At 41.4% G+C, this 121831-nt stretch overlaps 7 protein-coding genes across 19 annotated transcripts; 3 read left to right on the forward strand and 4 right to left on the reverse strand.

The window, feature by feature from the left end:
- Positions 1–16340: 16340 nt before the first annotated feature.
- mapk13 (mitogen-activated protein kinase 13) lies at positions 16341–29353 on the forward strand. Of its 2 annotated transcripts, XM_086278557.1 has the most exons (12): positions 16342–16571; positions 18432–18561; positions 18712–18770; positions 20776–20881; positions 24176–24205; positions 25266–25313; positions 25624–25738; positions 26351–26422; positions 26946–27025; positions 27856–27934; positions 28179–28352; positions 28906–29353. In XM_086278557.1, exons 1-12 carry the CDS (start codon positions 16459–16461, stop codon positions 28989–28991), a joined length of 1092 nt encoding a protein of 363 aa, XP_086134683.1. In that variant the 5' UTR covers positions 16342–16458; the 3' UTR covers positions 28992–29353. The 2 variants fall into 2 exon arrangements, with proteins under 2 accessions (XP_086134684.1, XP_086134683.1); XM_086278558.1 differs by lacking the exon at positions 26351–26422 and having other exon boundaries at positions 16341–16571.
- Positions 29293–40996, forward strand: brpf3b (bromodomain and PHD finger containing, 3b). 3 transcript variants are annotated; one of them, XM_086278551.1, is made up of 13 exons: positions 29293–29429; positions 31513–33068; positions 33313–33469; positions 33605–33736; positions 34256–34384; positions 34653–34965; positions 36744–37037; positions 37721–38323; positions 38669–38750; positions 38837–38925; positions 39035–39129; positions 39222–39376; positions 39654–40996. In XM_086278551.1, the coding sequence occupies exons 2-13, from the start codon at positions 31537–31539 to the stop codon at positions 39835–39837; spliced, it is 3765 nt and encodes a 1254-aa protein (XP_086134677.1). In that variant the 5' UTR covers positions 29293–29429; positions 31513–31536; the 3' UTR covers positions 39838–40996. The 3 variants fall into 3 exon arrangements, with proteins under 3 accessions (XP_086134677.1, XP_086134676.1, XP_086134675.1); XM_086278550.1 differs by lacking the exon at positions 29293–29429 and adding an exon at positions 29979–30371; XM_086278549.1 differs by lacking the exon at positions 29293–29429 and adding an exon at positions 29980–30491 and having other exon boundaries at positions 39654–40995.
- On the reverse strand, positions 39990–66723 carry nr1h5 (nuclear receptor subfamily 1, group H, member 5). Of its 5 annotated transcripts, XM_086278556.1 has the most exons (12): positions 66661–66715; positions 63379–63579; positions 57731–57827; positions 50366–50767; positions 50145–50285; positions 49888–50012; positions 46902–47000; positions 46727–46823; positions 43074–43190; positions 42891–42980; positions 42633–42746; positions 39993–42529 (listed from the first exon to the last, which is right to left on the reverse strand). In XM_086278556.1, the coding sequence occupies exons 3-12, from the start codon at positions 57825–57827 to the stop codon at positions 42327–42329; spliced, it is 1485 nt and encodes a 494-aa protein (XP_086134682.1). In that variant the 5' UTR covers positions 63379–63579; positions 66661–66715; the 3' UTR covers positions 39993–42326. The 5 variants fall into 5 exon arrangements, with proteins under 5 accessions (XP_086134678.1, XP_086134682.1, XP_086134679.1 ...); XM_086278553.1 differs by lacking the exon at positions 63379–63579 and having other exon boundaries at positions 66661–66723; XM_086278554.1 differs by lacking the exons at positions 63379–63579; positions 66661–66715 and adding an exon at positions 57921–60682 and having other exon boundaries at positions 39994–42529; positions 57731–57847.
- A 992-nt stretch (positions 66724–67715) lies between these two features.
- On the reverse strand, positions 67716–73700 carry slc66a1 (solute carrier family 66 member 1). Of its 3 annotated transcripts, none has more exons than XM_086278309.1 (8): positions 73566–73700; positions 72300–72514; positions 72038–72167; positions 71121–71208; positions 70767–70921; positions 70585–70677; positions 69752–69937; positions 67716–69009 (listed from the first exon to the last, which is right to left on the reverse strand). In XM_086278309.1, exons 2-8 carry the CDS (start codon positions 72488–72490, stop codon positions 68923–68925), a joined length of 930 nt encoding a protein of 309 aa, XP_086134435.1. In that variant the 5' UTR covers positions 72491–72514; positions 73566–73700; the 3' UTR covers positions 67716–68922. The 3 variants fall into 3 exon arrangements, with proteins under 3 accessions (XP_086134435.1, XP_086134436.1, XP_086134434.1); XM_086278310.1 differs by lacking the exon at positions 73566–73700 and adding an exon at positions 73246–73266; XM_086278308.1 differs by lacking the exon at positions 73566–73700 and adding an exon at positions 72863–73005.
- Positions 73701–74352: 652 nt separating this feature from the next.
- On the reverse strand, positions 74353–106084 carry trim33 (tripartite motif containing 33). Of its 3 annotated transcripts, XM_086276674.1 has the most exons (21): positions 105436–106084; positions 98109–98227; positions 93925–94078; positions 93428–93560; positions 92116–92232; positions 91886–92000; positions 91183–91329; positions 90497–90614; positions 90019–90290; positions 89432–89626; positions 86417–86473; positions 86019–86219; positions 83585–83714; positions 83274–83337; positions 81700–81853; positions 81087–81517; positions 80632–80743; positions 80480–80554; positions 77924–78076; positions 75826–75876; positions 74353–75104 (listed from the first exon to the last, which is right to left on the reverse strand). In XM_086276674.1, exons 1-21 carry the CDS (start codon positions 106082–106084, stop codon positions 74883–74885), a joined length of 3669 nt encoding a protein of 1222 aa, XP_086132800.1. In that variant the 3' UTR covers positions 74353–74882. The 3 variants fall into 3 exon arrangements, with proteins under 3 accessions (XP_086132800.1, XP_086132802.1, XP_086132801.1); XM_086276676.1 differs by lacking the exon at positions 86417–86473 and having other exon boundaries at positions 105436–106058; XM_086276675.1 differs by lacking the exon at positions 75826–75876 and having other exon boundaries at positions 105436–106058.
- Positions 106085–110557: 4473 nt separating this feature from the next.
- On the forward strand, positions 110558–116835 carry LOC147305254 (uncharacterized). The gene is made up of 6 exons (XM_086276677.1): positions 110558–110774; positions 111478–112387; positions 112634–112730; positions 113104–113214; positions 113663–113829; positions 114162–116835. Exons 2-6 carry the CDS (start codon positions 111480–111482, stop codon positions 114733–114735), a joined length of 1857 nt encoding a protein of 618 aa, XP_086132803.1. The 5' UTR covers positions 110558–110774; positions 111478–111479; the 3' UTR covers positions 114736–116835.
- Positions 116620–120878, reverse strand: LOC147305255 (uncharacterized). Of its 2 annotated transcripts, XM_086276678.1 has the most exons (12): positions 120353–120725; positions 120172–120204; positions 119986–120075; positions 119503–119574; positions 119306–119394; positions 119091–119193; positions 118718–118820; positions 118586–118638; positions 118401–118479; positions 117707–118179; positions 117314–117507; positions 116620–117205 (listed from the first exon to the last, which is right to left on the reverse strand). In XM_086276678.1, the coding sequence occupies exons 1-12, from the start codon at positions 120563–120565 to the stop codon at positions 117061–117063; spliced, it is 1647 nt and encodes a 548-aa protein (XP_086132804.1). In that variant the 5' UTR covers positions 120566–120725; the 3' UTR covers positions 116620–117060. The 2 variants fall into 2 exon arrangements, with proteins under 2 accessions (XP_086132804.1, XP_086132805.1); XM_086276679.1 differs by lacking the exon at positions 116620–117205 and adding an exon at positions 120748–120878 and having other exon boundaries at positions 117371–118179; positions 119306–119574; positions 120353–120438.
- Positions 120879–121831: the final 953 nt, after the last annotated feature.

A 121831-nucleotide genomic window follows, 5' to 3' on the forward strand; every position in this document is an offset into this window, starting at 1 on the left:
TAGATAATTACATGTAGATAATGTCCTCAAGTTCTGTATAACCACTTTGTCCTCTCTCTGTGTTTGTTTCTCGTTCGTTGTTGTGTGTGTTTGTGTGCATTTGTCTCTTTCAAACAGGTGCCGGTCCTCACCTCTGCAGTGCTGCCGTCTCCTGTAGCGCTGCATGGTTCTAAGCTAAGTTTCCTTTCCTTTTTCTGTTCTCTCAGATTTGTCCTCAGGTTTGAAGTGTCTGTGTTGTGCAGCTGGTCTGGTCTGTCTCTAGACAGTTCAGGCTTCACCCACTAGTTAAATGGTGGAGGCTCACAGCGACATACTCAACACACAAGTTTCTGAACTCTGCATGAGGGTTTCTCCGACGAAGTGAGGGCCGTGAGGCACAGCTCCCCGTCCCCCGGTGACCCTGCTAGGTCCACCTTCTTAGGGAAACCCTCTGCAGAGGAGCTGACAGAGCCAGGAACTTGTGAGTTGCGTGTGTCCACTCAGGCATCATTCATGCTTGTTCTGTAGGCAGTTCCTGTCAGAAGGAGGAGGCGCAGCAGGAGCGTCGGGGGGCGGAAGACGGTGCCTCAGTGCCTCTCTCCTTCTGACATTGTTAAAGAAAACACAACAAATTTATAATTATGTAGATAATTACATGTAGATAATGTCCTCAAGTTCTGTATAACCACTTTGTCCTCTCTCTGTGTTTGTTTCTCGTTCGTTGTTGTGTGTGTTTGTGTGCATTTGTCTCTTTCAAACAGGTGCCGGTCCTCACCTCTGCAGTGCTGCCGTCTCCTGTAGCGCTGCATGGTTCTAAGCTAAGTTTCCTTTCCTTTTTCTGTTCTCTCAGATTTGTCCTCAGGTTTGAAGTGTCTGTGTTGTGCAGCTGGTCTGGTCTGTCTCTAGACAGTTCAGGCTTCACCCACTAGTTAAATGGTGGAGGCTCACAGCGACATACTCAACACACAAGTTTCTGAACTCTGCATGAGGGTTTCTCCGGCGAAGTGAGGGCCGTGAGGCACAGCTCCCCGTCCCCCGGTGACCCTGCTAGGTCCACCTTCTTAGGGAAACCCTCTGCAGAGGAGCTGACAGAGCCAGGAACTTGTGAGTTGTGTGTGTCCACTCAGGCATCATTCATGCTTGTTCTGTAGGCAGTTCCTGTCAGAAGGAGGAGGCGCAGCAGGAGCGCCGGGGGGCGGAAGACGGTGCCTCAGTGCCTCTCTCCTTCTGACATTGTTAAAGAAAACACAACAAATTTATAATTATGTAGATAATTACATGTAGATAATGTCCTCAAGTTCTGTATAACCACTTTTTCCTCTCTCTGTGTTTGTTTCTCGTTCGTTGTTGTGTGTGTTTGTGTGCATTTGTCTCTTTCAAACAGGTGCCGGTCCTCACCTCTGCAGTGCTGCCGTCTCCTGTAGCGCTGCATGGTTCTAAGCTAAGTTTCCTTTCCTTTTTCTGTTCTCTCAGATTTGTCCTCAGGTTTGAAGTGTCTGTGTTGTGCAGCTGGTCTGGTCTGTCTCTGGACAGTTCAGGCTTCACCCACGAGTTAAATGGTGGAGGCTCACAGCGACATACTCAACACACAAGTTTCTGAACTCTGCATGAGGGTTTCTCCGACGAAGTGAGGGCCGTGAGGCACAGCTCCCCGTCCCCCGGTGACCCTGCTAGGTCCACCTTCTTAGGGAAACCCTCTGCAGAGGAGCTGACAGAGCCAGGAACTTGTGAGTTGTGTGTGTCCACTCAGGCATCATTCATGCTTGTTCTGTAGGCAGTTCCTGTCAGAAGGAGGAGGCGCAGCAGGAGCGCCGGGGGGCGGAAGACGGTGCCTCAGTGCCTCTCTCCTTCTGACATTGTTAAAGAAAACACAACAAATTTATAATTATGTAGATAATTACATGTAGATAATGTCCTCAAGTTCTGTATAACCACTTTTTCCTCTCTCTGTGTTTGTTTCTCGTTCGTTGTTGTGTGTGTTTGTGTGCATTTGTCTCTTTCAAACAGGTGCCGGTCCTCACCTCTGCAGTGCTGCCGTCTCCTGTAACGCTGCATGGTTCTAAGCTAAGTTTCCTTTCCTTTTTCTGTTCTCTCAGATTTGTCCTCAGGTTTGAAGTGTCTGTGTTGTGCAGCTGGTCTGGTCTGTCTCTAGACAGTTCAGGCTTCACCCACGAGTTAAATGGTGGAGGCTCACAGCGACATACTCAACACACAAGTTTCTGAACTCTGCATGAGGGTTTCTCCGACGAAGTGAGGGCCGTGAGGCACAGCTCCCCGTCCCCCGGTGACCCTGCTAGGTCCACCTTCTTAGGGAAACCCTCTGCAGAGGAGCTGACAGAGCCAGGAACTTGTGAGTTGTGTGTGTCCACTCAGGCATCATTCATGCTTGTTCTGTAGGCAGTTCCTGTCAGAAGGAGGAGGCGCAGCAGGAGCGTCGGGGGGCGGAAGACGGTGCCTCAGTGCCTCTCTCCTTCTGACATTGTTAAAGAAAACACAACAAATTTATAATTATGTAGATAATTACATGTAGATAATGTCCTCAAGTTCTGTATAACCACTTTTTCCTCTCTCTGTGTTTGTTTCTCGTTCGTTGTTGTGTGTGTTTGTGTGCATTTGTCTCTTTCAAACAGGTGCCGGTCCTCACCTCTGCAGTGCTGCCGTCTCCTGTAGCGCTGCATGGTTCTAAGCTAAGTTTCCTTTCCTTTTTCTGTTCTCTCAGATTTGTCCTCAGGTTTGAAGTGTCTGTGTTGTGCAGCTGGTCTGGTCTGTCTCTAGACAGTTCAGGCTTCACCCACGAGTTAAATGGTGGAGGCTCACAGCGACATACTCAACGCACAAGTTTCTGAACTCTGCATGAGGGTTTCTCCGACGAAGTGAGGGCCGTGAGGCACAGCTCCCCGTCCCCCGGTGACCCTGCTAGGTCCACCTTCTTAGGGAAACCCTCTGCAGAGGAGCTGACAGAGCCAGGAACTTGTGAGTTGTGTGTGTCCACTCAGGCATCATTCATGCTTGTTCTGTAGGCAGTTCCTGTCAGAAGGAGGAGGCGCAGCAGGAGCGCCGGGGGGCGGAAGACGGTGCCTCAGTGCCTCTCTCCTTCTGACATTGTTAAAGAAAACACAACAAATTTATAATTATGTAGATAATTACATGTAGATAATGTCCTCAAGTTCTGTATAACCACTTTTTCCTCTCTCTGTGTTTGTTTCTCGTTCGTTGTTGTGTGTGTGTTTGTGTGCATTTGTCTCTTTCAAACAGGTGCCGGTCCTCACCTCTGCAGTGCTGCCGTCTCCTGTAGCGCTGCATGGTTCTAAGCTAAGTTTCCTTTCCTTTTTCTGTTCTCTCAGATTTGTCCTCAGGTTTGAAGTGTCTGTGTTGTGCAGCTGGTCTGGTCTGTCTCTAGACAGTTCAGGCTTCACCCACTAGTTAAATGGTGGAGGCTCACAGCGACATACTCAACACACAAGTTTCTGAACTCTGCATGAGGGTTTCTCCGGCGAAGTGAGGGCCGTGAGGCACAGCTCCCCGTCCCCCGGTGACCCTGCTAGGTCCACCTTCTTAGGGAAACCCTCTGCAGAGGAGCTGACAGAGCCAGGAACTTGTGAGTTGTGTGTGTCCACTCAGGCATCATTCATGCTTGTTCTGTAGGCAGTTCCTGTCAGAAGGAGGAGGCGCAGCAGGAGCGTCGGGGGGCGGAAGACGGTGCCTCAGTGCCTCTCTCCTTCTGACATTGTTAAAGAAAACACAACAAATTTATAATTATGTAGATAATTACATGTAGATAATGTCCTCAAGTTCTGTATAACCACTTTTTCCTCTCTCTGTGTTTGTTTCTCGTTCGTTGTTGTGTGTGTTTGTGTGCATTTGTCTCTTTCAAACAGGTGCCGGTCCTCACCTCTGCAGTGCTGCCGTCTCCTGTAGCGCTGCATGGTTCTAAGCTAAGTTTCCTTTCCTTTTTCTGTTCTCTCAGATTTGTCCTCAGGTTTGAAGTGTCTGTGTTGTGCAGCTGGTCTGGTCTGTCTCTAGACAGTTCAGGCTTCACCCACTAGTTAAATGGTGGAGGCTCACAGCGACATACTCAACACACAAGTTTCTGAACTCTGCATGAGGGTTTCTCCGACGAAGTGAGGGCCGTGAGGCACAGCTCCCCGTCCCCCGGTGACCCTGCTAGGTCCACCTTCTTAGGGAAACCCTCTGCAGAGGAGCTGACAGAGCCAGGAACTTGTGAGTTGTGTGTGTCCACTCAGGCATCATTCATGCTTGTTCTGTAGGCAGTTCCTGTCAGAAGGAGGAGGCGCAGCAGGAGCGCCGGGGGGCGGAAGACGGTGCCTCAGTGCCTCTCTCCTTCTGACATTGTTAAAGAAAACACAACAAATTTATAATTATGTAGATAATTACATGTAGATAATGTCCTCAAGTTCTGTATAACCACTTTGTCCTCTCTCTGTGTTTGTTTCTCGTTCGTTGTTGTGTGTGTTTGTGTGCATTTGTCTCTTTCAAACAGGTGCCGGTCCTCACCTCTGCAGTGCTGCCGTCTCCTGTAGCGCTGCATGGTTCTAAGCTAAGTTTCCTTTCCTTTTTCTGTTCTCTCAGATTTGTCCTCAGGTTTGAAGTGTCTGTGTTGTGCAGCTGGTCTGGTCTGTCTCTAGACAGTTCAGGCTTCACCCACTAGTTAAATGGTGGAGGCTCACAGCGACATACTCAACACACAAGTTTCTGAACTCTGCATGAGGGTTTCTCCGGCGAAGTGAGGGCCGTGAGGCACAGCTCCCCGTCCCCCGGTGACCCTGCTAGGTCCACCTTCTTAGGGAAACCCTCTGCAGAGGAGCTGACAGAGCCAGTAACTTGTGAGTTGTGTGTGTCCACTCAGGCATCATTCATGCTTGTTCTGTAGGCAGTTCCTGTCAGAAGGAGGAGGCGCAGCAGGAGCGTCGGGGGGCGGAAGACGGTGCCTCAGTGCCTCTCTCCTTCTGACATTGTTAAAGAAAACACAACAAATTTATAATTATGTAGATAATTACATGTAGATAATGTCCTCAAGTTCTGTATAACCACTTTTTCCTCTCTCTGTGTTTGTTTCTCGTTCGTTGTTGTGTGTGTTTGTGTGCATTTGTCTCTTTCAAACAGGTGCCGGTCCTCACCTCTGCAGTGCTGCCGTCTCCTGTAGCGCTGCATGGTTCTAAACTAAGTTTCCTTTCCTTTTTCTGTTCTCTCAGATTTGTCCTCAGGTTTGAAGTGTCTGTGTTGTGCAGCTGGTCTGGTCTGTCTCTGGACAGTTCAGGCTTCACCCACGAGTTAAATGGTGGAGGCTCACAGCGACATACTCAACACACAAGTTTCTGAACTCTGCATGAGGGTTTCTCCGACGAAGTGAGGGCCGTGAGGCACAGCTCCCCGTCCCCCGGTGACCCTGCTAGGTCCACCTTCTTAGGGAAACCCTCTGCAGAGGAGCTGACAGAGCCAGGAACTTGTGAGTTGTGTGTGTCCACTCAGGCATCATTCATGCTTGTTCTGTAGGCAGTTCCTGTCAGAAGGAGGAGGCGCAGCAGGAGCGCCGGGGGGCGGAAGACGGTGCCTCAGTGCCTCTCTCCTTCTGACATTGTTAAAGAAAACACAACAAATTTATAATTATGTAGATAATTACATGTAGATAATGTCCTCAAGTTCTGTATAACCACTTTTTCCTCTCTCTGTGTTTGTTTCTCGTTCGTTGTTGTGTGTGTTTGTGTGCATTTGTCTCTTTCAAACAGGTGCCGGTCCTCACCTCTGCAGTGCTGCCGTCTCCTGTAGCGCTGCATGGTTCTAAGCTAAGTTTCCTTTCCTTTTTCTGTTCTCTCAGATTTGTCCTCAGGTTTGAAGTGTCTGTGTTGTGCAGCTGGTCTGGTCTGTCTCTGGACAGTTCAGGCTTCACCCACGAGTTAAATGGTGGAGGCTCACAGCGACATACTCAACACACAAGTTTCTGAACTCTGCATGAGGGTTTCTCCGGCGAAGTGAGGGCCGTGAGGCACAGCTCCCCGTCCCCCGGTGACCCTGCTAGGTCCACCTTCTTAGGGAAACCCTCTGCAGAGGAGCTGACAGAGCCAGGAACTTGTGAGTTGCGTGTGTCCACTCAGGCATCATTCATGCTTGTTCTGTAGGCAGTTCCTGTCAGAAGGAGGAGGCGCAGCAGGAGCGCCGGGGGGCGGAAGACGGTGCCTCAGTGCCTCTCTCCTTCTGACATTGTTAAAGAAAACACAACAAATTTATAATTATGTAGATAATTACATGTAGATAATGTCCTCAAGTTCTGTATACCCACTTTTTCCTCTCTCTGTGTTTGTTTCTCGTTCGTTGTTGTGTGTGTTTGTGTGCATTTGTCTCTTTCAAACAGGTGCCGGTCCTCACCTCTGCAGTGCTGCCGTCTCCTGTAGCGCTGCATGGTTCTAAACTAAGTTTCCTTTCCTTTTTCTGTTCTCTCAGATTTGTCCTCAGGTTTGAAGTGTCTGTGTTGTGCAGCTGGTCTGGTCTGTCTCTGGACAGTTCAGGCTTCACCCACGAGTTAAATGGTGGAGGCTCACAGCGACATACTCAACACACAAGTTTCTGAACTCTGCATGAGGGTTTCTCCGACGAAGTGAGGGCCGTGAGGCACAGCTCCCCGTCCCCCGGTGACCCTGCTAGGTCCACCTTCTTAGGGAAACCCTCTGCAGAGGAGCTGACAGAGCCAGGAACTTGTGAGTTGTGTGTGTCCACTCAGGCATCATTCATGCTTGTTCTGTAGGCAGTTCCTGTCAGAAGGAGGAGGCGCAGCAGGAGCGCCGGGGGGCGGAAGACGGTGCCTCAGTGCCTCTCTCCTTCTGACATTGTTAAAGAAAACACAACAAATTTATAATTATGTAGATAATTACATGTAGATAATGTCCTCAAGTTCTGTATAACCACTTTTTCCTCTCTCTGTGTTTGTTTCTCGTTCGTTGTTGTGTGTGTTTGTGTGCATTTGTCTCTTTCAAACAGGTGCCGGTCCTCACCTCTGCAGTGCTGCCGTCTCCTGTAGCGCTGCATGGTTCTAAGCTAAGTTTCCTTTCCTTTTTCTGTTCTCTCAGATTTGTCCTCAGGTTTGAAGTGTCTGTGTTGTGCAGCTGGTCTGGTCTGTCTCTAGACAGTTCAGGCTTCACCCACTAGTTAAATGGTGGAGGCTCACAGCGACATACTCAACACACAAGTTTCTGAACTCTGCATGAGGGTTTCTCCGGCGAAGTGAGGGCCGTGAGGCACAGCTCCCCGTCCCCCGGTGACCCTGCTAGGTCCACCTTCTTAGGGAAACCCTCTGCAGAGGAGCTGACAGAGCCAGGAACTTGTGAGTTGTGTGTGTCCACTCAGGCATCATTCATGCTTGTTCTGTAGGCAGTTCCTGTCAGAAGGAGGAGGCGCAGCAGGAGCGCCGGGGGGCGGAAGACGGTGCCTCAGTGCCTCTCTCCTTCTGACATTGTTAAAGAAAACACAACAAATTTATAATTATGTAGATAATTACATGTAGATAATGTCCTCAAGTTCTGTATAACCACTTTTTCCTCTCTCTGTGTTTGTTTCTCGTTCGTTGTTGTGTGTGTTTGTGTGCATTTGTCTCTTTCAAACAGGTGCCGGTCCTCACCTCTGCAGTGCTGCCGTCTCCTGTAGCGCTGCATGGTTCTAAACTAAGTTTCCTTTCCTTTTTCTGTTCTCTCAGATTTGTCCTCAGGTTTGAAGTGTCTGTGTTGTGCAGCTGGTCTGGTCTGTCTCTGGACAGTTCAGGCTTCACCCACGAGTTAAATGGTGGAGGCTCACAGCGACATACTCAACACACAAGTTTCTGAACTCTGCATGAGGGTTTCTCCGACGAAGTGAGGGCCGTGAGGCACAGCTCCCCGTCCCCCGGTGACCCTGCTAGGTCCACCTTCTTAGGGAAACCCTCTGCAGAGGAGCTGACAGAGCCAGGAACTTGTGAGTTGTGTGTGTCCACTCAGGCATCATTCATGCTTGTTCTGTAGGCAGTTCCTGTCAGAAGGAGGAGGCGCAGCAGGAGCGCCGGGGGGCGGAAGACGGTGCCTCAGTGCCTCTCTCCTTCTGACATTGTTAAAGAAAACACAACAAATTTATAATTATGTAGATAATTACATGTAGATAATGTCCTCAAGTTCTGTATAACCACTTTTTCCTCTCTCTGTGTTTGTTTCTCGTTCGTTGTTGTGTGTGTTTGTGTGCATTTGTCTCTTTCAAACAGGTGCCGGTCCTCACCTCTGCAGTGCTGCCGTCTCCTGTAGCGCTGCATGGTTCTAAGCTAAGTTTCCTTTCCTTTTTCTGTTCTCTCAGATTTGTCCTCAGGTTTGAAGTGTCTGTGTTGTGCAGCTGGTCTGGTCTGTCTCTAGACAGTTCAGGCTTCACCCACGAGTTAAATGGTGGAGGCTCACAGCGACATACTCAACGCACAAGTTTCTGAACTCTGCATGAGGGTTTCTCCGACGAAGTGAGGGCCGTGAGGCACAGCTCCCCGTCCCCCGGTGACCCTGCTAGGTCCACCTTCTTAGGGAAACCCTCTGCAGAGGAGCTGACAGAGCCAGGAACTTGTGAGTTGTGTGTGTCCACTCAGGCATCATTCATGCTTGTTCTGTAGGCAGTTCCTGTCAGAAGGAGGAGGCGCAGCAGGAGCGCCGGGGGGCGGAAGACGGTGCCTCAGTGCCTCTCTCCTTCTGACATTGTTAAAGAAAACACAACAAATTTATAATTATGTAGATAATTACATGTAGATAATGTCCTCAAGTTCTGTATAACCACTTTTTCCTCTCTCTGTGTTTGTTTCTCGTTCGTTGTTGTGTGTGTTTGTGTGCATTTGTCTCTTTCAAACAGGTGCCGGTCCTCACCTCTGCAGTGCTGCCGTCTCCTGTAGCGCTGCATGGTTCTAAGCTAAGTTTCCTTTCCTTTTTCTGTTCTCTCAGATTTGTCCTCAGGTTTGAAGTGTCTGTGTTGTGCAGCTGGTCTGGTCTGTCTCTAGACAGTTCAGGCTTCACCCACTAGTTAAATGGTGGAGGCTCACAGCGACATACTCAACACACAAGTTTCTGAACTCTGCATGAGGGTTTCTCCGGCGAAGTGAGGGCCGTGAGGCACAGCTCCCCGTCCCCCGGTGACCCTGCTAGGTCCACCTTCTTAGGGAAACCCTCTGCAGAGGAGCTGACAGAGCCAGTAACTTGTGAGTTGTGTGTGTCCACTCAGGCATCATTCATGCTTGTTCTGTAGGCAGTTCCTGTCAGAAGGAGGAGGCGCAGCAGGAGCGTCGGGGGGCGGAAGACGGTGCCTCAGTGCCTCTCTCCTTCTGACATTGTTAAAGAAAACACAACAAATTTATAATTATGTAGATAATTACATGTAGATAATGTCCTCAAGTTCTGTATAACCACTTTTTCCTCTCTCTGTGTTTGTTTCTCGTTCGTTGTTGTGTGTGTTTGTGTGCATTTGTCTCTTTCAAACAGGTGCCGGTCCTCACCTCTGCAGTGCTGCCGTCTCCTGTAGCGCTGCATGGTTCTAAACTAAGTTTCCTTTCCTTTTTCTGTTCTCTCAGATTTGTCCTCAGGTTTGAAGTGTCTGTGTTGTGCAGCTGGTCTGGTCTGTCTCTGGACAGTTCAGGCTTCACCCACGAGTTAAATGGTGGAGGCTCACAGCGACATACTCAACACACAAGTTTCTGAACTCTGCATGAGGGTTTCTCCGACGAAGTGAGGGCCGTGAGGCACAGCTCCCCGTCCCCCGGTGACCCTGCTAGGTCCACCTTCTTAGGGAAACCCTCTGCAGAGGAGCTGACAGAGCCAGGAACTTGTGAGTTGTGTGTGTCCACTCAGGCATCATTCATGCTTGTTCTGTAGGCAGTTCCTGTCAGAAGGAGGAGGCGCAGCAGGAGCGCCGGGGGGCGGAAGACGGTGCCTCAGTGCCTCTCTCCTTCTGACATTGTTAAAGAAAACACAACAAATTTATAATTATGTAGATAATTACATGTAGATAATGTCCTCAAGTTCTGTATAACCACTTTTTCCTCTCTCTGTGTTTGTTTCTCGTTCGTTGTTGTGTGTGTTTGTGTGCATTTGTCTCTTTCAAACAGGTGCCGGTCCTCACCTCTGCAGTGCTGCCGTCTCCTGTAGCGCTGCATGGTTCTAAGCTAAGTTTCCTTTCCTTTTTCTGTTCTCTCAGATTTGTCCTCAGGTTTGAAGTGTCTGTGTTGTGCAGCTGGTCTGGTCTGTCTCTAGACAGTTCAGGCTTCACCCACGAGTTAAATGGTGGAGGCTCACAGCGACATACTCAACACACAAGTTTCTGAACTCTGCATGAGGGTTTCTCCGACGAAGTGAGGGCCGTGAGGCACAGCTCCCCGTCCCCCGGTGACCCTGCTAGGTCCACCTTCTTAGGGAAACCCTCTGCAGAGGAGCTGACAGAGCCAGGAACTTGTGAGTTGTGTGTGTCCACTCAGGCATCATTCATGCTTGTTCTGTAGGCAGTTCCTGTCAGAAGGAGGAGGCGCAGCAGGAGCGCCGGGGGGCGGAAGACGGTGCCTCAGTGCCTCTCTCCTTCTGACATTGTTAAAGAAAACACAACAAATTTATAATTATGTAGATAATTACATGTAGATAATGTCCTCAAGTTCTGTATAACCACTTTGTCCTCTCTCTGTGTTTGTTTCTCGTTCGTTGTTGTGTGTGTTTGTGTGCATTTGTCTCTTTCAAACAGGTGCCGGTCCTCACCTCTGCAGTGCTGCCGTCTCCTGTAGCGCTGCATGGTTCTAAGCTAAGTTTCCTTTCCTTTTTCTGTTCTCTCAGATTTGTCCTCAGGTTTGAAGTGTCTGTGTTGTGCAGCTGGTCTGGTCTGTCTCTGGACAGTTCAGGCTTCACCCACGAGTTAAATGGTGGAGGCTCACAGCGACATACTCAACACACAAGTTTCTGAACTCTGCATGAGGGTTTCTCCGGCGAAGTGAGGGCCGTGAGGCACAGCTCCCCGTCCCCCGGTGACCCTGCTAGGTCCACCTTCTTAGGGAAACCCTCTGCAGAGGAGCTGACAGAGCCAGGAACTTGTGAGTTGCGTGTGTCCACTCAGGCATCATTCATGCTTGTTCTGTAGGCAGTTCCTGTCAGAAGGAGGAGGCGCAGCAGGAGCGCCGGGGGGCGGAAGACGGTGCCTCAGTGCCTCTCTCCTTCTGACATTGTTAAAGAAAACACAACAAATTTATAATTATGTAGATAATTACATGTAGATAATGTCCTCAAGTTCTGTATACCCACTTTTTCCTCTCTCTGTGTTTGTTTCTCGTTCGTTGTTGTGTGTGTTTGTGTGCATTTGTCTCTTTCAAACAGGTGCCGGTCCTCACCTCTGCAGTGCTGCCGTCTCCTGTAGCGCTGCATGGTTCTAAACTAAGTTTCCTTTCCTTTTTCTGTTCTCTCAGATTTGTCCTCAGGTTTGAAGTGTCTGTGTTGTGCAGCTGGTCTGGTCTGTCTCTGGACAGTTCAGGCTTCACCCACGAGTTAAATGGTGGAGGCTCACAGCGACATACTCAACACACAAGTTTCTGAACTCTGCATGAGGGTTTCTCCGACGAAGTGAGGGCCGTGAGGCACAGCTCCCCGTCCCCCGGTGACCCTGCTAGGTCCACCTTCTTAGGGAAACCCTCTGCAGAGGAGCTGACAGAGCCAGGAACTTGTGAGTTGTGTGTGTCCACTCAGGCATCATTCATGCTTGTTCTGTAGGCAGTTCCTGTCAGAAGGAGGAGGCGCAGCAGGAGCGCCGGGGGGCGGAAGACGGTGCCTCAGTGCCTCTCTCCTTCTGACATTGTTAAAGAAAACACAACAAATTTATAATTATGTAGATAATTACATGTAGATAATGTCCTCAAGTTCTGTATAACCACTTTTTCCTCTCTCTGTGTTTGTTTCTCGTTCGTTGTTGTGTGTGTTTGTGTGCATTTGTCTCTTTCAAACAGGTGCCGGTCCTCACCTCTGCAGTGCTGCCGTCTCCTGTAGCGCTGCATGGTTCTAAGCTAAGTTTCCTTTCCTTTTTCTGTTCTCTCAGATTTGTCCTCAGGTTTGAAGTGTCTGTGTTGTGCAGCTGGTCTGGTCTGTCTCTAGACAGTTCAGGCTTCACCCACTAGTTAAATGGTGGAGGCTCACAGCGACATACTCAACACACAAGTTTCTGAACTCTGCATGAGGGTTTCTCCGGCGAAGTGAGGGCCGTGAGGCACAGCTCCCCGTCCCCCGGTGACCCTGCTAGGTCCACCTTCTTAGGGAAACCCTCTGCAGAGGAGCTGACAGAGCCAGGAACTTGTGAGTTGTGTGTGTCCACTCAGGCATCATTCATGCTTGTTCTGTAGGCAGTTCCTGTCAGAAGGAGGAGGCGCAGCAGGAGCGCCGGGGGGCGGAAGACGGTGCCTCAGTGCCTCTCTCCTTCTGACATTGTTAAAGAAAACACAACAAATTTATAATTATGTAGATAATTACATGTAGATAATGTCCTCAAGTTCTGTATAACCACTTTTTCCTCTCTCTGTGTTTGTTTCTCGTTCGTTGTTGTGTGTGTTTGTGTGCATTTGTCTCTTTCAAACAGGTGCCGGTCCTCACCTCTGCAGTGCTGCCGTCTCCTGTAGCGCTGCATGGTTCTAAGCTAAGTTTCCTTTCCTTTTTCTGTTCTCTCAGATTTGTCCTCAGGTTTGAAGTGTCTGTGTTGTGCAGCTGGTCTGGTCTGTCTCTAGACAGTTCAGGCTTCACCCACGAGTTAAATGGTGGAGGCTCACAGCGACATACTCAACACACAAGTTTCTGAACTCTGCATGAGGGTTTCTCCGACGAAGTGAGGGCCGTGAGGCACAGCTCCCCGTCCCCCGGTGACCCTGCTAGGTCCACCTTCTTAGGGAAACCCTCTGCAGAGGAGCTGACAGAGCCAGGAACTTGTGAGTTGTGTGTGTCCACTCAGGCATCATTCATGCTTGTTCTGTAGGCAGTTCCTGTCAGAAGGAGGAGGCGCAGCAGGAGCGCCGGGGGGCGGAAGACGGTGCCTCAGTGCCTCTCTCCTTCTGACATTGTTAAAGAAAACACAACAAATTTATAATTATGTAGATAATTACATGTAGATAATGTCCTCAAGTTCTGTATAACCACTTTTTCCTCTCTCTGTGTTTGTTTCTCGTTCGTTGTTGTGTGTGTTTGTGTGCATTTGTCTCTTTCAAACAGGTGCCGGTCCTCACCTCTGCAGTGCTGCCGTCTCCTGTAGCGCTGCATGGTTCTAAGCTAAGTTTCCTTTCCTTTTTCTGTTCTCTCAGATTTGTCCTCAGGTTTGAAGTGTCTGTGTTGTGCAGCTGGTCTGGTCTGTCTCTAGACAGTTCAGGCTTCACCCACGAGTTAAATGGTGGAGGCTCACAGCGACATACTCAACGCACAAGTTTCTGAACTCTGCATGAGGGTTTCTCCGACGAAGTGAGGGCCGTGAGGCACAGCTCCCCGTCCCCCGGTGACCCTGCTAGGTCCACCTTCTTAGGGAAACCCTCTGCAGAGGAGCTGACAGAGCCAGGAACTTGTGAGTTGTGTGTGTCCACTCAGGCATCATTCATGCTTGTTCTGTAGGCAGTTCCTGTCAGAAGGAGGAGGCGCAGCAGGAGCGCCGGGGGGCGGAAGACGGTGCCTCAGTGCCTCTCTCCTTCTGACATTGTTAAAGAAAACACAACAAATTTATAATTATGTAGATAATTACATGTAGATAATGTCCTCAAGTTCTGTATAACCACTTTTTCCTCTCTCTGTGTTTGTTTCTCGTTCGTTGTTGTGTGTGTTTGTGTGCATTTGTCTCTTTCAAACAGGTGCCGGTCCTCACCTCTGCAGTGCTGCCGTCTCCTGTAGCGCTGCATGGTTCTAAGCTAAGTTTCCTTTCCTTTTTCTGTTCTCTCAGATTTGTCCTCAGGTTTGAAATACAAGGCAAAAAAAAAAGGCTGCAGGGTAGCTTTTGAAAGCAAGAAAGTTTAACAGCTGGCCAAATGGCTGAGTCATCGGCATTGATTCATGACCCTTTCAGCACTCACAGGTACATTATGATCAATTTGTGCTCTGCAGCAGAAACACTTAAAAACAGTCACATCATCCCTTTTGACTAGCCAAAACAGAAGGGCTTCACTGACTCATCCTGAACAGGTAATACAGGTCCAAAAAAAAAAAAAAAAAAAAAAAATTATATATATATGTCACATAGTGGAAATTTGTATTTATCTTGTATATTGTTTTTATTCTGATTTTTAGTGTTTATTTATGAGTGTCGTTTTATTTGCATGGTTTTATTCTGTTTCTATTGCATGGTTTTTAGTGTTTTATGTGACATGGTTTTTATCCACTGTGGACTGGCTGCACATGGGACAAATTAGCTGATAGGGACCACCTGCTGAGGCAGGGGTGTGTCCAGAGGTGGCCTATCAGCTGTGTAAAGATCTTTTAAAAACAGGCTAGCTGAGCACTGAAGGAGAGAGGCCCCAGACTGGAAGGTTAATGCGAGATGGCCAGCGTGATGCGGCGGCCTAGTCCTGACCTCATGGAATGGCAACAGTAAGAGAACGTGTGTGATTGGCAGCAGGGCAGAGGTTGTGAGTAGGGTCTGTACTGTTGTTTACTGGTTGCAGCTGGATTGGGAGAGGGTTGCCATGGCCATGAGCCAGGGCCGCTTCTGGGACCATTGTTCTGGCCCCTATTTGTTATTTTACAGGACACCGATGCAATGGGAGCTGTGGCGGTGGTCGCATGATGGATTTGGGAGCAGAACGCAAGCCGGGCTGGGAAGTGATGGGCCAGCGGAAGGACAAGAAGATGGGAGGCTCTTTCTTGTCTGCCGAAGACGAGGCTGGCGTGGACTCTGCTCTAAAGAAGGAATTCCTGGCCTGCTGATGGACCCATAATGAACATGTGGTATAATTATAGCAGGGTGGGTTTTAGTGAATGTAGAAAATGGTAGTTTTATGGGTTTTAGAATTGTTTTATTTAGTTTTAGTAGATTGACAACCTTTTATTACTTACACTTTAAGGGTGTTTTTATTTGTGCTCCCTGACCTAGTAATAAACTGTTTCTGATCAGACCTGCTTCCTCTCTGTGCCCGTGGTATCTGACTCGCTTGCTCCCCCTTGTATTTTATAGAATCTTTCTTTTTAGCGTGACATTCTGGCGCGACCGCTTTAGTGTTGCCGTGTTATATCTATCTATCTCACTCATTTGGTTATTCCTGCGATTGTAAAACTGTAGTTTTAATAACACTTTATTAATAATTTTTTATTAATACTTTGTCTCTCAGTATATCTTTCCCTCATCAGTTCTTTTAAAAAAAATTGATTTATTGAAATTTTCTTTATTGATTTAGAGGTCAAATGCTGATAGTAATATGCAATCAATACTTAAGGAAATTCTAATTTTGTTGGCTAAGTTGTGAAAACTAACACATGTCACTGTAACACACAATTCCCACTCAGAAAGGGAAAACACAGCAGATCCAGGGGTGTAGGGTGCTTTGATGACACCCTACATTTGCAGACTTTAACAGCTCTAATACACAGGTGCTGAAAATCGGGCACAAAGATTTTTATTTTTTAAGTTAAAATGTACATATAGCAGTAACAGGTTATGAATTTTTAAAGCTACAAAACCAACATATTGTATAGAAAGTCAAAATCTCCAGGCTTCGTGTTTTCGTCGATTCCTGTATGTGTGAATGGGGCCTGCTGTAGGCTGTCATGATTCACAAACTTCTGGCAACGTACAGTAATTATTCATGACAAATGACACCTACTGTGCGTGGGTGAGAGTACATCGAGTCATGTCGACATGTTTCAGCACGCAAGCCGTCCGCTCGTCTGATTCTTTACACTGCTAATTTCGTGGTTTTTTAGCAGGTTTTTCAGTTATGTTTCCACACATGGATGGAGGTTTCATTTTTTTCTGATCAAACAGTCTTCTACAAAGCAACGCCTACATCAGGTTATGCTTGTACAGACTAACTAGTTGCTTGCAAACAGATGCCTCATACTGGTACTGAGGGCGCAGTGTAAAGGGCGTCAGAGGATTACACCGGAAGTTGGTTTTTGCTTTCAAAGTAAAGCTTCATTATAAACTATGATCAGATATAATAGTGTAAGATAAAAGTTGAGTCTTAAAAAGAACATTTAACAGTCTGGTTTATCGAGTAGATTGCTTGTATCACAATTAGCAGCCCTGCTGAATTCTTTCTGTTTTTTTTAATGAGCTCTATATAATATATTCAGTCCAGCTGCCTGTTTTATTCTTGCATCCCTCCCACGCAGCGACGGTTGGAAATTATTTTGAAAACTGTTAACGGAAGTGGGATGTGAGGCGTAATAGCTGGTACTTGAACAGTGAGTGTTTTGCTTTACCTTCTGAGCAAGTGACAGGCATACGGGAGGAGGGAGAAGTTTTTTGTAGCTTCGCTTGCTCCTCTTCATCATGGAGACTCGGGCACATTTCACCCGTGAGGAAATTAACAGCACGGTGTGGGAAGTCCAGGAGAAATACACGCACCTGAAACAGATAGGGACCGGGGCTTACGGCTCGGTATGGTGAGTGATTTATCATTTACTGTGCACTGCAAGAAGTGTGTGTCGCATTTGGGGCTCATTCACGTTAGCTACACTGGCTGCACACAGTGTGTAGTGGGCCTGCGTTATATCCTGTACAGTCTAACATAGAGTGGTCGCACAATCAGTCAACTCATGTAGCAAGTAAGCACCTAGTGTCATATTATAGCACGACGACCACACAGCCCGTTATGTGGACCTTACAGTCTTATGTTTACCTGCAGTAGGAGTAGGAGTTATGATTGAAAGTCTGTATTAAAGATGGCCACTTTCCATTTTCATGGCATAATACAGTTACATACAGGACACAGTTAAACACCAGAATAACTGTTTACGTAAAAACGTGCAGCAATTTAAATGTTTTCTCTTTTTTTGTTTTGGGTTCTTTTTTTGTTGTTGTTGATTTTTTTTTAGCAATAAAATTATTTTTTCAGGCTTACATAAAAATGGGGGATCGGGTGTCAAACCATTAAGGAAACTAGATACAGCCAACATCACTTATCATTGCATTTTTACAACCTCCCTGGTTTTTATTTGGCTAACTGGATACATACAATCCCTGATTAGGGTTTCTAAAATAATTTCTGTTTGCACAGTTAGAATGCTTCAAGTTTAGTCATGTAGCTGCCTTCATAAAATGTTAATAACTGTAAAGAACCATTTGAGAAGAGCTATTCAGAAAGCTCTAAAGCCTATTATTATATTAATATGTCATGAGGGATAAAATGGCAAATGCTGGAACAGTGGCAGCTGTCAAACACACAAGGCCATTGCTACGTTTCATATTGCTGTCACGTAAGTGCTCTTAAGAATAACCAAAGGTCAATATATTTGAAGAAAAAAGCCAGCCTTTTGCCTTTTATCCATTATTGTGTACATTAACCCTTACATTATTGTTGAAATCACTGATTTTCTTCACTGTCAAATGTGCCTTCCTAATGAACTTTACCACACAGTTGTTCTAACTTATTTTGACTAAAAATATAAACTCATAAATTATGACAGCACTTAGTTTAAATTAGACTAAATTTAAAGGGCCTTGAGGTGACAGTTGTTGTGATTTGGCACTATATACATACAATTGAAATGAACTGAATTAACGGATAAAGCTTAGTAGGTAAAATTTTGAGAACCTAGATAAACGGCGAAAAAACTCTTTACTGACCTCAAAGCTCCTGTTGTCACAGCAGCAGTGTTCAGGCATGCTGACTAGGCTTTAAGCATAATAGTGTGGGAGTTATGATCTGTTAAAAAGCTCAGACTGGTCGACCTTTAAAAGAAGCAGCATCTCATGAACACCGTGAACATTATCTGAACCTACCTGTAAATGGAGGAGGGAAAGGAAATAACAAACAGAAGCACAGCCTGCAGTTTCGTGTTTTTTTTTATTTTTTTTTATTGTAGCTATTTGCTTGGCATGCATTAGCTGTTTCATGTAAAGCCGGCTGCAATATTTGACATTACTGCATCAGTGTTGTTCACAGCACACAGTGAAGTGTGCAGTGTGTGTTGGTGGATGCGGCTCCAAATAGCCTAACAAGCCTGTCCTCCTACGATTTGGTGCCCTGTAAACATGCACGTCAAGAGCTGCCAAACATTCACATATTGATAACTCTGTAAACCACAGACCACCACACATTTAGAGAACGAGTCCCACATACAGTATCTCTATCTCACATCATCTATGCTTTTGCTTTGTGTTTCATGCACAGCCTCTAAGTGTGACTGAAACCCCAAAAATAGACTATTCAGTCGTTTTCAAATGGTGAACATTATAGTGAGACTAAAAGGTCCAAGCAACAGCAGCCAGCTAATGACTTGTTACATTATCATTCCCAACAGCTCAGCACTAAATGAGAAGAATAAAGAAAAGGTGGCCATTAAAAAGCTCCACAGGCCTTTCCAGTCAGAGATCTTTGCTAAGAGGGCCTACCGAGAGCTCCGACTGCTCAAACACATGAAACATGAAAATGTGAGTAGACTATACACTATGCATACTCAGTCGCTTTTAGGAAGTTGTGTTTTTTGCATTGTAACAGCACTGTGATGCAGTAATATTCTGTAAATGAGCCATTGCTTGTATGTTTTAGTATTTGTCACCTGCTTCTTTCATTCCAACTAGGTGATAGGACTTATCGATGTGTTTACACCTGCCCTAAGCCTGGATGACTTCCAGGACTTGTGAGTATTCTTCATCTTATTAGCAAACCGCTCGGGGAAAGGCAGACAACACTTTAAATGATCTGCAGGTTCAAATGGACTGGTGCTTATACAGCACTTTTCTAGTCTAATTAAGAATTCAAAGCACTTTTTACTACTAAAGCCTCAGTCTCACACACACACACACACACACACACACACACACACACACACACACACACACACACACACATTTATAAAAGCACTTTTTTCTATCCCTGAGCTCTTTTCTTTTTTATCATCAACAATTTTTATTTATTTCATTTTAAACTTCAATAACAGAACTTAAGGATAAATACATAAATAAATAGAAACAAAGGGAAAACAAAAACCAAAACAAAGGGAAGTTATCCTATTCTTTCTTCACACACCAATCCCCACACCACCACTCTGTCATTACTCCTCTGTTCTTCAAGTTACAGAAAGCCAGCTTGTAAAGGGGGACCAAATACAATCATATTGATGCAATTTGTCTAATAAACCATAAGTCACTTTTTCGTAAGACGCCAACTTAGCCATTGTCATTAGCCACTCTTCATAGGGAGGGGGGGTTCTTTTTCCGCCAATGCCTTAGCAGGACCCGTTTGGCCGTAGTAAGAGCCAAAATAATCCATCTTTTTGTATAACTGCGAAAATCTCCATCAGAAAGTTCTGTGGTTATACCAAGTATGGACAGTTTTGGTGAGATACCAAATCTCCTTACCCTACCAAATTAGTTGTATTAAGATGATAACTGCACCCATGATATTTTATATTTTATCTAATATTCCATTACACATTCCAGATAAGTATTTCAAAGATCTAGACTTTTTGATCTGGCAGTTTCTTTGGGGTAGCTCACTGCATCGTTTAAGTATTAAGAAACTTCAAGCGAGTGCAAAACAAGGAGGTTTTTCATTGCCTAATTTCCAATGGTAATATTGGGTGATGAACGTGAAACAACTTAGAGCTTGGTTACCTACTGCACCAGTTAAACCCATCTGGTCCCACATAGAGACGGAAGTTGATGGCGGTATTTCTCCTTGGATGGAGCTGTTTGATACCAGTCATATCCCTAAGCTCTTTTCTAACATTTCCGCACACACTCAAATTGCAGTGGCTCCATCAGGGGTAATTGGGGGTTCAGTATCTTGCCCAAGGATACATCAACATACAGACTGGAGAAGGCGGGAATCAAAACACCAACCTTCTAATTGGTGGATGCTCTACTCTGCCTCCTGCCACAGTCGCCACATTAACATGGTGCACATGCTGTCAGAGATCTGTTTTTTCTCTTTAAGCACTCGACACTAAAACTCTTGGAGGAATGCAGTACTTGCAGAAAAAATCTGTGGGGTTTTTCTAGTTTAGAGTGATTAGGGAAAGATTTTATAGTCAGGATCATATAAGATTACTCTGTGAGACATGTTGCGACATCTACTTGTAACGTTAAAGAAAAATATGACAACTTAATTTTTCTTTCACTTTCCAGGAAACATGTGAGCATGCCTGTGAAAGAGCCTTTCCCACACTGAAAGCACACTTTCTGTCTACCTTAAAGAGGACATATTGTCCTTTAATTGTCATGTATTATTCAGTGGGGGGTAATAATCATTTGATTCCCTGCTGAATTTGTAAGTTTGCTCATTTACCAAGAAATGAACAACCTATAATTGTTATGGTAGTTTAATTTTAATGGAGACATTTGCTTTCTCACATGCACAGCTAAGATTTAAGCTGCTGCTGCATCACATGAGGAGACTCTAAAAAAGGTGGAAGAATATTTTATTTGGAAGTTATGTAAACATACGCAAGTCCACCAAGCTCCTTGGTCAAAGGGAGACAGGACAGATTACAGCACAGACAGGGTGTGGAAGTTAAGAGTAGGATGACTTGCTAAGGCAGTGTCGTATATCATGTTTGGACTGTTAGGCTGAGGTAATTACTTTACTCTCTGCCTCAGGGTTGTCTCACTGCACCTCTCTTCCTCTTTTCCCCCCCCCCCCAGCTACCTGGTAATGCCTTACATGTTTACTGACCTGTCAAAGGTGCGGGGTCAACTCTCAGAAGACAAAGTCCAGTTTCTTGTCTACCAGATGCTTTGTGGACTCAGGGTGAGCCAAAGATGATCTCTACCAAACTTCAGAAATGAACTATATTTATATTCCAATGTAACTGTTTAACAGAGTCATGTCAGAATAATACTGTTGTATATGTTGTTCCAAAATTTACTGGACAAAGACGCGTTTTTTTGTAGTTAGCCTATGTACAACACCACTATGGCACCACCACCTCACCTTCATCTTCAGTTGCTAATTGGTTTATGGGGTCTTCCTATTTATATTCAATAACTTTAAAAAAAGCCTGCTGTGTTGGGTTGATATTAGGTGACTGAGTTAGATGTCTACATTCTTTGCCTTAAGAAACTCCCATTTGTCTGATTAGTTCAGCAGAGTTTGGCTGAATCAGAGCAGAGAACATAGCCCTGTACACTTCAGAATTCATCCTGTTGTTTCTATAAACAGCCACATCATCAATAATCACTAATGGTCCAGTTTCAGTGGCAGACAGACAGAAGGACAGACAGATTGATGCATACTCTGTCAATTTCACAAGGGAAATTGCTATGATACAGCTGCAGGATGAAGACTAAAAATATTATATTCTACAATTAAAAAAAACAACATTGTTAAAAATAAAAGTACCACAGGCCCAGAGTGAATACCCTATAATTTGAGGTAGTGCCAAAAATATATATTTACAACAGTAATTTAAAAAAGGGAAATAAAAAGTTAAGATAAAGCAAAGTTAAATGACAAAAGATTGGGATTGTGCAAAAGTGGAAATGGCATTAATAATTCAGTTCAGTTCATTTTTATTTCAAACATTTCAAACATGTGCCTTCACAATCATTACAAAATATCATTCCATTATTGTTTGAAAAGGAGTAGGCAGAAGTATTTACTTATTTGTCCCTACCCCCTCAAGTTTTACCTCTCATTCATTTAATTTTTTTTAATTTTTTTTATTTTAGTCTTAAATTAAACAGACAACATGTGAAACAAAAGTAAAGCAAAACAAAACAAAACATACATAAATCAAAAACAAGAAAATTAGCAAGCCCCACCACAGTATAGTTTCTTTCATATGAAAAATACAGAATGTGTATATTTGCAGATACACAAGTTATGGAAAAACAAACAAACCAAAACTAAAAAACTAAAAAACAACCACAACACCATTTACCAGCAACATTACCGTCCTGGGTTAACCCCGTTTTCTTCATTCTTATACTTATTTAAAATTAGGTTTTTATATTTTACTTTAAACTGTTTTATGTTTTTACTGTCTTTTATTTCTTCTGTTAGACTGTTCCATAATTTAACTCCTGCAATTGAGATAGACATAGTTCTTAAAGTTGTTCTAGCACTTTGTATTTTTAAATTCCATTTCCCTCTTAAGTTATACCCACCTTCTCTTTCTATGAACAATTTGCAGATTTCTTTTGGAAGCAATTTATTTCTTACTTTATACATTATTTGCGCTGTTTTAAGCTTCACCAAGTCTTGGAATTTAATAGCTTGCATTTTGACAAAGAGTGCATTTGTATGGTCCCTGTACCCCACATTATTTATTAATCTAATGGCCCTTTTCTGTATTATAGTTATTGTTTGTGTGTTACTTTTGTATGTGTTTCCCCAGACCTCTACACAGTAGCTCATATATGGCAGTAGTAAAGCACAGTATAAAATGTGCAGTGCTTTTTGATCCAACATATGCTTTGCTTTCCCCAGGACGGCAATGCCCCATGCCAATTTCCCCCGAACATAAGTAATGTGTGGCTTCCAACAGAGCTTGTGGTCAATGATCACCCCAAGAAATTTTATTTCATTTAATCTTTCTAAATATACATTGTCAACACATATTTCTACTTTGATGTTTTTCTTTTGGTTTCCAAACAACATAAATTTGGATTTATCTAGATTCAATGATAATTTATTTATATCAAACCACTTCTTTAATATCGTTAATTCCTGTGTGATCATCTCCAAAACCTGTGGCAATTCCACACCTGAACACAGTATATTTGTGTCATCTGCAAATATTACAAACTTTAAAATCTCCGATACTCTGCAGATATCATTTAAGTACATAATAAACATTTTTGGACCCAGTACTGAACCTTGAGGTACTCCACAAGCTATATCCATCAAATTAGATTTATATTCATTTATTTGTACATATTGTTGCCTATTCCCTACATAGCTTTTTAACCAGTCCAAAACCACTCCCCTAAACCTGTACTTTTCCAGTTTTTTTTAATAGAATTTCATGATTAACAGTATCAAATGCCTCTTATTATCCATACATTCCGTTATCTTTTCCATTAAATCTATCAGTGCCAAAGCTGTTGATCGGTTGCTTCTGAACCCATATTGACTATCTGTCATTAATTCATATTTTTCCACAAAACTGTCAAATCTTTTTATGAAGAGTTTTTCCAGTATCTTAGAGAACTGTAGTGTATACAATACAGAAATGTATGAGTGGAATCTGTCCTGATAGGTGTGTCATTCTGACCCAAAAAATGTTTGTCCAGAATTTTTACAGGCTCTAGATGTTTTCTGGCAAAGTCTAACCTGACACACATGTTCTTAAGTCTAGTGGCGTACAATTTGTTGCAAAATCTCTGTATTTCCAATCATGAGGGATTTTCTTGATTATCCACTTTTAAAAAATGATACAGCTGATTTCTCACAAGTTTTCTTGACTTGGCTCAATGTTGTGAAGCTGTTTTCAGCCTCATGTTGGCCTCTGTCACTTGGGCTATCGTGTTTAAAATGAGAGTGAAAAGCTGTGAAATACAAATTCAACTAAATCAATGTCACATGTTATTTCAAGCCTCACCTGGGATAAAGTTGCTTATGATTCAACTGTCAATTTGGTTTGAGCCTCAGAATATGGAGGACTGTGTATAAACAATGCTTTAATTCCTAAACAGTTAATGCAACACTTCTTTCAAACCCTTTGGATTAAAGCTGAAAGACTGCAATCACATGTTTTGCTATTTATTAATAATAAAAGATATAATAACAGATTATTAATAATTATCATAAATATTTCATGATTAGGATTTACATGACTGTATGTATCATGTAGCACATAACTTACAGAGAAATTACAGGAGAGTTAGCCTTTTTTGCTTTAAATGAGTCAATGAAACACACAATGCAATGGATATAATTATTAACAAGCCTAGTTATTATTTAAAAGGTATTTGCTGTGTGGCCAAACAGTTATTCATCAAACTCCTCTAATAAAACTTTACTTTGAATTTAGCCTAACTAGGCCTGGTAAAAACTGACAACGTAAACTAAAGTGTTCCTGCTCTGTTTATTCCTTTGCAGTACATTCATAAGGCTGGGATTATCCACAGGGTAAGTACAACTCATTGTCCCATTACAGGAAGCTGAGCTGTTTTGGGAGTACCTTTTTTCCTGTTTTATGATAAGTTGACTTTTTCAGGTTATTATCAATAATAATAATGATAACTTTATCTATATAGCACTTTTAAAAATCTGTATCACAATGTGCTTCACCAGTGTAACACAATAAACAAAGCACTGCACAAAATAAAAAAATGAAAAATTTCCGATCAATAATCTGTAGCGAGAAATAGGCGACTTCCTCAGGTCGGAGGAAGTGACTCACTTCTCCGACCTGATTTCCTCAGACTCAGACTGTAATCTGTGCAGGATTTTGTACCGCACAATGTTGTGACTCAGATTGCAGATTTGGTATTCCTCATGTTCTTTGGAAATATATTTTGTAATTCATTTGTTAAGCAGTCAGATGAAAGCGTGCCCAAACAAGTAGGATGACTTAACTCCTCTAATGCGTGTGCATGTCTGGAGCTGTTAGGTCACACCCTTTAACTCCAGTTCCAAGACGTCAAAGACCTGTCGGTAAAGTAAGAGCCACTTTTGGCTTCCTTATTCAGACTGGGTTGCTACAGTAAGTAGCTCCCCATGTTTGGTGCGGCAGATTTTTATGTTCTTCGTGACACAGCCCCAGAGGGATGTGTGTCCACTCCTGAGTTCAAACCAGGGATCTTTGGCTTGTTAGACAAATGTGCAAATCACTACACTGTGAAGTGTTACCCTGCTGTTACTCCTATAACGCTTAAAGCAGATAAATTTTTATCAACACCTACTGACAGTGATACACTTCTCACACCTTATGTTGCAGCACTAACTGCAGAGTTGAGGCAGTGTGTCTTATAGTCATCTTGTAGTTGAGTCACGATATTGAAGTCCTTGTTTTAAGTCCCCACAACATTCTTGTGTTTGAGTTCAGCTGAGCCATGTGAGACCACAGGAAGCACGTGCACTAAAGCTCTTACTGGCTCTAGTAAGCGCCTGTGGTCCAATCACTGTAATTTCTTCTTAATTACCATTTGGACTAAGTAACCGTCATTCGACTCATTTTCTCTAACAGGATCTTAAGCCTGGAAACTTGGCTGTTAATCAAGACTGTGAACTAAAGGTATGTACTTTCTGCATTACTGCATATGAGAAGCGGTGAGATGATAGGGCAGCACCGGCAGCAGACACAGTAGGACTCAGCAGTCGATGTAATTAACAATATACAGGAGGTAGAAGAAGAAGTTCATTTACATACAGTTGTGCAAACCTACTCGAAATAATCCTGAAACGATAGAATCATTTGTTATTGTTTATATGAGATTGCCATATATATGTATGCAATATTTTATGTGTTTCATTAAAAGTAAACAGCCTGTGAGACACTAAGTACATGTTTGAGATTGTCATCCGTTTCATTGCTGCTGATACAGATCCTGGACTTTGGGCTGGCTCGCAGTACTGATGCTGAAATGACAGGCTACGTGGTGACCCGTTGGTACCGGGCGCCTGAGGTCATTCTGAACTGGATGCACTACACTCAGACTGGCAAGACAATTGTAGCTGTTACATATTCTTTCCCACCGTTCTCTCTGTCGTCTAGAGTTGGCCTCTTGGTGCTGTGACCATTTGTTGTTTGTTACGTGAAAACGTCTCGACACTCCAGCTTTCATTGTTGCATGTATGGTTCTTCAAGGGTCAGCAACTTTTGTAATCCTGTTCCTAGTTCCTGACAAATATTTGAAGTTGCATGGATGTCATCTTGAGAAAAGAAATGTTTGGGGTTTTTTTTCTCCTCTTAATCTGTTGACACAGATGGTCTGACAGTGCTGAGACTCAATGACAGAACTGTCACTGCAAACCCAGGATTTATGTTCCTTTAGGAGATAGTGGTTTTTCATTTTGTACATAGCATCCACAGAGTGGAGTGTAGCTGCGAAAGCAGCTCTGACAAGTTTAGGATAGTATTACTCACTGAATATTCCCCCTTTCAAAGCACACAACATATTCAGCTCTCTGCTGTGAATAGGAACTGTGCTCTGGCATATAAATGCCACCTTCCTCATTCCTGCTGCACTCAGCTAAACTTATAACCCTCTTGGTGTTATGTATTCTTCATGATTTCTCACTAATGTTACTTTCCTTTGGTGTTTCTTGTAGTGGACATCTGGTCTGTGGGCTGCATAATGGCAGAAATGATCAATGGAAAGACCCTCTTCAAAGGAAAAGATTGTATCTTTTCTTCAGCTTGGTCCATTTACTAAACTTTACCAGCCTGTGTGATAAATAATAAGTTGAATAATGAATGTCAGTATGCAAAGAGAAAGGTATCAAGCACACTTTGTGAAATCCCTTTAAAGCTATAATATCGCTTTATTAAACCACTGTAATAATATAGGAGATGGAAAGGTGCTTGATGACAAGCTCTATAAAGACACAAAATCAAGCACAAGAGGCAGTTACAGTATATTAATACAGAGCAAAAGCGGCATATTTCCCGAGTCAATTTTTTTCCCCCTACCTTGTTATAAATGCTCCTGCGTTTGTTATATTTCTCTTTTATGTTCTTATTTTGCTTCTGATGCAGCGAACTGATTTATAGCTCTGCTAGGAAATAAAGACATCACAGGTCTTTCTGTGATGTCTTTTTCCTTTATTATTCTGTTTTGCATGCCTGCTTCATATCTCTATGTTCTGCTCACTGAACCACGAATGTAAGAGTAAAAATCCTTGATTCTAATCTGTTTGCTATAAGACATGGACCAGCTGACTCAGATCATGAAAGTAACTGGTGTGCCCGGGCCAGAGTTCATCCAAAAGCTGGACACTCCAGAGGTAGGAAGAACAGTCATAAATATGCAGTTATGCACTAGGAGTACTATCTGCACAGAAAATTTTTACAAATGTCCATTGCCTTTAATGTTAAACATTTTTTTATAAGTGATTTCTCTCAGAGTGAGCATTAAAAAAGCATCATATCTCAGAAAGCATTTGAGCTGTGGTGCACTAGATCCTAAACTGAAACCTGTGAAATTAGCATACAAAGTGAAAGTTCCACCGACAGCCCTCTGAGGTAGAAATGTACAGCATACTGCAACCTACAGTGACATACGGGAAATTTTGCCAGACTCTCATGTCCTTTTTTTCTTTACCAGATGTGAGTAGTTAAAATCTAGAAATTGTCCTGAGGGTGGCACTAGAGGAACAGTCAGGGCATTAATAAAAGCCTGTAGTAGGATGCATTAATAGGAAGGAAGTTAAGGCTTTTGGAAAGTCCTGTTTTGCAACTCTATAGGATTTTATAAATGGCCTTAGACTTGTTTCAGCACAATGCTAACAAGATGGCTCACATGCACAAGTGACGAATTGAATATACAGTTCCATCTTTGGAAGTCATATTTGCACAAGGACTATGTAGCTGTATATGAGTATGAAATCAAATATAGTTCTATCTTTGGATTTATTTCATTTTTGCAAGGTGAATAACAAACTATTCAGTTTTACAAAATAACAACATGAAACAATCAGCCTGTCTTTGATAAATGAAGACCTTTTTTATTATTTCATTTTGTAATCACAGTTAAACTAAATCATTGTTGCCATACTTAAAGATTGAATAAAAAATATTCTGTGTCTGGGTATTTGTGTTTGATATCTTAAAACAGGCCAGAAATTATGTCAAGGGCCTTCCTCGATATCCCCGAAAAGACTTCTCAATGTTGTTTCCCAGAGCTAGTGCACATGGTGAGATGCACCTTTTTTTCCCCACATTTTTATTCTTTTTTTAAATCACACTTTTTGTTTCTTTCTTTGGTGTTTTTCTTCTTTGTATGGCTATAATTCGAAAAGTCATTCATGATACCCTGTTAATGAAAGCTTTTCCATTTTCTGGCCTGCTAAGTGATAAATATTCCCTCACTTTCTCAGTTTCATGGTTTTTGTATCGTAGTAAACTGGTGCATTATTCCACACTGCTGACCTTTTGTAGGCGTTGATCTGCTGGAGAAGATGCTTGTTCTGGATGGAGATGAGAGGCCCACAGCGGAACTAGCTCTAGAGCACCCATATTTTGACAACTTGCGGGACCCCGATGATTTCCCCAAACCACTGCCATATGATGACAGTCATGACAACGACACATTGTCCCTAGATGAATGGAAGCGTAAGTGGAAATCTTACTATGATAATCATGTCTCTATGTCTTCTCCCTAACTCCTCCTACATGTGTTAAACAATCTGAATGAAACTTACTGTGTAGACTGCCTTGGGTACCAGGATTATCAACATCTATATAAAACTTTTGGGAATTATTTTCATAACACTCAAATCTTTACAAATCCGTGTGCTGATCTCAAAACGAATGGTGATATTACGTCTATGTTACGTATGTGTTTTTGTTTGTAACTCATTTTTGCTAACCAATTTTTAATGCAGTGGCTCTTGGGGGCCACAGGAATATAGTGCCTGGCAAAATAGTGCCTGTTGTTGGTTTTTGTCTTATACAATGAATACATGGCTTGCAAAGAATAATAATAATAAATATATGTATACATTATGGATTGGGGTTTTTTTTGTTTTCTAACTATACGCGGTGATAATAAAGATAAAAAGATTAATATTAATAAATGAACATAATGCCATCATATATTTTAAATAATGTACTTGATTTAAGTTGACACCCCGTTCCCTCTTTTTATTTTTCTATTTTTACACAGGATTGTGTTTCAGGGAGGTGAAAAGCTTTGTGCCATTCCCACGGCGGGACTCCAAGAGGAAAAACACTCTGACCATGTCTCCATGATCTGATGAATGTCATGTAATTACTGATGCCCCAAACAACAAGCATACAACCAATTGTGCCCTTGTATATTCTAAGCCTGGATTCATCATATATCTTTTACTCAGTTATATAAATATAAAGCGCTATATAAATCCAATCCATTATTATTATTAGTTAATATCCTGAATCAGTGTTCAAAAGAGTAAAACTGTATCATCCCCTTTTTTTACGTAATGTGCAACTGTTTCCTAAATGTAGCTTGTTCATAGTGTTACACATTTCCTGTCAGTGGATTTTGGTGTGGATTTATTGTAACTAAATGCTACAAGGTTTCTTGTAAGATTTACTGCAATGTTGTTTTCCAATTAAAAAATTCAACATGATGTGGCCTTTCTCATTTGCACAGGAGGCAGCTGAGTTGAATCATCTGTGACATTGCTTGAATATACACTGGACAGGGTTGGTACATTAAGAGACTGTATGTGTATTCATGTATTATGAATATTGTTTCACAATGCAAGATAAATATGTATTTTAATACACGTTCTTGACAGTAATTAATGATGGTGCACCTCTGTGCACATGCTTTGTATATCCAAAGTGACTGGACACATGTACGTTAGTAAATCGTCCAAATATTGTTGATACTCGGGTTTAAATGAAAAACTACACTTTTCACTGACCCTGTGATCTCGCGCGCGAAAATCGTGGTCTAGTGACGTCAGGGGGGATGGCTAAACTTGTCTCGTTTGACTGTTGTCAAGGTAGCCCACAGGTTGCTCGAAAAAGGAAGTGAGACAGTTCTCTCTCAAAATAAATGAATGTAATCGCGTTGGAATGCGATATTCCGACTTTTATATCAGACAAGCTCTACAAATGGCATGTGGTACATCTAAATCAGATAACACATAAATAAAGCAATAAGCATTGTAAGTACAAGCATGAGAAAGAGTATCCCAACCCCAGATACTACTATTTTTCCTTAGATTGCAATGCAGTGAAATACTCTTAAAAGGACATGTTAGATGGGGAAAAGGGTAGATGACATAAGTAGGTGTTATTCAGAGTCGTGTTTGTGGCAGAAGAAAATGCACTCGTTCAATCTTGGACATTATTTTGAAATCTAACCGGAAGTCTTATTATGTTGGGTGATGTCGGTTTAGCTTACTCTGGGCTCCAAATTGCTAGCCAACTAGCCGAAGGAGGCTAGTATTCCTCCTTCTCTTAAAATTGGGCCGACAGTAGGGCTTTCTCATATTTTAATGTAGATATATTACTTTTGTTCTCAGTGAGCCGTTGGGATTGACTGCGTGCCTTCCAAGTGCCGTGCTGTGAAGAAACGGAAGCGCTGAAAAATAGCGAAATATACCGGCTATACCAGCAAACTGTGGATTGCTAACGGTAGCTATTAGCTTGGAGAGTATAGCAAGTAAGCCGCCTGGCTAGGCAACCATTACAGCAAAAGCGGCTTCAACCCACCGGGGCTGTCGAGTTACTCCTGTCAGTCAGTTGCCATAATTGGTAAGATGGCATACATTTGCCATTTTACTACCCTTTTGTGATCATTGACAGGCTTAAAAGTTTTAGCTAGTAAGGATTTTTTGTGTCATGCACCTTGTCAATGTTTAAAAATATCAGACAAGCTAACGTTAGTACTACCCAGCTTATAAAGTTAGCAGGCTAGCCTGCTTATAGACTCTCGGCACTTTCATGTTAGTGCCGTTACACTGTTGTTCTTATACCGACACGATGAAATGAAACCCACTGCATCAATCGTACAAAATCAACAACTGTTAAAAATTAAACAGTAGAAAATCTTTGGACAGTGTTTTTAAAACTGTAAATATGGCTGACATTTTTACTCCTGAAATAAGGACACCGCTCTGTTGAGGCTCTAGGATCCTTGAATCTGATTGGCTCTGAGTCGGATCATTTAAGCTTTCCCGAAAGCTGATTGGATTTGACCGCTGTGTTGGGTCAAGCCGTGATAGCAGATGCCAGCAGTTATTAACATATAGTCGAGAATAATCTACACAAGATTTTACTGGCCATGTGTTTTTGGCAGTAAAGTCTGCTGCTCGGCAGCTAACGTAGTCATTACAGTGGTTTGTTCTGTTAGCTTTTGTTAGCTTTTGTAGGTGACTAAGAGTTTTGAGTTTAGATATGACAGACTGTTTTTACCACAGGTGCTACAGCCTAATATCACCACAGTATTATGTAATGTACGTCGAAGGACTATTTCAATGAGTTAATATGGAAAGAACTTTAGCCACTTGGGCATTAGTGAAGTATTGAGACAGCAGAACATAAGTATAGGTAGAAAATAAATGGGTAATGACAGCTAGTACAGCATAGACTCATAATAATAAGAAATGTTATGATTGGGATTGGCATTGGGAATTGAGCTTATGATATATATTTCTTCTGAGTGAGAACGCTGGTGTCGTATTTGAATGTTGCATCCCTAAATGCTAATAGAAATTTGTTTTTATGTTTATTATATTATTAATATTTTTATTTTATTTCCTTTTCTAACCAACAGGAGGAAAAGTGTGATTGGTGGCCTATGAGGAAGCCACGTCGAAAAGGCCAAGTGGCCGGAGGAGGTGGAGATGTGAGAAAGTCAAATGGGACATTTGGCGGGCGTGGGGGGGCCCGTCAACGATCACCATCCCCCTACAGCCTAAAAGCTTCTCCAAGCAGAGAAACGTTGACATATGCCCAGGCCCAGAAGGTGGTTGAAGTGGAACTAGAAGGTAGGCTTCACCGAATTTCTATTCTGGAGCCTTTGGAAGTCATTACTGAAGATGAGATGATGGCTCAGGACATTAGTGAGTGTAACAGCAACAAGGAGAACAGTGAGCAGTCATCGCCTCCCACCAGCAGTGCCCAAACAGCCCGCAAACCTGTCACACCACGAAGCCGCAGGAAAGACCCCAAATGTTCCTCTAATAAGTCGCCACCATCCTCCAAGAACAGTTGCCCCAATTCTCATCCGCCATCACCGGAAAAGCTAAACAAATCACAGTATCATCACATGACCCTTCCTGAACCTAAGTTTCGAGTGCTGGAAACCTTTACGCCAGTTGAGGCCCCTCCTCTGCCAGCAGCATATTATCGTTATATTGAAACCTCAGCTGAGGAGGAAACTGAGGCAGAATATGACATGGACGAAGAGGACACTGCCTGGCTGGAGATGGTCAACGCTGATCGGACATCAGAGGGTTGCTCAACTGTCTCAGCAGAAACGTTTGAGCGGCTGGTGGACCGATTGGAGGAGGAGGCATATCTGGAAGCCCGAAGCCGAGCGCCTTCTCAAAGCACTATTGATGATGATGCCTTCTGCTGCGTGTGCCTGGATGACGAGTGCCTCAACAGCAACGTCATCCTCTTCTGTGACTCCTGCAACCTGGCTGTGCACCAGGAATGTTACGGAGTGCCCTACATCCCTGAGGGTCAGTGGCTATGCCGCTGCTGCCTTCAGTCCCCTCAGAAACCTGTTGACTGTGTTCTGTGTCCAAACCGTGGCGGCGCATTCAAGCAAACGAGTGATGGCCGCTGGGCACATGTAGTCTGTGCTATATGGATCCCCGAGGTCTGCTTTGCTAACACAGTATTTCTGGAACCAGTGGAAGGAGTTAATAACATTCCCCCAGCACGATGGAAACTGACTTGCTGCCTGTGTAAGCAGAAGGGTCGTGGTGCATCTATTCAGTGTCATAAAGCCAACTGTTACACTGCATTTCATGTTACATGCGCTCAGCGTGCTGGGCTCTTTATGAAGATAGAACCTGTGCGAGAAACAAACATTAACGGGACTATGTTCTCGGTTAAGAAGACTGCTTTCTGTGAGGCCCATTCTCCGCCAGGACAAGAGACTGGGTCAGATGATGAGAGTGAGGGACGAGTGGTGGGCAGCAGAGGGAGGGCGAGCAGAGGACGGAGTGCCTACACTGAGGGTCCGACAACACCGAAAAAAGGCAGAAAGTCTGACGATGATGCCAAGACAGATAAAAAGAAGGGGAAAAAGAATTCAGACTCAACATCCCAACACACAGCATCACCACAAGTGACAGTGCCTCAGATACCCACGAGCAGGTTAGGTTGTTTGTTTTTTTTGTTGTTGTTTTTTTTCCTTTTTTCCCCAAAATAAGATTGTCTTCTGCAGTTAGCTTGAACATCTGATAAAACAAAGTTTATCAAAAGCAGCAAATTGTTGGAGATTTTTTGATCTAGTTGATATTTCAAATAACCATAATTCACACGTTCTACAGTGAGAAGCCTGAATTGATGTTTGCCATATTGATAGTAACATAATACTGCATTTCCTTCTGTTATATAGGCTGAATATCATCTGTAAAGGAATTATTCTGCAGAAGAAAAATCAGTTCATGCAGAGGCTTTATAAATACTGGTTATTAAAGCGACAGTCGAGGAACGGTGTGCCGCTGGTTCGGCGTTTGCACTCTAACATCCAGTCCCAAAGGAATACTGAACAGGTAAGAGCACAGAAATGAAGCCTTAACACTCTGTAGCTGTTTTTCTAAAATCATTGTTTGCCTTTAAATATGTTTTGATGTTTAATATGTTTAACTATAGTTTGTAGAAGCTTTAAAATGAATTGTACTTTATAGCCTGAAGTGGATGAGAAGATTTCTGCAGCAAGAGACGCACTGAGATATTGGCAGAAGCTTCGCCACGACCTTGAAAAAGCCAGACTTCTAGTGGAGCTCATCCGCAAGAGAGAGAAACTCAAACGAGAGCAGGTAACTTACAAAGATGAACCACCCTCACTGGTTTACATGCTTCATATTTAACGCTGTGAGTTCATCGTGTAAATTTTGAATTAAAAAAAAAAATGTTGGCAAAATGAAGATCTGAAGTACCTTCAAAATGCAGTTACCTAAATAGTTCTCCAGTGTAATCTTTAGTTCTGTTATGTTTGGGTAATCTGCTTTTTCTTGGCCTGTCCTATAGCGTGTATATTGTATGTTGGCATGTCTTTGCCACATGATAATAAACAGGTGGCTGCTATAAACTGATAGGGAGGCAGAGCCGAAAGGAAAGCTATTCATATGAGATACTGGTCACCCAGTTTTGTATGGATCATGAATTGATTGTTGGAAGATTTCTGTTTTGAAAAAAGGTTTATAATGTTTTTATATATAAAAACATTTTCTTGGTTGGTTAACATTAAATCAGATCACTCTGTTTGTCTAGCCTAACCTTTTTTAGATTTGCAATTTCTGCGTAAATATCACATACATGTCTTCTGTCAACTGCAGGTCAAAGTTCACCAGGCAGCTCTGGAAATGCAGTTGACCCCAGTGTTGGCTCTGCTACGCTCCACTCTGGACCAACTACAGGAGAAGGACACAGCCCAGATTTTTACACAGCCTGTGGACATCAAGGAGGTCAGACATTAATTATAACAGATGCGCATGCACACAGTTTACATTGTGTCAGAAAGTGAGAGGAAGTGTGTTCCTCATTCCCCATATAGTTCAATTCCTTGTATCATATTGTCTGAGAATTTAGTAGAATTATACAAAACAGTAACAGTACAGTTTACAAGAATTTACATGTTTTTGTTTGTTTGTTTTTTTTGCACAGTGCAGATGTTGTTGTAGTTTAAAACATGCATCCATTCTGATGATAACGTTCGTGCTGTCTTGTCCTCAGGTCCCCGATTACCTTGAGTTTATTAGCCACCCTATGGACTTTTCCACTATGCGCTCTAAACTAGAAAGTCATTCCTACCGCTCAGTGGCTGACCTGGAGGCCGACTTCAACCTGATGGTGTCAAACTGCCTTCTTTACAATGCCAAGGACACTGTCTTTCACCGAGCAGCACTACGTCTTCGAGACCTTGGAGGGGCCATACTACGACATGCACAGCGACAAGCCACCAACACTGGGCTAGACCTAGATACTGGCATGCACTTTCCAGAGTCACCCCAGAAAAGAAACTTTTACAGTTGCACCTGGGAGGATGGTGAGTCAGAGGATCATACTGTGTCTGTCTTTAGTGATTTGGAAGCTGTTGTGTGTGTTCAGTCTGTTATTTCTTCTGTGCCAAAGGATTAGGTTGTTTTTTTGTCAGTATATTCAGATTTTCTAGTTTTGTAACATGTTAATGCTTAAATACCAGTAACACCTTACTAAGAGAACACTGTGTAGAGAGTACACACTATTCTGTGTATACAGTGTACACACTGTGGCTGTTAACCATTATATAACAGTAAATGCTACTGCTACAACAGCAATATTAATACGTACTGCATCTAAGTAATGAAGGTGTAGTTGACAACAGAAATGAGGAGTTATCAGGGTTTTAACCAAAGATTTTGTAATGCCCGAGAGCTGAAAACATCCCGGGTACAAATATATCTTTAGAGTCCGTTAGTTGTTGTTTTTTCTCCTGCATTTTATAATAGGAAAATAAGTTAGTCAGAAAAGTATCCAATCAAAGTCGACTTTGATCACGTTGAAGATATGAATGGTTCAATCTACTTTAATACATGAAAAGTGGACAGATAACTGGCTAAACAACTGAAAGCAAAAAGGTTCGGTAATTGTTTTTTGTTTATTTTTTTTGTAAACATCTTTATAGTGTTATTAAATCTTGAACTGTTTTTATGTGCTAACTGGAATAGTAGGCTAATAAGATTCATTTGCTAAACTTATTGACTGAACTTTATTTCTTCCTAGGCTTAGTAAGTTGCTGGGCTTAAAATACATTTGCTGAAAACCTGGAAATATATTCGCAAAGCTTCATAGTACTTATAATTGCTGAGTAGTTGATGAAGTTCCAGGAAAATAGAGAGCTCTTGGGCTGAGTTTCTTAGAGAGAAAATGGCAGAAAGATGATTTTTTTTTTATTTTTTATTTTTTATTCCTATTTATTCTATTTATCCCCTTTGTATATTTTATTTATATTTGTTTCTGTATTTATATATGTGTGTGTGTGTGTGTGTGTGTGTGTGTGTGTGTGTGTATATATATATATATATATATATATATAACAATTCTGTAACTCTAACTTCGGTCGTTGCTGTGCTTTTTTTGGAAATCGAATTTCCCAGAGGAACCCACCCGAGGGATTAATAAAGTTCTATCTTATCTTATCTCTTATCTTAAGTGTAGTGCTGGCAGTGGAAACTGAAACAACTCTTCATAGTAGGATATTTTGTATTTTTTACATTCTGGTTAGTTGGTCTGATTTTTAAGCTTTTGGACGTTTAATAATCCAGTCAATACTAAAATATATGACATGCAAGTGAGCCAAACACAAACTAAATGGTGTGTTTATTAATTTACATTATCAAATAATGGGTTTAGTAACATGCAGGAAAATATTTTCCTTTAAAAGCTGCCGGTACAGTCAGTTTATTCATTTTTTTCAACAGTTTATACATCGACTGATAGAGATGGATATGAGTTTGGAGGAAGAGATGGTTTAATTAGTATTTCTCACATTTTATACTCAGTTGTAGTTGACTCATGTTTAAGCAAATCATAGACCAGGGACTACAGATGAAAAGGAGTTTTGTATTCATTCTATCATGTACAATATATGTGGTGTCCATGCTAAATAATTATTCAGAATAAAATAGAAATAGCACTGCAAAGAGGGGAAATTTTTAACCTTTGAGATCTCTGAGAAAACAAGCCTGGCTGGTCATCTTTGTGAAATGTCAGCATTGAAGTATTATTATCATGTTGTACCTAAGTGTCTGTTTGGGCGCTAACCAAACTCCCTGCTGTGTTCAGTTGACAGCGTGTTGGATCCAGAGAACCGGCTGCATATGACAGTGGAAGAACAACTGAAGGAGCTGCTGGAAAAGCTGGACTTTGTCACATCGATGCGATGCAGCGGTGCTCGAACTCGACGAATCCGCCTGCTTCGTCGCGAAATCAACAGCATCAGGACGGGCAGGCAGGGCCAGTCCCACCGCCACATCCTACACAATGGACATCTCAAAGAAGAGGATGATGATGAGCAAGATGAGGAGGACAACGACAAAGACGCCAAGGCAGATAACGGCCTCACATCTTCAGACAAAGGTGGGCACTGAGAGAGACTTACAGCAATATTAAATTGCCAATTCATGAACCTTTAAAAAGCCACTTTTTTTCAATGAGACCAGTTGTGAACATGAGCTAACGGAACATTGTCCTCAGGTAATTGAGCCAGGGTCCCCCCCACGCACCAACCCCAACCACCCCACTGTCTCCAGTCTAGTAAGTAGGGGCCCACAGAGTCTCGTTAGCCATGGTTGCCTCACAAATCCTCTCTCCCAGTGAACTCTATGTCTGCACCTCTTCTATACATCACTCTCATGGACTCACCACTCTCCATGGCCACATGCAGTCATGCCATATCATCCCACTTTTGACTAAAGGCTAGTCTAGTCAAACAGTCTTGTGTCACCATAGAAGATGGCAGGAGAACTCCTGCTATTTGAGTAAAGAACGAAAGATACTACCATGTTACCATGTTGATGGTGTACAGTTGTGAGAGCAAAGTACTTTTTCACTTGTCTTGATAAGGTCCTCCATATCTAGAGAATCTGTCAATTCCCTCTGGACTGTGGTTAGAGTGTTGGAATGAAGTGTAAATCATTACAGAGTGACACCATTTTCCTGTGTGAATACTGCACCACCGCATCACACTACATACTAAATGGAGATTCATTTAAAACCAATGCTGAGTGAATTGGAATATCATTCGTTTCCTCTCCTTTCAGAGGACCTCAAACCCGCTTCGCCCCCGACACTGGAACCTACAGGGCCGGCTCCTCCTCCACGTCAGGGGGACACACCTCTTGAGCCTCCCACTCTGCGGCCAATCACAGGGGAGCCCCAGTCCCCCAGCTACTCCTGCAAACGCCTTAAGATGGACGGTGACCTCTCAAACGGCACCACAGAGAACATTCATTGCATTAGCGCACAAGAGCGGTCAACTTTGCCACGTCCCAGTTTGCACAGTGAAGGACAGACAGTGACCAACGGTCTGGCAGAGCTAGGCATCACCTCACGGCCCCCGACGGGGGGAGTCGGGCGACGGACCTCCGTGCTGTTTAAGAAGGCAAAAAATGGAGCTAAGTTGTTCAAAGTGCGAGACAATCCTGTGCTGAATGGGAATGGACCACAAGACGAGAATACAAGTAACAACTCTTCAGCACTCAATTCCATAGCCAGCACCCCATCTTCCACACCTTTGACCACTCCAAGCAGAACCCCACAGAAGAGCCCAGGACCCCCCAACCTTAATGAACTATGGACCTCCAGTCGAGACATGTGTTCAGATAGTGAGCCAGAGAAGACACCAAATCACACGCTGGAAAGTGGTGAGAAACTTTGCTTGATTACTGACGTTAAGTTTAAAGTGTTCTGCTCAGAGAGGAGAAGTGACACCTAAAGACTCGCTTGGAAGGGATCACATTTTCTGGATTGGGCTGACTGTACATTTGTTATTAGCTACTAATGCACTGATCACAGCATAGGAATATGTTTTTTTTCCTAGGTCTACCTGATTGATCAGACAGTTAGCCCTGTATTGTCTAATGGATTTCAATATAACTGAGACAAGAGCAGACATAAGTGCTCCTTATATGTCATCTTTTCTGACTTCCCCTCCTGCTCCTTTGGCTCTTATCTGCTGCTGTTCTGATTGCTCTCGCTCTTACTTTCAGGATTGACCAACGGCTTTAACACGCACAAAGATAGCAGATCCGACTTGGAGTTTAGGTCTTGCCCAGTTCTCCACAAAGAAATGTAAGACATTGTGTGTCTGGTGTTCTTTGTGGTTTGTTTTGCTAACAACTGATAATAAAATTACAATATAATGTATTGTATTACAGCAACTCACCACCCAAACGCAGCCTTGGGAAACCGGCTCTTTCTAAAGTCCCCTTTCTGGAGATCATCAACGGAGACTCGGATTACACCGGTACTTTTTTCCCTCCTGTATCCCAAGTTCTCTTGAAGCTAAGTTGCATTTATGTCCTGATTATTTATTTAGTCGCTGAACTAATTTGAGTGTCACTGTTGTTTGACAGGCAATAGTAGTCAAACATCAGAGGATGAGATGGAGCTGGAACCACTGGACCTGGTTTGGGCCAAGTGTCGGGGATATCCCTCATATCCTGCTCTGGTAATTGCTGATCTGACTTAATATCACTATTTAATATGAGCGTTCAGCTCAGGGTGTAGCTTAAATTCCCTGTTGGGCTGTGTTTGTTTCAGATCATTGACCCCGAGATGCCTGAGGAGGGCCTGCTGCACAATGGGGTGCCGATCCCCGTCCCACCCAAAGATGTCCTGTGTCTGGGGGAGCAGCGGCAGGAGGAGATGAATGAGAAACTTTACCTGGTGCTTTTTTTTGACAACAAGCGGACATGGTGAGTTTAACATAAACATTGCTGTTATGCAATGCTCCATTTATCACATGGAGGTCAGAAGTGTTTGGTTAGTGAAACCTGATACATTTTCCACAGGTGTATCATGTGATGAAAAGACAAATGGTGGAAAGTTTGTTTGTCTTTACAAATAATTTGAAAATTGTTTGTAGATAATTCTTTAGATTTGAATTTTATTTTTAAGATTAAGATTTAAGATTTTATCACTCTTGATAAAAGGCTGTAATAATAATCCTAACCTCTGTCATGGGTGTTGTAGGCAGTGGCTTCCGCGTGACAAGGTGACACCCTTGGGCGTAGATGACACAGCTGACAAGCTGCGCATTATGGAAGGTCGCAAGTCCAGCATCCGCAAATCTGTCCAAGTGGCATACGACCGCGCCATGATTCACCAGAGCCGGGTGAGCCACAGCCACGGCTTTGTGGCTTCCGGGTACCTGTAGGGGGCCTCTGTGAGCACTGTGTACACCCACAGTTGGCCGATATGCATTTTCTCTTTGGTCTTAAAGCAGCAGGTGGAGCTGTTCCTGTTGCCGGTCGAATTCATATTCACACTGTGGTCCGAAAAGAGGTTGCCGTGGCACCGAGTCCTGGACTGTAGTTTATTACCAAACCACTAGTGTCTGACACACAGAGGACTGGTGTTTGCCTCTGTGTCATTGTTGAGGAGGTGGAACTCCTGACGTGAATGAAGTTACCTTTAGGTCCCGTGTTGCTGCAGTAAATTCCCCATTCAGGGTTGTATTGAGGTGTTGCTTACTCCTCCTGGATGTGCTGATGTAAAAGAATTCCCGTCTATTTTGTATAATGCTACTGCTGCCAAGGAATCAAGTAGTCAGAAGAGATTTGATATATTTATATGAGCTGCAGAAGACTAATGAATGCATCACTGCCATCTTTTATACAATAGCTTTTTACATTTAAATCTTTTACAGAGACAATTGTATATTATAAAGGCACACTTTGTGTACATATGTAAGTGTATTATCAAACTGAATTTAATTTAATGTTGCCGTTTTAAAATGCGTATTTCAATCAACCCACAAGGGACAAAGCCAGGCTGTGTATATTTGTGGAGATTTAATAATTCCTGACTTGCTGCAGTTTATTTAGCTTGTCTTTGATGTAATTTCAACTGTGTTGTGTGCGTGTATGTGTGCGTACGTTCTGGGCATACAACACAATGAGCCGTTGTTCTTTATACTTGTATTCTCTTTTTGATACAGAGAGAAATAATTTATTTATGGAAGACAGAACTATAGAAATAAAGCTATATTGGTTAAAGTTGACAAAAATCTTATTTAATGGCGTGAGGATTTAAAACCATGCAGCCAACATTTTTAAATGGATGACATCACATGTTTAGTTTCAGGATTTTACTTTAGACCAACATTTGCTGTCCCCACCTCCCAGAGGATTCTATTTATTACAGAGTGCCCTATTTTATCAAATGGACAAATACACCTTCATAAGCTTGTACTACCTGCATATTTTACCTGCTCACCAAATATTTTGTCTGTAACCAGTATTTCCTTATTTGGGGAAATAAATTCTATATTAAAAAAAGAAAAAAGCTTTTGGGATACTTACCTGGAGTTTTGTGTTCTTCTTATTTAATACTGATCGATAAAGCATTCATTGTTATGTACACCTGTTCAACTGCTTGTTATTGACACTATCTCATTGACCAATCACATGGCAGCCTGCTGAAGTTCAACCATCTCTAGGGTTTACAAAGAATGGCCCTCCAAAAAAAAGAAATCCTCTAGTTCTCTGCAAAAGAACTATAAATCAGAGGAGAAGGGTCAGATTGCTTCGTGCTGATTAGAAGGCAGCAGTTACTCAGATAACCACTTCTAGTGACCTGATATGCAAAAGAGCATCTCTGAACACACAACACGCCAAACTTTGAAGCCGTACAGCAGTAGAAGACCATACTTGGTCCCACTTGTGTCAGTTAAGTACAGAAAACAGAGGCTACAGTTCTCGCCCGGTGGCGCCAGTGTCCGGCAGCCTCGCCTCTGTCAGTGCGCCCCAGGGTGGCTGTGGCTACACTGTAGCTTGCCATCACCAGTGTGTGGATGTGTGTGTGAATGGGTGGATGATTGTGTATAGTGTAAAGCACTTTGGGGTCCTTAGGGCCAAGTAAAGCGCTATACAAATACAGACCATTTTATTTACCATTTACACAGGCTCACCAAAATTAAGAAAAGACCTGAAAAGCACCCCTTCTGATTTGGTGTAAACCCCACAAAAGCATGGATCCATCCTTTCTCCTCAACATGACAGTGAGGTCACTGTACTCGAATAATCTCCAGAGTCACCAGATCTCAGTCCAATAAGGCACCTTTGGGATGTGGTGGAACAGAAGATTCACATCATGGATGTATAGATAAGAAATCTACATGTATGCTGCTTATCATGTTAATACAGACAAGAAATCTCTGAGGAATGTTTCCAGCACCTTCCTAAATCTTTGATACAAGAAATTAAGGCCGTTCTGAAAGTTGCAGCCTAGTACTAGTAATGTGTGCCTAATAAAGTGACCAGTGAGTGTACGTTCATTACAACTGCATTATCATTACAGCTTTCCTTTTATGCTTTATTTTAACATTGTTCAGCAAAGTGAAAAGTACTGTAAGTGTGAATGTTAAATGTATACAAATATAAAAAAAACACCTATAAAAGTTTCTTTGATGAAACAAACTGCAGCAGCTCACAAGTGCATCTCAGTCCTGTTATAGAGGCTAAAATTCCTAAATGACTCAGGACTGGGGAGAAAACAAAGACAGCTGAGTAACTGTCTCCTACACTGTCCCATTTATACCCAATTAGAACCATTCTAAGACAGTGTTTGTACAAATAAGTCTTTGAATTGAAGTGAAGACATAAAAGACTGAAGATTTTCAGAATTTCTTGCACATCTTCACTGTCAGTGTCCAGACTGCTGTCTTGTCAGGAGGAGGTAGTTGTGGCGGAGGGTTCGCAGCTCCGTCAGTCTGCCCAGCAGGCGGCCAAACCTCTGAGCTCCTCCTCGCGCTGCTCCAGCTTGGGCCCCGCACAACCTGGACAGCAGGTCCAGGATCAGTTCCTGCATTTTCTCAACACAGCTGGCTGCCTGCAGGGATGCGCGGTCTGCAGACAGGGACAGAAAGACAGAGACAGCTTTACAACAGCATCCCAGAAGCTTTGCTTTGCCAATTCTTAACTTGACAGCTGATTTTATTCCTGGTCTGACCTGAGCAGAGCAGCGCTGTGGCTGTAAGTAAGGTGTACTCAGCCTCCGTCACCCGCAGCGCAACCATGCTGTGGAAGAAGTTGAGCACTGGTGCAAAGAGATCCTCACTGCTCTCTGTTCACGCCAGCAAATGTGGAAAAAAAACATCTAATTCATTCATTGTCTGAGCAATTTTTCCACAGCTTGTCAGACTAAGGAGTGTATCTCTGTGTGTGTGTGTGTGTGTGTGTGTGTGTGTGTGTGTGTGTGTGTACCCACCTGAACCAATGAGTCCCCTGCTGTGGATGTTTTCCTTTGATTCTACGTCTCTGAGAAAGCTGTGTGTTGACATACTGAAAAGCTGCAGTGCTGATTAATGGAGAGAAAAAAAGAAAGAATGGTTATTTCATACAGTTATCTACTTGTGTCTCATCATCTTCCTCTCTCCTGGTGTTTTTTCACCTGGACTGGGGCTTGTTGGGTTGTGGGAAAACTGCTGGGCAGAGAGCAGGAACATGACGTCCAATGAAGAGATGGATAGCAGAGAAATCTGGTCTGAGAAATCCAGGAGGTCAAAACCTGTGAGAAGATAATTCTTTGTTGCTATTGTTGTTTTAATTCTTTAAATACAGAATCATTTTATATAACTTTGAACTGATATCAAAGTTCCTCCCTGGAGACACTGGCTATAATAATTCAGTAAAAGGACTAGATGTTGTAGTCCCTGATAATGCATTGCTTTAAATGGCGAGAATCTTGAGGGATGGCTGTTATGAGGAAAGGCAGCCCAGAAACTTTACCAGCAGCACACATCGTTGTGTGCCTCAACTTTCAGTCTTTTACCCAAGCTAATCTGCCATTTTTTGGGATTAGAGATTTGATCTAGATTATCATATTAAGATTTGGGACACATCATCAGTAGTGGACCTTGGATTCATCGGGTGTTTCAGCCATTATCACTAGACACCCTCATCCAAGGAGGCCCTGCCAGGGTTGATCAGGCCCCGGAGTGTGTCACTGGTTTATGCTAAATTGTTATTTCTCTTCTTCTTTCTTCTGTTTAGTTTTCTACAGTTTATTTTCTCCTATCTATTCACTGCAACTGAGAAATAATACTTACCTCTTTAGGTAAGTATTATTTATGGAGCCTAACTTCTTCAAAGGGATAGAAAAGGTGATAGAGAGAAGTAAGACAAAAGGGACAAGATAGGAGAGAGCAGAGAGGAGAGCCGGAAGGGGGGCGCCCGATCTGGCTTCCCGCACCTTCCCGCCTGTACGCTCTACCTCCCCACTGCCTCCCAGAAAAGGGAAGAAGAGCAGAGGGGAGAAGAGCGGAATATTTTATTTTCTCTCGCGGTTAGCTGACTGCCTTAGCTGCCCAAGTGATGTCAGCTCTTTTTAACCATAGCCAGTGACTGGTCCTCTCAGCAGTGTTAGCTAGTTCTCTTATAACCTGCTGTTGCGCCTGTCCTCTGATCCCAATCTCTCTAAGTAGTTTTGCTGTTGTACTGGCAACAAAGCCCCTGCACCCCACTTCCACTGACGCATCTTGATCTTCCAGCCTCTGTCCTCTGCCTCAAGTTGGCATACTGCAGCTTCTTACGCTCAAATGCTTCCTCAATTGCTTCCTCCCATGGTACCGTCAGCTCAATGACGTACGCAAGTTTTTGGGAGTTCGACCAAAGGACGAGGTCTGGTCGCAGAGTAGTTGTTACGATCTCTGTGGGAAAAATTAGCCTCTGATCCAAGTCCACTTGCATCTGCCAATCCGTGGCAACCTTTAGTGGGCCCAGGTCCGGGGTTGAGGGGCTTGTCCTCGACTTGGCTCCCGGACAAATGTTGATGACAGCTGACACTCCTCTTGGTTCGTTAAAGGTTGAGCGTTGATGGATTTTCTTTTGCACTCAACTTTCTCGGCTAGACACCTGAGGACCTGGTTGTGTCTCCATGTGTCTGCCCTGAGTAAGGCTAGTCCTAGAACCAACCAAGATGTACTTCAGTGTGGCTGGGACTGTACACAGGGGTCAGGATGGGTCCTTTCCAAACCACAGCTGCAGATTTATTGGGGAAGGTAACACATCATATCGGATGATGAAACTTAGTCTATTAGACTCCATTCCCCAGAATTCACTCCATGAGAGTTTCCTCTTTTCCACACTCTACCAATTCATCCAGCGACCCTGCTTGGCCAGCGCTACGGCTGTGGCATGTCTGGCTGTTTCCTCCTGTCGGCGCACCTCTTCCACCACCATTTTTTGATGTTCGGTTACAGATGCCTGTTGCCACCGAGGTGTTACTGCTCTAAGTCCAAATCCTCCTCTGCCCTGTTGGACATGACCCTCCACGTCACGATGCTGAAGAGCAGATTTGGCCTGTAGCACAGATGTGGCTGGGGTCCACTTCCTCCCCTTCGCTAGTGGGAGCAGTGCTTCTCACTATTGGGTCCCGGGAGTCCGTGAGTGACATCATAAGCCTCACTTTTGCACATTTTAACTCCTCTATCAGACTAGGCATAGGCAATGACAGTATCCCGTCGCGTAGAGTCCAGCGCTGCTTAGGCATTTGGGAAGTCCGAGCCACTTCTTAACGTAGAAGCTCACTAGCCTCTCTAGTCGATTGGCATGATTGAGTGAGACCTCGTACATTGTCAAAAGCCACAGTAGTCTGGGTAATAACCCAAACTGGGTTCAGAGCTTCAGTTTCCCTGGGAGTGCAGTGTTGTTAATCCGCTTGAGGTCATTAGCCAAGTTCTGCCTTAGTTGTTCTAGTTGCCACGTATCATTGAGGTCTGCGTTATACTACCGTCCCAGGCTCTTTATGGGCTTCTCTAGGATGGTTGGAATTTGTTCTCCACTGATATAGAATTGCTCGGCTGTTTCCCTGGAGCTTCTGTAGCAATCGCCTAGTACATGGTTTTGTTGTTGTAATGATGGTCATGTCATCCATGTAGGCTCTAATGGGAGGAAGACAAAGGCCACTCATGAGTGTCTCACCTCCCACTACCCACTGAGATGCCCGCATGACCAGCTCCATTGCCATGATAAATGCCAGAGGGGAAAAAATGCAGCCTGCCATCGACTCCAATTTCCAGGTGCTGCCAGGCTGTGGTGGTGTTCTCAGCTGTCACACAAAACTGAAAGTAGGTCTTGACCAGTCCTGTGATGTGGTTCGGTATGCTGAAATAGTTGAAGGTCATCGACAAGATCTCATGCAGAACTGACCCAAAGGCATTGGCAAGGTCTAAAAAGACCACGTGATGGTCTCTTTGTTCTTTCTTGGCAGTTTGAATCTGGTGCCAGATGACGCTGGCATGCTCCAGGCACCCCGAGAAGCCCTGGATGCCGGCCTTCTGCACTGATGTGTCAATGTAGTTGTTTCTTTGCAGGAAAGTAGATATTTTTGGGGCAAAGACACTGAAGAAGATCTTTCCCTCTACGTTCAGCAGGCTGATCTGGCGAAATTGGCTGATGGATGAGGAGTTCTTCTCCTTAGGGATCAGAATACCTCCTGCTCTTCGCCAAGCCTTTGGAATAACTCCTTTCTGCCACACTACCTTCATCAGCTTCCACAGGTATTTGAGGACTCATGGGGTGTTTTTATAGAGCCTATATGAGATGCAATTAGGTCGTGGAGCAAGCATGTAGATGCAAACAATAATCCCCATCCTTCTTTCAACTGAGCTGTGAGATTAGCGCGCTATGGGTTTCGTTTGGTTGGCGGATGTAGATAGTATAAAGAAAATAGATCCAACACGAAACCACTAACAATAAGCTCTATGGATTTTTATTTATTTATTTTTTTAAGAAACTGGATCATGATTTCTGGAAAGCCATACTGCTGCAAAGCACCAGCAGGAAAGTTTCATTTACTTCTATTATATTCAAGAGAAAGCAGAGATTTCTTCAACCAGTATCTCTTGTGCCAGCAGAAACATACTGATTCAATTTTGAGGACTGAGAAGAGACTGTAGGTAATAAGATTCTGGAAACTTTCTTGAAGCTTGTATTTTTTTTGTCTCATTTGAATGGGAGAACATCTCCCCTCTGATCCTCTTATCCTGCTTCTTTTTCAAGCAAATACATTATAAAGCTGAAACCTTCCCTCTTTCATCTCACCTGGCACTGTCCTGGCAAACTGCAGCAGCCTTTGTAGGCGGGGTGATACTACATCAGACAGGCCTTCCACTTCTTCTGGACACAGCCACTCAAATGCCTGAAGGCACACACAACAAAAGCAAGATGAGAACAAGAAAACTATTTTTGCACTGTATGTTTCTGGACTGGAACCTACCCTAAAATTGTTACTGTCCTGACCTCTGTAGAGCCTATGGGCCTCCACCATCCTGTCCACGATGTATTTCTGTTCTCGGGTTAAACTGGCAGACAAAGCCTGGTGCAGATGGAAATGAGCACAGCACACAGATTTGCAAAGAAGCACTCATGATTACAGAGTGAGAGACTAGACACGGTTTAGATTAATAATGAGGGGAGCCTAAGACTTTTAAAGCTGATACTGAGAGCTGTGTGAATAGCTGGAACACGTTTTATTTCAGTCCGTCTAATGCCTGTTTGAACCTCCTGGTGGCAGCAGAGGAAGAGTCTGTGATATTTCAGCCTTTCTGGGTTTGAAAAAAATATTGAAATAGCAATGCAACCAGAAATCATTGACTAAATAACCGAATAAATACAAGTAAATGCGATTATATTTATTATATCCTATATATACTATTTCAGTATGAACCAAAGTGGTGCGACTGACCATCAGGCTGATGCTTGAACACCAGCAGTTGCCATGGCAACAGTTTGCTATGATTCGTTCATTAGAAGGCCTTCGGCAGCTGCTGGGCTGGTGGTGGTTGAATTTGAGGATCATGTTTTAAGTCACCTAAATATAAAGGCAGCACTTTATAATGTGGCCTGTGACTAAGGGTGTAATTACCAAAGAATTCAGGAGAGTTTCAATGTGTTTTACCTGAAATTACAATGTAACAATGTGTATCTACAAATGCTTCCCAGTAGATACATCAGAATGAGGAGGTAACAATTCAAGTTTTCACAAGAAAGAAGAACATTTTAACTCTCAGGGAACTGCACCCTTAGTCGCTGGCTGTATTATAAAGTGTTACCAATACCAAAAAATCCAGCGCTAGTCCCCCCAAAATTATGCTTTGTTAATGAGCACCATGTTAATGCTTTACTGAAAAGGTCCAGCAAATCATCTTTTTCCACTAAGCATAGTGAAATCTGAGCAGGTTTATTTCACTGAGACAGTGCCTCTTTTTTTAGTTTCACATGACCATTTTGCATTGCTGCTTGTTTCAGAAGCTTTAAAAACATCAGGTGGACTTGGAAGTCTTGTCAGAACAGCCAGTAAGATGTTCAACAGGAATCAGAGCAACCTTTTTGTTATTTACAAAAAGGCTGGATGGCCTTTTTGTAAATAGCAACCGGTTCACTCCCATTGGCTCCTTGGCGGGGTCTGGTGCCCTGGGAGCCCCTTCCAGGGGGTTGGGGGCCCTCAGGCCTCTGGCATCTGGGCCTGTGGCTCGGTTAACTCTGGCGCAGCTGGGTGCCGGCAGAGCCCGCAGGCACATCACTGCAGCCCCCTCTGGCTTCTGCTCCGTGGCCGCTTCACCCAATCACACACTTTCTCTAAACTGAGTGCATCCTAACTACATTCATACACATTCACATTCACACTCTTGACATGCAGACTGGAGGAGCCAGGGATGGAGGGACCACTAACCTTCCGATCAGCAGGTGGCCTGCTCTACCTCCTGAGCTACAGCCACCCACTGGCAAAGATGAGTAAACCGTCACTAGGTTTTGGATAAAGTGTACACTCACAAACCTGTCAAACATGCATTTGAAACATTAGCTACCATAGCAGTATAGTATTGCAACATGGCATTTGGGTCTTCTAACTAAAATAGGAAAATAGAAACATAAATAGTGCCATCATTGCCAGACCTGGCCCACATCTGGTTGACATACACCCTGCCATGACACCGGTCAATCAGAAGTGCCAGCTTGATGCCGGATCCAGGGAAGACCTATTTTCTATGGGCCTTTTTTTTTCTTTTTTCTTCTCTCAACAGGTGATCCAGGAGATTTTTTCTTTTTAAGTGCCCTTTCTCACACTCCCTCTTCCCCTCTGTTTTTCTTTCCTTCCCTCTCTTTCTTTCTTTCTCCTTTTCCTATCCCCCATGTCTGTCCCATGTGTAACAACTGAAAATAAAATGAAATAAAATAAATAATAATAATAACAAAAGTCGATCAAATGGACCAATACGGCAAGGCCGTGATGATCCACTTGGTAAAGTAAATCCATTGGGTATTTTTCTTGGCCTTCAGACAATAATTCTGATGGCTAAAGGACAAACGGGACAGGCAGAAAAAAAAAAGGCTAGCAGGTCCTCAGGAGAGCTAATGGCATAGAAAGTTGAGTTAGCATAGAAGGACACCGAAGGATTGCACCACTACACAATCTGAGCCTTAGCAAAATTAACTTATGGTTTAATTCTGGGTTTTCAGGTCTTGTACTACATGCAGGAGGTTAGAATAGCTGGGGAGAATAGTGTCACCCTTCCTGGGTGATCCCTCAGATCTCAGGATGCAGATAGCAAGACATACTATAGATTTAGAGACTGTGCCTGGTGAGCAAAAGTAAGAATTATAGATTCTTAGGAGCAATTTTAGGTTGTTCTTTGTTTTGTTTTGTTTACCACTGGCAGCATGCAATTTCAAGGCAATTTGATGCTTCTATAAGCCTTAATCGAGCAATATATTCCTAGAACAAGTCTCCTTACAGATCTAAATTATGTTTTTAATTTGGTCTGTTTTGTTCTTGGGCACTTAAACAGCACTGGGGTAGCAGGAGAAAGAATAAGACATTTTCCAACGAGCATAAGAGCACCTACTCTGCAATTCATGGGTTTAACAAAATGCTGTAGTTGGAGTCTGAGCTAGTGCCTTAATCAGGAGACAGTTATACTGATAAGTCTATTAAGATTTTGCCAGCTTTCCTTCCAGGCTTTAAATAAACTTTATTATCACTGTGCACTACTCTGGCACTTTCATTTCCTTATGAATTAGCATACCATGTAATCATTTGTATAATTCACCCATATTGGTGCTGTTAAAGTTGTTCCTGTATATTGTGTTTTATGTGAACTCTTGCTGCTATGCTGAATTTGTTTAGCCCATGTGGCACAATAATCTTGAACCTCGAACTCTGAAGTTAGGAAAGTATCCAATCGAGCACAGGTGTGCCGCACCTGTCCGGGTAGCCTGCTGGTAGAGCTGACTCTCCTGGTGTCTGTGTTCTCCTCTTCCTCTTGCCCTCTGCTTTTACCTCCTTTCCTCAGGCGTTTGGATTGGCACTGCACCTCAGTCAACAGACCTGAAGAGAGGGTAAAAAGTATTATTTTCTGCACAACCACAAAGTGACATATTTGTTTTTTGGAATCTCACTAATCATTTCTCTGATTACATTACAACCTCAGTCAATCAGTTTCTTGTATTTGAGCCTTACATTCAGCCAGCATTCCCACAGCTCGGCACTTCCTCAGACGGCAGTCTTGACACTTCCTCCTCATGTACATATCCATCTCACAGCTACCGCCACTCTTACAGTGATACACAGCTTTCTTGGTGACACTGCGTCTGAAGAATCCTGTAGCGAAAGGTAAAACATGACGCGCTGATGCTAAGAAGTAGAAAAATATGAAGATCAGAAAGCAATCAAATAAATACCTTTGCATCCCTCGCAGGTAAGAGCATTGTAGTGGTATCCTGATGCTTTATCACCACACACCACACACAGCTCATCCTGACCTCTGCTCTTTCCACCCGAGCCCATCCGGGACCTCCGCCCCATTGGCAGTCCTACAGATCCGAGGCCCTGAGCAAAGAGGCCCCCACAGTGGGGCTCGGGGCTCGGATCGCAAGGGGCCTCCAGGCAGTGAGGGCTGTAATGGTATGGTGGGTTGCAGAGCTGAGAGGAAGAGGAGGAGGAGGAGGGAGAGGGGGCAGAGGAGGGTGGAGAACCATAGTGGGAGAAGGGCAGGTTGGCAGGACTATACTGTTGTTGGCTGTATGGGAGGAGCTGGAGGTCAGGGTCCTGCAGGGGATAGCCCAGGGGGTCAGCCAGCATATCTGAAATCAAAGTCCAGGGTCAAAAGTTTTAACTGGCTCTGTATGTTGATGAGAGATGACACTGATGTAGGATCACATAAGTCATAGGTCCACGTGTGAACAGAGCAGCTCTGCTTTCTGTTTGTCAAGGTTGGCCAGTTAGAAGAAAGCTGACTGGAGGAAGGGTGGCTTGTTTCAGACAGTATAAGTAAGTATAAGGCAAGTGTGATTCAAAGCTTCTCTAATAGAGTCCAATAACGGAAATATGGAGCTTGAAATGAACACAATGAGGTTTCCTTGAAATACATTACTCGGACAGCTGACTTTTTGATGTGGCCTTGCAGTTTAAACCCACCCTGTCTCCATACATACAAAATTTGTATTCAGATTTTCATTCCCTTGGTTGTGCTAAACTGTGAGAAACGATTCAAGTATAAAACATGACATTTAATGGAAATGGTCACTGGAGTAAAACCTCTATTAATCCACAGTTAAAGAATTATCCACCAGGAGATGAACCATTTATTCCAGTTGGAGTAGCATTTGCTAAAAGCTGCAGTGCTCAGCAGCTGTGACAAATCACTGAACCTTTTGTAAGAATCCCAAATCCAATAAAAGTTGGACACTGTGTAAAATGGAGATAAAAACAGAATGCATTGATCTGCAAAACTCATACACTACTGTTGTATTCACAGCAGAACACAGAAAACATCAAAAGTAAAGAAAAGAATAAAATCTTTTTGAATGGCACCAACACGTCTTAAAACAAGTTGGGACAGAGCCTCATTTACGCCTATTTTGTTGTGTTTTTTTTTTCATTATGCAAATTTCCAGAAAAGGAGTTTTGCTCTTTGCCTCAGTTCACTTTAAACGAGCTTCAACCCAAAGAAGACGGCAGACTCTCTGAATCCCGTTCACATGTTGCTTCTGCTTCGCATCACAGAGCTTTAACCTCCATTTGTGGATGGCACAGTAAGTTTTCTTCACAGGCATTGCGCCTGTTATGGCCGAAGACCATAACCACCCAACGCTGACTGTCCCTTGTGCTCAGAGATTTCTCCAAATTCTGTGAATCCTTTGATGATAACATGTACTGAAGATGATTAGATATTCAGAGTTTTTACCAGTTTTATGTTGCTGGTACATATAGATTTATAGATGCAGTTTTTTGTACAACTCTCCCACTCTGAGATTCACGTTTTATACGCAGTCATGTTACTGACTTGTTGCCAGTTAACCAAATTAGCCTCCAGCCGTTTCATTTTAGTACCACATACTAGGGCTGTTCGATATAACGATATATATCGGATGACGATATAAAAACGTCTATCGTTTCATTTTACGCTATCTTTTGTTTCGTGGTGTCGCAAATTAAACTCTTTACGGCAATATTTTTTCATCGTATTGATGGTCACTGTAGTGCCTACATTAATTTATTAAAGTTCTCTCTTTCTCTTATATTTAATATAACCACGCCGGTTTTTATGCATTTGGTTTTATGCGTTTTGGTTAGCAACAACCACGGTAACACCATCGCGTGTCCGCTTGTTTATGTTCCACATAAACTTTTCACATTAAAGCTCAAGATCCTGTTGTGACTTTTCAAAATAAACTGAATCACGTGAAAGAGCAGATTATTTACGGATGAGAATTAAAAAAGAGCCACCAGGTGCTAAAAAATAAACCTTAGACTCAAACGTTAGAACAGGCTTTTCCTGTATTTATTACACGCCGTGTAATAAATACTCACAAAGAAAACGGCGGCTGTTACAACTTATGTCTAAAAATGTATCGTTTCATGCATCGGTTAAAACACTCGACTCAAGACGAGCTGCCCAAGATTCACAGAATTTACAGAAAATGTTACATTTTTGTGATTTATATCGTTATCGGGACGATACAATTCTTATATCGGGATATGAAATTTTGGTCATATGGCACAGCCCTACCACATACTTTTGTTGACCCAATCCCACTGACACATGTTGCTGCCATCATTTTCAAAATGAGATCATATTTTCCCTAAAATGGTTATTTTTCTCAGTTTAAACTTTGAATATGTTTTCTGTGTTCTACTGTAAATAGAATAACAGTTTATGAGATTTTCAAAGGATTGCATTCCATTTTTATTGATTTCTAACTTTTTTGGAATTGGCGTTATACAAACTGAGCTAACATAGATCATCCATTTTAAAGATCGCTATCTTTAACCAGGAGCAAATGAACTTTTATCTGGAGTCACGATGATGAAATGATGAGAGACAAACAGCTGGTTTTAAGTGAAATACAGGATCATGCTTAAGGTAATCTTATAGTATCACACACCTGTGCTGCAACCTGTCCTCACAATTCATAACACTCCATCATTTTTTTTCCTTCTTCTTCTTCTTTCCTTCCTGCGTCACCACATTGGACCATCCCTAGCATCTCCTTATGTCACTACAGCCTCCTGACTGTATGTAGGATATTGTTATGATTACATCAGGCTGTGATCCACTTAAATAGCGCTCAAGTGCCATGGTGTAAGATTTATGACTTTAGGTGTAGCAAATATTCTTTCCAAATTGAAAATCTTGTCAGTATTGTAAATCTTTCACACACATACAGCATCTAACCTACAGGGAATAAGTGATTACACTAGCGTGACTGAAACATGAATGAACGTTTAAGGAAACTCTGTGACGCTGGTCGAAGTCAAAAAGCGTTCAGAGGAATGTGAATTTACGTGAGTCGTGACTGCTTTAATGGGTCTTATGGGATACAATAAAAAGCTGAGAGTGAGACCCTGTGAACTTGTTCAGACTGCTGAAACAGGATGCAGCTGAGAACTCCCAGTGCCATTTAGGATTTTTCTTTTTATTATTATTTTTCTTTTATTTTTTTATCCCCTTTTTCTGGATTCTTCATTTAGTCCATCATTCATTCAGTTCGTTGTTGGGATGACCTAAAACATGTCAGAGTGTGGGTCAGCTGCTTGTGTTTTGCAAGCACTGACTCCACTGAGAAAACATGTGTGACCACTGGCAGCCTCTTAAAGTACAGCTGGACTGTTCGACTGGGACTGCTGTGGGATCTGTTATGCACTGATTAAACAGAGAGCCCACCCAACCTTCAGGAGTTTCAGGAAATGGGAACTTTCGGGCTAAAACATGTTGGATGAAGATTAGGAAGGACTAGTTCATTGATTTTAATGTGTGTAAACCGTGTATATGTACACATGATAGTAAAATGAGTATATGTATATATAGTAATTTTACTACTATATGAACATATGTCTGTGAAGGTTCTCAGTCATCCAGGTCATCGTAGTCTAAGGAGCTTGGAAAGAAAAGCGTCTGGACTTCTTTAAGTTGCTTGAAGACCATTTTACCTCTCATCTGAGAAGCTTCTTCAGTTCTAAGATCAAATAGTGAAGAGCCCTGTGGGAGTGTCCCCCTAAGAGGGACAATGGACCCCCCTAATGATCCTCTACCTAATCACGTGAGCCAAGGTATGAAAACAGGTGTAGGTCACATTCAGCCAAAGTTTTGGGTGAACTCATTGTGAAACCTAGCCCCACCCTATCATGTGATTTCCTGAGGTCAGAAGGCCCAGGATGTGAGTGGGCGTTAAGGCGTCTGAAGAAGCTTCTCGGATGAGAGGTGAAACGTCTTCAAGCAACTTAAAGAAGTCCAGACGCTTTTCTTTCCAAGCTCCTTAGACTACGATGACCTAGATGACTGAGAACCTTCACAGACATGTGTATACAGTATATAGTAGTAAAATGTGTATCACTATATACAGTACTGTGCAGAAGTCTTGAGCCACACCTCATTTCTCTACATTTTGCTTGTAATTGTATTAAAGTGGCCTTAGCCAATAGCTCTAAAGGCTTTCTAAGTCTTTCAAAGTGCTTTGGATATTGGCTGCTTTTTCACTCATTTTCAGTCCAGTAACTGCATTGTTTTTTCTTCAATTGCAAAGCCAAATACACTGACTTATAAACCATTCAAGCATAAAAAAGCACCTTCCTCAAGGAATGAACCAGACTTGTTTCTACACATAACAGACAATTTAGCAAATAACCGATTTTTAAGAGCAGCCTTTCACAAAAATCTACAAAATCTACAATAACTGTCCAACAAGGTGATTCCCAAAGAGCTGTTAGCTGAAAAAGTAGCATATTATGGCATGATGCATGCAGGGTGCCCTTAAAAATATGGAACTGGCCAAGTGGAGCAGAAAAAAAAAGAGTATACCTCAGAGGTCAGAAGGGAGGTACAACAGTGAGTATGTACAGCCATCTGTGAAACATGGTGGAGGCTGGGTCATGGTTTGGGGTGGCATTTCAGCCAGTTGTGTTGGATATCTTCTCAAAATGAATGGAATTATGAAAGCAAAAATGATCGTCAGACTTTCGTCCAAATCAAGTAAATGCATATTGGGGATTTTTTTTTTTAAACATAAAATGGGACATTATAAGTCACGGTGTCCCCAAAGTCCGGACATCTCTATTATTGAAGCAGTGTGGGAATCACCTTAACAGAGAACAGAACAAAAGGCAGCTAACATCCAACAAAGCACTTTGAACGTCCCCAAAGAAGCTTGGAGAACTATTACTGACGTCTACTTAAAGAAAGCTGCCTAAGAGAGTTCAGGCTGCATCAAAGAACAAAAGATGATCATACTAAATATTAACTTTAGAGGTACGCAAAATTGTACAAACTCTATTTTTGCCTTATATACTGCATTACATACTGTATTTAAATGTGTCTGCAAATGTTTTCTTCCCCTTTTCTGACCAAAATATAAACAAATGAAGAATGGCTTGAGACTTGCACAGTACTGTGCAGAGAGTGAGGTACGTCTTCGAGCTCTGACAGAAAATCGGGCATCCTGCAGTGGTGCTGTAGCACATGCACATAAAGAGGAATTTCCAGGAGACAATATTCAAAAAATAAATAAATAAATCAAAGCAGCAAAGGTCGCCATATCCTGCCTTTTAACACTCAGTGTGGTTTGACAAGTGTTAAACCCTTTCACAATGCATGGAGTGAGCAACAGATTAAGTTAGTTTAGAACAAAGACAGGATGAAAGGAAACAGAGAGTGACTGTAGAGCCGCATGAATGAGAGCCTTTTCTGTGCGTGTCAGATAACAACCGAGCAGTCCCAACCATGCTGGCGACTCCACTTGAGTCACATTTTCAGAGTTGACTTCCCATTTTGAGTAAATTGATCATCACACATAAAATTGTTAGAGCTACCTTTGTTTCAGGAAGTAATTCAACTTATATCTTTGGCAAATAGACAAATCTGAATAGTTATATCATGGTTATGTGAAATCCATTCCTATTCCCAACTCTCTCTTTTAGTAACCTCAAAAATAAGCAACATAAAAACGCCACCCTGCGTGTGGTCAGTTTCTCCTCAGAGACCCCATGCGTGTCATCAATCATCAGTTGTGACTGAGGCTTCCTCAAAAGCATCCCGAGGAGTTCTGAGCCTAAATTACAAGCGTGTTTGATGATAAATGACAGAACATGTTGAGAGCTGCTGCAGCTCACATTTAGTGGACTAATGTCCCTGCTCTGATCAGCTGAAAGCCTACTAATGAACTCTTCTCTGTGCTTAATTTCCCCTCCTCGCTTTCATTCTCCCTGCAGATGTTTCCTGTCTTTACCCGACTAGGCGATGGGTTGGCTTGGTGGGGGGTGGAGGGGGAACTGGGGAGTTGGTGGGGGGGTGGTCCTTGCTTTCTCACTGTGTGACTGAGCTGCTGTTTGCAGTGTTTGTAAACCATTTGAACGCTGTCTAAACACTCCTCAGCCTCCCTTCCATCCCACGCACGCTAGGGAGCCAAACAACACCAGCAAAGCACCTCCCGCAGCTCCCCCTCCTCCTCCCTTTCTCCTCCTTCTTCTTCTCCAAAGGGCAGGAGGGGAGACAACAGGGAGACTTTGTTGATGATACATGTCAGTATAAATAGATCCTCCGATGCACGCTCAGCCTCTCTGCATGTCGCGAACGCGGTGAGCCGGCTGATCCCCCTCAAGAACTGTTTTTTCCATGTCACTGAGTTCTCAAACGCCGTAAATAAAGGCTTAGCGTTCATTCATCAGCTGTCAGAGTGAATGAGGCTGCACTGCACACAGAAGGCAGTCGTATATCAGCGTGTAACAATATAAGCTATTTATGACCCACTTACTTAATGTCAATCTGTGTGACCAGTACACAGTGTCAAATCTGTAGACATAATAAAGCAGCAGAAGAGTCATCAAGTCTCGAGTGTCTTATGCAGCATGGATGCTCATTTTGCTGCCTAGAAATTGTGAAATTCTGCTCTCTCTTTGATTTAAATGTTCATTTCAAGCCAGCGAGGTTTAGATCAGCAGATTGAAAAATGCTAAAGTGTCCAAAACCTTCAAGGAAGTTCAGAACCTCTCAAAGTACAAATGGAAATTTATACAAAGGGGGATTTGGTTAGAGCAGAAGTGACAGCAGAAACCACATTTTCTTTCTTAATACTTGTCGCACTAAATTTTGTACTTTGTTTGGATTTCATCTGCTCAGGTGAGAAGAAAATCCTGTGAACAGTGTCCATAGTAACTGCTTTCTCCTGAAGAAATAATCCCATTTATTCTGTGGATTACAGGTTGATATGGAGACTGGCTCTGAAAAACGATGTCTCCCATTGAGCTCTTTACAGTAGCACTGACTGATCATTTAGAGAGTTTTTTGTAAAGCAAATGTCTGCACACATTCAAGTTGCATAAGGTATTAAATGCTTAAAGTCAGTTTTTCCTTTTTCCAGTGTCAATTTAGATATATTAATGCCCCACGAATGAGATTTAGCTTAGAATAAGAATCAAAAATCCCATCAGGCAGTGTTTAATATTTCAATTTCGTGGTTCTTTTAAGAGAAGCTGGAGAGAAAACAGAAGTAAAAGTAGATGAAGACACCAAAGAGAAAGAAGCAGGAGCACGAGCATGACTGTGGACTCACCGTAGTACTGGAGCTGCTCAGCGGAGCAGTAACCATCTGAGGTGCTGAGAAACCCCCCTGCCGTGAAGCTCATCTCCAGCTCGGTCCACTCTCTCATCTGGACAGAAAATCCTCTCTCTTTAACTAGTAATACAGGATCTATCTTCATACACACACACACATACACCCAGAAACACACAGAGACAATTACTCAGAGAATTCTCGCAGATATCAAGGCTCTGGGAAGTGTGGAGACATTCCTCAATCCCCAGGATGCGTCCAGGTCTCTTAGCTGATATCCCAGCCTATTTTTAAAAAGCAGAGAGCAGCAGTGCAGCTGATCCTCTTGGTCGGTGGTGGATGATGTGCTGGAGGAGGGATTACACATCCCAGGGGGATAGACAAAAGGGAAAGTGGGGGGACACCGAGGAGGGACAGGGATGGGACTGTGTGTCCAAACAGCTGGACCTGACTGGGACGTCATAGATCAGAAAACGCTGGGGAAAGATGATGGCTTTATTCCTTGCATGTTGAGGTTTGTGTAACAAGAGTGCAACAGCTGGACTGGGCGAAAGAAACATTTTCCATTAATCTCACGTTTCAAATAAAAGAAATCTTCCTTAAAGTTTCCCTTCAGAATAAACAAACCTTGCTTCTTTTATTTAAGTTGTACCTAACTGTGCGCTGTGAACGTAACTGTCCATATTTGTCCTAAAGGCCTTGGGGAGTGTGTTTACTCTTCCTTTTGTTTACCACTGTTCTGTTTGTGCTGTGGTTAATATTGGACAACAGATTAGATTTAAGGCTCTCGGGGTCCTCCGCCTCCCCACAAATAGTTAACCAGACCAGGGCAGAGCAAAAGAAGTCGAGGCCTGCACCACCCGGAGAAGACGGAAGAGTGACCCCCATTACAGGCCTGTAAATCTCCAAGCAGGGCCGGTTGACACGCAACATGCTTACTGAGGATTAATAGTGTCCTCCCACCCGCCTATCATCTCTTTCGCTGGCTCATTATGGGAATCAGGACTGACTTATGCACAGCAGAGGGCTAAGGGAGAGCCAATCATTCTCAATGAAACTGTAGCCTTCACTGGTGCAATCACGATCAGTCTCACTGACAAATGAAACAGGAATGTAGCTGCTGGCTACACAGTGTGGTTTTTTTGTAAGTGGATGTCTAAAGGGTAAATTGATACATATGTGGTCACAACACTGTGGAAAAGTACAAACTAAGGCCTAAAGAAAAAGTACATAAAACAAAAGATGTGTCACACTTTTGAAAACTCTGACTTACCCTGATTAACTATAAATAAGGACAAACCGATTAACCCGCTGTGAGATTTGTCACAAAACTTTCCAGGGGGTCAAAGTGTGTTTCAACAGGGCAAGGGATTTTCATTGGAGCATTTCTAAGCATATTAGTTTTCTTTAGAAAGCAGCCTGGAGATTTTTGTTTAGAAACAAAAATGACCAGGATCAATAAAAAAACTGACCTTTATACCGAGCCATTGCACAAACCGCTGCTGTGCAATGTGTTATAACGCTGTGATGCTCAAAGTTTGTAAAATCAAATTAAAACTGAGGGTTATCTTCTAATTTACACACAGTATAATAACTTCAGCGAGTGCTTGAGCCGTCGCTTGAGAAATCAAGTGCCAAAAACGAAAGAAATCGCTTTAGACTTGAGAAAAAGAATCGCTGTTGCTCACAGAGCAGGAGATGGATATACAAAGTTACCCAAGCATTTCCAAAGTGTCAAGAACTGGAGAGAGAAGTATCATCAAGAACTTCAAAGACAGCCACAAAACACAGAACAAACCTGGGAAGGTAGGAAGAGAAAGAAGGGAAAGACTCTAGAAATAAAACTACCGGGAGATGTTTCTAAAAACTAACAGTAATAATTACATTCAAATTGACTTTTTCCGATAGATTTAAACAAGCAAGTAGCTGTTTAAAGCTGTTGGAGAAGTGTTTACTCACATAAATACACGTGTCAGTGATTCGCTCTTGCTTACAGGAAGTCTTGTTTTTTAACTCTCTGATATCCAGGGTCTGGTGTCATTCAACCAGGATCTAAAGAGCTCTACAAGGGCTTCAGAGTAAAGTTTGTGAATGCCTATGAGGCTGGTAATGGATTTTAAAAACTGTCAAAATATCCTAGAATTCATACTAGTACTTGAAAAAAAAAAAATCCACAATTTATGTAAAAGATTTGCATGTGTACTTTGTGAAAAGAAAAATCTATAAGGCACCAAATTTCATAACAGGATCTCCGGGTAACTCAACCCCCTGCTGCTATCAAAGTGCAAGAAACAGAGGCTACACAAATCTGACCATGCTTGGCCAAAGGCTTTTCCTATGAAAATGATGATCCGAGCAAACCAGCTTTTCAGGAAAAGAACCTGATACCAGCTGTGAAACTTGGTGGTTGAAATGTTACACTGTGGTTTTGTTGTACCTCTTCTCAAGGACTAGGTAGCCTCATCTATGAATCCCATATCACAGTAGAGAGCGCAAAAAAAGAAAAAGGCCAGTTGAAGAGCCATACCTGAACCTACGCACGTTAGCAAATCCTCGGTGGAATGACTCAGTCAAAGTCTGAGAGATTTGAAATGGACATCATGAAAAGCCACAAACATCTTGCAGTAGAAGAGTGCACGTTGATGTCTAGTGAGTCTGTGGACACTTTTTTCACACTTTCTATTTTTCTTCCTTAAATTTCCTTGTGTTGTTGTTAATGTATATGACTTTTATCGGCATTGTTCCAAATTAAATCCAGTGTGATTTAATCAATATTGTTATTTTGGTTCATTTAAAAATCAGACTTACACAGAGCGCAAAAGGTAGTTCTGTGACCATGCTAGCTGTTCTCTGAAAATGTACTTCACAGTGTGAATATCGTGTCACCAATCGCTGTTTAGAATCAAAGTTTACATGATGCCGATGAGGATTGTTTTGCAGGGTTTCGGCTGTATACAGAAGAAATGTATAAACTAAAAGGTGGAGACGATGAATCATGGAGGGAACATGAATGTCTGCAACCGATGTAACTTGCACATGGTGTTAAAACTATCCATTAAAAAGCCAGACAACTCCCAGGGTCAATGGGCTTCAATTATATCTTGATGTCATACATGCAGTGCTGTGCAAAAGTCTCATTACTTTGGAACTGAGTGGGCTTACATCGATCAGAGAGTTAGAAGTAAAAGGAACTTAGATTAACCTGAAAGGAACTAATACGGGCTAACTGGTAGTCGATACAATTCAGGAATTAAAACCAAAACTGACCTGGGGGAAAAAAAAGAAATATATTTTCGTTTTATTTTTTTATTTGTCTTATTCTTTTTCCTTCAGGGATTTGGATACAACAAGTATAGCATGCATATTATACACAAAAAAAAACTATTACCCGTTTCTTTTTTTATCATTAAGATGAATTATTCTTGAATGAAGACATTGATCTGACACGTCAAATGTAGCCAATTGTGTTTATTGTTCCACCCCCATCTCTCTACCATGTGTTCTCAAAAGTGAACACAAGGTCAGGAGATGATGGAGGAAATCAAAGGTGGGGGGGAGTTGTAAAGAAGTGATTAAAGGACAGGTAGAAGGGGGAAAAGAAGGAATAGATAGAAAGGAGGAAAGAGACAGGGCAGAGAAAACCCCAGCAATCCCCTCTGAGCAAGCACCAGTGGGAAGGAAGAACTGCCTTTAAACGGGCAAAAACCTGCAGAACCAGGCTCAGGAGGCGGCAGTCAACCGCTGGGACTGGTAGGGGGGTGAGGAAGGGAGAGAGGGGAGAAAGAGGGCAGAGGAGAGGTGAAAATTAAGATGGAACAGAGGTGGAGGAAGAAGGTGTTACGACCTGGCTCAAAGGCCGCAACATAAAAAAGGAGACGAACACCAGGGCCCGTATCCCTAAAGAATCTTTGTGCAAAAAGTGGCTCCTAGCGGCCAAATTCTAAGAAAATTCTCAGAGTCATGACGTTTTCTTAGAATTTCCCCTAAAAGTGACACGACAATCCCAGTTAATATAAAAGCTATTCCTCAAGATTCCTAACGCTTAAAAGGGCTCCTAAGGCGAGATCTGCTAAGAGCAGGGAAGAGGACTTTTAGTGGCTTAGGAGTTCCCCTAAGCAGCTGCACAAAATGGTCAACAGAAGAGGCAGGAGAGATGTCCTGCAAACACTGGATGACAGGGAATTATTGAGATGCTACAGATTGGATCGTGCAGGAATCATGTTTGTGGTGGATCTCCTTAGAGATGCAATTACTTCACCAACTCGACGCCACAACGCTATTACACCGGAGACGAAAGTAATCACAACCCCGAGGTATTTGGCAACTGGGAAAATGCAACAATGCAGCAGTGATGACTTGGGTCTGCAATCACAGACATTGCTAAAAGCTGAGCCGTGTTACCCTCGTTAAGACCACACTGGACTTGTAACGTTGTGATTTCTACTTCATTAAGGACAGCCTCTTGAGATAGGCCATCTTGTTTTCAACGGGGTCCATATGGGAGTGAAAGTACAAAATATGCCAGCTAGGATATTAATATGAGCAAATAAGACACGAATCATTATTTGAACAGGGTGTAATGAGTTTAAGTTTTCACATATTTTAGATTCTAATGGCTATAACCCCTACAGCTTACTATTCATTTTCCAGATATTTTCTTGAATGTGAAATATTATTTACAATTACAGTCAGCATAAGATTAGAGTATATAATATGTTTATTGATTTGAGGGTACATCCTTTGCTCATTATCACCAAAAGCTCATTTCCATCAAACTTGTAGGATCAACCAATCACGGCTTTTGAAATGATGACTCATACCTAGCAACGGGGTCAACCACACCTCCTCACTAAGATAGGATTTTCCATCCATTCCTTGCTCAGAGTTCACTGAAAATGTTCTGGAATCACTTCTAAGCTAAAACTCCTGGCAAGGAATTTTTAGGTTAAGTTAGGAGCTCTCTGAGAGGATTCTCAGAATCTTTAGGGATACGGGCCCAGATTGTTAGTGAGAAGAGGTTTTATCTTAAAATGGAATACCAGGTTGGCTAAAATAGCTAGTGCCACCAAGGCAAAGACAAGTGAGCCTCAGGTATGCTTTTATCCACACCTGACTAGGTGTGGCCAATTAGCACCAGCTGAACACATTGAGATGATTAGGGGCTGCAGAGGGACGTAACACAAGGCTACAGCAGGTGGGGAAGCATGCCTTCCAACTGCTCATTTCTTCTCTGGATTTCTTGAAGCGTATGCTGCAGGTCTTCATGTATTTTCTCTTGTTGTTGCTTTTGCGCCTGCATTTCAGTGTTTTCGTGCTTCAAGTTGCTGAAGTTCAACATAATCCCCTTAATGAGCTCTGAGTTGTTTTTCGCCATTCCATTGATCCTATGCTGCATCTCCGAGCTTCGCTTTTCCACTTTTTCCTTTTCTCATTCTAGTTCGGTTGTTTTGTCCTTCAAAGTCACCGTTCCATCCATTCATGATGATGAATGGAGGGAACATGAATGTCTGCTAAAATAAAGAACACACTGTTTCTTTAAGAACAAAAAAGACAGCATAAACCGAATACTGTCAGTGTAGAGCACAGGTGTCCTGCAGGTTTTAGATGTGTCCTTGAACCAACACAGCTGATGTAAATGGCTAAATTACCTCCTCAACATGTCTTGAAGTTCTCCAGAGGCTGGTAATGAACTGATCATTGATTCAGGTGTGTTGACGCCCTCGAGGCCTGGAGTTCGACACCCCTGGTGTAGAGGATCGACATAAAGGACAACTCATGGCCATCTGCTGACATCTTCTTGAATTCAGTTGTGTACATCCACACAGAGCAGCAGGTCAGCTGATCACAGCCTGCACATTAATAAAATCTACTGAGTTCTCAATAGAAATTATTTTTGCGTTGTCATTCTTTTCCCCACGCTGAGCCATTGCAACCCATTTTAGGATTTCCCCACCTGCTCCATCCTACTTTAGCCCCTGACTGTGCACATTTTCCCGTTTAGAGGCAAACTCACTCTATGCAATGTAGGCAACAGAAAATAAAGAGATTGTTTTTCATTTTCATTTTTCTTTAGATTCAAGCTAAGTATAATCAGAATAATAAAATACTATACTAAAGTTTGTATTCCCATCTGCTGATTTTATTTTATCATTAGGTAATATAGCACAAGGTTCAGTTAGCTCTGGACAAAAATAGAAACGTCCTTCAAAGAGCTATTTTCACTTTCTTACTTTAAGTATATTTCACTGTACTTTTTTTTTTTTAAATTTAAGTAGAGAAGTAGACTATTACTGGAGTATTTTTTAACAGTAGTATCTGTTCTTGTACCTAAGTACCAAATGTTTGCCATCTCTCTGACCAGAATCAACTTTTTGGGATTTCTTTACCTGGATGATTGAGCTTGCATCGGGACAGCGTTTCACAGTGTTTTTCTATCTACAGTGGAACACTGCTGTGGAGGATGCTTTTACTGCATTGGCAGTGTCTTTGCAATCACCCTCATAATGAAAAATAAAGCTGTTGCCAATCAGCTTCTTTCCAGTTGATATGTACGGTGCATCAATTTTAAAATTCTTTTCTACATAAAACATGTTGCTGCTGATTTTTGGTCCAGTTCTTGTGTAACTTGGCATCTTTCATCCTTTGCTCCTTGTTTTCTGTTCTTACGAATGGCTTCTTGATAGCTGTCCTTCCACTGAGACCATTTCCGTAGAGGCTTCAGTGAACAGTGGATGGATCAACTGAAGGCCAGATGCATATCTCAGGTCCTGTATCGGATCTTTCCTGTTTCTTAAGGACACAACTTTAAGATGCTGTTCATTTGCTGTAAATATTTTATGCAGCCCTGTCACTTTTTCCTTTGTCTTCCACTTAGCCAGTTTCCAAACACTTTTGTTACTTTTCATATATTCAGCTAAAGAAATGAGAGTAAGTGATGTTTTTTTCTGCCTTTTCAAAATACTTTTTAGCCAGTTTGCAATTTGCACTAAAACAACTAAAAAGCATCTCAGTGGTGGGTTGCTGATGGATTCTGGCGTGAGAAGAGGTGAGTTACAGCTATTTCATTGTCAAAGGCAGTGTGTCGCATCTCAACATGCTAGTGTATGTCGAAATAAAAACCATGATAACAAACCATCCCTCTGACTCCCTCTGACCCCTGAAGAACGGAAGAGGAACAGGGAGCAGGCAGCGGCACTGAGAGTGACTCTAAATGATGGGGACAATATCTGAGAGCGTGTAAATGTCACCATGGATCTTCTGGAGGTGTCAGACTGTTGAACACAGGCCCCCACGGGAGTATCATAAAAAAATAAAATGAAAATAGGAAAATGGCAGGGTAAGGAGGGAAAGAGTTTTAGGTCACATTCACATCAAGTGTGGTTAGTTCAGTTGGATTCTGGAGTGAACTTTTTTGGGGGGATTTTGTGCAGCAACATGGCTCCAACCACATGAGAAGGGAGTAAACGGTTGTCTGGCATGTCTAAATAAGCACGAGCACAGCAAACTACAATTAACGCAGCGTTCCCTCCAGACCAACAACTCATTAGTCCTGAATCACTCACACAGTATAAGCCCAGAGATAAATTCAGCACATAATAAATCGTGTTCGGCACGTACTCTCCGTGCGATCGGCTCCCGTCTCTATCAGACAGCTGCTGGCTGGTAGCTGCAGCTCGATAACAGCCCGGACTGTTTACTGATCCTCGCAGGAAGCTGACACTCATACAAGAGTGGCCTCTGGATTTTGTGAGTAAAGTCCATAGCTTACGCCTCAGCATATGTAAGTGAGAGTGGCTGGGGGAGATTTAGCTATCACAAGGAGGAATGTAAATTGTCAAACATTAGTTATGTCTGCTCGGAGCATTTGTTTGAAACCGTATTCTCTACTCTGTGAAAGCTGCTGGTCCTCTAGTGTGTTCTATTTGCATTATTTTTCAATTCAGTTCACTTTTAATTTTTTATGGCGAAAATTCCCAACAGCAGTCGCCTCAAGGTGCTTTATATTGTCAAGTCAAACGACCCCATTTGAGCAAGCATTTGGTGACAGTGGGAAGGAAAAACACAAGGGTCAGGGAGGGGCAGCCATCTGCCTCAACCGGTTAGGGGTCCCCATTATAATTTTTCCTTATGTTCCACCTCTGAAATAAAAAACCACTAAAACAGTCAAAGTTTTCTATCCATCCTCTTCTTCTCTTCGGGGGGTGATGGAGCCGATCCTAGCCACAAACAAAATTTTATTTAAAAAAAGAAAAAAAAAATAGGCCAGTATCCATAAAAGTCAAAAGATCGGGGTACAGACTGCCCGAAATGGTCCGCTTTACATTGTTGTTTTTTCCCTCCTGACTCTGTCTGACGTCAGTGAGAGTAGAAACGAGGCCCCCCTCGCCCACTGCTCAAACCTATTGCCAAACCTGCTTAAAGGGAGAGTGCAGTGAGCTGAAACGTCTTGTTTTAGACAGTGGATGAACTGAGAGGGTACACCCGGGTGCTAACTAAGGTAAATAGCTTAATAGTGAAGCATGCAAAACCATTTTAGCAGAGCCCAAGAATAAAAATGCAGCTAGAATTGCACATGATAGCTCACCTTTTCATGCAGCACTTTAAAATATAGTTGCTGGATACAGGCAATGAGCAATAATCTGTTGCAGCAACTCGTAGCCCTACACTTGGAAAAATGTTTTTCCTTTTGTTTCCAGATTTTTACAAGATCCAAAAGACAATTTAGTGCACGACAGCATCCACATTTGATCACTTATTTCATTGTTCAAGTTTCCTCTTTTACACGAACCCACAAAATCCATATTGGCTCTAATGAAACAATGAGGTATGAAATCTAGATTTGCTACATGAAAACACTGCTGTAGTTGGGAAGCTCTTTGTTAGGGTTTAGTTTGGTTACTTTTGCAGATAGTTAGAGGTTGGGGACTCACCACTGAGTTTTCCTGCTGTGCCAACTGTTTCACCGTCCTGTCACTTTGTCCAGCTTTTCCCATTTGTAATGTTGACAGCAGCCCAGCCTCTCTCTCCCTCACACACAGAGTAAACAGAACCTTTCACGTGAGATGTTTTTTCTGCACATGCTGATCAAAGATCTTTAGTGTCAAGCAGGATTCATAAGCTTTATTTTTTTCTTCGAGGAACACCAGGATAAATAAATGCATTTTTAAAAAGGGGCAACGTTTCAATTTAAACCTAATGTTTTAGTTATTGTAGTGTGACAGATGAAAAAAAACTAACTTTGCTTAATATTTCCCATAAGTGGCCTTTTTTTTGGTTGCACTCGGGACTTGAACTGGAAACAAAAAGCCACAAAGCTCCCTCCCCACTCGTCTCCCCTGCTCATACGAACTGGAATCGTCTCATTAAGAAATTCCCAGTATGTCGTGTTTATAAACAGCCTCTTGTTCGTGTCTGGTGATGGATGGATGCGCCCTATCACTGACTCTTCCTGCTAACTCCCCAACATGTTTAACAATCTCTCTGCCACTGTTTCACAATCGCACACTATTCACCCCCCAACCACACACACACACACACACACACACACTTACTGAACCCTTGATATGTTTTGTTCTGACCTTACTTCCTCTGTGGGTGGGCCCTTAGTGTTTTCAGTGGATTATATATGTTTAATAGTAAGAGAAAATGTGTGGGTACGCGTGGGTGTGCAACTCAGGGGTCAGTGTGAATCTGCTAATGAAGAAAAACAACAAAGCTGTCGAGGCCTCCCAGAAGCAGGTCAAACGCGGTCGCACTGGGGGTTCAGGTCAGCAGAGGCAAAGGCCGAAAGGTCATAATTAAAGCCAAGTGCAGACCTTGCCCTCTACTGGGTGGAAAAAAAAGAAAGAAAAAAGAAAATGTGCGTTGTCAAGAAAGTAAACTGTTAGAGACGGAGAACCCCAGAGAGTTTTTTTTTCTCCTTTCTCATCCTAAATGACTCAATAAAAAACAGAGACTTTACTCAAAGTGAAAGCAGCAGAGCAAATATGGTCTGGATGAGTTTAATCTTTTCAGTACTCTATCCCAAAGTTAATTTACCAGACCTGCAGGTACATACTTTTGTGCAAAACACTGAAGATGAAAATGTAAAACATGAAGGTACTGAAAATCTGTGCTAAGCGATGTGACTTCATCACCAGTGCAATAAAAACTGATCCAGACAAACAAATAAGCATGGCACTTGGTGCGACCACCAATTAAAACTGACCAAATACAAGTGACTCTTTTGTTCAGTTAGACATCACTACAGTCATGTGTACCCTCCCCGGAAAACACCGGATTCAAGTTACAGGAGGTATCAATTACAGAGATCAGGGCTTCATGCAGTGGTTAGCTAGCTGACAAATGGTTTGGCAACTTAAAGCACCAGAATAAAAGAGAAACCTCTCAGTGACATCATCACTCCAGGCAGCAAGTTTATAATATCACATGAGCGTTGGCATCATATTGAGAGCTCAGGGGCCATGTTCACCTAACTTCTTAGTAAACAAGTGGCTCCTGCTGACAAAAGACATCTGGGCTTGTTATAATCCTTAGATTTATCACGTTTTAAAAATTTAAAGTGACTGAAGTTCTTTCCACGGTATCGTTATGAAAGCACCGGGGCACACAAAGGCTCACAAAAGGCCATTAGTAAAACAGGCGTCCCTGCTGTTGTTGGGAAGCCAATTACAGGAAGTTGAAAAATGTCCCCCCCGTTATAATAAAACTGATTAAACAGTAAAATTGTCATAATGGTAATCAAAGCAAATACAGGCTGATCACCTTTTCTGAAAGGATGTGTTATACTTTGCTACAGGTCCACCAAGCCTGCTTGATAGGAGATGGGTTTCAGTCCCTTGCTTGCTCACATGCAGCCGAGATGTTTTTACTAGAAATTTCAAGTCTGAGCTTGGAGACTTCAGTCTCAGGATGACGGGGATATTTTCATCCACGTCTGACACCCGAAACCTTTAACCGTCCCTTTAACGCTAAAAGTAAAACTCACTAAAAGTGAAGAACTTCAATTGCTGCTGTACTAATCACATACAAAACTTGATTGTAAACATTAAAGAGGCTGACAGCATAATAAATACATCTATAACACCAAGTCTCCAGTTCAGATCCTGATGGCGTCAGAAAGATGATTGTAAGGATCCGACTGACAGCGAGCATTCGGTCGATCGCCACCGATGAGCTCTGGCTGTTCTGGTTTAGCTCCTGATAAGAGGTGCTGTCTCATCGTGGTTGACTTCCACCCGTGGCCGAGCGTTACGGTACATCAGGAACTGGACAGAGATCTGGATCACAGCGTTAAAGAACATAAAAATGTTTCGGTTTTGTTTGTTTTTAAATGCAAAAGCAGACAGTACCAGAGGATTTCACTCAGAAGAGTACAGACTCCAGCTGCTTCCTTAATTACTCATTTCAGTGAATATTTGACCGCAAAGTAATGAAAGACAAACACCATAATTCATAGTACAAAAAATACAGTCTACTATTCAGCAAACACTGACTCCAAACTGGGCTGAAGCGATCAACCAGCGTTCACAGAAACACGTCCACTATACCTTCCCATGTCCCAGTGCCGATTATGGGCTAGCTTTAAATAAGCTGCATAAGACAGTGACAGCAGAGATGTACCCCAAGATAAATATTTACACGCACTACCCACAATTAGGGAACCACACTGATCTGATGTTTGCTAAATGTCAGTCATCATCAGGCTGCTCCCTTCTGCACTGTCACTGTTAACTAAAAACAAAACAGCTTGTGGCTTCATTTCAACGCAGTGCAAAGAAAGAAGTAGCCTACAGGCTTCACTGAGGCAGCTTTAACTGACTTGTTTCTTTCCTAACCATGAACCCGTTTCCCTGCAACTATTAATATGCCATATTGTGTTCAATACACAATCAACTAATCCCCACAAAAGAGCTCTGCTGCCCTTCCGGTCAGAATTTCATAAATATGTGCCACATACATGCAGCAGAGGCATGAGGCCCAGCCTCCCCGTACATGTTTTCGCTTCTCTTAAAAGGATACAATAAGGTCTAAACTGAGGGTGCCGAGGCTGCCGATGAGCCAGGGCACGTGGTGGATCATGTAGCTGCTCTCACCCTGGCCCAGGTCAGGGTTCTTCAAAAGGACGCTTAGACCATATGTAGTGTTTCCCAGGATGACCAGCGCGAACAGGAAGTAAGAAACTCCCTGTGTCGACTTCCTCTTGAACTGCAGGGGAAAACGAGACAGCAGAAAAAGGAAGTGAGGAAAATGTTGTGTTAATTTATTCACTTTTATTTACAAAGGAATGGATGACATTTCAACAGCCAATAAGTACACGGTTAGATGGATAAAGTCGAAACACTTATAGATTTTCTTTTTAGTTTTTGAGCTATCTACCAAAACATGCAAGTTACAGTCTCAGTTTAAGTGGGTGAGCAAAACTATGTGGGTTTACCAACTAAAATGCAACTGAATCAGGCTGACATCAGGTAAGAGACGAAGCAGTAGTAGTATAGCGCTTTTTAGTTTCGTTTTTAGCAAGGGAAACGGGCCGTTTCACTTGCATTTTCTCTTGTTCAGGTACAGCAAATTTCTTCTTTCACTTTAGTAAACATTTGCGAGCATGCTTTAGCTTACATATTGAACTTAACTGGATAATATTCTTTATTTAAAAGATAATTTAAAACTTGGAGCAGTACGTGGTCATGGAAATACTACTCTTGCTTGCCACTAGGACTTAAATAACCTTGAGACAAATTAAAGTAATTTTTCCCTCTTTATAACATTGGATTACTGACTACTGCCTACACTTTGCAGGATGTCGGGCAGAATCCTTTACACATTTATACCAGACCGTACTTTGTCATACTCACATTAGTGTATATCTGTGGACCTCTGGAACAGAGGTAGAGGACTGATGACACTGACCCAATGCAGAAACCAATAATCTCTTTAGTGGTAAAAGGCTGAAGAAACAGAGGGGGAGATGCTACTTTACACACACATACAAAAAAAAGTTTTCTTCAAATCAGTTTAGCAAATAAACAGAACTCACTGTGATAGAGCTAGTGCTAGAGGTTGAGAGCAAGGAGCGACTTCTGAACCCAGAAGAAATGATTTCCTTGTGGGGGCCTACATCTGGGAGTTGGGTGAGGCTTGTGGCAAAGCATAAGAAGCAGGATACGCCAACCACGAGCAAACGTGTCCTGCCTGGTGAAAGGACAACATATAAGTTACTCAATCAATTGACCAGACGACACCTCATCAGATAAATACAGGGTACACAGATTAACCTCTCGTCACGTCGATAGCACACAGGTCTAAAGAGGCTACAACATTCTAGGAGAGGTATTGGTTCTTCTATTGAAAACTGCTGGCAAACCACCCCCCCCCCCAAAAAAAAGCTCACCTTGAGAAGCTTTGTTCTTCAGCTTGTAGTACGTGTACATACTCAGCATGATCAAGTCAGCTGCAACGTAATAAATAGCTGTGTATTGCTGAATGAAAAGAAGAGAGACAAACAAAACGACACAGATCAATGGAAAAAAACGACTTTCTTAACACAGATTTAGCTGTTGTCATGGAATTTGCTTTAAAAAAAACAAAACAACAACAACCAAAAAGCAGTCTACAAATGCTGTATGGATCAGTATTTCTATGCAGCCCATTGCGAAACTAAAACAACATGACACAAATTTTACTGATCAAGAAATAGTTAGCTGACATAAACTTGAAAAGATAAGATAACCTTTATTAGTCCCACACGTGGGAAATTTGTTTTGTCACAGCAGGAAGTGGACAGTGCAAACGTTATGAAGCAAAAATTAGAATACTATAAGAATAAAATACTGTACACAGCTGTACAGAATAGAATAAAATACTATATACAGTAGAATAAACAGAATAAAATATACAATAGGATAAAAATAGAATACAAATGCTTAATACAACTGAGTAAAAGTACAACTTTGTCAGATAAAGAGTATCGCACTTAGTGTTATTGCACATGTGTGGATGTGTGTGTTTGATCAGTTTGAGTCTTTGTTGTGGAGTCTGACAGCAGTGGGGAGGAAAGAACTGCGAAATCTCTCCATCAATGACACAAAAATGACACATTTTCGACATTACACTGCAAACCACACAAAGTTGTTTTTTTTTTTTGTTTGTTTTTTTTTTTTGTTTTTTTGGGGGGGGGGGGGATTAAATAAAAGAAAAAACCAGTGACACATAATTTCTGATGTTTTACAAACACCACTGAGCATCCACCACTGCTTTTGATATTTTCTACATTAAACTCCACTTAAGGATCACATCCCTACAACTTACCTGAAGCGGAAGCTGATCTGCCAAAAATGACCCAATCAGATTACAAGAGTCACCTCCCAACCACAACAGCAAAAACCAAATGGAGAGCGCTTGATCCATATTCCCACTTTTCCACGAGTTGTAATACTGCCTGTAATCAGAGGCAGTATTACAATCAGCATTACTGATCTGACTATTCAGAGAGAGATGAGATGGAAATATACAGGTCACTTAGTTCAGTTAAGGTTTGCTCAGAGTCACAGACACCAACATAAAAACTTACGGAAATGAAGACACCAGGAAGCAGAGGATGGACAGGAGGCCCAGGTAGACGCTGGCCATATCTCTGGCATCTTGGGCACATTCCCCAAGGCCCTCCCAAACCCATTTGGACCCATTAGGACACAGAGAAGTGAAGTTTTCTGAAGTAGTCCATCCAAGGGTGGCGCGTGTGAGGACTCCGTCTGTGGACATTGTTCTTCAAGCTGACCGACGCCTCTGTAAAAACAACACCTTCAGCTTATGAAACCAGATCTTCACTACACAGTCACTATGATAGCACAAGCGCGGAGGACACTACCGACAACATCACATAAGGACCTCAAACTACATGCCGTTCGAAACAAAAATGAAAACAGCCGCTTCACTTCCACATTCAGCTAGCATCGCCCTAAAACTATTTTCAGACGTAATACAAAAACAGATAACAAGAAACGGTCTGTTAGCTTAAGCTGCTAAGCGGCAGCTACCTGATAACCGTTTACTGGATCACGTGCGCGGCTTTTACGTGGATAACATCACCAAACGACCCCACTCATAGTAAACAAAGTGCTAAATTTATCTTGCCTGGGAGGTGTCGGCGGAGTCCTCAGAAGAACAAGTCAGAAATGGCAGGTAAAAACGAAGCAAGCGAGAAACAAACAGGTTCAGTGTGAGCTGATTGGTGGAGCGTCAGAGCCGTGAGTCACGAGTCACGTGATTACATACTCGTCATATGACCTGCGGTGCAAATTAAATGAGCTGGTCCTTTAAAAAACAAATTCAGTTTGACCCAGACGCGTTAACGCATTGATTTTAAACCAATATAATTTATCTGTATTTTGGTTATTTATAATGTCGACAAATTATTATATAATAAATAATTTTCTGATTCACACAATTTAGTTGTGAAAAGTGTATTTAGACGAAGGGACATGCTTACAGTACGTTTTCCCGTTATTGTCACATACCTGCAGAAGTGAGGCTCACACATTTCACATACTCCCATCACATATTGCCAAGTCCTGTTAAAGTGGTTCATTTGCTTACATTAGTTATTCTAGCCTTTGTAGTAGACCACGTCACCAATATTTACTGTATTTGAGTAAGCAGCATACACACGATAATTACATCAATACAAGTTAATCCTGCTGTATGTTAGAAAATAAAATAAAAGGAACTTTAAACTTCGACAGGACAACTAAGGCAATTTTATTAGAGGTGGCAAAATAACCTAATATTATAATAAAAATATTTCTGATCATTTGCATATTCCGCAACTAAATCCTACCTGAAAAGCACGATGAACTCCAACGTCAGATGTTGAACGGGAAAGCAGAGAGAGGACTCATTTCCTATTTTTTTTTTTTTTTTTTTTTTTAAACACTCCACGATAGCGTCAGCTGACTGTTAGATTGGCGACTCAGCATCTAAAGTCTCTGTTGTCAGCTCGCGTGGCTTTTATTAACAGGCTTCCTAAGTTTCCGATGTCACGTGGTCCTCGGAGACCAGTTTAAGCCATGAGGAGACGCTCAAGTTTTATGTGTCAGAGTCATTACAACACGAAGAAACGCTGAGGTCGGTGTCGGACTTCCTCTAAAGGAACAGTGCATCAACTCAAAAGAATCTATGAGGAAATTATTCCTTTTTACTGACTGAAGTCTGTTTAATGCCTTTCAGATACTTTAATGTAGACCTGGAATGATGAAGGTTTTAGGTTAATAGAATAGTTACTCACTCCTTTAGTTAATGAGCCTGCAGCTTTAGTAAGCCTGATGATGTGCCAGAGTAAATTATTGACTGCTGATGTTACAAATGTATCAAATATTGTCTGTATAGTCGCTATTGTTGCCGGTAAACATCAGGCTTTCCTTGTGACAGGTGTGTAACTGGACTGGAGGCTTTCTATAAAGAAATGTAGCTGTGACTGCTGTGAGCGGCACCATTCTGGACAAAGGAATATCCTGAAATCCAACCCATAACAGATCTAAACTAGAATTATCCGTCATCATAATGACAATACAGCAAACTCTGATAACCTCAAATCTATTCCACACAACACATTCTCTTTGTTATATTTCAAGAACAGGTTTTATTGATGACGCACCCAAACATTAATACGGCAGGAACACCTTCAGTGAGCTAGATTCTCTTATTTACACAACGTTTCCACAAAGTCATACAAATACTTGGTAGGCTTCTTGTCAAAGTATATATTTAATACATTAAACAGAACAGGGGGTTTCTTTGTTTTTATAAAGCAATTGTCACAACAAATCTACATATGAAAACGGATGATAGAAAAGAAACAACATTTTCCTAACTACTGCAAAACAAGTTCTACTTCAAAATCTTTCCAAGCGAATCTGAATGTCCATGAAATAATAAGGGAATGCAGCTCCTCCATCTTTCAGTCCGTAAAGAGTTCTCAGAAAAGCAGATGTCTAGTGTAGTTGAGAGTAATTCTTTCAAAAGCCAAGGATGAAATAAACCAAGCTTCTTTTACAGAATCTCTCATCTGTTTTTTGTGTTTCCTTTCTCCAAAGAGAAGTGTGGGATATGAGGAAGGCAGTTTTTCACTTCTCTCATTTCCTTCGTGATGAGGGTCTCACTTGATGTGGACCACTTTCTCATCCGTTTTCAACCGTTTGCGTCGGGGCTGTATGAAGTCGTCCTCGGAGTCGTCTGTATTGTCGTCCTCCTTTTCTTTTTCTTGCGGAGATTCGGGTTCAGCTGTTTCAGGAAAGCTTTGGCCTGGGAAGATCTCCTGCAACTTCTCCTCAAAGTACAGGCTCACTGCCTTGCCGGATATCGCCATCTCTGATCCCACCTGTCAGAGGAGGAAGAGGAGGAGGTGGGAAAAGGAGTGACATGAAGGAAGATTGTGTGAGAATGCCATTGGGCAGAAAGAATGAATAGGTTGAAGCGGGAAGGGGAAGAGGAGAATGAGGAGACAAATTAGATCTGGTTAAGACTTCTGATGGCGGGGTAACCCCGGCTCAACCTTGATGTACAGAGCAAGGATTTCCTGCCTCCCTGTCCCACTGTGGCTCCCTGAAGCATTTCCACAATAAATGGAAGTTGCAAAGTTTTAGTGATCTAATCAGCCAGTAGGGTCAAATATAGTATCTGACTATTTAAAGGTTGTTGAAATCCTCAGACGCTCACTATATGCACAAGGCACACACGTGCATGTCAAATAGAAACAAAAAAGCTGAAATGTAACAGCCTCCACCCTTTCCAAACAAACAAACAAACAATAAAAAAAAAGTAGTAGATAGGCACTGGATGCTCTATGGCTTACACGATAAAACTAAACAGACTTAAAGCCATCAACAGTCAAACAGAAACACTTTTAAACAGATTTATTTTGATTCTCCAAACACCCTCTCATCTGACATACTTTTCTAAACAGTGCGCAGTCAAAATGACACTTTAATCTTCATACATCATCTAAGGAAATTCTCTTCTCTTTAATAAAGGGGTACAACTTTTCTTGGAGCCTCAGTGGGAGGGGGCAGGAGATCTGCACTCCATTTGAAACTGCTTACCTGTGTATTAATCTGTTTCTCCTCATCATAAACCTGGATTATTCGAGACATCTAAAAAGGGGCAATAACATTACAACAAAGACAGTGAAGCAGCAGGGGGAAAGAAAAGAGTTCACAGCATAGGCAGGTAACATAATAACAGATCAGAAATCTGTTCGGGCCTTCTGTGCTCGAATACAAAAGTGCGTATCCCCATTACTGCAGAAATTAACAGCAGGTAAAGATCGCACAGGATACAGGAAGCCACACGCAGCTAGTGATAACTTTAGTGAATACAAGTTTAGCTCTCTGGCATCTTTTTTCCTGTATCAACAACAGTCACATTTCTTGTTTTAAAGCCCCAATTTCAATGTAAGTTTACATTAAAATGTAAATCGTACAGAATGCAATGAGAGTTATTTGTAAATCTCATAAACACAAACAGTGAAACACAGAAAACATCAAATGTTCAAACTGAGGCATTTTACTGTTCCACAAAACAATATTAGCTCAATTTGAATTTGATGGTAGCAACACATCTTTTTTTTTTAAAAAGAAAAAAGAAAAAAAGAAAGTTAGGACAGGACCATGTTTACCACTGTCTAGCATCCCCTCGTGTTTCAACAATAATCTGCAAACATATGAGAACTGAGGAGAGCTGCTGCTGGATGTTGGGGAGAGGAATGGGAGAGGAATAAGCAGTCCCATTCTTATCTCATGGAGGACTGTAGCCTGCTCAACAGTTCTCGAATTTCATTGTCATTTTCATTTCCACTTTGTCTCACTCCATTTTAAATGAGCGTTGGCCCTGAGGAGACAGAGTTTCTGGATCACGTTCATATGATTTTTTTTTCCATATGTGTCAATTTCAATGTCATCACCATTTTTAGTACCACTTTCTCTTCCAGACCTTTATTGGCCCCATCCAAGCTGTTTTGAGACCTGTTGCTGACACCAAATTGAAAATGAGAAAATAAGTCCCAGTTTAAACATTTTATGTTTTCTATGTTCCATTGTGAATGAAACATGGGTTTATGAGATTTACAAATAAATGCATTTTGTTTTGGTTTTTTTGTTACACAGCATCCCATACATTTTTTAAACTGGTGTTCTTTCTCTAACAGAAGCGCATCTCTGATGTCTCAACCACTGGTATGTAATAAATGTATCTTTGGAAGCGACCACAGCATTTAACATGGGCACATATGCCATCAAGCAGCAGTGAATTCCTAGCTGGTCACACCTTTACCATTTTCCTCTTTCCTGACTCTCCCCGTTTCCCAGCTATACTCACTTCTATCCAAATGAAGACAAAAAAAAATGCCAAAAACGATAAACTATAAATGAATGACCTAACTTTATATTTTGCGACTATCATAATCACTGGAATGACTCACTGATATTTGGCAACTCTCACTGAAAACCAGAAAGTATTACATTCCAGCTAATCACATGATGTTTTGACCAACATCCTTCACAGATGAGAACCATACTTGCTGTTAATTTCAGTCACATTATATTACACTGCATCTATATAGTGAAGCCATGCTACAAGGCTCAGTGTTCACAGTCAATATTAGCCAGAACTGTAGTCCAGACTTCCTGATAAACCACCAGCATTTCAGTGCCACGAAACAACAAAAATAAATACATCCATGTGTAAAAATGCATTATTTCTCCTAAGGAGAATGTAGATGAACATTATGTGAACTGTATTAAAAATAAACAGGTAATCACAGCCATCCATTAAAAAACAAAAATGTGGGGTTTCATTATAACGCAGACGGTGTTAACAGTCACACGGTGTTCTTGCAGCCAGTGTAAAAAGAGCACAGTGACACTCACTCCATCCTTCAACAGCCAGTGTTAGTGTACGAAACTGAACACACTCTACCTAAACACCCAATTTCCCCTCGAAATACCAGGCAGTGTTCATAATCAGGTTAGACAAATATGACGGTTTGCCTTTTATTGTTTGACCATGAAAATGGTCAAATAATTCAATTTTTTGAATCGGCAGGCAATTCAAATATCAAACCATATCAGTCTAACCCACGTCTGCATGCACACACAAGCAGATGCCATTCCCTGAAGCAGTCTCAAGACTCATGCTGCTCACCTCGTTGTATTTCGCACAGTTTTTGAAGACCAGGCGCATATTGGACACAAACTCCTGGACAGACTGGTAGTACTGGGAATTCCGCAGCTGCAGCTTCTTCTTCACCTTCTTTAGGTCCATGGGCTGCTTGATTATCTTGTAATAGTTGGGTACCTAAAAAAGCAGGTCAGATAACATCTCAAATTATTTCACATGACTCCAAATATTTTTCTTTTGGTGAGACGTAAACAACGTTTTTAGATTGTAAAGATTTTAGAATTTAGAGATTTCCCCAAACCCCAACAGCAGATCAGACGTTTAGAAACAAAGATGCATTTAAACACTGTCATAACCCACAACTGTGGTAGCAGTAAATTGCAGCCATGCTATAGTGCAGTCCAATATAAATGGGCATACAGCAAAATGAAACCCATTATTAGCACAGCATGTTTGAGTAACTTATACCGAATACATGCCAAAGAACATGTGAAATAATACGGTACAAATACATTACTTTACACAAACTTGTGTGGATTTTGATATCTGTCGCAGGAGATCCTACCCTTTGGACCTAGTGTCGTAACTTCTAAATTTCTAAAATTCTAAGGACAAGAAAGAGCAATGAGAGGACAACCTCAGTTTTTAGATGGCCTCTGGCCATGAAAATCAAAATACCACTTCACTTTTAAAAATGTTAAACTTTTTCTTTCAGCATTTCTGCCTGTATTTGCAGCTTGACAGTAAGGACAGGTAAGAAATGTGAGGCGAAAACAAAGAGGAAGACCTGCAAAAGGCAGGTGGCTGGGACATATAAATGCTGTGGTCACATTGGCATGTGCTGCAAACCACCAGAACACAGGAAGATCCCTCCCGAAGAATCAGTTAAAAATATAAAAGGTGGTTCTATATGTGGTAATAAGAGCCTGACAAGAACAGAAATTTTTCAATACATCAGAAAAAAATTGTAAGAAAAAAAAATTTTAAGCAAAAAAGTGGGGTAAGTGTATCCACTGAGACCACAAGCTACCGTCAGTTCTACAGTAATCGTATGGGCTCAAAATGTGGTCATAAATATTTTGTACTTGTAAATCGGTTTTGTACTTGTAAAAAAGATTTGTATGTGTAAAAAAAAAAAAAAAAAAAAAAAAAAAAAAAAATTGTGCGTGCGTAAATAAAGATTTGTATTTGTAAAAAAAATTTGTGCGTGCGTAAAAAAGATTTGTGCGTGCGTAAAAAAGATTTGTGCGTGCGTAAAAAAGATTTGTGTGCGTAAAAAAGACTTGTATGTGTAAAAAAAGATTTGTGTGTGGACTTAGCCCAAAAAAACCCCCTGCAAGTTACAACTACGAATTTTGACCCTATTTTTCTTCCTTTAAGCTGATTGGTCAATGTCATGTCAATCACAAATTAAACAATCCAATCAGAGAACAGATGGGTTCGGCTGTTGGAGGGGCACTTTTTTGAACTGCAGGTCCTTGAAGGGTAATCTCTATATAAATATCCGATAGCAGTTAGGTCCCCTTACTTTCAGCAGCTGTTGAAAGGAAAAAGTTGTGGTATATCAGTGGTTAGAAATACATTATTACTTTAGGATTAGTTTAACACAACGCCAGGGCTGACCCGGGACCATTGCTGTGAGTCACAGCGCGCAGCATAAAAGTCCTTTCACATCGGACGCAGGATGTGCTGCTAATGCTAACTGCTAACTAAAGGCAAAGGATCCAGAATTTGCTGCTGGCTGCTGAGCTCTGTGAGTTTTTGCAGCAGCTCTACCTGTGCTAGATGCACCTGCTCCTTGTCGTTTTTATCTCTGACTTTATGTGAACTACAATAGTTTGTGGTGTTTTTTTGCTAGTTCTTTAAATGTTCAATAAAAACATGTATGCTAATTCATAACGAAGAAAGCTTTGTAATGAAGACTGTCATTTCCAAAACGCTGCCCGCCCCCACCCCGCGGTCCGCAGCGTTGTTGAAAAGGCTGTGGAAGTCCCTGTATTAAACACGTAGTCCTGTGACACAAAAATCACCAAACTCGGACGACCACACTTTTTTCCTTCGTGGTGATGAAGGAAAACGCTGGGTTGGCATGTAAAAGGGCATTTATTCCCTTCAAAGACCTGCAGTTCAAAAAAAGCGCCCCTCCGACAGCCAAACCCATCTGTTCTCTGATTGGATTGTTACATTTGTGATTGACATGACATTCACCAATCAGATGAAAGGAAGAAAAATAGGGTCAAAATTCGTAGTTGTAACTTGCAGGGTTTTTTTTGGCTAAGTCCACACACAAATCTTTTTTACACACACACAAATCTTTTTTACACACGCACAAATTTTTTTTTCACATACAAATCTTTTTTACAAGTACAAAACCGATTTACAAGTACAAAATATTTATGACCACATTTTGAGCCCATATAATCGGACATTTATTAATTTTGGAAGAAAAACAGAAAATACAGGAGTTAATGTCAAACAACACACGAAATGAGGAACAATTAAATTTTGCTAACAACACAAGGAAGTAGAATCTTCACAGCAGCAATGGTGGTGCAGCACAGCTGACACAGTGCTACTTACAGAGCTAGGAACAGGTTCCCTAAAGCCCACGCTGAGCTCATGACAGAAGATGTACAGCAGGAGGCGTTCACATTTCTGAGGACGTAAGAAGAGAGAATTAGTTGCCTTGTATCAGTCACATCAATGTGGATTACTGTGGTTGTTTTACTGACCCTTTGGTCCTCAGCACTCAGGCCCGGCTCTCCTTTGCCCTTCCTGCTATCATCACAGTACTCTATTTCAGGGTTGGTTATACTCCGACAAAACGTGCAGAGAAAGTCGCCCCTGTGACACACAAATAACACACAGCACATTCAGAATCGCATGGAAGTGTGTTTGGGGGTTTAAAGAGATCAACGCGTCTGCTGGTATCACAGCCTGTGACTATTATTCGGCTATTATATTACTAATGTCTTTCTTTTTTCTGTTGCATCTGTGACTTCCTGAAATCCACCCAACTACTTTTTATTTTAATTTATTGTGCTTTTGAAGTTTTATTGCATCTATGTTTCACAGAGTGACCTTGTAAAAATAAGATTTTAATCTAAAGCATTTGGGAGATCTGTAATCTTTTTTTAGGGGACGTCCAATCAATAAAATAAAATAAAACTCCATTGTAATCACTTACTTTGGAAATATTTTTATGGTGGGTACATGGCATTTCATGTGAAACACTTTGGGGCACCGGTCACAGCATAGCAGATCACCGCCATTGATACAAACAGCACACCAGTCTTCATTTGGGTCATCCTCTTTCCCTTCAACATTCCCGGTTCCAGTAGAAGCCTCACTCCTTTTGGTTTCTCCCCCCTTATTTGAGTTTCCATTAGTGAGTGGAGCGACTGTCGTGGTGCTGCTGCTCTCTGTGGCTGACGAGGTAGTGGAGGTCATTGTGGTTGTGGAAGAAGATGACGCGGCTGTACTGGAGTCATTGAGTCCAGAACAAGGTGTCTCAGACTGAGGTTCCGTTTTGATGCGCTCGCCTAGAGCCTTGAGAGCGTCTTGGCCTGCAGATACAGCTCCCACTACAGGATGGGGGCTGTTCTCTGGACTGCTCATCTTCAGGGGAAAAGCACACACAAAGCAGTGTTTTAATGCAAAACGACAATATTTGACAAAATAAAGACACTACTCTAACTAAATACAGCTTTGTCAACAGTGTTATCATATCACTTTTCTGTTGAATTTGCAGTGCTGTACTGCAATATGATATTATCACATTACAACTGTATATATCATACCATGCAGGCACTCCTTCCAGCATCTTTCCCCCGCTCTGTCTTCAGAGAAGAAGCTGGACAGCTATAGCTGTCATCTGTACCAGGCTCCTGCTTCACCGTCACCTGCTCCACTGCTGCTCCACCTCCTGGCCCTCCCCTTCCTGCAGAACTACAGCTGAAACAGATAAAAACAAACCAAATTTTATCATGCTTCCTCATTTATATATAATTGACTTATTATGAATAAACCTGCATAACTGGAAAAGAACATGAATTTTGTTCTGACCCAGTCGTTTTTGTAAAGCATTATTTTTAAATAGATAGGCTAGAGAGGGTTATTTCATTTGAAATAACTTTTATTTGTTCTGCACTCTTATTTTCTCTGTCCAAACAAACCTTTCTATTAATAAATGCAGAACAAAAACGCACGATTTCTGAATCAGAAGAATGGAGATACAAGAAGGAAAATGCAAAGTTGTCTGACTCCCGTTCCAGACCACATACAGTTCTCATGTTAAGATGTAAATAACATAGCAAAGATTAAAATTACAGTTGCCAAATTTAACATCACATTTAACAGTGAAAACACTGTGAAATAGAGCACCTTTAATACATCTTGCCTAGGAGAAGCAAAGACTTCCTGAAATCCTGGATCTACAGAGGAGACACTATTTGTTTTCTGGTGATGCTCTGATAGGAGCATCATCTTATATCAAGTTGAGTGCAGCTCAGACTTTCAACAGGTGACTAAATCAGCCAGTAAGATGTATTTGTTTTAATGTGGTTGTGTTGTCAGCATTTCAAAGATGCTAAAGAGTCCTTCAATTAGTTTTAATACATTTGTCTGAATCTCAGCACACAGCAGACTCCTGTACACTCATCCTGTGCATTCATCCTGTTGCCTCCATCGGCACTAAAATCATCAGTGTGCGAGCATTTCCACTGATTGCCCAAACTATAACAGAAACACCGCTTATCTTGAAAGATGAGATGGTACAAAGAGTAGTTGCTATTTATCCTCCACAGTTTTCTTTGTCCATCATTTTTACAGAGGTTGCTTTTTTATTGCATCAGCCAAAATCCACAATTCTACTTCACATCTTTGTACAAACAACAACTCATCAAGCATTGTTGACTGTTCTGTTCAGTCATTTTCTTTACAAAGCAATTTATCACACCCATTTATCAGGACATTTTCTCCTGAGTGAATGATGTTGCCATAAAACAGAAACAATAGTCAATACATCCACAGCAGATTTTTACTTAAGCTCCTCACAGCATCAGGATTCAATCTTAATCTAAACGACCCCTTTTTGTACCTAAGCTGGACCGGTTTAGTGTCGATTAGTCCAATTACTTTTGAGCTGATTACTGCACATATAAAAAGCATTTTCCCACACAGTTCTTTCAATATTAAAATAATACCACAATATATTCATATTGTAGATCTTATATGATTATATTATCGCTACAGATGTAAATGATATAAATGAAAAATTTTACATTATTATGGACCCAACACTATGCTAAAGGTCATGGAAACACTTGTAAATCCTTTCTCCTTGCTAATAAAATTTTGACTTATGTTGTCTTACCTGCCCCTGCTGCCTGTGCTGGAGTTGCTGGAAGGCCGTGCTGGCGTATGGGAATTAGACACACCTGCAGACATAAATGAAACAAGGAACAAAACATCCATGATCACCTCTTTCTCTTTCTCACAGCACTTAAGCAGGGAAAGAAAAGAAAGAAGAAGAAGAAAAAAAAAAATCAGTGTCATTTAGATCAAGGGCTAAAAATCCAAAGCTATTAATGCCGCCCGAATATCCCATAGACTGTATGTGATTTAAAACTGCAACAACGTTACAAATAAAACATTAAATGATATTTTAAAAAGACATGCGGATACCTGAAGATCCAGGAGAGTGTGTGGATAGTCCGGGTGAGGGGTTCATGTCCACTGAACCCAGCTGAAGCTTGCTGGCTGTGATCCCGCGATACATAAGGTCTCCAAGGTAGTTGGTACCTGCATCCTCCAACTACAAAAAAAGTATAGCGATAGAGAAAAGTTAGTGAAGAGGCCAAAAATAAAAATAAACAAATAATGAAATAGTGATATCCAACCAAGGTAAACACCACCAGCTACAGACACATGTAATCGCAACTAACTTTACCATTCCTGGTCACATGACACATTTTATGTAACTATACAAATTCACACATTGCTCATCATGTTTTCAAATATCTAATTTATGAGTTTTTTTAATCTAAGCTTCACAGATATTAAACATCTTTCAGTGCTAGTGATTATTGTTGGGTCTGTGTTTCCACAAGCCCCGCTGGTTTAGAGACTTATTCATCATGAAGAAAACAAAACAGTCAGCGATCGATCGATGTACTTGCAAGGGAGGCCTCGTTGGCGTCTACCACAAAATGACCCCAACGATGGCCTCCGCTTGCTGCCTTTTATTGGGAAAACAGTTCACACAATACACATCACAGCAAAAGCACCACCCACGTAAAACCCCCAAATGGTTACAAAGACAAGGCACTATGCGTGTGTATGTGTAAACATCTGTGTGCGTGTGATACCTCCTGCTGACCAAAAGGGTCATAAAAGCAGGAAGCAACATCACAAGAAACAGATCTTCCAGATAGGATGTGCCTGTGATAAAACACTACAGCCCCCGCCCAGAACCTCGAGAATCTGGGTGAATGAATTCCTTTCATCACAGAGTTAAAACAATGTAGAGATGGTAAGCATAAAAATGACAACATTTAACAATTCACTCTAACAATTATACAACCAGAAAACAACATATACAAACTTTATACATTTTAATATTTATTGCGCAACTATTTGCGTTTTTTTTAGTGCTGCGATACACAATTTCCTAACAAAGAGTTAACACACACTCCTCAGCCTCCCTGGGAAAGTCTATGCCAGGGTGCTGGAAAGGAGAGTTCGTCCGTTAGTCGAACCTCGGATACAGGAGGAACAATGCGGTTTTCGTCCTGGTCGCGGAACACTGGACCAGCTCTTTATCCTCTCGAGGATACTCGAGGGTGCATGGGAGTTTGCCCAACCAGTCTACATGTGTTTTGTGGGCTTGGAGAAGGCATTCGACCGTGTCCCTCGGGGTGTCCTGTGGGAGGTGTTGCGGGAGTATGGGGTGTCTGGCCCATTGCTACGGGCCATTCGATCCCTATACGACCGTTGCAAGAGCTTGGTTCGCATTGCCGGCAATAAGTCGGACTCGTTCCCGTTCCTGGGCTCCGCCAGGGCTGCCCTTTGTCTCCGGTTCTGTTCATAATTTTTATGGACAGGATTTCTAGGCGCAGCCAAGTGGCGGAGGGCTTTCGCTTCGGTGGCCTCAGAATCTCATCTCTGATTTTTGCGGATGATGTGGTTCTGTTGGCTTCATCGGGTGAGGGCCTCCAGCTCGCACTGGAACGGTTCGCAGCAGAGTGTGAAGCAGCGGGAATGAGGATCAGCACCTCCAAATCTGAGGCCATGGTTCTCAGCCGGAAAAGGGTGGAGTGCCCACTCCGGGTCGGGGATGAGTTCCTGCCCCAAGTGGAGGAGTTCAAGTATCTCGGGGTCTTGTTCACGAGTGATGGGAGAAGGGAGCCGGAGATCAACAGACGGATTGGGGCTGCAGCTGCAGTAATGCGGATGCTGCACCGGTCCGTCGTGGTGAAGAGAGAGCTGAGTGTAAAAGCGAAGCTCTCAATTTACCGGTCGATCTACGTCCCTACCCTCACCTATGGCCACGAGCTGTGGGTAGTGACCGAAAGAACGAGATCGCGGATACAAGCGGCAGAAATGAGCTTCCTCCGAAGGGTGGCTGGCCTCTCCCTTAGAGATAGGGTGAGAAGTTCGGCCATCCGGGAGGGGCTCGGAGTAGAGCAGCTGCTGCTCCACATCGAAAGGAGCCAGCTGAGGTGGTTCGGGCATCTGACAAGGATGCCCCCTGGGCGCCTCCTGGGTGAGGTGTTCCAGGCATGTCCCACCGGGAGGAGGCCCCGGGGCAGACCCAGGACACGCTGGAGAGATTATATCTCTCGGCTGGCCTGGGAACGCCTTGGTATTCCCCCGGATAAGCTGGAGGAGGTGGCTGGGGAGAGAGCGGTCTGGGCCTCTTTGCTTAGGCTGCTGCCCCCGCGACCCGGCCTCGGATAAAGCGGATGAAGATGGATGGATGGATGGATGGAGTTAACACATTTTATATAATTTATACTGATTAAAAAAAAAAAAACAATGTAATGAAATGTAATGTAAAGAAATGTTGATTGTTAATCAACTTTATTTTGAAAACTGAACAACAATAAAATGTGCTTACCTGAATGGGAGGGATCTCAGGTACGCAGGGCAGGTTCTCGGGATTGGTGACGGATGGGATGAGCTCAATAGGACCCATGGCAGGGTTTACAGGGCTACGGTGTGCGTGGGCGCCGGCCATACTAGCACTGGTGGGACTCGTGGGATTGGCATTATGCAGGGATGCAACCGGAAAAGGTCCTGCATGCCCTGGATTAGAATGCTACATGGAAAAAGAGAAGGGAAAGTATAGAGGAAAAGGAGGGAGGAGAGGAGGGAAGCAGGTCACTCACTGAGGTTTAAATAAGAAAAAAAGAAATCTTTGTTGTGCAAACAACATTGCTGCATCATCATGCATTTGAATGACCACACATGCTGCACAAGACAAATTAATGACAAAGTAAGAAAAAAGTGCCAAACCCCTGATTGTAGTAAGAAACGAAACCTTTGGTGGCTCATCTCAGATTCTATAGACATCTGGACACAAAGAAAAAGGGGCTGGATATAGTGGAGCTTCTCTTACCTAGTCGTGCATGCAGGCAGCAAATGTACATTTTTATATTGTAAATGGTATTTTATACAGTAAATGGTATTCAAGAAAATTAATGTGTACAGATACACTGGAGAGGTAGTGTTAAGCAGAGCTGAGGAAGTCCTTTGCAGCCTTCTCTGGAACAACAGTTTCAGATTTCCTTTTCAAGGAATCATTAATGGTGTGTTTGGATGTTATACTTCATCAAATTTAATTATCATTTGTGTGTAGAAAATTGAATTTAAAAATTCATTTTTCCATAATAGCACAGCTAAATTTGAAATTAAAACCTGAATGACAAACAGTTTTAAATGGACTTTATATAATAACCCTGGCTTAATTATTCTAAAAATCAATTAACTGCATTCATTTCAGGACAAAAAAAATGTTTCGCTGCTTTTCTGAATGAATAAGACTGTTAAATTTACGAGAAAAGGTTTTTACATGTGTATCTGTTAAAAATCTAACGTGTTCCTTTCCTTTAACAGTGGCTTTTCAACCTTCTCTAAAAACCCAGTTATACCCTGCAATGCATGCATCATATAGAATTCAATTTACAGGCTTTGAGTTTTATTATTTATATTTTTATATTCAATTTTATTTTCAGTTCAAGGAAATCTACTGTTAAAGAGCAGTTCATTGCTCATTGTTCATTGCAGGGAGGCTGCAGGTAGAGAGGCAGGGTACACGCTGGACAGGTCTGTGACAAGCTAATACAGAGGGACAGGTGATCTTTTACTCACATCACACCTACTGCAATTTAGAATCGCCAATTAACCTAATATGCATGTGGGAGGAAGCATGAGTGCGCAGAGGAAACCCAAATTGACACAAGGAGAACATGAAAACTCAAAGTGCTAACCACAATGCTACACTAGTAGCATCTCTTAAAGCCAAAGTCAAAGAAGAGACTCAATAATTGCCTTACTTATTCATGGTCTTAACATCGACCACAATAACCACGATTTTGGTCACAATCCAGCAGCTCTACTCACAACTAAATAAGTATTTATGTAGGGCTTTATATCCAACATCATCCAACAGCAGATTTCTTATTTTTAGGAGACAATAATCTTTTAATTAACGAAAATTGACGAAAATAAATGTCAATTTTCTCCTGAAGGTGAATTCCTTGTGCTTCTATAAAATACGTTATGCATTTTAGCAAAAAAAGAAAATAAATATTACATTTAATAGTGCACACATATATACACAACACTTGCTTTTGAATTTTGCTAAAACCTTAACATTTACAGAGTTTACATTTCTTAAATTAACGCCACTATTCACCCAGATAAGCTTTAGTGATTCTGTTACAGTCATACATGAAAGCAGATGGCAGAAAATACACATCTAACAGCCCGTTTCCCTCACAGGAACCTTTGTTGAGACTTCAATCTTGTTTCCAGTGTTAACTGCATGACTAAAAGGTGTCATCACATCACAAATCGGCCAAGTACACAATATATCAAGTCTGGTGTCTGAAACCATTGAAGTAAGAATGCAAGAAAGGGATGAAGTGAATTTGGATTCAAAAAGAGAAAAGGAAAAAGTGGTCCGCTCTCTTTGGGCTCATCTGGTTAAATGATGATTATACAAAAAATAAAAATAAAAATCTGACATTCACAGATATTATCCTTATTTTCTATATGGCTTGCATATAATTTGATAGATTACAGAAACTTTTGTTTGCCCCACAATAAAAAAAAAAAGAAGTAGCATCTGTGAAATTATGTCCATTTTTATATTAGTGGGTGACATAAAAATGAAGAGATTTCTATGTAATGTGATCAGTGGATATTGCAGTGTAATTAGATTATTAATATTTTATATTCTTACATGAAAATGGTAGTTACATTTTTCTAATTCAGTTTCTTCTTGCACATACTGCAAATTGAACTTCAGCTTTGATTAAATGATGTAATTTAACCATGCTACTATTAGAAGAGTGAAGATAGACGGCTGCACCATCGGCTGTTAATTTAAAATGAATATCCATCTATGAATCAATGACTTTTACAAAAATACTGGCGGTTGCCAGTGGTACCCCTCAGACTTCTATGAACTTCAAAATCTTACGTCAGCTTGTTCTCAAGTTATTGCATTCATGAGATTTGGTGACTCGCTGATCTAGAGGCCCAGGTCAATGATATTCAAACTAGTCAGAGATTTTTAGTAGATACACCTTTGGCATCAATTTGAAACTCATATGTCATTTCGTTCTGGAGTTATCACATTAACTAACTTGGAAGTTCATGAGGCAGACCCGCCAGGGTGACAACAATAACCCATTAGCTTAACGAATCAGAGGTACAAAGACACCCATCAAGATCAGTCTAAACTCAGACTGATAAAGGTGGGGCTGATGTTTTCTTTGGTAAAGGTTGAATCTGGACAAACACCCATAATTGTATTGTTTAGGAAGTCCTGATAGTGTCTTATAGAAAAAACGGTGAGGTTAATAATGTTTGAGAATATTAAAAATTATTAACCTCAAAAATGCCTTTATTTCTTTAATACTAGACTTTCTTACTTACACTCCTACACTACATACACACACTCCAATTTATTAGATGCTCAGGCAAGCAGACCTGACCACCTGGTAGATAGGTTGCAACAGCAGAGCACACTGGATGCCACTCCTGTCATGTCCTTGCAGGGGCTCCCCCCCAAATAATATACTGGATATTGTTCAAACTACTTTCTTAAGTCAGCTATCAGGCTGCTTAATATCAGCCTTGCTCTGTCTATCTATACACGAACGGTATTAAGAATGGCATTTTTGGTCAAACAGCTGTTTACCAGTCACATTTAATAAATTAATCTAAATGTGCCTTACATAATAAAATTACACCTGTTCAGCTATTTCCATGTAGTGAAACTAGAGTGTGTTTTGTACTGACCTGTCTCTGTAGCTGCGGCTGCATCATCGTAGGATACTGCTGTCCATTATGTCTCGGCTGACTGGTGGGCATTCGACCCGGCGATGGGCCAGGTAGACGCATATGGTGTGAGGAAGGGTACAATGGGGGGCCCGGCCCCCCATTCATACCCCCAGGCCCTCGTGGTATCTGCTGCATACTGATGAGTCTTGGGGGCTGGTGGAAAACAAAAACAAACCTTACAGACATATTCGACTCCTGTTCTAGCAAACATGGTCGCCAGAGACATGTCAATGATGATGATTAATGCTCATATGGCAATCACTTCAATCATTTATTCTACGGAGACACTTCAACTACTACAGCTTCTCAAACTTCTAGAATTCTACTTATTCCCAACAGGAAACATGTTTTTAAATTAAGTCTCACTGAACTTTTTTGTCTAAGTAAATGTTTTTTGCCAGATTTGAAGCCAATAAAAGTATTTAAGAGGTATTGCAGCATCCATCCACACTGCTGACACAGAGGTTTAGTAACACATTATTTTTTGCTACACTAGATTTACAGTTTATTCCAAAATGGCCCCTTAGCTGGGAATGATTTCATACCTGCTGCTGAACCATGGATGGGCCTGCCTGCCTGGATGCAATGCGCATCTGTTGCTGTATTTGCTGCTGGTGTTGCTGCTGTTGTTGTTGGTGCTGCTGCTTCTGGTGTGCATAAGCTGCCTGCTGCATGTGTTGCAGTCTGAGTTGTGCCAGGTTGATCTGTCCTGGGTGTTTGCTGGGGAGACCTTGAACTGGGGATATAGGTGGTCCGCTTACCATCACGGCGCCGGGCGGCTGTGCAGGTGGAGGTGGTTTCTCAATAACCAAATTACCTAAAACAAGAGGATGGAGGCCAGTGAGCTGAATTTAAAGAAGCACACGGAATAAACGATCCCTTTATTTACTTAGAGCAGTGTCTGTCACGTAGAAATAAACAGCTTGTAAGAACATTAGACGAAATATTCACTAGAACAAATCAATACTTAATGCACTGACATGGTAGTTGATGAGGTATAATTTGGGTATACATTTCTCTCACCTAGATTAACCACATTTTTGGCCCAGAAGGTGGGGTCACAGAAGAAGCGCACAACTCCGTTGGCCTGGGGTGCTGGCTCCAGTCTAACTTTGAAGAGCTGGCGTAGCTGATACAGGATCTGCATGCATTCATGCACACACAGAGAATAATGTTCTTCAGTTACAGAGCCTGGCTAAGCAAGCAACAAATATTATGTTTATCAGCAGGCCCTTTGGGAGCATTACTCAACAATCCCACAACAAATTTATCTCAATTATCACATTTGCTGGCTATCTTGTGGTAGGCGGTTAAATTCACATGGCAGAGCCATCCATCCACATACAAGGGGATTAATTTTGCAACTATATCAATACAGCTTGGCCAGCAGGGTACAACAGGGACAAAAATACTCTTCTTAAATTGCTCCATTACATAGAACCACAGGCAATAAAAACACTAACATACAAGCTACCATACCTCCTTATATTAATTGCAATTCACACGTGATCACGATCATTAGGTCATGTGACTAAAATATTCATTAAAAGAAGATCAAACACTTTATATAGTATGATTCTTTGGATGTACGGGGCTTTGGCATCCGCTTAAAGCCAAATCCAATGCTTTTTCAAGTCTGCTTTGTTCAGGCCATACAGTTAGCTCCACCATCTCCACTGCTGATCATCTGGAGCTCTTGAGAAACATACCAGCCTCTTGCTGTAGAGCAGTGCTGTGCTGCTGCCAGTAGTGATGGCCCAGTGGCAGAAGTTGAGCACATGATGAATCTGTTGTGCCAGTTGGGTAGTGTCTTTATGCTGAGCCACAAGCCTCATACTGCGTTCTTTGGTCACACTCTAAGACAAAAAGAGAGATTATATTGGTTAAGAAATTGCTACTCAAAGAGTCTAAACACTCCAGCTGAATGAATAAGTCATGATCAAGCCAAATCTCCCTCAAGGCAAAAATAAAGCACATGCATGGAAAAGGATTAGATCCTTAGATTTGATTAGATTAAAATCTAACAATCCCTGCAGGTTGCCTGGGTTACTGCGGTAGAGTTTAACAGAAAATAGCAAAGAAAAAAAATAAGAAAATAGGCACAATACATGAAGTGTAGAAACACAATGTGAAAAAGGTTCCGCTAACAAAATGCTTGCATCTATGAGCCGGGCTCCAGACATAAAAACTCTCGAAAAGCCTTTTGCCAACCACACGTCTTTAACTGTGCAATTTCAGTGAAATTACTATGTTTCAACGCTGTTACAGTGAGTCGCCTGGCACAGCCTGAGCTCTCATAAATTCGTTCAAGTACTGCTGCTGTAATTTCAATCCATTCCACCAAACCAATTATGAATTTGCAGCAAATTATTAAGTTCTGATCCAGACTAGCTTCCACTAATATTCTCTTACCTCCAACTGCTGCAGCAGAGACTTGCCCTTTTTGTTGATTTCATTTATAAGAGTAAAAACTGCAATTTTGATCTCATGCTCCACCTTCCTGTGTGTCTCATTAAGTTCTTTTAACCTGGGTTAAGGTAAGCAAAAAGAGGACACAAATGATTTACATAGAAATACCAGCCAGAAGTATATACATCCCCCAACTGTGTCAACAGGTAGCACTGGTTATGAAAAAGTCGCACCTGCTTTGCACCTGAGAGACAGAATAATGGACAAAGTTCTTCTTTTCCTGTAATTTGGCCATAGTGGTCTCAATGATGCTTTTATGGTTCTGGAAAGCCTCTTCCAGAAACTGGTACCTGGGAGTTGAAAGATAACATCAGGAAAAAAAATATAACAAATGACACAGTACTCAAAGAACACCAAATCATACACGCACAAAATAAGGGTTCATGGCAGGTTGAATCACCATGAACCATGTTTACTTGTCGTTCTTCTTGGCTTATTGCACCCTTAAAGTGAATTAGCAAGACATGTGCTCAGAGCTCATCAGAAGAAGCCAGAGACGCTGACTGTTTTATATTGTGGATTGTCATTTATGCTTAGAAATATATACTCATACATGCTTAGAGTTATATAATCAATTGCATATTGATAGGATGTCTGATCCTTAGTAGTCTGCAAAGACTGTGTGTGCCTTCCACAGGGTTCTGGCATGCACACACATCCTAAGGTCATGAGAGAGGTCGTACCTTCTCTTACTGATTTATGGTATAGGAGGGACACCTACTCTGTATATGTTTAAGTATAAGAGCCCTTTGTTTAGGTGGACCGCTGGACTCCTGGCACCAGCTTTGGGGAGCATGCTACACATGCTTGGATTTCCCCTTGTGGGGAAAATTAATTTATTAATTAAGTTATTCTATTCCTGTTTTCATGTCCTGTTTTATGACCACTGACATTAAAAGTATCACTCCTCATTCATTTTCACAGTTGCTTCAAAATAAGTGTGTAGATAAATACCTGGGGGGTTGCTAAGATAGCTGCTGAGTGGGAACGGTTGTTCTAGATAGACTTTGATACCATCAAGTTGCAAACAACTTTCAATTAGAGGGCAGACGATTTATTAGTTTTGTGCAGATAATGGAAAAAAGGGTTGATGTTCCTAAAGGTGAGTCTCTCTTTGGAATAATTGAAACTGATAAGCATAATTTGATACAAAAACAATATTCTCATTATATTACTACTGAATCCTAACCTGCTAACCTGTAAACAAAACATTTTAAAGCCTCATGGCAGTATGTACATTAAATTTGGTGTGTCAATATGAAAGAGGTCCAAAATGCCCAGACACCAGTGGCTGCCAGCAAAGTAGGCAATCATTCTTAAACCTTAGTGTGCTGGGTTACTGCAGTAGCCCAATGTTAGGATTATTGGGGTAAAAACAAAAACACACTGTGCAATTAGTCACACAAGATAGAGACACTTTACCACATAAGAAAGCTGAAAGACAAGCAGCTGACAGATGAAAAAGGCATGTGCATGCTGAGCTACCTGTGCTCCTTGTGCTCCAGCAGCTGGCAGTCCCTACAGGTTAAAGTGTCACATGTCTCACAGAAAAGCTTCAGTGGCTCCTGCTTGTGGATGGGGCAAAAAACGGGCCTCTGTTCTGAGGTGCTGACAGACTCTGTAAATACACACCAGAAGAAGACATCATGAACACTCAGGAAAATAGTGATACTGGCAAGGAGTGAAAATGACCACAAGGAAAAAAAACAAACAAAACAACACAAGTCAATGGAAGATCAAACAAGACTGCAAAGAAAGAGAAAATAAGAGAGAAGCTATAAGAAAACTAGAGATTGGATCCTCTCTCCAGCCTGAGGGGTTCCATCGAATCCATGAGATCTGCAGCACTATTACCATGGCAACAACCAATTAGCTTTACCACAGACACTGCATGTCAACTACTGTTTGCCTCGTTCAGTCTTTTGTAATGTTAGCCTCACTAAGTAGCAGCCAAAACTTCACTGTAAGAGTCGGAGTCTTACCAGACGCAGCATCAGCATCCTCCTTTGTACGAATTTTGTGGTCCTTTGTGATTTTCACCCTCTGGTGGGCCTCCACACAGGTTTTACACAGCCACTCTCCACACTCCACACAAAACCCTATAGTTCCTGCATTGTCCTCACAACTTGTGCACACCTTGGAAAGACAACACCAATTAGCACCTAAAACAAAGTATCAAAATGTGGTGATATCATACCAACATCATAATCTAGTCTTCTTTTTTTTTTTAAACACCATTTTTGGGACAATGTAACATTTTGTGCTACCAAAAAAAAAAAAAAAAAAAAGTAATAATCCACCATTATAAAACATATTTTGACAAAGCATGAACTATCAAATTCTCGCTCTATGGCGCAAATACACCAAAGATATATTAATACAGAATTATTCTCACAGTAACTCTGTTTTGTAGGTAACTTGTTAAAACTGACAATAGTTTACAATTTATTTTTCTAACACTAACATTAAAAATAAGTGAAGGTTTAATCTTGGAAAAGTGTGAATTATACACAACTCTAAAAGGTGTTGGGGTATTTAATTCTGAAATGTTGTGGGTCATTTTAGTGGGTCACGAGGTGCAGGAGTGTGGTTTTACTTGCAGCAGTAAAAGAAAACCAATGAATTCAAACAATATTCAGCTTCTTGACTGCAACATAAATCTGCATTTTTAAGTTTTAAGGATGATCTGGTAGTCAATTTTGTGTCATCACTGAAAGATACTCATTTGTTTTGACAAATAACTGAAAATTAAAATAATATGATTACAACTAACTAAGTCTTCCACATTAAGATACTGGCAAAATTCCTGTTTGAAGAATCTAAATGACTCTTCAAGACTTGTTTTGGGAGACTGAACTAATGCCATTTTCATATGTTTTTAACGGCATGAGGATGGAAAGCCGGAGTGAAATTAGAACCTGAAAAGGTATAATCCAGATAAAAATTACCTCGTTTTGGTAAGCTGTTTGCACTTCCACAGATCATGTAATGCACCTCAGTTTTGTCACTTGCCAGTTTTAAACAAGAACTAAATAGGATCATTCTGATTCATGTACGGACTTTTAAATATTACCAAACCCAGATTACAAGTACTTTAACTTGAACGCATCTACTTTGAATTATTGTATTTATATCATGACAAGTTGAAAATATTGAGGAGAACAACATGTAGCATGGTGTAATATTGCTAAAAGAAATTTTATGTAAAAAAAAAATTATTTTTTTTTTGGGGGGGGGGGGGGGGGGGGCTGTGTAGGTGTCCTTTAAATTTTGCATTTAAAGGACATGTATCAGTTTGACAGTCTTGTAACACTGTTTAAGAGTTCTAGTTTTCTTTCTTGACAACCTTTTGATTTTGACTTTGGTTTATTTTTTCCATTGTAATCCAGTCTGAATCAGGGATTATGGTAATCCTTGATATTCTGGATCACAATAATCATTATCCTGTTCAAACTAGAGATTTGATATGGATTAAAAAAAATTAGCTGGGTCACCTGATCCTATCTGATTACATGATCCTGTTGTTCCTTTGAACTAGATTTCAGGATTTGATCCTGTCTGATTGGATTAATACTACCAGATTACTTTTGAAAAACTGGACCCTGGTAGGGGAAATTTAAAATCCAGCTGATATTTACAACTTCCCTAACATCTAAAGATAAAGCTTCTGAAAGGAGCCTTGGTGTTTTTACTTGGCTTTTATCATGTCACAGGTCACAGTGTGGAGTTTGCATGTTCTCCCTGTGCCTGCTTGGCTTTCCTCGAATTTCTTGCCACCGTCCAAAAACACGTGTGTTAAGTTAACTGGAGATTCTGAAATGGTTGCAAGTGTGAATGTGAGCATGGATGATTGAATGATCTCTCTCTATTAGTGATGTGATAGACTGATAACCTCTCTAGGGTAAATCCCGCCTCACACCCAGTGCCAGCTGGGACAAGTTCAAGCTCCCCCACTTACAACCCCAAATTGGATAAGTGCTAAAGCAGATGAACATTCACAAAGGATTTAAAATAAAAGCATACTAGAAGGTACCATCGCAGCCCACAGTTCTTCAGGAACAGGTTTACTGTCTCACAAAAACTGGTTTGAAAAACAAAAACAAAAAAGAAAAGAAAAAAAAAATCACCATAGTGGGTAACAGACGGTTGAACATTAACTAGAACCAGAAGAACAGGTGTCAATTAGGGCTGTGCAATATGACCAAAATCTCATATCCCCATATAAACATTTCTTATCCCGATAATGATATATATCATAAAGATTTCACATTTTCTGTAAATTCAGTGAATCTTCGGCATCTTGACTTGTGTTTTCAGCTGGGTGTCATGTTCCTGGAGTTGAGTGTTTTGACCGATGCATGAAACTATATATTTTTAGACGTAAGTTCTAACGGCCGCCATTTTCTTTGTGAGAATTTATTACACGGCGTGTTGCGGGGAAAAGCTTGTTCTAACATTTGAGCCTAAGGTTTATTTTTTTACCACCTGATAGCTCTTTTTTGCTTCTCATTCGTAAACTCTCTCCATGCTCTTTCAACTGATACTTTCGTAGGTGGTTGAAGAAGTTTGCCGTGTTTGAGTCTGTGGTGGGGACCGGTTTGTGGCATCATTTGCATAGTACAGTTTTCTGGTCCGTGTCAGACTTTTCATTACCAAACCATGTCCATGCTACAGAGGTAGCCCCTCATTTGGAAATAAGGTTCTCGATTTGTTTTGACTGGTCCTTCTGTTTGGAGCTACCCGGTTCTTCCTCATCATTACTGGCCATGCTGGTATTCTCATGGTGACTATAAGTGCCATTTATAGTTACTTCATGTTTTTATTTGAGGTAATTTGTCCTGAAATTTGATGTTTGAGAATATTGTATTTTGTCATCATTTCAGTTTATTTGGAAAAATCTCAACAGGATCATGAGCTTTATTGTGAAAACAGACGCATAAAACAGTCACGTATCTGTCCATAGTGTGGTTATTTTAAATATAAGAGAAAGAGAGAACTTTGATAAATTAATATAGCCACTACAGTGACCATCAAAATGATGAAAAAATATTGCTGTAAACAGTGAATTTTGCGACACCACAAAATAAACAATAGCGTATAATATGAAACAATAGATGTTTAATATTGTCATATCGAACAGCCCTAGTGTCAATGTATACAACTTGAATGAACCTTAACTATCCTTCTAGTCACAAGAATTTTTTAAAGCCATGCCATTTACTGCACAACAGCAATCAGATGAACTCATCTGATTTTGGTAAATGACAGCAACCTGAAGTGGATATGCTAGCCTGGAGATTTAAAGTTGCAACTCTTAAACAGTGCACGTCTTGATCTGTGTGACTGTTGCTTGGCAGCCACCTCAGGACTGTTTACAGCTACTTATGTGACATTTCCAACTATTTATTGATAAACATCAATGAGCAACTGTGTTTAGAAACTGCAGCTTAGAAAAAGATCGAACATTTTCATACACGAAAAACTGAATATGTGCATCCAGTATAGTGCGTGAAGGAGGACTGTACTTGGGACAGTGAGGGGCATGACGTGCGACTGTGACAACATGGGTAATAGGTCGGATAGGAGGGACCTGCAAAAGGAAGAAATCTGTAACTAGTTGGCCCAAATTATTGCTGCAGTGGCAAATGGCTGCCTATGGATAACTTTTGAATCACGATTCATAGGCAATGGGACAGTGGAACCTGTGGTGGATGTGAAAATGGTTGAACGATACTGAGTTATTTCTGTTATTTTGTTTATCCAAATGCAGACAACAGGAATGAGTTGGTGTAACAAAGGCAACTCTGCATAATCAGATGAAAGTTTTTAACTAGTTGTTGAATATGTATTCTTACTCAGACGAACTTGTGGCACAGAATGAGCAAAATATAACATGTTGAATATGGGTCTGAGATACAACCCATTAATGAGTAATGTGTAATGAGTCTATATTATCCATGTTTACCAACTCACTTGAGTTAGTGTTACTGTATGTGCGTGATGTAATTTTCAGTTTTTATATGTTCACAACAAAAAGGACTGGATCCTTTTTGAGATTATTTTAAAGAAATTAAAAATTTCAACCTCAGTTGAGATCTTGCCAAACAGCAGACAAAAGTCTTCAAGCACTGGTCCAAATACAAACAAACCAACCATGTCTACATACCTGTGCAGCTTTTTCATCTGATGTGCTGGTGGCCTCTGTAGTATCTTTGACAAAGTAGTTGTCAATAATATCACTTTGCTTGTAGTCCTGGTGGCAAACCGAACACCGCATGACATTAACTAAAGACAGAAGAGAGAAAACAAGGAGAGACTGGGGTCAAAGAAAGTCAAACGTTCAAACACTGGACTGCAGATCAGGTCTTAAGCAAAACAAGTGATACTGGCTGATATTTAGGAAAAAAAAATGGAAACAAGCCAAAGCAGCAGTCACCATCAAGGACAGGCCCATATCCAATTTATGACCTGGCTTATTAAGCTAAGAAAAGTCCTGTTTCAAATAAAAGGGAATAATAACCGTCCTTCAGCAGACTGTCTTATAATTTCTTTTAGGTGAATTCCTGTTGTTATTATGAATTCTTGGCACACTGGAACATCCATGCCTATTCATGGAAGCTAATTGATTTAGTGCTTGTCTGCAGAAGATTCAATCTCATCATTCTTGGCATTTTATTAGCATATTAAATCACATGGCCAGAAAACAACGACTGTTCCACTTAATCATTTTATCTGGTTTTGTTAATGGAATTACTGCTATAATCAGATGCCAACAAATAATTAGTTCAGCACTTTCCCACACAATTTCTAAATCTAATATTAGTCACAAAATGAAACTTAAAATTAATTGGTGTAACAGAATACCCCTCCTCTACCTCATAAACCTATAAATCCCCCCACCCTCCCTCAAGCCAGCTGAGGTATAACCAGTGTAAACCGGTTTGAGCTGGTCTACACTGACTTGAACAGCATACGGCCGGTTTGTGTGAGCTCCAGCTGCATGAGTTGTTGTGTGATTGGTTGTGAGAACAGATGGACTAGAACTGTGTTGAGAAACCCACACAACCATACACAAAAGTACACACACAAAAACAAATGCACCACACTGATGTCACTTTGAACTGGACCTCAGCTCCACAACTCTATATATGCATAAACAAGTAGAAGCTTATTTTAAACTGGACAGGGCTCTCTGTCAAAAAAAAAAAAGAAAAGAAAAAGAAAAAGAAAATGCGAGGGGAAAATAAAGCTACAGCATGCTAAAACACACACAGGTTGATTCAACTAATTAAATTAATTATCCAAATCCAAAATTATCCTGCAGAAGTAACTTGCATTAGTAGACAACAACAGGTTAACCACAAGTGATCCAGGCAAAACAGATCCATACCAAGAAGATTAAGTCTGGGTATGAAGCAAAGCTGAGCTTAAAAGTCCACATCTAACTTTGTACATCAGATAAAGCATTACTCAGTAACACCGTCAGCTACTTTTGGATATTTCAGTAATTACATCTGCAAGAACCACTACAGCACAGTTCACAACTGTACTGCAGCCCTGACCCTCTGTCAGACTGCAGGTGCTAGCATGTTTTGGCAATGGTGCCATGCAGAGAGCATCGTCTACATGTGCACTGTCAGCAGGGGGCAGTGTTAAAAAAATATTTTGGAACAACTTTTAATGTTGGCTCGTCTTGTGGTTTTGCTCAGAAGAGCAACAGAGAAGTCATAATGCACCAAGAACTTCTTTGCAGTGAAATGAAACCGAGCAAGAAAAAACACAGTCCACTGTAACCACTTTCTGATATGTGACTTTTGGCATTTTGGACCTCTTTAATATGAACTTTGCCATCATCGTTTTTCCTGGTTGTTTATTTTGTGTTATTTATTTTGAAGACTGCACTCAAACACATTTGCATTGGCTGCATCCATCACTCTGGAGAGCCAAACACCTACAGACACAAATATAGTTCAGGTCAATTTACCCAACAAGGGTCTGAAATGCAAATGTCTGAAATTATTGGGTCTCATTACTGGGTTTGCCAGCTAACTAGTACATAGTCTGTATTGATATGAGACAACACTCCAGCACAGCCACCATCCTGTGTCCTGCCTCTTTAAAGCTGTATCCAGGCAGCTCACTCACCTAAACCGAGTATTTCCAGTAATGTGTGACCACATTTGAAACAGACCAGACTTTCTTGCTTTGTGCTGGATATGAGAGAGGAAAACTGTGGATACTATCCCAATCTGATTCTCCCAAACTTGTCTTATGTTCATGTGTGAAAAAAATTCATAATAAATTACAACAGCTATTACAGCCAACATTATAAATAAGAAGTATAAAGGTTCAGACACAAGAATGAATGAATGAATTCATCAGCATACTTATCTATTAACTTTCCCCACATTAGTGAATGTGACTTCGGAAATAAAATAAGAAGAAGACATGCCAAACCAATTACTCTTTTCTTTTACCCATTGCTTTGAATGAAACCAACCTCACCATTAAGCAAACTGGTGTTGACACTTATTACTATTGTTATTATAATAACAAATTCATAATAGATTTTGAAACTTTATGTTTAGGTTAACTGTATCAGACTGGAAGCATCTGTTTTCTTCCTGTATGCGTAATTTAGTACAGCTACAGTTAAACTTGTAAAAACAAGGTGATCTGTTTTAAGCAAGTTTTGTCATTTAACAATATCTTGTACCACCGATTCTGAACTTTTAAAATCTCTACCCCTGCATATACTGTAACCTCTACATACAAGAGTGTTTGGACAGCATAACTACCCCTAAAAAGCAATGCCTAAATTAAAACTTTGATGTTTTATGACGTTTTTATAACAACACGCTTTTATTACAATACACTGATGTCAGCCTGCTAAATGTAAAAATAGTCATATTCATGAATCAGGCCCTATGGGTAACCCTGCGCACAAAAAGAGCAGATCTTAACAAATCACTGTGATAACAATAGACAACTGATTCATACAGATTCTGCATGACCTTTCATATGAGATAGTTTACTGATTACTTAATATGGTTTCTTGAAATTTTCTTTCAAGTTCAACTTTGACCTTCTGCGCAGACAATTAAGGTCAAATCCTTAGCTAACCTAGATACTCATGTCCCCCAAGGCTTAGTATATTCTTGTGAAGTTTGAAGGCGATCCATCAAGAACACTGGGTAAGAAATTTAACCAATTTTCACATTTGGTGTGATCTTGACCCAATTTAAATTAGCTCACGCTCTTATTGGCATCTACCATCAGACAAAATTTGAAAGTGAGTGGAAAAAAGAGGAAAACTGTATTCTTGACGGACTCACAGATGAACACTAAAAAAATAAAAATAAAAATAAAAATCAATAAAAATCAATAAATAAAAAAAACCACTACAACAACAAAAAACCCTCTTCAGCTTTGATCTCTTTAAAAAACTGTTTTGATGCAATGTAATAACCTCAAAGTTTATAAAATATTTGGTTGTAGTAGTAAGAATTTTCCCTGTAACCACTGAGAGCAGAGAGTTTATTATCCATCACTGAACCTGGCTCAGTGCTGTAACTGGGGCTGAGGGGACATTTGTAATGTTTTATATATTAATATCACATGAATCAATGATTAAAATCTGGTTACTAAGAAACTTTTTACAGGATGCACCTCTTAAAGTGACAGTCGTCACTCTGAGACGTGCCTATACTGCACCACTGAACATGCACTTAAATCTCTCAATAGTTCCTCCTGTTCCGGACAGCAGAAAGACAGCAGAAGGAGCTAAAATAGGACCTCCCCCTAACAAAAAGGGTTCTAAGAACTGTAACCATTCCTAGTTCCTCCAATGCACAGACACAGAAATTTATGTGTGTGTGTGTGTGTGTGTGTGTGTGTGTGTGTGTGGGGGGGGGGGCACTTCCTCCACATGCTATAAAACCTTTTCTTAACACAAGGTCTAAAAGGCACCATATGTTAACAAGGGGAAGCAACCCTGCTTTGTTTTCCTAAACACCAGCCCAGGTATGACTGAGTGTGGCAGCTAGAGTCACAAAAGGAACATTCAAGACTGAAAATATAGAAGTCCCACTGAACAACAGTATATTCCCTGATGAGTGAGAGGCCATGTGATACAGAAGGCAATATTAGGGTCACTCCTAAAAACAGAACTTAGACAATGTGATATTAAAAATGACTCAAGAAAAAAAAAAAAAAAAAAAAGAGCTTGGTGACAGGTATTGTAAGAGATAAAACTGTGCTCACATAGCTAAAGATAAATGAAGAATTATATGAGTATAACTTGTAAGGTCTTTTGGATGAAGCAAGAAATACAACACTTGTCTAGCGTAGACTGACAGGAAAGTGATTGGTTTAGTTATACACTCTATGGACAAAGGTATTGGACAACACTGTCGCCATAGGTTTGAATTTAGGTGTTTCAATCCCATTACCATGTATGTGTAAACTCATGGACCTAGCCAAGCAGTCTGGCTTTACAAGCATTTGTAAAAGAATGGGTCATTAAAAACATCACAGTGAGTTAAAGTGTGGTACTGTGTAGGGCTGCCACGATTAGTCGACTAGTCACGATTACGTCGACTATCAAAATCGTGACGACTGATTTAATAGTCGACGCGTCGTTTGAAGCTTTGTAAGATCACAAAAGACGCAGGAATGAGTAGTAGGATTTAAGAGTGTAATAACGGACTGAAACAGAAGAGGGCAGCACTGCATGTACAAGGATGCCAGCTGCCGTTAAACCCTGAAGAAGAAGAAGAAGAAGAAGCAGCTGTGTCCAAGAATTCATAGCGCAGCCCAGCTCAGTTTCCAACGACGGCGGCAGCTAGTTAGTTTTAAAATTACTCTTATTATTCTTTCTGGGTCACAAAATAAACGTTGAACATATTTCCAGGCGAGAATGTAACTGTATAAACCTCAAATATCTGCTCAGTTTATCAAGACACCACATATTTTCAAAAACGCGCCGACGTTTTCGGAGACGTCAGTTACCCACTAGCTCGATAGCGAGCCGGGGGCTAGGCTCACTAGAGCCCGTGAGAACACCGGACTCCCGGCAAATCGTTTTCAAACCCACCGCCTCTTTCGCTACTGAGGTTAAACATACATAAGTCACTTAGATAACTTAAACATGTTATTGTTTGGCTTTTTTTTGTATTTTATTTGTTCCTGAGTAAATCGGTTTGGCTGAGATTAAAGTTATAGTTTTTACACAGCTGAATAAACGTCAAGCAGACAGCTGATTATCAGAAGTGTGAGATGTTCGAGAATATACTCCAGTGTCCTGTTATATTTTAGATAGCAAGGAGTTTATTAAACTTCATCGAAACAATCTGTAAATTTCATTAAAATTTAATAAACTATCATCTTGTCTTTATTTTTAGTTAAGACATACCTTAAACACATAAAGCTGTAAGCTAATGATAGTTATATAAGAGCAGATGCATGCTGGTGCAATATGCTGTACGTTTTACGTCCAATGGATGCATGATCTGATTAGTCGACTAATCGCAAAAATAATCGGTGACTAGTAGACTATCAAAATAATCGTTTGTGGCAGCCCTAGTACTGTGTGTTGATACTACCACTGCAACAGGTCAGTTTGTGACATTTCTTCCCTCCTAGACATTCCACAATCAGCTGTAAATGATATTATTGCAGAGTGGCAGGTTTTAGGAACCATGTTAACTTAACCAAAAAGAGAAAGGGGAAGACTGTAAAGTTACAGAGCAGGGTCATACAGTGCTGTGGTGCAAAGAAATCGCTACTCCTAAAGATTTGAACTGGCAGACTTTTAAACCTTGTCAGGCATTAACATCAGTACAAAAACTCTGCACTGGAGCTTCACAGCAAGGGCTTCCATGGCTGAGCAGCACTGGAGCTTCACAGCAAGGGATTCCATGGCTGAGCAGCACTGTGGGTGGCTCAATAGTTTTTTTCCACACAGTGTATTTTGTTGCACAGTAAACTTCGGTAATTAGAGTAACTCATGGATGACCTTCAAATTCATATAAAAATCAGTCCAATCCAATAGGGTACCAGATAATCCATCCAACAAAATGTCATACAATGACAGAAAAGTCACACAGTTGTTAAATTCTTGACAGCCTGTGTATAGTTTGCTGTAGTAGCATGTTTACAGCTGTATACCAGCATATGGTGAGTTGTTAAAGTGTTAGTCTGGGAAGACCAGCCAACCCAGAGCCCTTGACAAGCTATAACATTTTTGCACCAAGGAAACTGTGTCTGAAGATTATTTCACTGCCATCCTCACATGCTGATTCGTGATTTTGGATAAAACCCAGCAGATGAAAAGCGAGTCTTGTCCATCAAGGTATCATTAGCCAGAGTCTACCAACACAAAGCCTGGTCTGCTTTCCTGTTTTCACTAAGCAGACATGGCACAGCTGCAGTTTTGATCAAAAGTCTAACTCTGCTCTCAGGATAAAGCTTTTGGTACACCAGCTGAAACGATCAGCCCAGGGGTGCTCTTGCTAAGCATCTGACAATCAGGCTTACCAAAAATCTATCAGAACCCAGGAGCCTACATTAGTCAGACTTTAGGATGTGTCCACTCTTACAGCTACAAAGGTAGCAAATATGGTGACAAGAAACACCTTCACTGCATCATTATGTTGCACCGCATTTACAGGACCTTATCTTGGAATTATGATTTTTACATCACATACTAAGTGAGCTAATCAGGGAAGATAAGGGAAAATAGCATTATCAAGAGAGCTAAATACATGAAAAGATAAATTCCACTTTATAGCAGTCCCTGCAGTTGCATTTCAATGACAACTTAGCACTCACATGTCTATTAAGTGCTGTACACACGACAAACATTTGGGTTTCTAGAAATCAGAATACACGCGTATAAACATTTTCAACTCAATCTCTCTGCAGATGAATGCTTCTTTGTTACAAGTTGTAACCGAAGCCTCGATTATACTCGGATGCGGACACAGACACGGACATATGAAGACACCACGGTAGAGTAGTCATTCCTGTTATGCTTCTTATGCACAGAGTATGCAGTGGTGCATGAGAAGCAGCAGCCCACAGTATTGTGATCAGCATCCATCCTATGTTTTAGCTGCTGTCTACTGATAAGTATAGAAAGGAGCCTGCTGAAAGGAAGCGAGACCCCTGCATAGCCGCCGCCTTCTTGTAATTCAAGCGGTTTTAATTCGTGTTGCTTACTGCTGTTTCCCATGTTTGTTACGGTGGACATTATTAATTCGTGGCACTTAGGATTCTCACCACGGACAGACAGACTACCTACTCAACAACAAGCTCGTCGTTTTGAAAGGTCAAGAGTCAAAATAAGCAAACAGGTGCCACATGGTCCACTTCAATCGCGATCGTTTACCCTTCCAGGTGCTGAATCCCAAACTTCCGATGAACAGCGTTAACTGAGAACAGATGAGCGACCCAAAAAGCGGCGAGGCCTGCTTACTTGGGGATAAACTCACCTATGTGCGTGTCCGTTTGTCCGTGTGGTCCAGGAACCTGTACGCTTATCTGTCTGTCTGGTTGCGGGATACATTTCAGGCAAAAGGAATGCAGACAAGGAAGAAGTTTTGGTTCACAGTCTCGGCTCTGAAGACTTTGTTTACACACTGCGCACGTATCCAGTAAATTAATAGGAGTGGATACCGGCGTGGCCGCAGAAGCCGCGGGAGGGGGGGACATTTTAGCGGCGAGTCCACCGACAGGAGCATCCCCGACAGCTTCAGCCGCAGTCGGCTCTGCATTAGTGCTACTGGTCCCAGCCGGGCTAGCGCTACCGTTGGTTTCTCCTCCCGCACCAGCAGCCCCGCTGCTGCCGCTGCTACTGCTGCTGCTGCTAACGTCTCCACCTTCACTGCTGGGTGTAGGAGCCTCGTTTGCGTTCTCACGGGGCTCGCCTTCTTCGTCCCCCTTTGTATTTGTTTCTATGACTATTACTGCATTATCGGTTTTCGTCTCTGGCGGCTCAGTATCTTGAAGTGAAGGCACGGAGTCCGACTTAGCAGACGTTTCCATATCCTCTTCGCCTTTGTTATCCGCCATCTTCCTTCCTCTTAGAACCGCTGCACATCCTGCGTAACTTCTCGAATCAGGAGTACGTGTGGACGTCATGACGTCGACGCCCCTTTGATTTTCTGCACACGTGATGCAATCTGGGATCTGTGCATGGGCTGAAACACTTTCCGAAAGAACTAAAAAGGCGTTAGTAGAGAAATACTATAAAGTAAATTAACTAACAAATGTAAGTTTGTTGACAGCCGATATATATATATATATATATATATATATATATATATATATATATATATATATATCAGCTGGATAGCGTACACGCCTTTGGAACAGAGGATCGCAAGTTCGATTCCTGCCTGGGGCGTCTGTATCCAGTAAGGGTCCTAAGGCTAGACCCCCTATGCTAAGCAAGCCTACCGCAGACATGAGCGAGACAGATAAATATATATATATATATATTCAATTCAATTCAATCTTTATTGGCAGACTACATGTCCATAAAAACAAGACAAGAAACACACACACACAACTCCCCCCCCCCCCACACACACACACACAACACAAGGTATACCATTAAATATATGTATATAAATAAGTATATAAAGCATTTGTAAAAATATAAAACCATAATATACATAAAACACAATTACTTAAAATAAATCAATAAATACACAAACACTTTAACCAGTGCTTTCTGAGACTGGATGAGTAACGGGAACCACTCACTGTCGGATCTGTAAGTGCTAAAATTATACTGTTACTCGAACCATCCAGTCGTTCTCTAAAACTGAACATTAACTTTCTTAAAAGTGCTTTAAAAGTCCAGACACCCACAGCTACAAACATCTGACTGGCACTACCACTTCTAGGTATCCTGCAAAGGATTCTCATCGCATCATTATGCAACATGCAGCTTCTGCATGCTACATTGTTTGTAGGATGACCACAAGGGGGCAGTATATAGCGGTGTGCAATACACTTTAAACAAAGCCACTTTAACTGGAAGTATATATATATATATTAAAAAAAAACACCCAGCACGCCCCTGCGGGCGGTTTATCCTTCAAGCTCGGGTCCTCTACCAGAGGCCTGGGAGCTTGAGGGTCCTGCGCAGTATCTTAGCTGTTCCTAGGACTGCGCTCTTCTGGACAGAGATCTCCGATGTTGTTCCTGGGATCTGCTGGAGCCACTCGCCTAGCTTGGGAGTCACCGCACCTAGTGCTCCGATTACCACGGGGACCACCGTTACCTTCACCCTCCACATCCTCTCGAGCTCTTCTCTGAGCCCTTGGTATTTCTCCAGCTTCTCGTGTTCCTTCTTCCTGATATTGCTGTCATTCGGAACCGCTACATCGATCAGTACGGCCGTCTTCTTCTGTTTGTCTACCACCACTATGTCCGGTTGGTTAGCCACCACCATTTTGTCCGTCTGTATCTGGAAGTCCCACAGGATCTTAGCTCGGTCATTCTCCACCACCCTTGGGGGCATCTCCCATTTTGACCTCGGGACTTCCAGGTTATACTCGGCACAGATGTTCCTGTACACTATGCCGGCCACTTGGTTATGGCGTTCCATGTATGCCTTGCCTGCTAGCATCTTGCACCCTGCTGTTATGTGCTGGATTGTCTCTGGGGCATCTTTACACAGCCTGCACCTGGGGTCTTGCCTGGTGTGATAGACCCCAGCCTCTATGGATCTTGTGCTCAGAGCTTGTTCTTGTGCTGCCATGATTAGTGCCTCTGTGCTGTCTTTCAGTCCAGCTTTGTCCAGCCACTGGTAGGATTTCTGGATATCAGCCACCTCCTCTATCTGCCGGTGGTACATACCGTGCAGGGGCCTGTCCTTCCATGATGGTTCCTCGTCTCCCTCCTCTTTCTTGGGTTTCTGCTGCCTGAGGTATTCACTGAGCACTCGGTCAGTTGGGGCCATCTTCCTAATGTATTCTTGGATGTTCGTTGTCTCATCCTGGACTGTGGTGCTGACACTCACCAGTCCCCGGCCCCCTTCCTTCCGCTTAGCGTACAGCCTCAGGGTGCTGGATTTGGGGTGAAACCCTCCATGCATGGTAAGGAGCTTTCTTGTCTTTATGTCAGTGGCTTCTATATCCTCCTTTGGCCAGCCTATTACCCCAGCAGGGTACCTGATCACGGGCAGGGCGTACGTGTTGATGGCCCGGATCTTGTTCTTACCATTCAGCTGACTCCTCAGGACTTGCCTGACCCTCTGCAGGTACTTGGTGGTTGCAGCTTTTCTAGCGGCCTCTTCATGGTTCCCATTCGCCTGTGGGATCCCCAAGTACTTGTAACTGTCCTCTATGTCTGCAATGTTGCCTTCTGGTAGTTCAATCCCCTCAGTTCTGACTACCTTCCCTCTCTTTGTTACCATCCGACTACACTTCTCCAGTCCGAACGACATTCCAATGTCATTGCTGTATAGCCTGGTAGTGTGGATCAGTGAATCGATGTCTCGTTCACTCTTGGCATACAGCTTGATGTCATCCATGTACAGGAGGTGGCTGACAACTGCTCCGTTCTGTAGTCGGTATCCGTAGCCAGTCTTGTTAATGATCTCACTGAGGGGGTTTAGGCCTATGCAGAACAGCAGTGGGGACAGAGCATCTCCTTGGTAGATCCCGCACTTGATGGTGACTTGTGCTATGGGCTTGGAGTTGGCCTCTAGTGTTGTACGCCACATCCCCATTGAGTTCCTGATGAAGGCTCTTAGGGTCCCATTGGTCTTGTACAATTCTAGGCATTCCAGTATCCAGCTGTGGGGCATTGAGTCATAGGCCTTCTTGTAATCAATCCAGGCAGTGCACAGGTTGGTCAGTCTGGTCTTGCAGTCTCGGCTGATTGTTCTGTCTACAGTAGCTGGTGTTTTGCGCCTCTGGTATTCTTGCCAATTCCTTTCTGTGTCCCGCTCATGTATTGACCCATGTGCCTGTTCATCTTAGCCGATATGATGCCTGACAGGAGCTTCCATGTAGTACTGAGGCAGGTTATTGGTCGGTAGTTGGAGGGGACCGGTCCCTTCTTGGGGTCCTTGGGGATCAGGACCGTCCGGCCTTCAGTTAGCCATTCCGGGTGTCTCTCGTTAACTAGCAGCTGGTTCATTTGTGCTGCCAGACGCTCGTGGAGTGCAGTCAGCTTCTTCAGCCAGTAGGCGTGAACCATGTCGGGCCCTGGTGCTGTCCAACTCTTCATACTGGAGACCCTTTCTTGGATATCTGCCACTGTGATGGTTACTGGACCCTGTTCAGGGAGGTCGCTGTGGTCAGCCCTCAGATCCTCTAGCCACTGAGCATTGCCGTTATGGGTTGCATCCTTCTCCCATATGCTCTTCCAGTATTGCTCCGTCTCCAGCCTTGGTGGTGCTGTTCTCTTATTGTTCCCTTGCCACTGAGAGTACACCTTTGCTGGTTCTGTGGAGAACAGCTGGTTTATTCTCCTGCCTTCTATCTCTCTGGTGTACCTCCTCAAGCGGCTGGCCAAGGCTGTGAGTCTTTGCTTGGCAGTTTCCAAGGCCTCAGGTATGGACAGCTTGCTGTATTTCTTATGCGCCTTCTTTGTCGCACCTTTCTGCAACTCCGTTAGTTGGCTAACCTCCCTCCGTGCTACTTTGATCTTGCCCTCTAGCCTCCTTCTCCATGGAGGGTACTGCCCCTTGTCGCTGTTCAACTTGTAGCCAAGCATCTCACTGATCACTGTTGCCGTATTGTAGATCAGCTTGTTAGTGTCGGTAATCGTGGTTGTAGGTATTGCCCGTAGTGCTGCATTAACATCATCTAGCAGACCTTCTGAGGGAACTTCACGTAATCTTGGTAACCGGCTACGCGGGATCCAGGTTTCAAGCTTGGCCATGATCCTATTTTTCAGGTCAGTTCCTCTCGCACTCAACGATCCTTCTCCTATCGCACTTGGGGCTATGTACCCAATCTCGGGTGGGGGTGATGATATCTCCCCCCTGACCTGGCGTCCTGACTCCTCCTTGCCGTAGCATTTGTGTTGTACCTCGTCAATCTCTAGCTGTGAGAGCAGTCCCTTCTTTCGAATGTTATGTTGGAACACTGAGCTACTAGTTGTTTCACCGTCATTGTGGATGTTGGGTATCGAAGAATCCATAGGTCCCTCATCCTATTCATGTAGCCCCTTCCGCCGGGGTTACTTGCATAGTAGCATTCCAACAACGCCCTGTTTTCGTCTCTTGCCCACCAATGCCTTCTTGTTCCAGTAGCCCACTTTTCGTCAGGGTGCCCTGGTTCCTCAACACCTGACGCGGACCTTGTTGATCCGGGCGACGTCCGAGCCGGCATGCCTTCATATTTATCTGTCTCGCTCATGTCTGCGGTAGGCTTGCTTAGCATAGGGGGTCTAGCCTTAGGACCCTTACTGGATACAGACGCCCCAGGCAGGAATCGAACTTGCGATCCTCTGTTCCAAAGGCGTGTACGCTATCCAGCTGATATATATATATATATATATATATATATATATATATATATCGTCCATATATATATATATATATATATATAGATCGTCCATATATATATATATATATATATATATGGACGATCTGATTTCCTCGTGTCAGCATTGTTCCCACATCATCATAATTAATGTTGTTCCAGGTTCAACATTGCAAGTGACCAATCACCTTCTTGTGACGTCATTCCTTTGCGACTTCGAAATACCCGCCTTCGAGTATTTCGAAATACAAGTGAAGAAGCGAAAAACCGCCGCCTGTCCGCCGAATTTGAAGTCAATTTAGGATACTTTCCTTTAATAAACGGTAAGCATTATACATATGTTCCTCACTTGGCTTGCTGTTTGTTTGCTAGCGATAGGCTACTTGACGACAGCATTAGCTAACCAGTGTTCTCTAGACCAGCGTTCCCCAACTTTTTGGGTGTTTCGTGGCCCGGGGGTTGGGTCAGGCAAAATTGCAGTAGCTTCCCTGATCATTTTACAAACATAAGTGAAGAGAATCTGGACTAAAAGGCCTAGACTTATGGTTGTGTGCTGAATCTATGAATCAAACTATCACCTGGAAACATAATTAACTGGTCCATAGCTGTGAAACTGGACATGAGTTCTTGATTCTATGGAGATTAACAGTAATCCAGAAATTTACAAATTTGTCCCAGGGACATCGCGTAGATGTTGTCCCTGGGACATCGCGTAGATGTTGTCCCTGGGACATCGCGTAAATGTTGTCCCTGGGACATCGCGTAAATGTTGTCCCTGGAACATCATGTAGAAGTTGCCCTGGGACATCGTGTAGATGTTGTCCCTGGGACATCATGTTAAAGTTGCCAGAGACATACCATATGAAAGTTTAGCTTCTTTTAGCCCCTGTTTGTTTTATATTATTTTATATATATATATTTTTAATATTATATTTAATATTTACATTGTATTGCAAAAAACCCCACAACAAGTTAAAATGAATTAATGAATATTGACTAATTAAACCTTCGTTATTTTTCCACCAGAAATGGACGACATAATTAGAAGAAGTGTTCTGAATGACGAAAAAAAAAGAACTGGAAAAGACACACAACTTTGTGTGCATGTGTCACAATGCCAGGAGGACCCATTCAGTGTTGTGTTAGAAAAATTGAACTCATTAACCCTTCATGGACATTATAAATGTTTAAATGTTGCCTCAGGTAAAGACAGGAAAAGAGACTATTACAAATTCAACTGCATCAGAGCTGGGAAAAAAAGTCGAAACAGCTACAGAGCAGTGGGCTGTAAGGCCTATGTTTCATTTAAAGTACTCAAATGTTGGAAAGACCACACAGTCATCGTGCAGCGTACATATGATAAGCATGATGGGCATGATCCTTCGGACCCAAAAGACGCACATTTCAACAATATTTCCAGTGATTTGAGGAGGAAGATTGAGGAACTGCTTTCCCTTGGAACTAAGCCAGCCATCATACTAACCGAATGTCATAAATGGGCCAAAGAACATGGACACAGAGATCTTCACAACAGAGAGCATTTTGTCACACCACGTGACATTGACAGTGTTAGAACCTGCATGATGAGGAAGAAGCACTTTAACTGTGGAGACAGTCAAAGTGTACATACCTTACTTAATGGAAAACATCAAGAACATGTTCTCTTCTATCAACCATACACATCTGACCAAGAACTAATGATTGTTTTGCAGACACCTGTAATGAAATCAAACATGGAGAACTATGCAAAACAGTTAGTATTTGTTGACACCACGCACTGCGTTAACCAGTATTCATTTCCCTTATTCACACTTGTTGTAAGAGATGATCATGGGCATGGAGTCCCTGTGGCCTATGCTATTGTCAGCAACGAAAGTCAGAAAACCCTGGAAACTGTTCTTGGAATAGTTTGTGAGCATTTCCCAACTTCCCCGAGGTAAATAATACATTGACAGCTATTGATTTTGAAATAATTCCTTTTCAAAAAAGTTATAACATGCCAGAATCTAATGCTATAGCTGCAGCATGGGCTGCAGTTAGTTATTCCTATAGGCTGTATGCAGTATTTCATATATCTACTTGTGAGTTGAAATGTTTAATTTGGCATTGAAGTGGTGCTTTGAGATAGCAAAAACATTTTCATACTGTTTAATCTCATTTAGTGTTTTCTTTTTTTCTGTAGAGCATTTATGGTTGACAAAGACTTTGCGGAAATAAATGCTTTGCAGAAGGTTTTTCCAGAGTCAGCTATCCTTCTATGCTGGTACCATGTCTTGCAGGTAAACCACATTGTTTTCTTTTCACGTTGTCTAAGATGCACCTGAAACACATTTTTACAACAGGGTCCTGTTGTCATGATTTGCCTCATTGTGATATTCACCTACTCAGGTTAATGAATATAAAGGGATAAAATGTTGAGTGACTATGTCCATCCATTTAAGACCACAGTGCACTCATCTTCTGGTGGCTGCTTCCCAAAGCTCTTTTTGACATTTAAAAATATGTTTGCCTGGTTGATTTCTGTAATGCACAGGTCCTCTTGTCCAGTGAGTGACAAAGTTATTTTTGGACGTCAGCTTTCTTTTATGCTTTTTGTACAGCTGCTCCTCTGTCTCTCTCTCCAGATTAACTTTTTTTCTCTTACATTCACAGGCTGTTAATCGATGGCTTTCAAAATCAGAGTCCGGGGTCCATGGGCTTTCTAACACCCAAAAGAGAAATGAAATAATTTCTTTCTTTTGTAAGCTGAAAGCTTGCACATCTGTAAGTGTAATTTGTCTATTTCACATTTTGATTTCTTGATTACACTAAGAGCATAATAACTTTCAGTTGCTAAAAAAAGTTACAGAGAGATACAAAATAGATTTTTGAAACAATTTCTAAAACTGGCTTCTTATCTTGCTTATCAAAACAAGTACTTAAGCTGTGCAGAACATCATTGTGTCACCCACTGTGCAGTAGAACTTGTGAGTGGGATTCTTTCACAGACAGATGCTGAAACCAAATATGCTTATAGGTTTAGTGTTCCTTCTTAGCCATTGTAAGGGAAGAAATAATTGCTTCTTAATACAAAAACACGACATATTATTAATAACTTAAAATTCTTAATGTTATTCAATAAAAGGAAAAGGGCTTCAATACATAATATTAAAGATTTCAATAGGTCTGTTAAATGGATTGAAATATATTCTGTTGCATCCAATTCTCTTAGGAGGACGACTTTAAAGCCACATCAGCAGAGTTCTGCCAGACATTTAAGCAATACCCTTTGGTGTGCCAGTATTTTCAGAAGCACTGGGAAGGCATTGGCCACATGTGGTGTGACTACGGCCGTCGCTTCAGTCACGCTCGTTCTGAAACAAACAATGTGATTGAAAGGTATGATTTATTATTTTGACCTCATTCAATTGTATTGCTGAAAAAAAGATATTATGCTTTAATCCAAGAGGCTAAACTGAGTAGGTTCGTCATGTCATTGCCAGAACAGGTTTTAGGCAAATCCTTTAAATTCTAGCAGCGTTTTTTATGTTATCACAACAAAAAACAGAGTAGGTGGATTTGCCTAAATCAGCTAAACCGGCACAGAGCATTCCTTTATAAAAGACGTGTGCAATAGGTATTCCAATTTTTAAAAAAATAATACAGTCTTGATTAAAACTTTAAATTCCTTCAATTACAGTTACTAATCATTTCAAATAACTGTTTTTCAGATTTTTCCACCGCCTGAAATACCAGGTTTTATCTGGCTACAAGAATAGGCATCTGGATGATCTGATTGAAGTGCTCCTAGGGAAGGCCGACGACTACTTCTCAGTCATAAAAACCCTGCAAGATGTGGGCCGCATGAAAAACAGGTTTGCTGACACCTTGTCTCAAGTTTCAGACTCTGCTTCAAGACTGATGGAAAGTGGTTGGGCTCTTAAAATTACAGTCAAGAACAGCCATGGAGTTAATGCATATCAAGTCCCATCTGAGTCAAGAGAAGACATGGTGTATGACGTCTGCCCTGTTGAGTCCTACTGCAACTGTACATATGGCTTACGAGGACTTCTTTGCAAGCATCTAGTGTTACTTGCAAAATTAGCAGAGGCTGACAATGACATCTATCCAAACATGGAAACAGACATTTCTACCTTGGCAAGAATTGCAGTGAAAGAAAGGCATTACTTTGTACACTGTGAGGACTTGAAAGTGATAAAAATGCCAAGTTTGTTTGGAAATCTGTGTTTTTTTTGCATCGGCTGCAACACTTCAGTGCACTTGTTGTACGTTCTCTCACTATAACACATGTGCTTGCCTGAAGGTGGCTTGTAGCCATTTTAAACAAATGAAAAACTCTCTGAAAAGTCCTCTATCAACTTTGAATGACACTCCTGTAGTTGAAAGCACAGACAAAAAATGCACAGAAGATGCAGTTGGAAAACTAAATGCTGTTTTAGACACAGTTAAACAGTGGGCATTCATTCCAGAGGGTATTACTCCAATGATAGATGAACTGCATACAAATGTCTTAAAAACAAAACAAGTAGGCAAAAGTATATGCCAGTACGAAATAAAGACGACAGATAATGCACGCAAAATTAGGCCATTGTATTCTAGCAAGAAACGTTCGGCCAGCATCGACATTCCAACAGTCTGAAAATGAATGTGAACAGTCGATAACCACTGAAAGAGAGACAGCCTCTGGAGAAAATGAAAACCTTTTGGAATACAAAACAAAAAAGAGAAGAGTTAAAGCTAAGTATATGCACAAGTAGACTTTTGTGTGACATTTCAAAGGGACTGCATCCATTACTTCTGTTTATTGAAACCTAAAGCTGAATAGCTGTCTTAACTTTCTGCCAAGGAACAGATGAAAAGAAATTGTTTGGTCTCTCAAGCAGTTGTTATTTATGTGTGTTATTCATTACTTTGGCTTGGTTGCTGTTTTTGATAAAAATTCATCTGTGCCCATTGTAATATTTTCATATGTTACTATTTTTATATTGCTATGCATTATAAATAAAGGATTACTTATTACTATTAAAGGTCTGCATTTGTAATTGTTGGTATTATTTATAAAATATGCGCTCTTAAGTTTTTTGCTCCATAAAACGATACCTGTCACTTTTTGGACATAGAGTATCAGCTGTTGAGAATCCTGGCTCATACAAAATAGAAGTAAAAGGTTTCAACATCCAGCCTTTTTATGATTAAATACAAAGTGTAATAACAGAGTTATTGGGGTGTGATTTTGTTAATAGTTAGTCTTAAGTATAAGTTTAATAGTAATGAGTAAGAAAATATAGCCAGAATAATGGAATGAGACTAACACCTGACCTCACACTGAGATTTGGTATGAAGTGGCATGTTTGTGCTAATGCTGACATTGGGGCTCAGAGTTCCTCTGTGTGTATATATTTGTGAACGTTAACTTGGCTAATGTCCAAGGGTTTGACTGCTTTCCTGTTGGATTGTATCACAAAGAACAGGGATAAGAGCACCAGTGGCCGTGCACACCCTCATCTCTCTCCTTCACCCGATCATTAGTGTTGGAAACCGGCATTAGCTCAGAGTAGATTAGACTTCAGTATAGTGCAAGTGATTTGATTTTATGATTATTTGATTCAGTTTTTTCTGTGTTCAAGCTCAATTACTTTAATAAAATATGTTGAATTCAAACAAATAAATAAACAAATAAACTGTGGACATTACCCTTTTAAACCTTTCTGAAACAAGACAGGTAAAAACCAGTGTATAAAAGTTTACATAGGTATAAATAGCTCTAACACTTTACTCCAGCCTGGCGTCCACACATGTGGACATCACATTTTGGGTTATTTAGACCAAAATACTAAATCTTGATCAACAAGTGCCTGATATACAGTTATGAGGACATTATACTGCAACTGTTCTATCGAAATTTCAAATTAATGTCCTCATATGTGGCTCTCATTTTTCTCAGAAACAAAAATTAGGTAAAAAAAACAAAACCTGGTAATTCTTTCTTTTTACATTCATCGGGTTCCAATCGGCCCAAATATCAAAGAGAAATTAAAAATGCATGCCATGGAAGATTTCGGGTCTTAGGGGGTTAAAATGACCAGACCCCTCCGGCCTGTTTTCCAGGCCACTAAATTAAACCCAGTCAATTACCAATTGAACAGAATAAAAACCTACGAGGTCCACTAATAGTCCAAAAGTCCAAATCTTTAATAGAAAAGACAGGCAGAACTCAAACAAACAATAATCCAAACGAGGAGCATATATACACACTGGAAAGTAAATAATTATAAGTTATTAAATCAGACTAATTAAATACAGTAAAACTAATAAGGGAAGACGAACACACGGGAAATAAAAATAACAGTGTAAACATACCAAAACTCAAAATAAAACAGGAAAGCTACTACAAACCGAGTGTGACACAATTACATTCATATTGAAACATATGTGATAATTTTCTTTCTTTGTAGCATTTTTAAGATATGTGTTAGAACAGTCATTATGCTGTTTGGATTAGGAACCAATCATTTTTGCCAAGTAGTTAACACAAACTTAGAACAACAATGAACAATTTTCAAGATTCTGATTTACAAAACAAACAAAAGTCACAAAAGGTTTCATTATTTAAGAAACAAGATCAAGTTTTTCACACAGGAATGAAATGACAGAATCCAGTGCAGCGGGGCCAAAGGTGTGTGTCAGCAAACTGAAGGTTGAGGAATCAGTCAGCTCATGTTTAAGATTGTGTTGGATTTTGAGAAGAGTCTGTCTGTTATTAGAAAGTAAGATTAACAATGTTACACCAATAACCCAAATACGGGGAAATGACAAATAATACCAAAAAAGATACAACTTTCATATTGTTTTACTAACTTACTTTGTCATATCAGCACTTGAATGGTCGATGCCTTTACAGACCATGTCTGTTGTGACATCGCAGGCCAATCTTCCGGCAAACCCGAGGGCTAGCTCCCCAGCCTCCTCTTCACTCAGAACACTAAACACTGTTACTTTAGTTTTGGCCTTCTTAGGCCTGTCAAGAATCATTGCGGGCAGTTTGGCTTTACGGCCCTAAAAAAGAAAAAGTGCAAACACCAAAAGAGCAGAGAGAGACACACACACGCGCACAAAGTTAAATGCTTTTGTTTACATGGTGTAATTGTGTATATGTTGCAGCAAATGCACAATTTCCAGCCACATTGTCACTTCATTGATACGAGTAACCCGGATTTATTTCAGGTGACATCAAAATCACGAAATGTATACCTACCCCAATCAAACCTCTGAAAACATGAACTGACATGTTCTCTGCGTTGATTCTGCGCTTGATCTCGTCTTCTGTTATTGTGTAGGTTTTCTTTTTTGAGCTTGGTACAGATAAGCGACCATGCACTCTGTAAACTGTACTAGTTCCTTCTGAATCAGTTTGGAATTCTGTATCTGCATCGATCCTGTCAACATCATCAGCAGCAGCATTATCTGTACTCAGACTTGTGCCGTATACTTCTGTTTCTTTTTCTTTGTCTTCAGTCTGTGTACCTTCATCTCTGACTGTCAGTCTTCCTATCTCACTGTTACTTGTCGATTTGCTGCAGATGTTCTCTCCCTTAGGAACTTTTCCTTTGTCATTAGCTGCCTGATGCTTTCCCTGATGACATTCTTCACTGGCTACTTCTATTGCTCCTCCTGTATAGCCACCCACTATGCTGCACAACTCCTTTCCCTCTGCTGTGCTGCACTGTGCTGTTACATAAAGAAGAATGATATAAACAGCACTATATCAATTTAATTGTGAAGAGAAATCCCCACAATACGACACAGTTATGTCTAAAATAGTTTTGTGTAAAAACTGGATCTTGAAACGTCCACTTTAATTACACAGTCCTGGTGTGCAAAGGCAAAATTACGAAAAAAAAATTCACTTTAAACATTTTTGGACGTTGTTTAGTTATATTGTGACTTACTCTCACAGAAGATACAGATGCCACAAACAGACTTTGAACAACGCATGTGCTTGTATGCACCACATTTCTGGCACTGCACCTGTGAATTAAAAAAAAGAAAGAAGAAGAAATAAACAAACAAAAAACAAATGAACAAAGTCCATTATATAAACAATCTATATGGCTAAGGACATGTCATAGTGTACCCGGTCTTTGGCTGCAATCACACACCAGCACTGACTGCACTTCCTAGTTCGATCTGCAAAATATAATTTGTTTAAGTACAAGTTACATTTTCCAATGTTAGAGAAAAAGAAGGCAGCTAATTTTATCTTTACCTATTGAGGAAAATAAGTAGTGGCAAAGTCGGGACCTGAGCTTTGTGATTTCAGTGTTGTACTCCTCCACTTGTGTTTTACCGTCAATGAGAGATTGGGCAAACTAATAATTGACGAAGAAAAAAAAAAAAAAAAAAAAGAACAAAAAGAATTAGATTAACAAAGAAATGTTTGTTTGTTTTTAACCCCCCCCCCCTCCCCCCCGAGAAAAAAAAAACAAAAAACAGAGCAACCAAAGCAAAGCATTACTGCTGAAATGGTTCAATCTACAAAAAAAATTGAGATTTTACCATCCTGCCTCTAAGGCTTTAAAAACTGAATAGGCAAAAATGTAAACATTACTTATATAGGTTAAAGCTATAGTTTTCAGTACCATTATGACATGCACTCCACATGAGTTCCCATCCTGTTGATGTGGGTGGCTCACATGTGACAAGGTCCACTCTCCAGCGCAGCCTCTTGCTGAAGCAAATGAGCTGAGAGATCGCAGTTATTACAAATAAAAAGCATATAGAGAAATCAATAACCACGTTCGGTAATGCTTTCAATTAAATTAAATATGTTATGTTAAATATGTTAATTAATTACCTCCAGTTTTTCAACACCGCACTTTTTCTGACCTCCGACTCGCCAAATGAATTCATATAGACTATGGTCCTCTTGGGTATGTCACAAAACTGTTTTGTAAAAAGATGGATATGGTAGGCTTGGGCCTTGAGAATTCCTAATGAGGGACACTGAAAAGTATCATGCACTAGAGAGAGTGCAAAATCTGTGCAACTTACAAACAAGGTCCAGTGGCTGCCGTTTTCCAGACAGGCTCCAATCAATTTCTCATACATCTGAAAGATGTTTTTCTGGAAATAAAAATAATGTGACAAGTATGTTTTTCTGTCAAGAATGACACTGCAAAACTGCAAAAGCTTGTCAGGTGAGACTTGTAATTAATTCTGCAGATACACAAACATATAGAAAGTGTCATTTTTGGTTTACATTAATTAATTTCTATAGTGTGTACAAAACAAATCAAGACCACAGACTCAACACGCACCACTCAATTTTTGGTGTTCTTTATCAGTTGGCCAAGACAGAAATGTTTTAATCTGTGTGCATTGCTTTTGAACAAGTCTTTACACAGAAAAGGTTTCAGAAAGGTATTTTTCAGGTTCTTCTGACAAGGCTTCAATTTTGGAAAATGCTGTTTGTTTATAGTGGCAACTTATAAACCCTTTGTGATAAGAACATAGTTACCACAGTCCAAGTCATACCTTCAAAAAGTATGCACTTTGTGCTCTTGTGGACCCATCCAAAATTTTTCCAGTGATTTGGCTTGGTATTGGATAAATGTGAGGGAAATTCTATAAAAATAACATAAATACACCTATGTTTTCAAATACATTACAAAAAACGTAAACATGCTATGTCATTATGATCAAACAAGCTTTTCAACATACCTCACACTGCAAATAGATTAGGCCATCTATTACCTTATAAAACAAATAAATAAATACATATAAATAAAAACAGAACTAAGGAATACGATTCATTAAGTAAATTGTACAATAAAGTGTATTTAAAGCAGAATTTAACATTAGTTTTATGACAACATAAAAGGATTTTTATGTCAAGAGGTACCTCATCTGAAATGTTAGTCTGGTCAAACAGGGATTTCAAACTTGAAATACCAATAGAGTTTGGTCCAGCTACTCCCACAAGGTAATCTGTGAGAAAGCATATGCTGTAGTCAACAGATATCATTTTCTTTTTGCATGCTGCAACCATCATCCATTTCAGTCTTCTAGGAGCTTTGTCTGGTTGTAGTTCTTTTTTCTCCTCCTCTCCCCTCATCTATTAATTAAATTGTTTTCTGACCTTCCTAACTGTTTCCGACCTGTCTTCCCAATGTGATGTTTAAGCAATATATGTATGGTCAGAAGGGGGTGAAATTTTCATTGCAGTTGTACGTGTAACATTGCATGTGATAATAAAAGGCTTGATTGGTTGATTATTCAACATCAGTTGACATTTACCTGACATTGTGAAGGAGTCACAGTTTCTGTAAGGGTGTAAGAACATAACATGTGGATTTGTTACACTTCTTTTTCACAAGTTAATAACAATCAATAATTTTCATTCCATTATTTACAAGCTATCACACGATGTCCCTGGGACAACATTTACACGATGTCCCAGGGACAACATCTACACGATGTCCCAGGGACAACATTTACACGATGTCCCAGGGACAACAATTACACGATGTCCCAGGGACAACATTTACACAATGTCCCAGGGACAACATTTACGCGATGTACCAGGACAAATTTGTAAATTTCTGGATTACTGTTAATCTCCATAGAATCAAGAACTCATGTCCAGTTTCACAGCTATGGACCAGTTAATTATGTTTCCAGGTGATAGTTTGATTCATAGATTCAGCACACACTTCTTCACTTGTATTTCGAAATAATCGAAGGCGGGTATTTCGAAGTCGCAAAGGAATGACATCACAAGAAGGTGATTGGTCATTTGCAATGTTGAACCTGGAACAACATTAATTATGATGATGTGGGAACAATGCTGACACGAGGAAATCAGATCGTCCCTTTCGGAAAGAACTAAAAAGGCGTTAGTAGAGAAATACTATAAAGTAAATTAACAAACAAATGTAAGTTTGTTGACAGCCGATATATATATATATATATATATATATATATATATATATATATATATATATATATATATATATATATATATATATATATATATATATATATACATACATATATATATACATACATATATATATACATATATATATATATATATATACATACATATATATATATATATATATATATATATATATATGTATGTATATATATATATATATATATATATATATATATATATACATACATATATATACATACATACATATATATATATATATATATGTATATATATATATATATATATATATATGTGTGTGTGTGTGTGTGTGTGTGTGTGTGTGTGTGTATATAATATGTATACATCTTATTTGACTGTTGGAATACAGCTGAATGATTCAGCAATCACTGACACTGATGCTAAGGCTGTAGGGGTCTGATT

This window comes from Aulonocara sp. 'chitande type north' Nkhata Bay, linkage group LG20 (assembly GCF_057382095.1).
Source record: "Aulonocara sp. 'chitande type north' Nkhata Bay isolate Kocher_YH1m ecotype deep benthic linkage group LG20, A_spYH_male_GT1.1, whole genome shotgun sequence".
NCBI classification, from domain to species: domain Eukaryota; kingdom Metazoa; phylum Chordata; class Actinopteri; order Cichliformes; family Cichlidae; genus Aulonocara; species Aulonocara sp. 'chitande type north' Nkhata Bay.

Bases quoted from the DNA above. Each gene is read 5' to 3' on its own strand.
- mapk13 (XM_086278557.1), top strand. From the start codon at position 16,459: ATGGAGACTCGGGCACATTTCACCCGTGAGGAAATTAACAGCACGGTG. The intron at 16,572-18,431 runs GTGAGTGATTTA...CATTCCCAACAG, and splicing joins GGGGCTTACGGCTCGGTATG to CTCAGCACTAAATGAGAAGA. The intron at 18,562-18,711 runs GTGAGTAGACTA...CATTCCAACTAG, and splicing joins AACACATGAAACATGAAAAT to GTGATAGGACTTATCGATGT.
- brpf3b (XM_086278551.1), top strand. From the start codon at position 31,537: ATGAGGAAGCCACGTCGAAAAGGCCAAGTGGCCGGAGGAGGTGGAGAT. The intron at 33,470-33,604 runs GTAAGAGCACAG...TGTACTTTATAG, and splicing joins CCCAAAGGAATACTGAACAG to CCTGAAGTGGATGAGAAGAT. The intron at 34,966-36,743 runs GTGAGTCAGAGG...TGCTGTGTTCAG, and splicing joins CAGTTGCACCTGGGAGGATG to TTGACAGCGTGTTGGATCCA.
- nr1h5 (XM_086278552.1), bottom strand. From the start codon at position 57,878: ATGAAGATAGATCCTGTATTACTAGTTAAAGAGAGAGGATTTTCTGTC. The intron at 50,768-57,730 runs GTGAGTCCACAG...CTTTGATTTCAG, and splicing joins TGAGCAGCTCCAGTACTACG to ATATGCTGGCTGACCCCCTG. The intron at 43,191-46,726 runs GTGAGATGAAAG...ATCTTCTCACAG, and splicing joins GTTTGCCAGGACAGTGCCAG to GTTTTGACCTCCTGGATTTC.
- slc66a1 (XM_086278309.1), bottom strand. From the start codon at position 72,490: ATGTCCACAGACGGAGTCCTCACACGCGCCACCCTTGGATGGACTACT. The intron at 70,678-70,766 runs GTGAGTTCTGTT...CTGTTTCTTCAG, and splicing joins CTAGCACTAGCTCTATCACA to CCTTTTACCACTAAAGAGAT. The intron at 69,010-69,751 runs GTATCCTTTTAA...GCTGTGATCCAG, and splicing joins CCCTCAGTTTAGACCTTATT to ATCTCTGTCCAGTTCCTGAT.
- trim33 (XM_086276674.1), bottom strand. From the start codon at position 106,084: ATGACGTCCACACGTACTCCTGATTCGAGAAGTTACGCAGGATGTGCA. The intron at 92,233-93,427 runs GTAGCTCAGCAT...TTCAACTCCCAG, and splicing joins CTGGAGCACAAGGAGCACAG to GTACCAGTTTCTGGAAGAGG. The intron at 78,077-80,479 runs GTAAGTAGCACT...CTGCTTTTTTAG, and splicing joins GGGAACCTGTTCCTAGCTCT to GTACCCAACTATTACAAGAT.
- LOC147305254 (XM_086276677.1), top strand. From the start codon at position 111,480: ATGGACGACATAATTAGAAGAAGTGTTCTGAATGACGAAAAAAAAAGA. The intron at 112,388-112,633 runs GTAAATAATACA...TTTTTTCTGTAG, and splicing joins CATTTCCCAACTTCCCCGAG to AGCATTTATGGTTGACAAAG. The intron at 113,830-114,161 runs GTATGATTTATT...ACTGTTTTTCAG, and splicing joins ACAAACAATGTGATTGAAAG to ATTTTTCCACCGCCTGAAAT.
- LOC147305255 (XM_086276678.1), bottom strand. From the start codon at position 120,565: ATGAGGGGAGAGGAGGAGAAAAAAGAACTACAACCAGACAAAGCTCCT. The intron at 118,821-119,090 runs GTACTGAAAACT...GTCAATTATTAG, and splicing joins GTGGAGTGCATGTCATAATG to TTTGCCCAATCTCTCATTGA. The intron at 118,480-118,585 runs GTACACTATGAC...TTTAATTCACAG, and splicing joins TGATTGCAGCCAAAGACCGG to GTGCAGTGCCAGAAATGTGG.